General features: G+C 37.8%; 1 protein-coding gene across 1 annotated transcript; it reads left to right on the top strand.

The window, feature by feature from the left end:
* The first annotated feature begins 62,747 nt into the window (after positions 1 to 62,747).
* Positions 62,748 to 126,881, top strand: PPA2 (inorganic pyrophosphatase 2). Its single transcript, XM_053703510.1, has 12 exons — positions 62,748 to 63,009; positions 72,350 to 72,414; positions 86,345 to 86,389; positions 91,183 to 91,236; positions 91,320 to 91,439; positions 91,791 to 91,877; positions 92,603 to 92,729; positions 102,212 to 102,339; positions 106,980 to 107,065; positions 107,192 to 107,261; positions 107,938 to 107,977; positions 126,724 to 126,881. The coding sequence occupies exons 1-12, from the start codon at positions 62,850 to 62,852 to the stop codon at positions 126,750 to 126,752; spliced, it is 1,011 nt and encodes a 336-aa protein (XP_053559485.1). The 5' UTR covers positions 62,748 to 62,849; the 3' UTR covers positions 126,753 to 126,881.
* The last annotated feature ends 17,298 nt before the right edge of the window (positions 126,882 to 144,179 follow it).

Genomic DNA, 144,179 nt, shown 5'->3' with positions numbered 1-144,179 from the left:
TAGATTGTATAAAACATAAATTAGATTGGTATCATCATTTCCTAGCTTTTTTTAGCGCTGCTAAATAAACCCCATTTTTTCTTCTTATCCACCATTTAGTTCTCTTTGAGGGAAGAACTTTTTTAGCAGCAGGAATCCACCTTTAGGCGCTCCTATCACACTACACAGAAATTTACTGCAGGCCTCAATACCATCCTTATGTGTGATGTTGCTGTATAAGGATTCCACATCCATATTAACTAGTATAGTGTTTCCAGGTAGTTCATTTATCTGGTTAAGTTTATTCAGGAAGTCTGTAGTGTCCTGTATAAAGCTATCAGTCTTAATAACAAGAGGCTTAAGAATGTTTTCTATTAGGACAGATACTTGTTCAGTGAGTGTTCCCATACCTGTTATAATGGGGCATCCTGGGTTTCCTGGCTTGTGGATTTTGGGCAGCATGTAGAGGGTACCCATCTGAGGATTGGAAGGTACCAGATTTTATAATTCTTGCTGTATGTGTTTAGGAAATGTTTTGATAAGTTTTGTGAGTTTAGCTGAATATTCCTTGGTGGGGTCCTTGTCCAGTTTTTTGTAGTAGTTTACATCAGACAACTGTCTGTAACCTTCTGTAGTGTAGTCCTGGGTGTTCATGATAACTACTGATCCACCCTTGTCCACCGGCTTGATGATGATGCTATTATTATTCATCAAGTTTTCCAAGGCATTTCTTTCCATATGTGAGAGGTTGTAAGCAATTTTTGACTCTTGTGTGGTGACTAGGGACGCCACTCTCAGGCGAAAACTTTCAATGTAACTGTCCAATTTGATGTTATGTCCTGCTGTCGGTGTAAAATCTTTGTTCTTTTTCCTACCATTATTATCCTGGTTAAGAGTGGTGTTTTTTTTGCATAATTCATTCATTAAGTCTCAATCTTCTGAAAAATTCTTCCAATTCTGAATATAACTGGATGTGATCCAGATTTGTGTTAGGACAGAATGTTAGCCCCTTGGATAAGACTGATTTTTCAGGTATTGAAAGGTGATGATTAGAGAGGTTTACAATCCCAGTATAGTCCGTGAATTTTTCTTGGTTGCTACATTGGAGAAACTGGCCTAAAGCTGCATCTCAGAATGAATCTACACAGACACTCGATCAAAAACCACAAGGAAAATTAATATTGTACCCCTGTTGGTCATCATTTCACCCAGACTGGTCACTCCATCCTTAACCTCAGGATTAAAGTTCTTAAAGGGAATTTCAAAGACTCTCATAAATGAAAGACGTTTGAGATGAAAATATCACACATTTCAACACCAGAAATGAAGGACTTAATGTAGACTCTGGCTTTCTCACACACTACCAAAACTTTCTATAATCTCTCATCTTATTGTCCTATATTGGTTTCTTTTTCCTTTTGTTTTTCCTCTCATCTTGCCTATTTACTCTCCTCTGTTTATTTACTCTTTCTGGCTATTCTCAGCTATTTTCTCCTTCAGACACATCCTCTGCTTTTTATGACACCCCTCTCACCCCCCTCCTTCCCTTCCATTTGTAGTATGTGATGTGTATCTATATCAGATTGATCAGTATTGCTTCAGACCTGAGGAAGAGAGGAAAACTCTTGTCTTTGAAATATTATGTTAGTCCAATAAAAAAGGTATCACTGCATACTGTAATACTTTGCACCTGATCTAAGAACGGATAATTACCGCTTGGATCCTAAATAAACAAAATATTATTACTGTTAAACACCTTGGTCTATTTAAACAGGAAGGTGTCAGTATTCCTCTCCCAATACTTGCTTTGTAAAATATATATATATATATATATATATATATATATATATATATATATATATATATATATTGATCTGAAAATTATACTATATCGAATAAATGTCTGCTGTATTGTAAATATATATTTATAGGTATATTATAAGTGGAATATACTCATGTTTGGTTTCGAATGATACATATTCAGTAGTATTAAATAGTCCCATATAGATTGAACATATTATTTATTGATACTGGAAAATATAAGTGTATTTAATGAAAACATATAAGAAAATATGTATCTGTAATATTTACTAAATGTTCAACCATGGGGGTTGGACTGCCATATGCATTACCAAAGGGCCAATGAGGGGCACACTTTGATTAAGTGAGTAACCAAAATTTCACCAATGATTAGAAAAGAGGTGGGAGCTAAAAATCCTTGCACAGGAAGTAAAAGGGGGCTAAATGCTGGTGGATCCTGCTTAACTTGACTTACTGACTTAAACTGCTGCCTTGGAAATAGACAGAGTTTTGTAAGACAAAATTGGGCCTAACATTTACTTCCAGACTTGTGCATCCTCTTATATGACGGTGAAAATAATTTATCTGGAAATGCTGAATTCTCATACTGGTTTGTTGGTAATGTATTGATGGTTATTTTACATTTTTAATAGATTTTAGCAAATAAATTCTTTATAGGATAGTATAGATGCAGCTGTGAGTTAAAAGGTATCTTATTCTTATATTTAATATTGATTAGACTAGGGTAGTAAGTGTACTGGTGTTAAATATTATTATTAAAAAAGGATTTATATATTTTTATATCATAAGCGAATTGCAGTTATTGTGATATATTTTAGAATTTGTTTTATTGTGACTAAATAAGAAGTTATTTCATGCCAGATTAATTGGCATATGTTGAATTGGTAGTATTGTGTATTAATCTCTGGGCTTAAGTGAAGTATATTAGGTTATATTGGGTCGAAAAGAGTGAATTCTATTTCCCTGGTAATTCCATCAGACTTATTGAATCAGAGTTGCTGGCTAATTGTAGATTGTTCTGGTATACTCATCTGTGATATTTTAAGAGGTGATTCATTTGGAGCTAAGGTTAATTTATAGAAATATATTTTATGGTTTGCTTTGTATAGAAAATTGTAACAGCATAGACATATATAATTGATCATAATCTATTTTCTACATACATTTATTCAATGTGTATATAAAGGTAACTGATCAGAACTAAGGATTAAAGGTTACATTTTAGTTATAATTATTGTTGTGTAAATATACCCACATCGTTTGGAGGTTACTGCTGAAATATAATAAATAATAGTGTAACCTAGGATATCTATAACATAACTGGAGTACACCGCTGAGATAATATTTATGGTGATATTCTATTAATAAAAGAACTAACATTAACTGGAGGCACAGCTGATAGATCAGTATCCTTTATCACATTGATATAATATATTTTAGTAAAGTTAATAGTAAATAGAAATTATTATAAAAAAATATATATATATATATATTTTTAGTATATTTAAAATTATTTTATTTATTTTTTTGGCTAAAATTCTATTAGTGTTTTAAATGAACGAAACACCAAGCCAAAATAATAATGTCTGTTACTAGAAGTGAATCAACTGAATCTCTACCTAATATTGAAATATGTTCCCCAAAATCACCCATTAGTCAGGCAGAAACACTTAAAACAGAAGCCATTACTCACCTTAAAAATAGATTGAATATTAAGGGACAATTAGATGCTTATATTAAGATGCTTAAGACTAAGGCAAAAAACATTGCAAATAATATGTGGTGTGGCGAAAGTGAAATATTTCAAAAACCCAAAAAGTGCGATGAAATAATTTTCAAAACTTGGGGTCAGCTCCATGTGAACGATGAAATGTCCTGTGAAATTGAAGAACAAAACTCACAATTGGAGAACTGAGGGGTGAAATTATTCCTTAAGACTAGGTGAAGAGGAGGGGGAGCAAGTCCAGGATAAAATGAATGCGCTTGCTCAGAACATGGCTACCTTACAAAAGCATAACCAAAAATTAGTTTAAAGTAGAAAGTTTAAATAAACAACTTGCAGAGAGCCAGGGAGAAAATGTCTTGTTAAGAGAAAAATATCATCCGACTGAAAACCAGCACCAGAAAGAGCTAAGAGAACTAAAAAGGCAGTATCGCCATAATAAACCCCCCTCCATCAGTAGGGAAAACAATGAGGATAGTGCAGATATTATAAAAACCCTAAAATAATTTGTAAGAAATGAACTACAGAGTATTAAGGAAGAATTTAAACAAAAGACCCAGATTGGCTCAGAAGTAAACTTCCCAAATAAGCAGTCACCTCATGTTTTAATTTCAGGGAAATTCTTCACTTCAGAGGGGGAGGACAGTTATGGTAGTGAGTCAAAGGGCAGAGCCCGCTACCCAGATAGCCCCTATAATGCTTATATGCGTAAGGGATCTCCCCATAGTAAAAGGGCAGATAGGGGGTTCTCCAACCCTAACAAGAAGATTGCTAGGAGAACACGAAATGTACTTAGTAAAGTGTATTAGGAGCAGTGAGATCCGCACTATCATGACTGAGTATATCTCAGTAAGTAATCATAAGAGTCCGGTGCAACACCATGGAGACCACCCTCTAGGCCTCTGGATACAAAGTAACAAAGCACAAGGTGGCACACGGTATGAAGGCTATACCTTTATTAAGAGCAACGTTTAGGGGCACCTGCCCCTTTCTCAAGCTAATCACAAATACATACAACACACAATTTATAGGCACAATTATAAAACAGGTGTCCAATGAACACACATGGGAGGGGTTAAGGGAAGTGACATCATCACAAGTCATTTCATTGAATTAAAAAAAAACATTTGTGCTTTGTTACTTAGTAAAGTGTATGACACCCCTACAATAATAACGTTTTTAAGTAAAGTAGTACACCCGTTTTCCAAAAGGGGGACCACTTCCATAATTGATCATTTAGAGGCTTATGAAAATGCTTTAGCTGTATTAAGTATAAATGATGGGCAATCTAAAATTGAATTTCTGCCATGGGTATTTGAGCCTAAGAATCACAAATTCTTTGCTTCACTAAAATATATGAATTTTAATTCTTGGAGTGAAATAAAGCAACAGTGCAAAAAGGAGTTTGGGCAGTATTGCACAACTGCTGCGGCTAAGACAGCTGTATATGGTTTGAAATGTGGCGTGATTCAAAGCCCAATCGAATTCCTTTCTGCACTAAAAACAGTATGGCCGAAAACTACCTCAAATTTGAAAGCTCAGAATTTGTGTTGAATCCCAGAGACAACCAAGTCAAAATAGAAACAACAGCTATGATTCTGAGGGATCCCAAGGATTCAGGAATCAGTACCCTGGGATATAAAAAAATTGGTCCAAGTGCGCCAACTTAGTATGCAGTTAAATCAATTATGTACACTATTTGCTAATATGAGTAAAGCTTTGATGGCTCAGCACCCTAATAATCCTTTTTTAGGGGTACAGCCAGTGGTCAACAGTGGGCCACAGGCACAGTCATAAATACTCAGGTATTACCTGAGAGAGAGGGGAGAGAAATACCAAATTAAATAATAAATGTCAATAATGGTACTAATTATGTTTTCTCCCTACAGCCCAGAAACGGAAGGCTTGACTGTGATGCCAGGTATCCTCAGCCTGGAAGCACTAATTAATCTCTTCTTTTGCAGTTGTCCCTAAACCTTAGCCACACAGATGCAGTACACAGGAACCCAATCATCCCTATTATAGAGGCAGTGACCGGTAAGAGTGAAAATTCTTCTGCATCAGGTAAAGTGGTTGATACAACTAAAACGTGGAGAAACCCACAAATGTGTAAACATGCAAATTTTATGTGTGAAATTGTAGAAATTGCAGGGAGATATTATGTATTAGCTGAGCTCCAGGATTCAGTTACTAACCCTATCATGTGATTAAATGATACTGGATTTCAGGCAACTATTTTATCCCACAGGTACTAGTACACACAGCTAAAGGAGCTAACGCCCCACAAACCTAAACTCAGGGAATTTGATGGTTCACTAATAGGTGTTGGGGGTGACTCTCTCAAAGTCTGGGGTACTGCATGGTTAAAGCTAATGCTGGGGAACAGGGTAATAAGACACCCTCCCATTATAGTGAATCAGCCAACTGATCGTTTAATCATTGGTATTGATCTTCTTGAGCGACTAAGTACCATTATTGATTGCATAAATAATGTAATTTGGTCACAAGTGAAAAGACCTATTAATTATGAGAGGACCAGCATACCTCACACCAGACATAACTGCCATGTGGTGGAAAAGAAGCCAGATGCTGTTGAAATTCATTTCAGGAATAGCTCTGCATCTAAAATAACTGTTTACAAATAGATGATCCGATTACCCTAAGTGGCTCTGATGGTCACACCTTTAAATTTTCGCCTGGAAAGCTAGCCAATATTTCCCTAGACTGCGATGTATTAACCATATCTCTCCACAAGGGGGTGATCACTCCCAATTCCTCACAGAAATTGAGAAAATTAAGGATGATCTATTTATCACTATACAAATGTATGACCTTGGCAAATCCAAGTATGCCAAATTAAACTTAAAACAGGAAGCTAGTTATATAAGCAAAGGCTTATTGGCGCAGATAGCTGAACCTAAAGTAATTAAATATCTTTATCCCCAAGATCACTGGGTCCATGATCTAGATGATAACTCTGAAAGCTATAACATTACAGCTAAATGTTTATTATCTATCACCATAGGTAATAAATCAGCTAAACACCTGTTTTTAGTTTTAAATAATCACCATAATCAAATATATATTGGCAGTGATCTCTTGCATAGGTATGCCATACAAATAAATTTGATTAACATTTGCCTCTGGAGCAGGTTAAAGGGGGACCAGGAGGTATTTCAGGATGAAAATGCTGCCCTGAAATCAAATCAACAAATGCCATATGCTGTGAATATGCAGGTGTCTAATGATATTGTAATCCCTGCTGGTTCTGATAAATTTCTCTTACCCTTACAGGTAAAAAGGGGCCAGAAATTAAAAACTTTTTCCAGAGAATGCAAAATATGGGTATAACAATGACCCATACTCCTATGGTAAATATTGGAAATATCCCAATACATGTTATTGTGCATAACATGACCCCACAGGATATCACCTTAGCCAAGGGAACTACCATAGGATATGCTCTAGAATCCAGTTATTATACTTTTGGATTCTAGAATAATGTAATTAGGCTGGTACCTGAAGGATACTTAACTGAAGAACAGTTAATAGAACAATCCTTTGCATCCATGCCAGAAGGATTGTTTACAATTCAATCTATTTACCCTTTCAGCTCAGAGGAATCAAGGGGACCTTACCTCTAGGCTTGAAGAAACCTATGAGATAGGACAGCCTGAGATCTTTCCAGGATTTCAGCAAATATTCAAAGAGCAAATCTCCTTAGCTAATGGCTGTTCCAGTGATGATGAACATCAACAGCTATGGGAACTCCTGATGGAATACCAGGATATTTTTGCTAGGGATTCTTATGACTGTGGGACTACAGACCTGCACGTTGCAAGAATCCAAAGAGATCCCAATGCACCACCTGTATTTGTTAAGCAATACAGATGGCCTTTAGCCTCATATGATTCTCTTGCAGAAATCATAAGGAACTTGGAAGAAAGGGGTATCATCAGACAGGTGCATAGCTCTTATAATAATCCTATTCTCAGTATTCTTAAAACCAACGGACAATGGTGTTTGTGTGCTGACTTAAGACAGCTAAACAAATGAGTATACATGTCTGGCTGGCCTGTGCAATACATTGACTAAGATATTCACTACCATTGATTGTGCGCAGGGACACTGGACCATAAAGGTACACGAGGAAGACCAGTATAAGCTCGCATTCTTGTTCCAAAAGGTCCAATATGCATTCACTCGACTTCCAATTGGATACATAAATTCAGGATGAATTTGCTGTATTCATGCATAAAGCTATGCCTGATGCACTGGAAAGGGGGACCTTATCTTATGTTGATGATGTGTTAATCAAAATTACAGACTTTGAAAAGCACATCACAGAACTTAAACACATCCTCAGCCAACTTAAAAGGGCAGGTATCAAATTATCCCTACAAAAAGCTCAATGGTGCCGCACTCGTGTAAACTTCTTGGGACACGAAGTTACTTCTGAAGGGTGAAATCCTCAGAAGAAAAACGTAGAAGCTATAATAAATTCTAAGAACCCAACTAACTTAAAGGAATTAAGATCATCCCTGGGTATGACAAATTATTCTTGCAAATGTATTGATAATTATGCAGAATTGGCTAAACCACTGCTACATCTTTTAAAGAAGGATGTGAAATGCCACTGGAGTGAGGCTCAAGAGACAGCCATAAGAGAGCTGAAGAGAAAACTCATGCAAGCACCTTGCTTAGCTTACCCTGAAGGTGGTAAACCTTTCTACTTAGACATGTTACACAGATATAAGCATGAGTGTTGTTTTTTACCAAAAATATTTATACCAAAAACATGATAATTTAAGCAAAGTCATTGTTTATGCAAGCAAAACTTTATCCCCAGTAGAAATAAAATTTAGTGATTGCGAAAAAGCCCTCTTATCTACTGTATGGGCTACACAATTTCCACAGGTATATACAGGGCGAGAAAATGATTGTAGACACTGCCCTCCAGCTTTTGCTATATTTGCAAAGTGAACAAATAAGAGATGGGAACCTGTCCAATAGCCTCATAACAGCTTAGACTCTTTCCTTACAAGGATGGCCTTTAGAAATTCGCTATAAGCAAAAGAAAAAGAATCCAGTCGCACAGGGACTTGCTGAGCTCCATGACTGTACTGCTAAGGATCATAGGGAAGAGTTATTAGAAGATGAATTCCTGGATGAACAGTTCCTTTCCCCATATAAAATATACAATGAGGACCACTGTCAAACATTACCTTGGGTATATGATGATGGTTTTCTTACCATGCCACTATTGATAATGAGCGCAGATTAGTCGCTGGCATGGTATAACTTGGGAAAATGGATTCCCAAATATTTCTGTAGGTTTCAACATTGGACCAAGATCCAGTCAAGTTGCAGAGCTAACTGCTGTTCTAAAAACCATTGAGATGGCTATTGAACAAGGTATTCATGAATTTGTGATTATTACTGACTCAAATTATGTACGTGACAGTTTTGTTGAATACCTGCCAACTTGGAAAAGAAATGGCATGCAGAAAATTAATAACAAACCAGTCAAACATGGCAAGTTGTTCTGCAAAATTGATAAGTTAGTGGTTTCCAATGGGTTAACCATACACTGGAAAAGACCAAGGGTCATTCCAGAATTCAAGGTCCTGATAAGGAAGGCAATGATCTTGCAGATTCATTAGCCAAACAAGGAGCCATAACTAGAGAGCTCCTAAATATTGACCATTTAATGGGGGCAATTCCATAAGAAGCCATTACCAGAAACCAGGCTAAACAACAAAATGAGCCTAACCTGTTACAATGGAGTCCGGATTCTCCTAGTGAGGACCTGATCACAAGTCAAAAAGAAGACCCCATTATAGGTATTTTCTATAAACATATAGAAAATCCTGAAAACAACCCCATCTCAAAAGAGTACGATATTGGTACGGAAGATCTTAGAATCTTAATGAAATCCAAATCACAATTCAAATAACAGGATGGTTTCTTAATTAGAACCTCCAAAACAGGTATCCAACAATGGGTGGTACTTACCTAGTTCAGAGGTCTCATGCTTCAACATGCCCATGATGCTCCCACATCTGGCCATCGTGGTGCCAAACTAACATATGAAATATTGCGTGACTAGGCCTTTTGGCCGCATATGTTGAAAGATGTTCAAACCAGGGATGTGCACTCATAGGAGGCAGGGCCTCCCCTGCAATATGGGGCCAAACTTTAATTTAATATTAAATAAATAATATAAAAAAAAAAATCACAATTTTTTCCCCTCCCATGTAACGCTATGGAGAGGCAGTGTACAGGACCGCTTCTCTCCATAGCTGCTACATGGGTAACAGGATTATCAGTGCTTTAGCGCCACCTATTTGTATCCTAATTATCAGCACTCAATATAGGGACCAATGGGAGGCAGCCCTCATTATGCCTCCTAGCAAGGGAGCCAATCAGAGGTGGTCATGTTCTCCTGGTGATTGACAGCACCAGGAGAACATGACCGGCTTTGTTTGACACCCTGAGCATGCGCATAGCGAGGAACACTGGCGGGAAGCAAGAAGAGACTGCTGTGTCCACTCCTGTCCTAAGCAGCTCATGGATGAAGAGGTTGGGGCCGGAGGATGTCGCAATCAGCTGCTGCCCTGCATGAGGATCCTACACACAGAGCGGTAAGTACTGTCAGAGCACTCAGCACACAATTGCATGGCTAACAGTAGTCTGTTGTTGGCAACTTTATTTGAGTTTAGGGATTAGGGTAAGTGAAACTGTCCTATCTCTAGTATATACAGAAACCAACAGTTGGGAGGACAGGACGCTAGACCTGATACTTATAACACACTTAAGAACTGCTGCCGGATTGCTTGCTAAAGGGTGTGCTTTGATCCTGTGCAACACCAAATCCATATGTAGAAATGAATACTGCTGACAGTGACTTAGTATTGCACAGGATGAAAGCGCACCCTTTATTTACCAGGTCCCCATGGTGTCTGTACTAGTCTGTGTCTGGACGCAGTGTTGCACACAGCTGTTAGCTGCAGGGTCCTGTAAAAACATTTCTCTTCCTGAGTTTTAGTTCAGAATGTTGCTGTGTGTGGATCCCTCTGCGTCTAAGTTAAGTGTATCTACTTCAAGATCTGTCTCCCTGTGGTGTCTGTATGTCAATCAGGGTCAGGACTGGTGTTGCAGAGATAAGAGGTTCAGGCTGTATCATAAATCATTAGTAGGTAATGGGTATTAGCATAAGAAAATAAAAAAAAACGGCATGTGCTGGGTAATAAACAAGTTTATATAATGTCTCTACTCTAACTGCATACAACATGGCTGTTCTCTTGCCTGGGGAAGATTACTGGCTGTTTTTTTGTTTTGTTTTTATAGAGATAAGCTCATGCAGAAGTCTGACTGCCATTAACTGGTCTCATTATTCAGTAAAATCTGCAGTGTGTTATTTTTTGTAGCTTCCCACAGTTAGCAGTGCTGATAATGTTAAGCCCTCTGGCAACTGAGGGGTTAAACTGCAGCCATAGTAGCATCTCTCATTCATAAGTTATGAAAGAGAGATGCTACAATGGCTGCAGTTTAACCCCTCAGCTGCCAGAGGGCTTAACATTATCAGCACTGCTAACTGTGGGAAGCTACAAAAAATAACACACTGCAGGTTTTATTGAATAATGAGACCAGTTAACCTGTCACAGGGCAGCAGATTAAAAAGTGCATTAAAAGTTTGCTGAAAAGTTTGACTGATTTTATAATTTATAAATTTATACTGCGTTGTGTTACCTCCCTTCACCCTGTATTTCTAAGAATTTATTTTAATTTTTTTTTTTTTAAAAAGATGTGATATTTTGTCTTCCCATAAACCTGGTAATAAGGTTTATATCCCACTCATATAGTCTGTCCTTTTGGATATGTATTCAAAGTATGTGTGTGCTGTGTGTATATATTATATAATGATTCCCTTAAATTGTTTAGGTTGTTGATGATAAGGGGGGAATCTATTTAGACTGGAACTCTTTCATTGTAAAAATTCTCAAGTCTTAAATAAGATGCCTAAATTACACTTGTTTTCTTGCTCACTATCTCCCAAAGGGCTGTTTGTTATAATTTATAACGTTTTTTAATAGATGGATGGTTGCTTATATTTATTTAGATGACATTAAAAAGAGACTCCTGTCATTTCTTTAAAGTCTACTTATATTAAGAAGCCTGATATATAGTCCTCTATTAAATTATGTTTATTTTTTATATAACCCAGTTTCTGCTATTATAATATAGCTTTGTTTTACTCCTGTATAGTGAACACCCTGAGCAAATTGTCTGGATCATGTGGTCACTAAATATTTGTATCTGGCAGTGATGCAGTGGATAACCTAATATAGTATAATATATATATTTTTTTTAACATAGGTTCCTAGTTAAATAGTTGAACTGCATTTGCTTAAATAATCAGAATTTAATTAGTTTCTTAACTGTATGAGTGTGTTGTAAATAATGCTAATTGCCCTTGTGCAACCTGCTAATTTAATTGTAAATTTAAGCTACCTCTATTGGGTTCATATATGTGCTTTTTGGGCATATCATAGCGAGTGCCTCACTAACCTCTGAACTCACTGCACGTCACTGGTTCAAACCTACTGTCAAGGTCGTTTAATCTGTCCACAGTTCCAACCCACTGCACCAACGCATAGAGCGCCATTGCAGAAAAGGGGGATGGTAATGCCATGGTCAAATATACAAATTGATTTTATTGGTCCAGTAATTAGGTCATCCAGAGAGTGCATCAGTGCACCTAATAATAGTGCTGAAACATGTGCAGCATTGCTTATCAACCATGTGTTTTCAAGATTTGGTTTACCCCAGCAAATCGAATCCGATCGGGGGACCCACTTCACTAGCGAAGTGATGTCAAAAATGTGGAAAATACTAGGGGTTAAAATAAAGCTCCATGTAGCATATAGAGTTGCCTCTAGTGGACTGGTTACAACCAGTCCATTGTGAAAATCCTCAAAAAGTTTGTGAGTGAAACAGGAAAGGATGGGATGTAAAATTACCCCTCGTCCTAATGTCATTAAGATCCACATCAAGTAGTGCTACTAAGATGTCACCTTTTGAATTGATGACTGGTAGAAGAATTGTTCTACCTCAACATTTACTGTACCGTACATCAGACCAGAATTTAATAAATGCTGCTACTACACATCAATATGTGGAGAACTTAAGGAAGCATCTGCAATATGCTTTTGCATTTGCTCAAAAGAACATAAAGAAGGCCGCAACTGCCACTAAAACCTATTATGATCTTAAAACTTCCAAAAAGGAAAATGAAATCAATGATAAAGTTTATCTTTATAACTTTGGAAGAGATCGGGTTAAGGAGAGAAAGCTCCTTCCATCATGGAAGGGTCCTTTTGTCATTACTGACAAAATATCCCCAGTTGCCTATAAAATTAGGATCCCTAAAAATAATACTTTTATGGATAAATGGGTCCATATTAATCAGCTGCGAGCGTGCCATCCTAGATTCCAACTACAAGACATAGAGGGAGAATGAAAGGTCATTTTCCCAAATGCACTAATGAAGTATTGTAGTTTGATAAATAAATTAGATGAAAGGAAGAAGATGAAAAGAAATCCGGTACTTCTTGTAGTAAATTTGTAGAAACACAGCTTTATTAGCAAATAAAATCAGGTTACAGCGTGGGAAGCCGAAACGCGTCAGCATTAGTGACCATCCTGTGCTGTTGTTTCTTGAGCTGCAATACGTGATCTGTTGTAGCTGCTGTAACCTGATTTTATTTGCTAATAAAGCCGTGTTTCTACAAATTTACTACAAGAAGTATCGGATTTCTTTCCATCTTCTTCCTTTCACTTATTTGAGCCTACGAGGGATGTCCGGTTGTATCACTCCTGGTTGAGCCCCCTCGCCCACCCAATAGAGAACGGAGGCGGGATCATGCACTGACGTCAGATGCAAAGCTGAGTTTGGCCACACAAACTCACACGGAATCGAGGATCCCAGTAAGCTCGAGGAGGGGAGCGGACGGCAGAGCCGGAGATACCGCTGTTGGCAGTTGGATTGCGCTCCCCCAGGACCGAGCACTGAAGCGATGATTAGTGAGTAATAATGCGAGTGTGAGCCTTTGTATCTGATTGATTTTTTCATCATATTTCTTGTTAACCTATTGGGGTGGGGGCGAAGAGAGGTGCCTTGTTCTGAAACCACACGGATAGGAGAAACTTCACTGCTTTCTAAATAAATTAGATGTCTAGTTACCAAGCATAAATATGAGGATGGAAAATAATGGACTCTCTTCATAGTAAGACTGTCTATGATGCATACTGTAAATAGGCTCAACACTGGACTTTAAGTCAATTCTAATACATGTGTCCTACATATATTAAAATTGAAAGGGGGAATTGGGGAATTATGTCAGGGTACCTGTGTGTAACATTAAATAAACTACATATGTGTCACATAATGTAATAATTAATGTCAGCTAATATCTCCCCTGACATGAGTTGAGTGGGCTATAGCCACAGCAGACCCCTGGGGGAAAGGAGCCCAAAAGTCAGATCCAGGAAAACAGGTTTACAGGAAAGATAATATCTTTGCATACAAAAGTTAATTATCCCTTGCTGGATCACAATCCACAAATCCCAGACAGGCTAGCAGTTTAAATCTCTGTATGGCATGGGAAGCTAAATCTCAAATAAATTAATTGTGCTTAATCGTCATAATAATCTAAAATACTCAGATCATATTTAAAACATATATATATATATATATATATATATATATATATATATATATATATATATATATATATATATATAGCTACAAAATATGTTAGAAGAAGAAAAGCCACAGTAGAGCTATATGAGATACTGTGTAAAGATGGGGGATTGCAGCACTCTATAGAGCTTCATTTTACTTTAGTAGGTGTTTGGCCAAAAGCAATCAAGAAACAAACAAGCGGATGCACATAAGTTCTGGTCAGCGGGAAATTTATTTACATAGTAACAAACATACTGAAAAGTTATTGCAATTTGTCATGGTATAAACAAATATATTACTACCACTGCAGTGGGATAATCATTATCGTAATGTATTGCTAAAACAGCTAATATAGTTGCAACATGTATATTGATCCTGTAAATCAACAAAGGGAAATAGCTGATAATCATGTGGGATTACTTTTGATCATATATACGGCCTGTATAGAGTGTCCTCCTTGTGATTGAAAAAGTAGAAAGGGACAGGATATTTCAAAAGAGTCCGTTTCTGCCTGGGCCCAGGTTCCAAGTGTAAGGAAACTTAAGAAAGAAATTTTTCAGGGCTCATTCTTTGCTTTAAAACATGATCTTTGTTGATGAAACTTGCGTGCTAGAACGCCGAGGTAAGTGCGTCCTCTATAGCTAGCATGGATAAATGATACTTTGTTGCAAAATGCCGTTATTATTAAAAAACCAGGATAATTGCAGCTTTCCAGGAAACTGCGGTAAGTAGTGGTCCGAGTATCTGCTTCAAAACACTCTTCCAGACTTCTGTAATATAGCAACAGTCCGGGTATCTGTGTTAGTGCTCACCTCCGGCTCCACTTTTGTAGCCGCAAAGCAGCGACAAGTAGCGGTCCGAGTGTCTGCACTCAATACGTTAGTGTCCAGGTGTCTGTGTTTGTGCTCACCTCCGGATCCACCTTATATCCGCAAGAACTACAGTGATTAGTTCGGATATGGATACTGAAGCTTCATGCCGAGTCGGGACAAGTGCCTCCGACCTCAAACTGCTTGCTGTCTCCACTTCAAAGTCATATCACCTTTGCTTGTAGGGATATTGACTACACCGGGTGACAGATATTTATCTTCATACCCTTCGTCCGAACTTAGATACACTGCAGATAGGTGTCTGTCGTCGACGCGCGTTTCGCTCCACAAGTAGTCTCGGGGATTGGCAGTATCAGTGAACATTTTGGTGAATATGTAGATATCTTTTTCAGACCTTTCCTTCTCTCCCTCCCCTCTTATGTAAAAGATACCCCAGACCTCCTAAGAAAGTTGGATGGTATATCAGTTAAAACAGAAACAATCTTGGTGTCTTTAGACGTTGAAAGTCTCTATTCTTCAATACCGCATACAATAGGGATAGAAGCATCAAAACAATTTCTTAAAACAAGAGGACCAGAGAGTGATAGACATACTGCTTTTGTTGTTGATTTGCTACACTTTATTTTGAATAATAATGTCTTCCAATTTGACAATTCTCTCTATAGACAGGTCAGGGGGACAGCCATGGGAGCAGTTTGTGCTCCGACATATGCATGTCTCCACCTGGGAGCATGGAAGTTGGACATATTTGAAAAATATGGTGAGGTGTTTGACTCCCATGTTTCCATGTGGATTAGGTATGTGGATGACATACTCATGCTGTGGGATGGCCCCCTGGCCTGTCTTCAAGAATTTGTCTCCAATCTAAACAAAAGCAACCGTAACATTTTTCTAACGTATGCCTCAAGCACTAAAGAACTGCCATTCCTAGATATAGTGATTAAAAAAGAAGGTAATAAAATCTCTACTGAGAATTACCGAAAAAGTACAGCAACGAATAGTGTCCTGGAGGCATCAAGCAATCATCCTGAATCTCTGAAGAAAGGCATACCTTTCAGTCAATTATTGAGATTAAGGAAAAACTGCTCCTCCAGGACAAAATTCGATCATCATGCTGATCAGATGTGCCAAAGATTTATAGAAAGGGGATATTCACGAAAATTGATTAGATATACCCTAAATAAAGTGAGGAAAATGAATAGGGATGACCTCCTATATTCAAAAAAAGAGAAAAAAAGTTGAAAATAACTTAAGGTTTATTACAACTTATAATTGCCAGTGGCACAATATTCGATCCATATTAGCACAGAAATGGCACATTCTAACACTAGATGAAAAAATAGAAGATAAGGTAGGACAATACCCACTGATGACAGCTAAAAAATCACCAAATCTCAAAGACAAACTAGTCAAAAGTAGATTTGTTATATCACAGACTGAAACCACCTGGCTAAATTAACATCAACAGGTTAAAGGCACTTATCCCTGTGGACACTGTGTCTACTGTCCATATATCCTAAAAAGTAAAACTTTTTGCACCCACACAGGCAAGAATTTTGAAATAATACACTTTGCAAATTGCAATACAGTAGGGGTTGTCTATCTCCTGCAGTGCTCCTGCCCCCTGTTCTATGTTGGAAAAACGAAAAGAATGTTCAAGGACAGGGTGCAGGAGCACAGGGATGACATTCTCTATGAAAGGGATACAAGTGTAGCTCGCCACTTCAAAGAGGTACATAATAGCAGCACTGTATCTCTAAAATTTATAGCAATTGATAAAGGGATTACAAATGGAAGAGGAGGTGATGAGGACAAGTGCCTTCTTAAAAAAGAAGCCAGGTGGACGTATACACTTAAAACAATGACTCCTACTGGGCTAAATGAGAGAATAGAATATGCTTCTTTTCTGGGCTAATTACGGTAATTCTGAATAACAAAACGAAAAACTATTTGTCTAGCTTATATAATCTTTTGGTCAACAAATAATTACTATCAAGTGAAAGCTAATACATTTTACTAAAAATTACTGCTCTATCTAAGTTTCCATTTCTCTATGTCTAACCTAGTGTTTTATATGATGGCAATATTTGTATAGCGGAGCACATGATTTCTGTGTCTTCGCGGCAGATTTAAGATGCATTTGTATCAAGTCTAATTCTCCTAGCAATTGGATAGTTTCTATGGAGGCTTGTCTGTTGGAAACCAATTGTAAATCTTCATTTACCGGAAATAAACACACAACCCTGGGAAAAAAATCCAATAATAGGTAGGAGATACAGGTGTCAGGTAGTCCTGATGAGGCCCTAGCTTTCGCTGAGCATTGTGGGGCGAAACGCGCGTCGACGACAGACACCTATCTGCAGTGCATCTAAGTTCGGACGAAGGGTATGAAGATAAATATCTGTCACCCGGTGTAGTCAATATCCCTACAAGCAAAGGTGATATGACTTTGAAGTGGAGACAGCAAGCAGTTTGAGGTCGGAAGCACTTGTCCCGACTCGGCATGAAGCTTCAGTATCCATATCCGAACTAATCACTGTAGTTCTTGCGGATATAAGGTGGATCCGGAGGTGAGCACAAACACAGACACCTGGACACTAACGTATTGAGTGCAGACACTCGGACCGCTACTTGTCGCTGCTTTGCGGCTACAAAAGTGGAGCCGGAGGTGAGCACTAACACAGATACCCGGACTGTTGCTATATTACAGAAGTCTGGAAGAGTGTTTTGAAGCAGATACTCGGACCACTACTTACCGCAGTTTCCTGGAAAGCTGCAATTGTCCTGGTTTGTTAATAATAACGGCATTTTGCAACAAAGTATCATTTATCCATGCTAGCTATAGAGGACGCATTTACCTCAGAGTTCTAGCACGCACGTTTCATCAACAAAGATCATGTTTTAAAGCAAAGAATGAGCCCTGAAAAATTTTTCTTTCTTTCTTAAGTTTCCTTACACTTGGAACCTGGGCCCAGGCAGAAACGGACTCTTTTGAAATATCCTGTCCCTTTCTACTTTTTCAATCACAAGTAGGACACTCTATACAGGTTGTATATATGATCAAAAGTAATAACACATGATTATCAGCTATTTCCCTTTGTTGATTTACAGGATCAATATACATGTTGCAACTATATTAGCTGTTTTAGCAATACATTACTATAATGATTATCCCACTGCAGTGGTAGTAATATATTTGTTTATACCATGACAAATTGCAATAACTTTTCAGTATGTTTGTTACTATGTAAATAAATTTGCCGCTGACCAGAACTTATGTGCATCCGCTTGTTTGTTTCTTGATTGCTTTCGGCCAAACACCTACTAAAGTAAAATGAAGCTCTATAGAGTGCTGCAATCCCCCATCTTTACACAGTATCTCATATAGCTCTACTGTGGCTTTTCTTCTAACATATTTTGTAGCTATTAATGTTTTTGGGGGTCTGCACCTGATCTAAGAACGGATAATTACCGCTTGGATCCTAAATAAACAAAATATTATTACTGTTAAACACCTTGGTCTATTTAAACAGGAAGGTGTCAGTATTCCTCTCCCAATACTTGCTTTGTAATATATATATATATATATATATATATATATATATATATATATATATAGATCTGAAAATTATACTATATTGAATAAATGTCTGCTGTATTGGATAATTAGCTGCATTGGTAAATTTAAAATGCGTTCCAAAACCTCAGAATAATAACATTGCTTCTTTTATTTCAGACATCTGATAAACCAGGATATTAAATGCTATGGTTCCATGAAGAGCAGATAATCAAGCATATAATTACTTACGAAAATGGCTATATAATTAATCACATCAGAATGCTACTTACAGATTATATATATGATATAATCCGATAGGAAGTAAATATATATTTATAGCTATATTATAAGTGGAATATACTCATGTTTGGTTTTGAATGATACATATTCAGTAGCATTAAATAGTCCCATATAGATTGAACATATTATTTATTAATACTGGAAAATATAAGTGTAATTAATGAAAACATATAAGAGAATATGTATCTGTAATATTTACTAAATGTTCAACCATGGGGGATGGACTGCCATATGCATTACCAAAGGGCCAACGAGGGACAAGCTTCAATTAAGCGCGTAACCAAAATTTCACCAATGATTAGAAAAGAGGTGGGTTGTATCAGAGAGCTAAAAACCCTTACACAGGAAGTAAAAGGGGGCTAAATGCTGGTGGATTCTGCTTAACTTGACTTACTGACTTAAACTGCTGCCTTGGAAATAGACAGAGTTTTGTAAGACAAAATTGGGCCTAACATTTACTTTCAGACTTGTGCATCCTCTTATATGATGGTGAAAATAATTTATCTGGAAAAGCTGAATTCTCATACTGGTTTGTTGGTAATGTACTGATGTTTTTTTTTACATTTTTAATAGATTTTAGCAAAGAAATTCTTTATAGCATAGTATAGCTGCAGCTGTGAGTTAAAATGTATCTTATTCTTATATTTAATATTGATTAGACTAGGGTAGTAAGTGTACTGGTGTTAAATATTATTATTAAGAAAGGATTTATATATTTGTATGTCATAAGTTAATTGCAGTTATTGTGATATATTTTAGAATTTGTTTTATTGTGGTTAAATAAGAAGTTATTTCATGCTAGATTAATTGGCATATGTAGAATTGGTAGTATTCTGTAACAATCTCTGGGCTTAAGTGAAGTATATTAGGTTATATTGGGTCAAAAATAGTGAATTCTATTTCCCTGGTAATTCCATCAGACTTATTGAATCAGAGTTGCTGGCTAATTGTAGATTGTACTGGTATACTCATCTGTGATATTTTAATACTCGATTCATTTGGAGCTAAGGTTAATTTATAGAAATATATTTTACTGTTTGCTTTGTATAGAAAATTGTAACAGCATAGACATATATAATTGATTCATAATCTATTTTCTACATAAGTTATTACATTAGTTGTTCAATGTGTAGATAAAGATAACTGATCAGAACTAAGGATTAAATGTTAAATTTTAGTTAGAATTATTGTTGTGTAAATATACCCACATCGTTTGGAGGTTGCTGCTGAAATATAATAAATCATAGTGTAACCTAGGATATATATAACATAACTGGAGTACACCGCTGAGATAATATTTAATGTGATAGTCTATTAATAAAATAACTAACAGGATTTAAAGAGTTCATCTTCAGAAATGTACTATACCAGCCAAATAAATAACTTTTGTGGAAATCACTAGGACATTGAGGGCACACAACATCAGATATTGTTGGGGTTTTCCTACAAGGCTCCTAATAGTCAAAGATAACCAAATTTACTCCATAACTAATATTGTTTAATAGACAAATTTCCTGAAATGATGGAATCTTGCTGCTGACATGGAGCCCAATCAGTCACGTGACTCATACAAGGTTGTTTTGTGGGCTACTGCTCCATACGGCAAGCCTCTTTTTCAAAACTTTACTATGGAGAGGGGGCCTGAGAAGTAGTATGTATTAGTCTTTTCATGGGTGAGACCTATGATATTATTGTTACATTTTTTTTTCATTTTATACACATTTTATTCTTTGTTTGTTTTTTACTCACCTGCTGTTAGTTAATAGTTTAAAGGGACATTGTACAGTAGATTTTTCTTTGAATACATGTTTCGTAGATGATCCAGTTATATAGCCCATCTGGGAGTTTTTTGTAACAATTTATAGTATTGCTTATTTTTTAATAACATTGTGACCACAACATTTCAGATGTAGACCCAGGTCTACAGATTTGTGCTGCTATTGTTTGTGTAATCTGTCTTTTCGTATGCAGAGAAGGGGGGTGTCTGCTTTTTCTACTTTCCCAGCCACTTTTCCTGGGTTTGATTTCCCCCCCCCCCCCCAACTGTTACCTTGGATATGGCTCTCACTTGCGTGACACTAAATGTCTGGGCTTTAATACTACGACAAAACAAAGTTTCCTTTTTCAACAAGAAACACACTGGGCTGCCTCATATTTTTAAATTTAAATTATTCCCAGTAGCGGAATCCTCATCCTTCTCCGAGGCTAGTGTGGTTGATGTGCTCATTCATAAAAAAATATTTTATTTGAAAAATGATCTGTTGATATGTGATCGTAACTTACAACTTAGATACTGTTTTGTACACCCTGGATTCCTATTATGGCACAAAACAGGCCAAAATCCAGCTTTCAGGAAGTTTCTGCATCGCTTACAAGAGTGTAAAGATGGCCCTTAACTGTAGGTGATTTTAATATCATTATAAATTTCAAATTAGATATATGGCCTAAAGTTGCTTTACATTGCATTACACTATATTAACTCTAGCTAAAAATCCTTACCCAATGGCACTTAACACCCCTATGCTTAATTCTCCTCTTTGCTGGAGGAACTGTGGTACATTAGGTTCACCTCTCCATATCTTGTGGGAATGCCTAAGGTTAGTTGGTTGTGGTCATACCTTTGACTGTTGCTCAACAATAGACATTAAGCTTGATAAATTAAATTTATTTTTTCACAAAAAAATTATATTTTTCACAGTGGATGTTTTGTGTCTACTTGTTTGTAGTGGCAAGGGTTAGCAATAGCTAGAACCTGGAAACCCCAGTGCAGAATTAAAAGAGATTATGGACTTTCTAGAACCAATGGAAGCATATGTCTCTGCTCATCACAAACTTGGTCTACATTGCTTGGTCTAGGAAATATGGAGGAATGCAAAGGGAGGTCTTCCTCCTGGGTGAACTTTGCGTCTTACCTTTCTCTTGCTGACTCATATAAAGAATTCCCTTATGGAGAATTAAAATTATGACTAATAGGTAGTTTGATCATTTGTCCCATTGTACTATCTGTAAAAAAAATTCTGGTCATCTCTAATATTAGTTGCATTTTTAAATTATTAAAAAAAATGTCAGACATTGCATCTATGTTTATTCTCATTTTATTTCTGTTTATTATATGTGACATTGTCATGTCCTTCTTTTTGTGAGTTCTACAGATTTCAATAAAAGTGATTTCTAGAAACTGTTCCCCTTCATGTATAATTGTAAAACAAATCTGAGGCCCGGTGAAATTAGAGGGAAAATCTAATCCTGAATAAGAGCAATATAGCAATAAATTAATGCTAATAATTTACTGTTTCTTTTGAAGAATATGTAGTCTGACCCATGTCAGTGTTATGACCTGTACTACTTCCAGTTTCATGTTGTAGAATGTAATTCATGTATTAATAAATAAGTGGTGTTTAACCAGTGTAATTTGGTAACTGGCTCATCATATATATTACTATTATTTCAGCCTCCAACAATCAACATCTTGTATAGTTTTCTACTTCCTAATTTATTTTTAAGGCCAAGGAGCCAAATCTAAGTTCTGCAAAACTATAATGTATTAGCAATTATAATAGAAATCTAATTATCTGAAAACTAAGCTCCCAACTGTCCCCATTGTCACCATTTGGGAGCTCTGTCCATCCTGCAGCTTTCCCTTTTCAGCAAATCTCCCAATTTCCCATGTGAAAAACGGAAGCAACCAGACTGCACCATGACACGCCCTATTGCCAAACCAACCCAGTCCACAGATCGCACAACCCCACACACAAAACTCTTGCAATCTCTCCCCACTCTGTCATAACCCTGCCCCCAGAACACCCACCAATCCGCCCATACAGCTCTCTAACTCAGCTTAGGCCTCCCAGTCCCGTAAGTTAGCCAGGAAATCCTGGGAGGTATTCCTGGCCCAGAAAAGTGTCTGGGATAATATATGTAAACAACGCTAGCAGTACAGGGATATCATAGTCATTGTTTTTTTTTTTCTTTGTTTCATATGACTGAAGGAATTTCAAAATGTATTATGTTTTTAATTCATATTTTTGTCCCCAATGTTTTCTTATTAGGAAGCAGAGGTGTGTTCCTCTCCAGAATTTAGCTGTGGGAGTTCTACTTATCAGCCAATGCGAATTAGTAGGAAGTACACAACTCATTTTGTTGTACTATTTTCAACTTTAATATAAACTAATTTGTCTTCACATTTATTTCAGGCAAAAAATTAATTTAAAAAATCAATGTTTTAAATGCTGCTTTTTCAAAAAGATTATAGAAACGTCAATGTTATTTTGGTTGCCTCCTTTTCAATATGTAACATCATTAAAGGGACAGTCAAAACCAGAATTTTTGTTGTTTTAAAAGCTAAATAATCCCTTAATTACCCATTCCTTAGTTTTGCATAACCAACACAGTTATAATACACATTTTACCTCTGTAATTACCTTGTATCTAAGCCTCTGCAGACTGCCCCCTTATTTCAGTTCTTTTGACAGACTTTCATTTAAGCCAATCAGGGCTCACTCCTCTGTAAATTCACGTGCATGAGCACAATGTTATCTATATGAAACACAGGAACTAACACCCTCTAGTGGTAAAAAACTATCAAAGGCAGAGGCGGCCTTCAAGGTCTAAGAAATTAGCATATGAACCTCCTAGGTTTAGCTTTCAACTAAGAATACCAAGAGAACAAAGCAAAATTGTTGATAAAAGTATATTGGAAAATTGTTTAAAATTACATGTCCTATTTGAATCATGAATGTTTTTTTGGACTTGACTGTCATCACTGACATCAATTAAAGTTACATTTAAAAAGGAGACAACAAAAATAATAATCAAGAGGGTATATTTAGGCACAACTGTGTATTATCTCTGCCATTAGAGAGACTGTATTAAAAGGACATATTAGTACAATAGCAAAATGCTCTAATAGGAAAGAACAATTTACTATTACATTACTGTATGTCCCATATGCAAAGTACCAACAGAATTGCCACCCACCCGTTATTTTACCCACATGGATGGCATTTTTAATGTTCAGGTCAAAGCTGAAAATAAAAAGTGTGTCTGAATCTAAGTAGAAACAAATGCTTATTGAAACTCCTAGCAGCTTTAGTTCCTGATTTCTGCTGTATAATCATTATGAACAGAAATGGTGGCAACTCTGAGCAGCCTAATTATCTTAAAATGGAGACATTGGGGTCAATTTATTATTGTGCGGACGGACCTGATACAATGTAGCGGATCATGTCCGCTGCACATCAATACATGCCAATAGCATACGCTGTCGGCATTTATCATTGCACCAGCAGTTCTGGTGAACTGCTGGTGCAATACCGCCCCCTGCAGATTTGTGGCCAATCGGCCGCTAGCAGGGGTTGTCAATCAACCCGATAGTATTTGAACAGCATTCTAAGGACCATTGCTTCTTAACTTCCGCTTCAGTTCCGCAGCAGTGGTCCTATGACCGCTGCTCCTTAACTCGTCTGCCACCTCTGAGGTGGCGGACAGCAATCAGCCCGATCAGCATCCGCTGCTTCATAAATTGACCCCACCGTGTAGACATCAAACATCTGCTGTTATCTCTTCTAGCTCAGTCATTGTTGGTAAATTGCAGAGAAGGGTTCTTCTCTTGTATGAGTTGCTAACTGTAGTGTGTGTTTGTCTTGCTATGGGGATTTGGTATCACATAGAGTTCTTTAGCATTACATAGTAGTACAGGTGTGTAAGCACATAAAGAACAGGACAGGAAATAGGTTCAGGGCTTTATTAACCCCTTAATGACAACTGACGTACCAGGTACGTCCTGCAAAAACTAGCAGTTAGTGACAATGGACGTACCTGGTACGTCAGTTGTCTAAGAGAGTGCTGGAAGCAATCGCAATAGCTTCCAGCAGCTCTCAGGGTATTGCAGTGATGCCTCGATATTGAGGCATCCTGCAATACCCTTTAAAAAGCATCCGATGCAGAGAGAGCCACTCTGTGGCCCTCTCTGCACCGGTAGCGATGGGGCCGTTCGTTGGTGGGTGGGAGCTTACAGGGAGGAGGGTGGGCGGGCCCATCGCTACCCGGCATCCGGTTCCTTCAAGTGCATTGTGCACGCCGGATGCCGGGAGCGTGCGGGGGGCCTGCGTGCGCGTGTGTGTGCGCGCGCGCAGCAATCACTGCCACCAATGAATTTTGTTAAGAGGGAGGGGGGGGGGGGCAGCAAACTGTAAAAATGTTTTAATAATAATACGATCTGGTAGGGTTAGGGGGGTGGGGGGTACTGGGGGGGGGGGCAGCTACACTACAGAAAAAATGAAAAAAATATTTAAAAGTAAAAAAAAACACTTTATTTTTTGGGGAAAACTGGGTACTGGCAGACAGCTGCCAGTACCCAAGATGGTGGCAAATAGGTAGGTGGGGAGGGTTAGAGAGGTGTTTGGGGGGGATCAGGGAGGTTGGGGATTAAGGCAGGGGTCCATCACAGCTGAATAATTAAAAAAAAAAAACAAAAAAAAAAAAACACCTTTTATTTTAGTACTAGCAGACTTTCTGCCAGTACTTAAGATGGCAGGGACAATTGTGGGGTGGGGGAGGGAAGAGAGCTGTCTGGGAGGGATCAGGGGGTGGGATGTGTCAGGTGGGAGGCTAATCTCTACACTAAAGCTAAAATTAACCCTGCAAGCTCTCTACAAGCTACCTAATAACCCCTTTACTGCTGGGCTTAATACAAGTGTGGTGCGCAGCAGCATTTAGCGGCCTCCTAATTGCCAAAAAGCAACGCCAAAGCCATATATGTCTGCTATTTCTGAACAAAGAAGATCCCAGAGAAGCATTTACAACCATTTGTGCCATAATTGCACAAGCTGTTTGTAAATAATTAAGTGAGAAACCTAAAATTGTGAAAAATGTCACTTTTTTTTTTATTTGCTCGCATTTGGCGGTGAAATGGTGGCATGAAATATACCAAAATGGGCCTAGATCAATACTTTGGGTTGTCTACTACACTACACTAAAGCTAAAATTAACCCTTCAAGGTCCCTACAAGATCCCTAATTAACCCCTTCACTGCTGGGCATAATACACGTGTGGTGCGCAGCTGCATTTAGCGGCCTTCTAATTACCAAAAAGCAACGCCAAAGCCATATATGTCTGCTATTTCTGAACAAAGGGGATCCCAGAGAAGCATTTACAACCATTTGTGCCATAATTGCACAAACTGTTTGTAAATAATTTCAGTGAGAAACCTAAAGTTTGCGACAAAATTTGTGAAAAAGTGAACAATTTTTTTTATTTACTCGCATTTGGCAGTGAAATGGTGGCATGAAATATACCAAAATGGGCATAAATCAATACTTTGGGTTGTCTTCTAAAAAAATTCCGGACAGATATCAGTGTTCCAATGTAACTAGCGCTAATTTTGAAAAAAAGTGGTTTGGAAATAGCAAAGTTCTACTTGTACTTATTGCCCTATAACTTGCAAAAAAAGCAAACAACATGTAACCATTGGGTATTTCTAAACTCAGGACAAAATTTAGAAACTATTTAGCATGGGTGTTTTTTGGTGGTTGTAGATGTGTAACAGATTTTGGAGGTCAAAGTTAGAAAAAGTGTGTTTTTTTCCATTTTTTCCTCATATTTTATATATTTTTTATATTAAATTATAAGATGTGATGAAAAAAATGGTATCTTTAGAAAGTCCATTTAATGGCGAGAAAAACGGTATATAATATGTGTGGGTACAGTAAATGAGTAAGAGGAAAATTACAGCTAAACACAAACACTGCAGAAATTTAAAAATAGCCATTGTCATTAAGGGTAAGAAAACTGAAAAATGGTCCGGTCATTAAGGGGTTAAGCACGGCTGGATAGAAAGTAGTTCAAGACAACAGTAGAAATAGTAGTGTGGATCTTTCAGGTGACCTGGAAAAGAACCGGGAGGCTGTAAGGTGAATAATATAGTTTATTACAAGTGCACAGGGAGATACCATAACATTTGTTACAGAATCTGAGGCAGGGCACTCCTCACTCAGTATATATAATACCATTTGTATCATATACACTTCTAAGTTACAAACCAATAAGCATTAGTGGCTATCACCTAAGGCCTCATCTCAACAAACCACATTTTACACAGATAAATATCCTAAAAGCTATGGGGCCCTGCTACACATTTAATTCGCACAAAGTTAAAGGGACAGTCTAGTCAAAATTAAACTTTCATTATTCAGATAGGACTTGTAATTTTAATCAACTTTCCAATTTACTTTAATCATCAAATTTGCTTTGTTCTCTTGGTATTCATAGTTGAAACTAAATCTAGGTAGACTCATATGCTAATTTCTAAGCCCTTGAAGGCCGCCTCTTGTCAGATGCTTTTTTAATTGCTTTTCAAAACAAGAGACTGTTAGTTCATGTGGGCCATATATATAATACTGCGTCCACACCCGGGGAGTTATTTGAGATTTAGCACAACACAATACTAAATGCAAGTCAATAGATAATAAATAGTCACAGTCATGTGATCAGGGGGCTGTCTGCAGAGGCTTAGATACAAGATAATCGCAAAGGTAAAAAGGTATATTAATATAGCTGTGTTGGTTGTGCAAAACTGGAGAATGGGTAATAAAGGGATTAGGTATCTTTTAAAACAATAAAAATGATATTGTAGACTGTCCATTTAACTCATTTATCACCAATAGCGCACACAAGACAAGACACTTTAGTTAGTAATGTTCATGAGATGTAACTCCAGTAAAACTGTCTTTGCATAGCAATATCCATCAGCAGTTAATAATAAACAAGCCAATGTAAGTTATTCCATTAATAATGGCAGAAAGAAATAGGAATGCAGCAGAATGGTAGCAACTGTACTGTAGTATACACTCGATTTGATAGAATCAAGTACACTAAGCAGCCAAAGCTTCTTACTAGTAATGGATTCCCACTGTGGAAATTATAACGCCAATGAATAGTCCTTCTAGCAGCTTGTAACTGGAACACGGACAAAAACATCTTGCAACCTGAAATAGCCTATTAACAACAAATCATCAAGAACAAGTTTTGAACTTGCTGGGCATAAATACCTAGGCAGGCAATTAATATTTAGCACAGGGGATTAGTACAAATTCCCAGCACCAGTGCAATACTGACAATTGCCAGCAGAGGGCAGGCAAGTTGATTTCACTATAGGAAAAATGTAGTTAAATCATAGACAAAAGAAAACAGGTCACCTATGAACAAAGCATCCTTGGGTCCATGCTAAGTTCAGCTCTTAGGGCAGTGACACAGAGCAATGGCTCACTTGAAAGTGGCCCATATTTAAATAGCTGACACTTTTAAGTCCACAGCCTTTTTGTAACAATTAAACGTTTGTGCAGTTATTAACCGCTGTCTACCTCTTTGTCAGCAGCTACAAAGTAGATCATCCTGGTGTTCCACAAAATTAATTAAACCACAATACAATTCCATAGGCAGAATTTAAAATGGTGTTGGTTGAATAGTTTTGTGACATTTCGCTGTTGGTTACAGAGAATAATACAGATATTAGCTACTCTTTGCATAAAAGCCAAGCAACTCTGGAACAGTTAAAGGGACAGTCAAGTCAAAATTAAACTTTCATGATTCAGATACATTCAGTTGAAACAACATTCCAGTTCACTTTTAATATCTAATTTGCTAAGTTTTCTTGATATCCTTTGATGGCCTAGGTACACTCAGAAGCAATAATGCACTACTGGGAGCCAGCTGCTGATTGATGGTTAAACATATATGCCTCTTGTCATTGTCTCACTCATGTGTGTGTGTGTGTGTGTGTTCAGCTACCTCCCATTGCTCCTCCATCAACAAAGGATGCCAAGAGAAGTAAGCAAATTTGATAATAGAAGTTAATTGGAAACCAGTTTAAAATTGTATGCTCTTCCTGAATCATGGGGTTTTATGTCCCTTGTAAGCTGTGTATGCAAGTAGGTTAGGTATGAATAATGCTGCAAGTTACAATACAAATCTAAATGTATCTAGTGCTGTGTATAGCAACACCAATAGTATGACATCCAGTACAGGGAATAGCATAACCCTGGTCAAGGTGAAAGTCTGCATAACTGCTGGTTAAAGGGACAGTTCACCCAAAAACTTTCTCCCCTTTAAATTATTCCCAATGATCCTTTTTACCTGCTAGTGGCCTAGATTTAGAGTTTGGCGGTAGCCGTGAAAACCAGCGTTAGAGGCTCCTAATGCTGGTTTTAGGCTACCTCCGGTATTTGGAGTCACTCAAAAAAGGGTCTAACGCTCACTTTTCAGCCGCGACTTTTCCATACCGCAGATCCCCTTACGTCAATTGCGTATCCTATCTTTTCAATGGGATTTTTCTAACTCCGGTATTTAGAGTCGTGTCTGAAGTGAGCGTTAGAATTCTAATGACAAAACTCCAGCCGCAGAAAAAAGTCAGTAGTTAAGAGCTTTCTGGGCTAACGCCGGTTCATAAAGCTCTTAACTACTGTACTCTAAAGTACACTAACACCCATAAACTACCTATGTACCCCTAAACCGAGGCCCCCCCACATCGCCGCCACTCGATTAAATTTTATTAACCCCTAATCTGCCGACCGCCACCTACGTTATCCTTATGTACCCCTAATCTGCTGCCCCTAACACCGCCGACCCCTATATTATATTTATTAACCCCTAATCTGCCCCCCTCAACGTCGCCTCCACCTGCCTACACTTATTAACCCCTAATCTGCCGAGCGGACCGCACCGCTATCATAATAAAGTTATTAACCCCTAATCCGCCTCACTAACCCTATAATAAATAGTATTAACCCCTAATCTGCCCTCCCTAACATCGCCGACACCTAACTTCAATTATTAACCCCTAATCTGCCGACCGGAGCTCACCGCTATTCTAATAAATGTATTAACCCCTAAAGCTAAGTCTAACCCTAACACTAACACCCCCCTAATTTAAATATAATTTAAATCTAACGAAATTAATTAACTCTTATTAAATAAATTATTCCTATTTAAAGCTAAATACTTACCTGTAAAATAAATCCTAATATAGCTACAATATAAATTATAATTATATTATAGCTATTTTAGGATTAATATTTATTTTACAGGTAACTTTGTATTTATTTTAACCAGGTACAATAGCTATTAAATAGTTAAGAACTATTTAATAGCTAAAATAGTTAAAATAATTACAAAATTACCTGTAAAATAAATCCTAACCTAAGTTACAATTAAACCTAACACTATACTATCATTAAATTAATTAAATAAAATACCTACAATTACCTACAATTAAACCTAACACTACACTATCAATACATTAATTAAATACAATACCTACAAATAACTACAATGAAATAAACTAACTAAAGTACAAAAAATAAAAAAGAACTAAGTTACAAAAAAATAAAAAAATAATTACAAACATAAGAAAAATATTACAACAATTTTAAACTAATTACACCTACTCTAAGCCCCCTAATAAAATAACAAAGACCCCCAAAATAAAAAATGCCCTACCCTATTCTAAATTACTAAAGTTCAAAGCTCTTTTACCTTACCAGCCCTGAACAAGGCCCTTTGCGGGGCATGCCCCAAGAAGTTCAGCTCTTTTGCCTGTAAAAAAAAACACATACAATACCCCCCCCCCCAACATTACAACCCACCACCCACATACCCCTAATCTAACCCAAACCCCCCTTAAATAAACCTAACACTAAGCCCCTGAAGATCATCCTACCTTGTCTTCACCTCACCGGGTATCACCGATCGGTCTTGGCTCCAAAATCTTCATCCAACCCAAGCGGGGGCTGGCGATCCATCATCCGGTGGCTGAAGAGGTCCAGAAGAGGCTCCAAAGTCTTCATCCTATCCGGGAAGAAGAGTAGATCCGGACCGGCAACCATCATCTTCCAAGCGGCATCTTCTATCTTCATCCGATGAGGACCGGCTCCATCCTGAAGACCTCCACCGCGGACCCATCTTCATCCGGCGACGATGAAGAATGACGGTTCCTTTAAGGGACGTCATCCAAGATGGTGTCCCTCGAATTCCGATTGGCTGATAGGATTCTATCAGCCAATCGGAATTAAGGTAGGAATATTCTGATTGGCTGATGGAATCAGAATCAAGTTCAATCCGATTGGCTGATCCAATCAGCCAATCAGATTGAGCTCGCATTCTATTGGCTGTTAATTTATTTAATAAGAGTTAATTAATTTCGTTAGATTTAAATTATATTTAAGTTAGGGGGGTGTTAGTGTTAGGGTTAGACTTAGCTTTAGGGGTTAATACATTTATTAGAATAGCGGTGAGCTCCGGTCGGCAGATTAGGGGTTAATAATTGAAGTTAGGTGTCGGCGATGTTAGGGAGGGCAGATTAGGGGTTAATACTATTTATTATAGGGTTAGTGAGGCGGATTAGGGGTTAATAACTTTATTATGATAGCGGTGCGGTCCACTCGGCAGATTAGGGGTTAATAAGTGTAGGCGACGTTGTGGGGGGCAGATTAGGGGTTAATAAATATAATATAGGGGTCGGCGGTGTTAGGGGCAGCAGATTAGGGGTACATAAGGATAATGTAAGTAGCGGCGGTTTACGGAGCGGCAGATTAGGGGTTAAAAATAATATGCAGGGGTCAGCGATAGCGGGGGCGGCAGATTAGGGGTTAATAAGTGTAAGGCTAGGGGTGTTTAGACTCGGGGTACATGTTAGAGTGTTAGGTGCACACGTAGGAAGTACTTCCCCATAGCAAACAATGGGGCTGCGTTAGGAGCTGAACGCGGCTTTTTTGCAGGTGTTAGGTTTTATTTCAGCTCAAACAGCCCCATTGTTTCCTATGGGGGAATCGTGCACGAGCACGTTTTTTAGGCTGGCCGCGTCCGTAAGCAACTCTGGTATCGAGAGTTGAAGCTGCGTTAAATATGCTCTACGCTCCTTTTTTGGAGCCTAACGCAGCCTTTATGTGGACTCTCAATACCAGAGTTATTTTTATGGTGCGGCCAGAAAAAAGCCGGCGTTAGCTACGCGGGTCCTTACCGACAAAACTCTAAATCTAGCCGAGTGTGTATTAAATTGGTTGCAAGTAGCTCCTTTACTCATATTTCAGCTTTTGAAATAGCTGATTTAGCTTGTGGTTTCCCAACCTATACTGAAAGTTTTGATACTGGCGTATACGCTATTGACAAGCCTAAGTAAACACAGCCAGCAGAAGAGATTACACCCTTAGTAGGGGGCATGATAGTTAAGTAATAAAATGATAATTTTCCATTGTTCTCTCTATGTATTGAGCTTTGGTGTTCCAGACAAATCTAAGATAAGGAAGCAAGTCTGTGTACATGAAAGTGATAACATAATGAGATCTGATATTACCTGAAGCTCAACCCATTGTAATAGGCTGTGGTTTCAAAGCACAAAACCCGCTACTTCATATACACAAATAAACCCGAAAATGTAATTTCTCAAATATTTTATACTCTTCAGTTGGTATAACAAGTCATTTAAAATACATTTATGGAAAAACAATTTTACAGTGTACTGTCCCTTTAAGGATTACTTACGTTAGACAAGATCCGAACATGATTAACAAGACAGAGTGTACTTTTTAACTACATTTCAAAGTGACAAAAACAATACATTTTAAATTATGATTAATATTTTTTTTTTCTTATTGAACACTCTGGGCCAGATTATGGGGCTCGAATTATCAAACTCTGAATGGAGCTTGATGCCCCCTGTTTCCACTGCTCCATAACTTGTCCGCCTGTTCTGAGGCTGCAGACATCAATCTGCCCGATCCCATAAGTTCGGGCTGATTGACACCCCCTGCTAGCAGCCGATTGGCCACAAATCTGCAGGGGGGCGGCATTACACAAGCAGTTCACAAGAACTGCTTTTGCAATGATAAATGCAGACAGCATATGCTGTCTGCATTTATCGATGTGCGGCGGACACGATACGCTACATTGCATCATGTCAGCTCGCACTTTCATAAATCGGCCCCTATGAGTGAAGCGCTCGATAAGGGGTTTATCGTGAGTGTTTGCGTTCATCGGGTTTACCACTCGTATTACAAGTTGAAAGTAAATGTGATCACTTGAGTCCAATCGCAATTTACGCTAGAATGATTACCACTTCCTCAGAGCTCTGGTTAACTGTTTCGCGAAACAAAAAAGTATCACAAAACACATCAAAAATACATTACAAAGTACAGTTACACTCATAATAACATTATTTAAATACATTTTTGCACACAAAACTTTTAAGGGCTCAAAGATATGAGGTCTCAGGTGTTAGAAAAAAAATGCTTTAACATAGATATACGTACATATACGCCTAAAGATGTACCGTATATGTAAATATGTGTACATATGTATTTATATGTGTATTTATGTATTTACAGACATATATACACATATAAGCACATAAATACATATGTACACATATATAGACATATATACATGTGCAATGGAGTACTTAGCAGTCATGTAGATGAAAACATGTAAAATCATATTTCTGGGATATTCATATTTGTATTATACTGTGTATTCACTGTAAATATTTAACATTCCAATGTTCTGCACAATTATTTATAAATAGATATCCCTATATATATATCTGTATATATCAATACCTATATATAATCATCTATATATTAAGGTATAAATATATATTGTACCAAAATACCATCAGATATATCTAGAAATATATATTTATGAATAAATAGAACATATTAGTAGTATAGATATACAAAGAAAGACTCTATGATCTAAATATGTATAGTTTAGAGGATAGAAGGGAAAGAGGTGACATGATAGAACCCTTCAGGTTGGGTGTTATTTTTCCCACACACTTTTTGCTCCATTGACTTCTATGGGGAAATACGTGCACGCGCTTCTCAGGTAAGTGCGAGAGCGAAAAGAGTTTAATTTCAACTCATAACATGCACAACCTGACAAGCGCATAAAGTTTACTTCTAGCGCAGTTAACGCTTGAGGGGAAGCATTAAATAATGCTCCACTGGTAATCTATCCCTATATGAATAATGTGCGATAATGTTGTTGTTTATTAACCTACTTTCCAGTTAAAGGGATAGGAAAGTCAAAATTAAACTTGCACGAGTCAGATAGAGCATGTAATTTCAAGACACTTTTAAATTCACTTCTATTTTCAAATGTGCTTCAATTTCTTAGTATCCTTTGTTGAAAAAGAATATTCACATATCCTACACTAGTGGGAGCTAGCTGCTTATTGGTGCCTGCACACATTTGTCTCTTGTGATTGGCTAACTAGAAGTGTTCAGCTAACTTCTAGTAGAGCAATGCTGTTCCTTCAGCAAAGAATAACAATAGAATGAAGCAAAATTGATAATAGAAGTAAATTGGAAAGTTGTTTAAAATTGTATGATCTATCCAAATCCAGAAATACATTTTTGGGGTTTCCTGTCCCTTTAATTGTTCAAGGTTTCCCCTTGTGTGTGTGTGTATATGTGCTTGTGTGTGTGTTCGTGTGTTTGTAATGTGCAATATGTGTGTGTTATGTGTTTGTGTGCATGTGTGTGTATGTAATGTGTGTATGTAGGTGTAATTGTCTGTGTGTATGCGTGTAATGTGTGTGTATTTGTGTATGCGGGAGACGGAGTGTTAGTGTGTCTGTGTGTGTGCTTGTGTAATGTGTGTACATATGTTTATGTAATGTGTGTATGTGGGTGTAATTGTCTGTGTGTATGCATGTGTATTTGTGTGTGTGATGTTTGTATGCGGGAGTGTCTGTGTGTGTGCGCATGTGTATATCACAGTTTCAGTGTTTTATAAATTGTTTTTATTTTTAGATCATTCTTATAACCAATTTCATACATGACATGATATCCTATTGCCCAAATAATGATTTGCACTAAAGAAAATCTCATTAAAGAGAAATTCAGAAAACAGTTGTCAGTGCATTTTAAAAGGCTGTATGAGCCAGTTGTACAGAAACAAAACACACTCTTTTTCACCAGCTGCAGGTGTATGAATAAGCCACAAGTGATTCTCTGTATTCTGCAAATGTAGTCTTGTAGAGAAAGAGTGTGGGATCCTGGCCAAATGTTTCACAATAATATCATACAAACATTTGCTGCACAGATGCTGCTCATGGTGCCAGTGAATAAGCTACTTGAGTGCAGGGCTCAGTTACTTATAGGGTGGGAACAGGTGTACTGTGAGATTACAGTCAACTGTATCCTTATAATGTCACATGCTCTGCATATGAGCAGCTTGCAGTGCCATACAGATCTGTTATTGTGAGGGGAAGTTGGAGAGTAGAAAAATTGCTGCCCTGTGGACCTTGTGTCTTAGCTTGGGACACTGATTTAATCACTGCAGTGAGCAGTCTGAAATCTTGTATACCCTACTGTTAAAAATGTGTTTGCAATGTTATTTTACTTACTGTGCAAAAGCAAATGCTTGTTTAGGTAAAAAGAATATATACAGAAAGAGAAGCGCTAACCAGGGACAAACAACAGCTCAGTGGCTTGTACTATGGTCAGTTACCAACTAGGAGCAGCCTCTTTTAGCCCAATTGTGCTTTTCATAGAGGAGAACTTCCTGAAGTTTATCAGTCTGATCCCGCCGAGTAAGGTCAGTCCAGCCGCGAAATACCAAGCAATCCCTCTCTGAACAAGGAACATGGTGACCCCAGGCGATCATTTTGTTAGGTAAAAATAAAACATTTCTCATCTTTTATTACTGCTAAATAAAAAAATGGCTGTGCTGTGCAAGCCAGGGACAGTGCTGCACTGCTAATTTGATACAGCACCTACTACATGAATATGAGTAAGAGAGCAGTCTTAGAAAAGTCAGCTAAAGGAAGTTTGCAGTTTTGTTTTATATTTATTTGCTGCATTTCACTTTTGTAATGGAAGTACTGTATTAAAGTTAAAAGGACATGAAATCCAAAATGTTTCTTTTGTTATTCAGAAATGCATAGGTAGGCTCAGGAGCAACAATGCACTACTGGGAGCTAGCTGCTGATTGGAGGCTACACATATATGCCTATTGTCATTGGCTCACCTGATGTGTTAAGCTGGCTCTCAGTAGTGCTGACAGTATAAACAATTAATTGGGAATATATTAAAGGGACTTTAAACACTTTGAGATAGTAATATAAAATGATAAATCATATATATATATATATAAAAAGTCTGCAATATACTTTCATTATTTATTTTGTCTCTTTTTCCTGCTATTCCATTCTGCAATTGTGAGCTTTTCAGTTCCTGCTAGAAATGCAGGTGCAGAACACGGTTATATTCTATACATCCATTGGCTGCACACTCTAGTGACCTATTTATAACTGACCCTAATTGGCCATAGCAGAGAAAGTAACCTAACTTACAACATGGCAGCTCCCATTGTTTTATAGACACTATAACGTTATACTTATTTTGTCAATATTTAAACAGATAATGAAAGTTTAAAAAATATATGTTATTCTCAGATTCTTTGAATGTATCATTCCATATAGTATTTATTTAGGGCAAGATTACAAGTTACGCAGCAAATCTGTTTTTCACAACCGCAAAAACACTGAGCAGGTTAAGGGTTTTGTGCATTTAGGGTTGTGCAGGTATTACAAGTTGCAAAATAACTTACGGCTAGATTACGAGTTTTGCGCTATGAGGGGTGTGGTGCTAACTTGCACGTTATTGTCACCGCTCACTTACCTACAGCGCTGGTATTACAGGTTTTTACAAACCCGGCGTTAAAAGGCAAGAAGTGAGCGTAGAGCAAAATTGTGCTCCATACCGCACGCCAATACCAGAGCTGCTTAAGTCAGCGGTGAGCTGGTTGTACGTGCTCGTGCACGATTTCCCCATAGACATCAATGGGGAGAGCCGGCTGAGAAAAAGTCTAACACCTGCAATAAAGCAGCGTAAAGCTCAGTAACGCAGCCCCATTGATTCCTATGGGGAAACTAAATTTATGTTTACACCTAACACCATAACATGAACCCCGAGTCTAAACACCCCTAATCTTACACTTATTAGCCCCTAATCTGCCGTCCCCGACATTGCCGACACCTGCATTATACTGATTAACCCCTAATCTGCCGCTCCGGACATCGCCGACACCTGCATTATTACTTATGAACCCCTAATATGCTGCCCCCAACATCGTCGACACCTACATTATATTTATTAACCCCTAATCTGCTGCCCACATCGTCGACACCTACATAATGTTATTAACCCCTAATCTGCAGCCCCAACGTCGCCGCCACTATAACAAACATATTAACCCCTAAACCGCCGTACTCCTGAATCGCAAACACTAGTTAAATATTATTAACCACTAATCTGCCGCCCCTAACATTGCCTCCACCTACCTACATTTATTAACCCTTAATCTGCCGTCCCCAACGTTGCCGCCACTATATTATATTTATTAACCCCTAAATCTAAGTCTAACCATAACACCCGCTAACTTAAATATAATTAAAATAAATCTAAATACAAATTACTATCATTAACTAAATAATTCCTATTTAAAACTAAATACTTACCTATAAAATAAACCCTAAGATAGCTACAATATAACTAATAGTTACATTGTATCTAGCTTAGGGTTTATTTTTATTTTACAGGAAAGTTTGTATTTATTTTAACTAGGCAGAATAGTTATTAAATAGTTATTAACTATTTACTAACTACCTAGCTAAAATAAATACAAATTGACCTGTAAAATAAAACCTAACCTAAGTTACACTAACACCTAACACTACACTACAATTAAATAAATTCCCTAAATTAACTAAATTAAATAAAATTAGCTAAATTAAAAAAAACCCCACTAAATTACAGAAAATAAAAAACAAATTACAAGATCTTTAAACTAATTACACCTAATCTAATAGCCCTATTAAAATAAAAAAGCCCACCCAAAATAAAAAAAAACCCTAGCCTAAACTAAACTACCAATAGCCCTTATAAGGGACTTTTGCGGGGCATTGCCCCAAATAAATCAGCTATTTTACCTGTAGAAAAAATAGTAAAGAGGTAATAACTATTTAGTAACTATTCTACTTAGTTAAAATAAATACAAACTTGCCTGTAAAATAAAAATAAACCCTAAGCTAACTACAATGTAACTATTAGTTATATTGTAGCTAGCTTAGGGTTTATTTTATAGGTATTTAGTTTTAAATAGGAATTATTTAGGTAATGATAGTAATTTGTATTTAGATTTATTTAAATTATATTTAAGTTAGGGGGTGTTAAGGTTAGGGTTAGACTTAGATTTAGGTGTTAATAAATATAATATAGTGGCGGCGATGTTAGGGACAGCAGATTAGGGGTTAATAATATTTAACTAATGTTTGTGAGGCGTGTGTGCGGCGGTTTAGGGGTTAATATGTTTATTATAGTGGCAGCGATGTCCGGAGCGGCAGATTAGGGGTTAATAATTTTATTTTAGTGTTTGCGATGTGGGAGGGCTTCGGTTTAAGGGATAATAGGTAGTTTATGGGTGTTAGTGTACTTCTTAGCACTTTAGTTATGAGTTTTATGCTACAGCGTTTTAGTGTAAAACTCCTAACTACTGACTTTAGAATGCGTTACGAATCTTGCGGGATAGGCTCACTTTTTGGCCTCCCAGGACAAGCTCGTAATACCGGCGCTATGGAAGTCCCATAGAAAAAAGACTATACGCAATTTGCGTAAGTTGATTTGCTGTAAGGCCAAAAAAGTGTGCGGGACAGCTGTACCTACAAGATTCGTAATACCAGCGGTAGTAAAAAAGCAGCGTTATGAGGCTTAACGCTGCTTTTTTACTCATAACGCAAGACTCGTAATCTAGCCGCATGTTTGTGCATGCGTTATCCTGAATACCGCGCATAAACTAAGTTGGGTTTTCGCATGCATGTATTCCCCTATAGAAATCAATGGAGAAAAAAAGTGATAAAAAAACTTGACACCCGAAATTGAGCAATCACCATAGCAATTTCGCATTTCCCATAGAAGTCAATGGAGAAATAAAACTTTTTGGAAAAAAACACCCATTGCGCATACAACATAGCATATTCACATTAGCAAATGTGAAATATTTACTGTAAATACATAGTTAAAATCTTTATTCAATATGAATATTGCATAAATATGATTTATCATGTTTTCATCTACTTAATGGCAAAGGGCTCTAATGTCCTTTTATATATGTCTACATATATATTTATGTTTCTATATGTGTATATATGTCTGTCAATACATACCTGTATATAAACATATAAATACATTAATATATACAGTATATATATATATATACTTGAGTTTGTAACCTTAACAAATGTTTCATTAACCTTTTAAGGCCGTTCTGACGTTCTATTCCGTCCAAACGGCACCGGGCTTTAGGATGGAATAGAATGTCCTAACCGTTTGGCTGTCTTGAAGCCAACGGCGCTTCCAGGGTGTGATCACAGTCTGGAGGGCGTGCCTAGCGTAATAGGGACGCCCCCCTGACCCGATCCTATTATTGAAATCTCATGATCGCGGGATTTCAATGTTTACATCGGAATGTTGTTCCAATGTAGACAAATAAAACCTGTCATGACAGCAGCTCCTTACTATCAATACAGGTGGCCCTCGTTTTACAACGGTTCAATTTACACCGTTTCAGAATAACAACCTTTTTTTTCCAGTCATGTGACTGCTATTGAGAAGCAGTGCATTTATTAAAATAGCCAGTAGGTGGAGCTGTTCGCTTGTGTTGCAGCAAAGCCAAGCAAGCTGAAATTAATCAGTTTAACCAGAGCTGGGATATCGAGCAGATTTCAAAGGAATAAGATCTTCCTGTCTATAAATCAGTCCAGATTGGAATGCATAGAAAGAACTGTTTGTTGAAAAACGCAAGTGAAGTCTGTGTTGTGTGATTATTTTATTAGGTTTATAATGCTGTTTAGCAAATGTTTTTGTTCATTTAACTTAGTTTAATTATATATTCTGTGTTGTGTGATTAATTATTAGGTTTATAATGCTGTTTAGCATTTAAAGTCTTAATTTCAAAGCTTTAAAAATAATGTATTAGGTGTTACTTATGACAATTTTGTGAGGGGCCTGGAACCTATCTCCCTCGTTTCCCATTGACTTACATTATAAACTGGGTTTCAATTTACAACGGTTTCGATTTACAACCATTCCTTTTGGAACCTAACCCTGGCGTAAACTGAGGGCTACCTGTATATGTTTAATTTCTTCAACTTGATAGGTATAACTCTTTTCTGTAATAGCATTGCTTATAAGCTCAATAACTTTTACATTTAAGATTAATTAAACAAGGTTAAAAGGTTGATCTGAATTTGCATGTAAATTGTGTTACCCACACTTTTTTTGCTTTGATACCTTCAAAATGTGAACTTGTTCTGATTTCCATATCCCATACAGTGATAAATATTGTTATTATATGATAAGAAAAACCTTTCTAGTGGTGGGGACCTGTGACAGGCCAGGTAATTCATGTTTTGATGCTTTTCTTTCTTATAGCACTGTGTATCCCGCACATTCTAATATTTTACATAGATGCAAGATATCAGACAATAAATTACATATAATCACTTGAAATGTAAGTGGGATAACCTCATCCATTAAGAGAAGAGCCATCCTTAAAGGGACATTAAATACTTTGAGATGGTAATATAAAATGATAAATTGTATATATAAAACAACTCTGCAATATACTTTCATTATTTATTTTGTCCTCTTTGCCTGTAATTCTATTCTGAAATTGTGAGCTTTTCAGTTCCTGTTAGAAATGGAAGTGCAGAACACTGTTAAATCCAGCACCACCATTGGCTGCACACTCTAGTGACCTATTTATAACTGACCCTAATTGGCCACAGCAGAGAAGGTAACCCAAGTTACAACATGGCAGCTCCCAGTGTTTTATAGACACTAAAACTTTACACTTATTTTGTCACTTTTTAAACAACTAATGAAACTTTAAAAAAAAAAAATACACCTACATGTTAGTCATGGACTAATCTTTTCTTTGAATGCATCATTCTATCTAGCGTGTATTTAGTGTTTAATGTCCCTTTAAATATTTCCAATCTAAAAAAAGTTGATATTGATATATTAGAAGAGACTCATCTAAACGTGCAGGAACATAAAAAATTAAAGCAAAGCTGAGTGGGAAAGATTATTTTTACCCCATGAAGCCAAAAGAGCAAGGGGAGTGGCCCTTCTTTTTTGGAAAACCTTAAAGGGATAGTCTAATCAAAATTAAACGTTCATGATTAAGATAGAGCATGCAATTTTAAGCAACATTTTAATTTACTCCTATTATCATTTTTTCTTTGTTCTGTTAGTATCTTTATTTGAATATAAGCTTAGGATTCGGCCCATTTTTGGTTCAGAGCATGGGTAGCGCTTGCTGATTGGTGTCTAAATGTAGCCACCAATCAGCAAGCGCTACCCAAGTTCTGAACCAAAAATGGACCGGCGCCTAAACTTAAATTCTTGCCTTTTCAAATAAGATACCAAGAGAACGAAGAAAAATTGATAATAGGAGTAAATTAGAAAGTTTAATTTTCACTAGACTATCCCTTTAAGTTTTTCTATAATACAACAGGTTACAAAATCCAGAAGACAGATAAATCACAGTCCAGCTTGATTTAAAGGGTTGACAGCTGGTTATTGGAGTTTATGGCTCGTATTTAGAAGAGGGAGTTTTGGCAGGAATTTCAGGACAAACTTCTTACCTTCTCAAACACAACTCTGATGGTAGGAGGTAGGGCTGCACGATTACATGTGCGGTTTTAAACTGCCGCAATTTAAAAACCTCGAGAGTAAGCGATTTTCTAAAAAAAATTAATTCTATTTTCCTCATGAAAACAGAGGCGGAGAGGGAGGATGAGAGGCGGACCAGGGTGCGGCCATGGGCGGACCCGAGAATGCCCACGAAACAGCCATTTTTGCAGAGAATTCTGAGTGTGTGGCAGCAACAGGCTTTCATCTTTGAGTCATCTGGGAGTGGTGTGGCGGTGGTCAAGCAGTGGGACAGCTCAAAGTTGTGAGCAATAAAGTGAGTATTCTACAAAAACTTTAAAGTGCCTTACTGACTTTTTTTTATTACCTTCTGTGACGCATGTGAATGTGAACATTGAGATTTTGATAACATGTTCATTAAGGGTTGCTACTTGCTTGTAGGATGTATTGTTTGTGAATGATTGAGAAGTGAATTTATATTATATATTTATTATTTATGTTAAACAAAATAAATAATATTATAAATAATATAACATAATATATACTACTACAGTACAGTCTCTAGCTCTACTCTATCATCAGAATATAGAGCTATCATAGAGGATGATATATATATATATATATATATATATATATATATATATATATATATATATATATATATATAAAGTAATGAGAGTTACTTTTTAATAGATATTCCCAGAAGATAGATCATCAATCTCATAAACAGTACACAGTGGTGTAGTCAGTGCACAGTACACCTTTTATTTTTTTTAAATTATATTTTTCCTCTAATTTTGTTAATTTTATATTTACATTACCATTACCCTTATTATACCAGTTTGCAGTCCAATAGTGTACCATAACACAAATAATTTTTTATAAATAATCAAAAATGATCTATTATTTTATTAATTTATGTTCCCAAAAAAGTAATTTTGGTTTAATACAAAGCAAGTAATATTTTTAATTTTTTGCTTTTAAGAAAAAAATATTGTAATATTTTTTTTATTGTAAGCTCGGCCTCTGCAATCAATGCAAGTCAGATTGTTTTCTTTATCATTGTTGCTAGGCTAGTGCTTCAACAATAAAAAATCATTAATGCATTTTGGTGAGCCACAATAGCATGATGCTTAAATGTGCAATGCATTAATTGTGTCAGGTGTGCAATGCCCTATTAACCTGTCCATGTGTATTGTGCAGCCACAAAATAGCAGCCCTAATTACGCCTAACCAATTGTGTTTAAGAAAATAGCTAAGCTAATAAAATATGTTAATCATACTACTGTCCACAGTTAGAATGACTGTCCAAGAAAACATGATAATGTTGTGTGTCATATGTCATGTGACCTAATAACTGGCTAGTGGCTACTATTTAATCACATCACAGGCAGCAAATTTTATTTTAACTATTTTTGTTTTGTATTTTTATGCTCCAGGAGTGTATTGGTGTCATATCACAGTAATTCTCTCTCTCTATACTTCATGTTTTCCACGTTTGACTGTCCCTTTAAACATAATATCACATGACCGTTATGCCTTTATAAGCCCTCCTCTCTAATTCAACTATGCTTGGTAATTTGATTCGCATGAGGAGTGATCATAACTTTCAAGAAGCTCTCTCTAATTTCATCAAGTATTTGCTAACCTTATATCTGCAAAGTTCTTTTCAATCACAGGACACCATACTTTATTCTGAAACGCTAACTGACATACAGCGTGTCTGCAGTAGTTCGGCGTCTGACGTCATCAGCACTCCGGGAGTCAGTGTCGCAGCTCCTCTCTGTTGCCGGATTCTACACTGCTTCTCAGGACAACTTATTCGCCAGCTAGCAAAGACTCCACAAGTACACGCTGGTCATGAAGTGATGGGTATCGTACTTAACATAAAGTTATTGCCGAAGTTACGCTAATATCATATGTTCCAAAGACTGTATAGACTAACAATTCAATCTGCTACATATACGTTACTAATGGAAAGTTTGCATGCTTAACATCTTCTGCATATAACCTGGTTATTTCTGCATACAATATAATGCCATAACAATCCTGCTGTATTTATAAATAAGTTTGCATATGAACTATACTAACCTGAACATTCAAGTATTGTATCTGAGTGATAAGCTACATTCTATTTGAAGAGATACTAACAGAGCTTCAATTACATAAAGTTATAATATATTCAATCTCCAAAGAGATTATTTATTCTTTAGCAATTAGCTATTATATTAATTAGGAGAGTATTAGCACATTCACATTGATGTGCATATCTCCAGCAACTAAAGTTAGTTGTAATTTACTTTTGACCTAAACAGGTCACCCTCAGTCAATGAGCAGAATAAGGTTCCTAGTTTATCAAGGTACCTAGGTTTGGTGTGAGACTGAGTGGAGTAGATACAACTGGGTTCACATTAATCATATAATAAATCCTCACATATTACCAAGCCTCCCTTAACCCACTTGTATCTATAATGGATGTTACTGAATTATCCAACCGTGTTGGAACCCTTTCTCAAAATATGGATATAATGATCCAGGGTCTTAGGGACCTCCAAGTTGAAAATCAGGAATTACGAAAATACATTAGGGATCATGTACCTGCTCAAACTTTACCATCACCTCTTGTTTCCCCTGAGCCACAAATATGTCCACCTGAGAGATTTTCTGGAGACAGAACTCAATTTAGAGACTTCAAAAATTCATGTACTTTATTATTTTCACTGAAACCAAGAACCTATCCTACCGAAAGGGTTAAAGTTCTAACGGTAATTTCTTATCTCACTGGTGAAGCCAAGGCATGGGCTAATGCATACTATGAGAAAGAAGATCCTATCTTAAACTCATTAGAATCATTTTTTAATGCCATGTCCTTACTATATGAAGATCATGACAAACAAGCTTCAGCAGAAAATTCTATCAGACATTTGCGATTGTTAATTTTATATTTACATTACCATTACCCTTATTATACCAGTTTGCAGTCCAATAGTGTACCATAACACAAATAATTTTTTATAAATAATCAAAAATGATCTATTATTTTATTAATTTATGTTCCCAAAAAAGTAATTTTGGTTTAATACAAAGCAAGTAATATTTTTAATTTTTTGCTTTTAAGAAAAAAATATTGTAATATTTTTTTTATTGTAAGCTCGGCCTCTGCAATCAATGCAAGTCAGATTGTTTTCTTTATCATTGTTGCTAGGCTAGTGCTTCAACAATAAAAAATCATTAATGCATTTTGGTGAGCCACAATAGCATGATGCTTAAATGTGCAATGCATTAATTGTGTCAGGTGTGCAATGCCCTATTAACCTGTCCATGTGTATTGTGCAGCCACAAAATAGCAGCCCTAATTACGCCTAACCAATTGTGTTTAAGAAAATAGCTAAGCTAATAAAATATGTTAATCATACTACTGTCCACAGTTAGAATGACTGTCCAAGAAAACATGATAATGTTGTGTGTCATATGTCATGTGACCTAATAACTGGCTAGTGGCTACTATTTAATCACATCACAGGCAGCAAATTTTATTTTAACTATTTTTGTTTTGTATTTTTATGCTCCAGGAGTGTATTGGTGTCATATCACAGTAATTCTCTCTCTCTATACTTCATGTTTTCCACGTTTGACTGTCCCTTTAAACATAATATCACATGACCGTTATGCCTTTATAAGCCCTCCTCTCTAATTCAACTATGCTTGGTAATTTGATTCGCATGAGGAGTGATCATAACTTTCAAGAAGCTCTCTCTAATTTCATCAAGTATTTGCTAACCTTATATCTGCAAAGTTCTTTTCAATCACAGGACACCATACTTTATTCTGAAACGCTAACTGACATACAGCGTGTCTGCAGTAGTTCGGCGTCTGACGTCATCAGCACTCCGGGAGTCAGTGTCGCAGCTCCTCTCTGTTGCCGGATTCTACACTGCTTCTCAGGACAACTTATTCGCCAGCTAGCAAAGACTCCACAAGTACACGCTGGTCATGAAGTGATGGGTATCGTACTTAACATAAAGTTATTGCCGAAGTTACGCTAATATCATATGTTCCAAAGACTGTATAGACTAACAATTCAATCTGCTACATATACGTTACTAATGGAAAGTTTGCATGCTTAACATCTTCTGCATATAACCTGGTTATTTCTGCATACAATATAATGCCATAACAATCCTGCTGTATTTATAAATAAGTTTGCATATGAACTATACTAACCTGAACATTCAAGTATTGTATCTGAGTGATAAGCTACATTCTATTTGAAGAGATACTAACAGAGCTTCAATTACATAAAGTTATAATATATTCAATCTCCAAAGAGATTATTTATTCTTTAGCAATTAGCTATTATATTAATTAGGAGAGTATTAGCACATTCACATTGATGTGCATATCTCCAGCAACTAAAGTTAGTTGTAATTTACTTTTGACCTAAACAGGTCACCCTCAGTCAATGAGCAGAATAAGGTTCCTAGTTTATCAAGGTACCTAGGTTTGGTGTGAGACTGAGTGGAGTAGATACAACTGGGTTCACATTAATCATATAATAAATCCTCACATATTACCAAGCCTCCCTTAACCCACTTGTATCTATAATGGATGTTACTGAATTATCCAACCGTGTTGGAACCCTTTCTCAAAATATGGATATAATGATCCAGGGTCTTAGGGACCTCCAAGTTGAAAATCAGGAATTACGAAAATACATTAGGGATCATGTACCTGCTCAAACTTTACCATCACCTCTTGTTTCCCCTGAGCCACAAATATGTCCACCTGAGAGATTTTCTGGAGACAGAACTCAATTTAGAGACTTCAAAAATTCATGTACTTTATTATTTTCACTGAAACCAAGAACCTATCCTACCGAAAGGGTTAAAGTTCTAACGGTAATTTCTTATCTCACTGGTGAAGCCAAGGCATGGGCTAATGCATACTATGAGAAAGAAGATCCTATCTTAAACTCATTAGAATCATTTTTTAATGCCATGTCCTTACTATATGAAGATCATGACAAACAAGCTTCAGCAGAAAATTCTATCAGACATTTGCGACAAGGTAGACGCCCTGTAGAAGAATATATAACTGACTTCAAAAGGTGGGCACCTGACACACAGTGGAATAACCCAGCTTTGACAAACCAATTCCGTATTGGATTAGCGGATTCTCTAAAAGATGAATTGGCACGTGTGGTTATTCCTAAGGACTTAGAAAATCTTATGACCTTGTCTATATCTATTGATCGTTGTTTGAGGGAAAGGAAGATTGAAAGAGGGTCATCAGAATTATCTACCAAGAAATCCTATAGCTCTCATTCAGTTTCCACTGTCCGATCAACAGATGAGCCTATGGAGATAGGTTTTGTCAAAGGTCCTCTTAAACCGGAAGAAAAGGCTAGACGAAGACAACATAATCTTTGTTTATATTGTGCTGCTAAAGACCACGGAGTAAAGGAGTGTCCAATTCTGTTAAAATCAAAAAAGGGTAAGCAAGAGATAGCTCATTTAAATGAGACTGTTATAAAAAAACTCATCTCACTTTACTCTTTCTGTTTGTCTACACTGGGATCAACATCAACTTAAAGCCCAGGTGGTAATCGATTCAGGAGCAACTAATAATTTCATTCATTCTTCTTTTGTTGAAAATCACAAGATTCCTATAATTAAAAAATTAATTGCATTACCTATTCGAGTCGTTGATGGTTCTTTTATCAATTCAGGTCCTGTTACCCATCATACAGTTCCATTATCATTAACATTTCCATCAGGTCACTCTGAATTATGTACCTTCGAGGTTATTCATTCTCCTTTGTACCCCATAATTCTAGGACTCTCATGGCTAAAGAAACATCAACCAACCATCTCATGGAATAGTGGTACTATTTCCTTTGACTCACTATATTGTAAAACACACTGTACACAATCACAAACTATATTACAGGTAGATATGACAAATATACCTACAGAGTACTCAGATTTTTATGATGTTTTTGATAAGGTTGAGGCTCAATCTCTACCTCCCCACAGACCTTACGACTGTCCTATCGATTTAAAACCAAACAGTAAAATTCCTTATGGTCGTATATATCCACTCTCTGAACCAGAACTGCTTCATCTCAAAGGATATCTTGAGGAAAATCTAAAAAAAGGTTTTATTCGGCCTTCTACATCTTCAGCTGGTGCCGGGTTCTTTTTCGTGAAGAATAAAGATGACAGTCTCAGGCCTATAATTGACTATAGACAACTGAACAACTGTACAATAAAAAATAGATATCCTTTACCTCTTATTCCAGAACTCATAGAGAGGTTACAGGGTGCTACCATTTTCACCAAACTGGATTTAAGAGGTGCATATAATTTAATTAGAATTCGCAAAGGTGATGAATGGTTAACTGCCTTTCGTACTAGGTATGGTCTCTACGAGTATTGTGTCATGCCTTTTGGTTTGTGCAATGCACCCGCAACTTTTCAGTTTTTCATTAATGATGTTTTCAAAGATTTACTTGACACATACATTGTCATTTATTTGGACGATATTCTCATTTATTCAAATTCCAAAGAGGATCACATACAACATGTCAGAACAGTTCTTTCAAGATTAAGACAGAACAACTTATATGTTAAGGCAGAAAAATGTATATTCAATTCTGATACTATTTCTTTCCTGGGGTATCATATTTCACCAAAAGGAATATCCATGGAGGACAACAAAGTACAAGCTATCACTAACTGGCCTATTCCAAAAAATAAGAAAGAGCTCCAGAGGTTCTTAGGATTCTCAAATTTTTATAGAAAATTTATTAAAGGTTTCTCTACTATCGCAAAACCTCTCACACTCCTCACCCGAAAGAACCACAAATACCACTGGAACCAACAGGCAGATGATTCTTTTAATGCTCTCAAACATAGTTTCATTACCGCTCCAATCCTACAATTCCCAGATCCATCGAAACAATATACATTAGAAGTAGATGCATCCGAATTTGCAATAGGAGCCATTCTGTCTCAAAGAGATTCTTCTACCAACATGCTTCATCCTGTCGCATATTATTCTCGGGTTATGAATTCTGCCGAAATTAATTACCCAATTGGGGAAAAAGAACTTCTAGCCATCAAGGATGCATTCGAATTTTGGAGACATCTACTAGAAGGGGCAAGATTTCCAATCATCATATTTACAGATCATCGTAATCTACAATATCTAAAAACTAATAAAAGTCTTTCTTCCAGACAAGTCAGATGGAGTTTATTCTTTACTAGATTTGATTTTCTAATCACTTATCGTCCAGGAGTAAGAAATACAAAGGCAGATGCTCTATCTAGATATTCAACTCCATTAACTGAGAGTTCTGAACTAAACTCAATAATACCACCAGAAAAATTCATTGGCCTCTTAGTGGGGAAAACATCTATTCTCAAAGAACAACAACAGAATGATCCATTGATTAATGATTCTAGGATTCATAAAGGAAATGATGGATTTTTCTACCATGGTCATGCACTGTATGTTCCAGAATCTCTTAGGAATGACATTTTAGCTATGGCACATGATATTCCACTTTCAGGACATCCTGGTTTCAAGAAAACTCTTCATTTAATTCAAAGGGATTTCTGGTGGCCACATATGATTCAGTCTGTAAAACAATACATACAAGGGTGTGCTGTATGTACCAAATGTAAATCTCAAAGAATTCACCCTTATGGTTTACTTTTATCTCTTCCAATCGCTGACAGACCTTGGCAAGATATTGCCCTAGACTTCATTGTCGATCTACCTCCCTCTTCTAACAACACAGTCATCCTGGTTGTTGTGGATCTCTTTTCAAAAATGGCACATTTTATACCTATTCACACTTTACCAACAGCTTCAGAAACAGCAGAATTGTTCATCAAACATATTGTCAGATTGGTAAAGGAGACAAAAAATGTTATAGAGATGCAACACTCATCTACTCTAATGCCAATTCCCAGAAAGTGCAATTGGTTTAACCTCTAAAAACCAAATAAAAAATAGACAAAAAGGAAGAATGTCTGGGATGGCGCTCAAACAAATGGGGAGCTAAGAGTAAAAACTAGGTAATGTGCAAGGCTCTGATATTGACCATATGTGTGTGTATACTAGTGGCGTAATAAAAAGGTCAAAAGCAATAAACTAATCCGATGTAAAAATAGCAGGAAATGGAAAAGAGTAAATTTAAGTATGAATAATGTTTATTACATACAATTAAAAATATATAGTGATGCCGGCATCTGAAAACAAACACAATAAGTTTAAAATTGTCAATGTTAAAAAATATGATCAAGTGATCTCATCTAAAACAAATGACAGAAATAAAGATACATGAGAATTCTTAAAAACCTGTTATGTCCTATTAGTATCGCAACATTGTTCAGCAAGTGGTTATTTGTGCAAACTTGTAACCAAACAATTCCGGATAGCTTGCGTCCTCCTTTCCTTAGTGTTAGGGATTAGTGCAGCGTTCTCTGCAAGCGGTAAGAGAAAAACGTGTAATCCCCGTATGTACACAAACAGTTCCAGGCTGCAGTGCAAAGGTGTTCCGGTGTGGAAGGTGCTCTGATGTGGATGACTATTTGACAATCCCACAAGGTATGGTGTAGGAACGGGGTTCCAAACAGGATATGGATAACAGAGGGGTTAGTATGAGTAGGTCCTGGGACAGGGATTATACATATGGGGCAAGCTCAAACAAATTTTTATGGCTTCCCGATGTACCTGTCCTATCTACTTACGTACCCACTCTGTTGCTAACAAAAGTCTTATTAATCTGGTGCACAGGAGCAATCAGCAAATCTACGCGTTTCAGCCGCCAGGGGCCTTTATCAAGATGCCTGATTGCTCTAATATCCATGTTTAAATATCCCACGCTGTCTCCTCATTGGATAAATTTGGACCTATCAGATCTTTTACTCAGATGGGTGGATTCTCTTAATTTAACTAGTCGAAGTCTGTGTTTGAATATAAATACAACCAGTTCATTTTATACAGTTAAACATCTATAAAAAGCGATTCAAACATAAAATATAATAGGAGATAGTTTTGAATAGGATAGTTTTTTAGACTCTTTAACACCTGCTCAACCGACCTTAGTTTATTGCTATATGGCCATACAGTCTTTTAATGAATGAGCATGTTGGGTGATTTCTTAGAGGACTGGTGAATCCCGTAGAACTATTACTTATACCTCAGAATGTATATATGCCTAAAGATGTGTATATATGGCGTATGAAATTAGTTTATTAATTGCAATTGTTATTTGCATTTGTAGGAAAATACAGTGTAATGTAATTTTTCAATAAACTAACCCTCTTATGTGTGGTAAAAGCTGCTTATGAGAGATGCTTCATTATACGTTAGTTGCTTTTAATCTTCAATGTGTGGTTTAAAGGGGGCTTTACACTAATATATATCCCAGAAAGCGAAATACAGAATTATAAATATTATAAAATACAGAAAGTATAAAAATATAAAAAATCCTTTATAAAAATATATAAATTTAAAATTATACAAATATATAAATTTATAAATGTAAAAATCTCTTATGATATTATCTCCACCAAATATTTCCTTATGTAATGTTATGTAGTGGAATTTTTTTGTGTAAAAATAAAAAACAAAAAAACGATAAATTTAAAATTTGAAATAATAAATATGATCAGAGGCTCCAATTTTAAAATAGTGTATTCAAATCCAATTCTGAATTCAGCCCTTGGGGGTATAGGGTTTTAAAATTAAATATAAATTCTGCCTCTTTCTTAAGTAAAATATTATTAATATTACCTCCTCTAACTCCTAAACTAATTTGTTTGATACCCCAATATTTAAAGTCTTTCAGGTTACCATCATGTATGTCTTTAAAATGGGTATATAATTTTGTTTCTGTGGAACCGTGCTCGATTTTCAAAATATGTTCACGGATCCTATCCCTCAAAATTCTACTTGTCTGACCAAAATAAAATAGCCCACAAGAACATTTAATGCAGTAGATAGTATTCATGCTAGAACATCTGATCAGTTGATTGATCTTATATTTAAAACCAGTGTTTTGTGACATTATTTCCTTATTCTTATGACTGTATTTGCAGGATTTGCAAGTGTTGCATGGAAAGAATCCATTCAGTTCTACCCCTCTTAGGTCTCTATCACTTGAACTGTGTTTAGGTTCCTTATATTCACTCTTGGTTAGTATGCACTTTAGATTTCTAGCTTTCTTAAAAATGATGTCAGGGTGATTCTTTACTTTATTACCTAGTACATGGTCCTGTTTAATCAGGTGCCAGTGTCTCCTTAGGATTTTTTTCACTTCATGATGTTGTGAACTAAATTCGGTTATGAAAGGTACAAAGATCTCGCTCTGATTGGGGATATTATCTATATTTCTTTTGCGTTTATTTGATAGTAGAGCTTCCCTGTCCATTTTAGCTACTTCTAGTTGTGTATTGCTCAAATATTTGTTATCATAGCCTTTATCTATAAACCTCTCTGTTAGAACTTTCGATTGGGCCTGGTAGCTTTCTGAGGTTGAGCAATTTTTTCTAATCCTCATATATTGGCTCTTTGGAATATTCAGTTTCCAACGGTCCAAATGACAGCTGTCTGAATGGATATAATTGTTGGCATCTATGCTTTTAAAATAAGTCTTAGTGTGAATGTTGTTTTCTACAATCTCAATTTCAACATCTAAAAAACTCAATTTTTGGCAACTATATTCGTGTGTAAAGGATAGACCTGAAGTGTTAGTATTTAGATCTATTAGAAACGTCTCTAATAATTCTACATCTCCCCTCCACACTATAAAGATGTCATCTATAAATCTACAATAGAGCACAAGGTTCGCCTCCCATGGGCCATTGAATATATGTATATTTTCAAAATGGCCCATGAATAAGTTTGCGTAACTTGGGGCGAACCTTGTGCCCATTGCAGTACCCTTCACTTGCAAGTACATGTCATTACCGAACAAAAAACTATTGTTGTTTAGTATAAAACTAATGCATTCTAATAAAAACCCCTTTTGTGCTTCAGGTAATTCCAAATCTAGATCTAAAAATGATTTGATCGCTCTAATACCTTTCTCATGCGAGATGTTGGTATAGAGCGAATTAACATCACAGGTGACCAATATATAATTTTCTTGCCAATTTAAATGCTTAATTTTATTTAGAAAATGAGTGGAATCCCTCAGATAAGCTGGTAGTTTAAGGACATATTTCTGCAAGAAAAAATCTATATATTGGGATAGGCCCGATGTTAGGGATCCTATCCCCGAGATGATAGGACGGCCAGGTGGGTTTCTCAAATCCTTATGAATTTTGGGGAGAAAATAAAAAGTAGGGGTTTTAGGGTATAATGTATTTAAGAAATTATATTCAGATTCATTAATAATTCCCACTCCTTTCGCTTTTAAAAGTATCTCCTCTAATTTACTTTGTTGTTTCTTTAAAGGGTTTAATTTAAGTTTACTATAAGTTGTTCTATCCTGTAGAATTCTATTAGCTTCAGTAACATAATAAGTTTGGTCCATGATGACAATCCCCCCACCCTTATCGGCCGGTTTCACTATTATCTCTGTGTTATTCTGTAATTCCTTCAATGTATCTACTTCCCCTAACATCGGGCCTATCCCAATATATAGATTTTTTCTTGCAGAAATATGTCCTTAAACTACCAGCTTATCTGAGGGATTCCACTCATTTTCTAAATAAAATTAAGCATTTAAATTAGCAAGAAAATTATATATTGGTCACCTGTGATGTTAATTCGCTCTATACCAACATCTCGCATGAGAAAGGTATTAGAGCGATCAAATCATTTTTAGATCTAGATTTGGAATTACCTGAAGCACAAAAGGGGTTTTTATTAGAATGCATTAGTTTTATACTAAACAACAATAGTTTTTTGTTCGGTAATGACATGTACTTGCAAGTGAAGGGTACTGCAATGGGCACAAGGTTCGCCCCAAGTTACGCAAACTTATTCATGGGCCATTTTGAAAATATACATATATTCAATGGCCCATGGGAGGCGAACCTTGTGCTCTATTGTAGATTTATAGATGACATCTTTATAGTGTGGAGGGGAGATGTAGAATTATTAGAGACGTTTCTAATAGATCTAAATACTAACACATCAGGTCTATCCTTTACACACGAATATAGTTGCCAAAAATTGAGTTTTTTAGATGTTGAAATTGAGATTGTAGAAAACAACATTCACACTAAGACTTATTTTAAAAGCATAGATGCCAACAATTATATCCATTCTTGATAAAGGCCCCTGGCGGCTGAAACGCGTAGATTTGCTGATTGCTCCTGTGCACCAGATTAATAAGACTTTTGTTAGCAACAGAGTGGGTACGTAAGTAGATAGGACAGGTACATCGGGAAGCCATAAAAAATTTTTGAGCTTGCCCCATATGTATAATCCCTGTCCCAGGACCTACTCATACTAACCCCTCTGTTATCCATATCCTGTTTGGAACCCCGATCCTACACCATACCTTGTGGGATTGTCAAAGAGTCATCCACATCAGAGCACCTTCCACACCGGAACACCTTTGCACTGCAGCCTGGAACTGTTTGTGTACATACGGGGATTACACGTTTTTCTCTTACCGCTTGCAGAGAACGCTGCACTAATCCCTAACACTAAGCAAAGGAGGACGCAAGCTATCCGGAATTGTTTGGTTACAAGTTTGCACAAATAACCACTTGCTGAACAATGTTGCGATACTAATAGGACATAACAGGTTTTTAAGAATTCTCATGTATCTTTATTTCTGTCATTTGTTTTAGATGAGATCACTTGATCATATTTTTTAACATTGACAATTTTAAACTTATTGTGTTTGTTTTCAGATGCCGGCATCACTATATATTTTTAATTGTATGTAATAAACATTATTCATACTTAAATTTACTCTTTTCCATTTCCTGCTATTTTTACATCGGATTAGTTTATTGCTTTTGACCTTTTTATTACGCCACTAGTATACACACACATATGGTCAATATCAGAGCCTTGCACATTACCTAGTTTTTACTCTTAGCTCCCCATTTGTTTGAGCGCCATCCCAGACATTCTTCCTTTTTGTCTATATTGTCAGATTGCATGGGTTACCTAATTCTATTACGACTGACAGGGGTACACAATTTACCTCTCGATTTTGGACACAACTCTGTTCTAGTTTGCATATTGATCGCCGTTTGAGTTCAGCTTACCATCCTCAAACAAACGGTCAGACCGAAAGGACTAATCAGAGTTTAGAGCAATATCTAAGATGCTACTGTACATTTCAGCAAGACAACTGGTCTTCTCTTCTACCTACTGCTGAATTCTCCTATAATAACACCATTAATTCATCTACCAATACAACTCCATTTTTCATTAACTATGGGTTTCATCCCTCTTATCATCTTCTTCAAAGATCAGAAAGTTCTTGTCCTTTGGTAAATGACACTGTGAATACGATTGCTGAAGGATTCATTCAACTAAAACAGATTCTACTACAATCTCAAGAAAAGCAAAAACGTTATTATGACTTAAGGAGAACGAAACCTCCTGATTATAAGGTGGGAGATCTAGTTTGGTTGTCTTCTAAACACTTGAAGCTTCACATTCCCAGTAAAAAGCTTGGTTCTATGTTTATTGGTCCTTACAAAATTATTAGGATTGTTAATGATAATGCTGTCACTTTACAACTACCGAATTCTTTTAAGATACATCCAACATTTCATGTATCCCTTTTGAAACCTTATGTTCCAGTCAGAGATCAAGTCTTGACAACTCAAGTTCCGACACTCATTGAGGATGAAGTATCATACGAAGTTGAATCCATTCTAGATTCTATGAGAATTCTCTACAGTATTTAGTCCGGTGGAAAAATTATACATCTGAAGAGGATTCTTGGGAACCATCCACTAACTTATCAGCCCCTAGATTGGTATCTCTATTTCATCGCAGACATCCAGACCGTCCCAAACCCTGATCTGCGGAGCAGATCGTTAAGGGGGGTGTCCTGTCATATCACAGTAATTCTCTCTCTCTATACTTCATGTTTTCCACGTTTGACTGTCCCTTTAAACATAATATCACATGACCGTTATGCCTTTATAAGCCCTCCTCTCTAATTCAACTATGCTTGGTAATTTGATTCGCATGAGGAGTGATCATAACTTTCAAGAAGCTCTCTCTAATTTCATCAAGTATTTGCTAACCTTATATCTGCAAAGTTCTTTTCAATCACAGGACACCATACTTTATTCTGAAACGCTAACTGACATACAGCGTGTCTGCAGTAGTTCGGCGTCTGACGTCATCAGCACTCCGGGAGTCAGTGTCGCAGCTCCTCTCTGTTGCCGGATTCTACACTGCTTCTCAGGACAACTTATTCGCCAGCTAGCAAAGACTCCACAAGTACACGCTGGTCATGAAGTGATGGTTATCGTACTTAACATAAAGTTATTGCCGAAGTTACGCTAATATCATATGTTCCAAAGACTGTATAGACTAACAATTCAATCTGCTACATATACGTTACTAATGGAAAGTTTGCATGCTTAACATCTTCTGCATATAACCTGGTTATTTCTGCATACAATATAATGCCATAACAATCCTGCTGTATTTATAAATAAGTTTGCATATGAACTATACTAACCTGAACATTCAAGTATTGTATCTGAGTGATAAGCTACATTCTATTTGAAGAGATACTAACAGAGCTTCAATTACATAAAGTTATAATATATTCAATCTCCAAAGAGATTATTTATTCTTTAGCAATTAGCTATTATATTAATTAGGAGAGTATTAGCACATTCACATTGATGTGCATATCTCCAGCAACTAAAGTTAGTTGTAATTTACTTTTGACCTAAACAGGTCACCCTCAGTCAATGAGCAGAATAAGGTTCCTAGTTTATCAAGGTACCTAGGTTTGGTGTGAGACTGAGTGGAGTAGATACAACTGGGTTCACATTAATCATATAATAAATCCTCACAATTGGACATTGAACATTAAGATTCTGTAGTGTTAAATAAACTTTCTAATGCAAAATAAAGGTGTTATAGTCATTTAAAAGAAAATTGCGATTAAATCGCAATCGCGTTTTAAAAAAAAAAAAAAATCACAATTTTTTTTTTGCCCATATCGCCCAGCCCTAGTAGAAGGTGATTTTAACATAGCACCCCAAACCACAGCTGGCAGGTTTAGAAACCCTGAAGCTGTACAAGGTACTCACCAACCAGCCTCATGCTCTAGGAATGACACTTTAATCTTAAAGAAATTCATGGGAGCTATAAAGCTGCAGGATATATGGAGAGTAAGCAATCCTGAGGCTAGAGATTTTACATGTTCAGCACCCTCTACAGATACATTGTCTAGAATAGATCACTTCTTAGTCACAGGCGTTTTGTGCCCTAAGGTCCTGGAAACTAACATAGATGTGATAACTATTTCAGCCCATGCAACAGTATACCATGTTTTTGCAACAGACCCAACTACATCATTCACAAGTAGATGGACATTCCCTCCCTATCTAGTTATAGCGGGATGTCAATTTATATAAGTATATTAACACCATCCAACTGAAACACATAGAGTTATGTATAAAGAGGTACAATCACTTAGAGACACTTTCCTGTTGCAACAATCTATGTAATCTTATATCAAGATGCAAGTGAAATTGGAATATGACAGGAAAGAAAGGAAGAAAGTCCCAAAACTTGAGCCAATATAAAAAAGCAAAACTTTATTCCAAAAGTTTAAAAACGAACAGGAAAATGGAAGGAAGATCCAGACCTGGTAACTTGTCTGACCGGTTTCAGTCTGTGGACCGTAATCATAGACATACATAGCAACACATGTGTGCCCTATTTAAAAGGGAAGCAAACATCTAATTGGTTAAAAACACAAAAAGGTCTGGAGTAACTCATGCAATTAGAGAGATATTCACATTAAGCAATACATGTTAACACATAGAAGAACAAATCTATCAGTCCAATTAAACTGGTAGTGAAAAATAATTAGACATTCCAGAAACATGTACATAGGCTGACTTTCAGTGGTATAGCAGTGAACAGTTAAATATAATAGCCGAAATGGCCCAATTATTACCGCAACTAGAATCCATTACGGCTCCAAGAATAAATAAAGTAAAAATAAGGGGGGGTTAACAGTCCTGGAAAGGAATTGTATATCTAGTTACTGGGTATATTAACCCCATATCAATCATGAGTTCCCCCTAGACAACTTACTAACTAAACAGGAGAAGGATAAAAAAACAGGAGGATAAAAAAAAGATTGAATATGTTCAACTAGCCACTGTGAAAGTCAGTCTAAGTAAACATGAACATGAGAGCCTAACAAGTATAGTTTTGAATAAAAACTATTAATTCTAATCTTAGAATATAATCAATGAAAATGGGCAATAGAGTACAATAATGTGTACATAAATGGATAAAGACTAAATGAGGATATGAGAATGAATTGTGATACCCATTATAATTATTTAGCAAGATAACTAATGTTGCCAATATTTTAGAGTTAAAACCACTTGGAGTGAGAGTATTGAGCCTAAAGATCCAATAGATCTCTTGTATACATAATGAGAACTTACCACCTCCCCTAGGGGGTCTTTTAATCTGTTCAATCGCTCTCCATTTCAGGTTGGAGACGTCCTGATTATGCACTTCAAGAAAATGTCTAGACAAGGCGGAGCATGGTCGCTTCCCCCAAAATGTACGACAGGTGCTCCCTAACACGTGTTCCTACCTCACGTGTAGTTCTACCCACATAGCTCTTGGAGCACTGGGTACAAACGATCACGTAGATGACAAAGGTACTCTTGCAATTGACACAGTCTCTTGTGTCAAAATTCTCGTCTGAATGGAAGGAGGTAAAAGTTTTACCTATTATGACATGGTCACATGAGGTGCATGTTCTTCTCCCGCACCTATAGGTACCATTACATTTTAGCCAGGAGCTTTGTGAGTCTGTCTCATTTAGGAAAGTTACTTGCGAATATCACCAGGTTGGTTAGGAAACTTAACACAATCTTTGCAATTAGGAGAGGAGATGCTGTCTATTCCAAAGAAACAGAGATAACAACAAGCTTTTAGTGATTATTACTGCAAGCTTTGTGAAAGACAAAAAGTAGACACAGATTTGTAATTTTTGGCAAGGTATCAATCTATCCCAATTGCAAAGTGAGTAGTTGCAGTTATTAAATTAACCAATTTTGACCACACAAGTGATGTGTCATTGACGCGTTTGCCGCTAGGAAAAAAATATGGACCGGATGATATATCTGGGAAGTTATCAACACAAATTGGATATCCCCCCTATGCTGTACAACTCCATTATGGAGAGAACTGTAAATCTTACACAAAGATTCACATAAGCTAACATTAGTGTACTTCTTAAGCCTGGTAGGGATCCCCTGCTTACGAAATCATATTGTCCTATATCCCAAATAAACACGGACACTGGGGGATATTTATCAAAGTGTCAACTGAAAATATGCTTGAATCCCGCGTCGTAATTGTCACGAGATCTGCCGTAGTTATCAAAGCGTCAAATGTTGAAATGTGTGATGAAATAAACGCTCCCGCGATTTCAATCTGACGCAGATCATTACAAATGTTTTGAATTCACATTCGACTCTATTTGACCATTTTCCCAATTTATCAAACATTTTACAGGTACGCTTGCGTCTATTCTGACGCAGCGTACCTAGCTTTCAATCTGCCACCCTTGAGGCCGCGGATGCCATAGAAATCAATGGGAGTCTGAAAACACAGAAAGTTTATGTTCGATGTTGCAAGAGAATGACGTATATTACATAATAAAAGTAAATTAGAATCTTTATTAAAATTGTATACCATTTCTAAATCAAACAATATTATTGCTCCACATTTTGTGCACTCGTAGATATAGGGATAAAAATGAAAAATACATTACTAGTTATGGATTATGTTACATCTTTGTCTCTCATTACAAAGCAAGGGGACTATATTATTTCTCCAAATTTGTTGCAAAGCATTGCCCAAAACTTGTCACACTAATAGATATAGAGATAAAAATTAAATAAATACACAAGATAATATAGCTAACTTCCTTTTTATTTTTTTGGAAAAATCTATTTGCACCATGTTTAAGCCATGTAATACAAGTCCCATTCTCCACTTCGCACCAAAATTGACGCAACACTTTTCACACCAATTATGATGCAAACTCCTAAACAACCCACACACTAGCAAATGTTTCAACCACTTTTGGAATATGCATAAAATCAGCCAATATGATTCAGATACATTTTTAGCTATCACTAGTGTGCCGTGAGAGATCCTCAGGTGTGCCACGGCAGACTGACAACAGTGAGGGGGTGTCCCTCTTTCAAATTTTGAAATATTGGGAGGTATGTGACAGGGTCATCAGGCATCATTTACAACCATGACATTCATTCACAATCATTATGATTGTTTATGAATGAATGTCAATATGTCATGTATAGTTTGTAGGAGGCATGGCATGACAGCACAGTACAGAGTGTGTGTATATATATTTTGTAACATTTTGGGATGGTGATGTGCCGCAGGATTTTTTTAATGTAAAAAAGTGTGCCACGGCAAAAAAAAAGGTTGCAAATCACTGGTATAAATAAACACAGATATGAAAGACAACATTGTTTAGAAAAAAAAAGGAATTTAGGGACATGTAAATATGTTTGAAAAAGATTTCTGACATAACACACACACATATATATCAGTGATGTGCAGTCACTAGAGGCAGGTGAGGCAGTGCTTCACCTCTCATATATATATTTTTTTATTGGCTTTAAAAAAAAATTGCATTTTTTTTCACAGCTACATGTTGTGCAATGGAGAGGCACAAGCAGGTCTGCCCACCATTACACAACATGCTGCGCCACCTACTGGATGAAAGTGGTTAAGACCATTGCATGGCCCATTAACTGCTTATTTGAGGCAGTCCTATTTGGGCTGACCCAATCCAGTGAGAGGCATTAGTAAGTGGAACTTAGGGTTGGGGCTGGATGTAGAGAACTGTTTGCAGAAAAAGGCAAGTAAAAAACGTTTTTGTTCATTAAACTTTGTTTGATGATGATACAGTCTGTTGTGTGATTAAACACAGGCAGGCTAATCAGTGTATAACCAGACCTGAGCAATGGATCCGTTTTTAAAGGAACAAGATCTAGCAGCCACTTCCCTTAGCTGCAGAAAAATGCAAGTAAAATAAACGTTTTTGTTCATTAAACTTAAGTGCGATGATGATACAGTCTGTTGTGTGATTATTTTGTTTGTGTTCATTAAACTTAGATTCATGATGATACAGTCTGTGTTTGTGTGATAATTTTATTAGGTGCGGTTTAGCAAATGTTTTTGTTTATTAAACTTAGTTTGATGATGCTACAATCTATTTTATTAGGTTTATAATGCCGTTTAGCATTTAAAGTTTTCATTTCAAAGCTTTAAAAATAATGTATTAGGTGTTACTTATGTCAATTTTGAGAGGGGCCTGGAACCTAACTCCCTCACTTCCCATTGACTTACATTATAAACTGGGTTTCCATTTACAACGGTTTCGATTTACAACCATTCCTTCTGGAACCTAACCCCAGCGTAAACTGAGGGCTACCTGTAACTTGTTTTGCCTTATCCCATGTTTCTTGCTTGAAAATTGAACTAAGTTTGCTGTCAAATTCATATGTGCATCTGCTTTGTATTGATATGTGTTTCTTCTGAACTCAATAATAAAAAAAATTAGGTACCATCTACCATGATCCAAAGCCCCCCTCCAATATTTACTATACAAAAACGAATTGTATCGCTTTTCTAGTAGCTCTTTCACAAGATTTGGGATATCAGTAAGGAAAATACAAATATACTGGTGAGCCCCACAAAGATGAAAAAGTCTGTTTTGTCAATTTAACACTATTAAAGGGATATACAATCCCAAAAGTTTTCTTTCATGATTCAGAAAGAGCACTGGTTTTCAAACCTTTCCTCAGGCCTCCCTAACAGGCCAGATTTTCAGGATTACCTTGGGTGAGAGCTGGTTAACCCTTTTCATGCCACAGACACATATATATTTATAAAATCTTTCTTATGGCAAACCTTCAAACTAAGGGAAAGTTAGCCTCCTATGACTAAACGTATTACAAATATGGAGCAGAAAGAAGCGAGGGGAAGTCAACGGGTCAAATCACTTGTTTACAAGTGTTACTGGCAGCCAAGGAAGTAAAATTAAATTGATTTGGATGTTACTGTTAGTCAAGTGGTAAAACAAATGCTTAGCTGTGAAAAAAACATACATTGTGGAATCAAGGTTGGGGACTAAGGTAGCGCTTTTGGAGAAGCATTGTGTGCCCAGTCACCAATTGATTGTCCAGTATTTGTTTGGAGAGCAGCACCCAGACACACCCACAATCCCATCCACTAACCACCATCCTATCTCTCACAACATGGCTCCACCCACAAACCATTGACAGCCCCTATCAACCTCCTGAGTCAATACCCATTCCCAATCCCAGCCACAAAATAAGATGTGTCATGGGAGAGATGAAAATTGTCTGGCTCTTACATTTTTGGGATGGCTCCAAGTATTGAACATATATGTCAAGCCCTACAATAAAGATTTAGTAAAATATGTTTTTGCTTTTTCAGGACTATTGTAAAACTTCTATGGTAATATATTAGAAAGGGATGCTGTTGTACAATGTGAGACTACAGACTTTGCTTTGGCTCTCAGCAAGTTATAGCTTGCCCCTGATAACTAATATAAAAAAAAGAGTAAATATTACTAAAGATTTCTATTTGAAAAGTAAAGGTGCAACTTTTTTTTCTGTGCATTACTAAATAATAATAAGACTTAGTAGCATTGTGGCTATTGTCATTGTAACACACCATATCTAGAGAATACAGAGCGTGCACACTTAGCAGCAGCATATGCAAAATAATGTGGTAATAAGAGTGATCAGCCATTTTCTGAGGCCACAGGTTGATCCTCCAGCAGCCATGTTCTGGAACGTCCTATAGCCTGCCCTTGTGAAGCGTGGCCGTGTAGATGGCAGTGTAGGCTTAGCCTGGAGCTGAGACAGGAAGCGCGCCTGCTTTACAGAGGAGGGGATAAAACATGAACGTGCTATGGCGTTACGGCTCGCTCGGACTCCTCCGTGCTGCTTTGACGCGCGACTGTGGAAAGGTTGCAGGGTTTAGTCGCAAGATAACCATGCAGCGATACAGCATAGAGGAAAGGGGGCAGCCCAACACTGCCGAGTATCGGCTATATTTCAGTAAGTAGCCGCGCTGCACCAGCTGCTGCCAAGAGGGGTGTTCTAACTAGGCGAATCGCTCATTGCGCTGTCAATGAGCGATGTTGCACTTTAGAACTCCCCCGCCGACCTTCTTCATGGAACATTCGTCAGCTAATACCAGTGCTATATGTTGAGTCAGTCTCTCTCAAGCTGCATTAGTTTTTATGCATTTTTATGTGGGTTTTATACTTTGTATTGAATATCTGAATCAGGTCATGCCCACACAGTGTTTTTAGATATATGAATGTTCACCAGTCTGCGTGTGCTTTTTATTTCCTGCTGCTGCGTTTTAATTTTATACTAAAAGAACGGCTTTGTGCATAATTTGTTCTTAAATAGTATTAAGTATATAGCCTCCCAGATAGTCTGATATATATATATATGAATTACGTAATTGGTCCCAACTTTTTATTTGAGTATATTGCTGATTATTTTACTATATATATATATATATATATATATATATATATATATATATATATATATATATATATATATATATATATATATATACTGACTATGGAAATAATATTCCGAGCAACTAGCTGCCTATGGTTTTGCTCTGAATTTGAGAGGCACTTGGTGACCTTGTATGAGGTCATTTTCAAGGTAAAAAAGCCTATATAGCAGAGTTCTCAAATACACTGAAACTAACACAAAAGGTCTGTTTACTACTAGATCACTCAGGATCAATAAAATGATTCTATGAAATGAAAACTCTTAACCCCTTAATGACCACAGCACTTTTCCATTTTCTGTCTGTTTGGGACCAAGGCTATTTTTACATTTTTGCTGTAATTTTAGCTGTAATTTTCCTCTTACTCATTTACTGTACCCACACATATTATATACTGTTTTTCTCGCCATTAAATGGACTTTCTAAAGATACCATTATTTTCATCATATCTTATAATTTACTATAATTTTTTTTATAAAATATGGGGAAAAAAATGGAAAAAAACACACTTTTTCTAACTTTGACCCCCAAAATCTGTTACACATCTACAACCACCAAAAAACACCCATGCTAAATAGTTTCTAAATTTTGTCCTGAGTTTAGAAATACCTAATGTTTACATGTTCTTTACTTTTTTTTTGCAAGTTATAGGGCAATAAATACAAGTAGCACTTTGTTATTTCCAAACCACTTTTTTTCAAAATTAGCGCTAGTTACATTGGAACCCTGATATCTGTCAGGAATACCTGAATATCCCTTTAACGTATGTGTGTGTGTATGTATGTATGTATATATATATATATATATATATATATATATATATATATATATATATATATATATATATATATAATTTTTTTTTTTTTTTTTAAGATGTCTCAAAGTATTGATCTGGGCCCATTTTGGTATATTTCATGCCATCATTTCACCGCCAAATGCGATCAAATAAAAAAAAAAATCGTTCACTTTTTCACAATTTTTTTTTCACAAACTTTAGGTTTCTCACTGAAATTATTTACAAACTACTTGTGAAATTATGGCATAAATGGTTGTAAATGCTTCTCTGGGATCATCTTTGTTCAGAAATAGCAGACATATATGGCTTTGGTGTTGTTTTTTGGTAATTAGAAGGCCTCTAAATGCCACTGCACACCATATGTGTATTATGCCCAGCAGTGAAGGGGTTAATTAGGGAGCATGTAGGGAGCTTCTAGGGTTAATTTTAGCTTTAGTGTAGTGCAGTAGACAACCCCACGTATTGATCTAGGCCCATCTTGGTATATTTCATGCCACCATTTCACTGCCAAATGTGATCAAATTAAAAAAAACGTAAAGTTTTTCACTGAAATTATTTACAAACAGCTTGTGCAATTATGGCACAAATGGTTGTAAATGCTTCTCTGGGATCCCCTTTCTTCAGAAATAGCAGACATGTATGGCTTTGGTGTTGCTTTTTGGTAATTAGAAGGCTGCGCATCAAGCATGTATTATGCCTAACAGTTAAGGGGTTAATTAGGTAGCTTGTAGGGAGCTTGCAGGGTTAATTTTAGCTTTAGTGTAGAGATCAGCCTCCCACCTGACACACCAGACTCCCTGATCCCTCCCAAACAGCTCTCTTCCCTACCCCACCCAACAATTCTCTCCACCATCTTAAGTACTGGCAGAAAGTCTGCCAGTACTAAAATAAAAGCTGTCTTCCCCCCCCAGCATATTTGCATATGCTGCTGTGTAGGATCCCCTCCCCAAACAGCTCTCTAACCCTCCCCCTCTACCTTATTGGGGGCCATCTTGGGTACTGGCTGCTGTCTGCCTGTACCCAGTTTACAATAAAAAATTTTTTTTTTTTTCCCCATAGTGTAGCTTCCCCCTCAACCCCCACCCTCTCCCAGATTCCTTAGTTTTTTTAAAAAAAAAACTATTCCCTCTCCCCTTTCTCCTATTTTTACATTAAGATATTTGCCGTAGTGTAGAGGTTCCCACCCGATCCCGCCCCCTCCACATCACACGGCCCATCGATGGCCGCCCACCCGCCTCCCACTTCGGCTCCCACCCACCAACGATACCGGCCATCGATGTCCGGTGCAGAGAGGGCCACAGAGTGGCTCTCTCTGCATCAGATGGCCAAGGGGTGTTATTGCAGGATGCCTCGATATCAAGGCATCACTACAAAACCGGAAAGCGTCTGGACGCTTTCCCAGACCGACAACGTCTTTTTTTTTTTTTTTTTTTTCCTTTTTTTTTTTTTTTCCTGTACATCGTCGGTCGTTAAGGGGTTAAAGTGCAAATTATCTTGCAGATTTATGGGTCTCAGTAATCACATAGCAATATATTTGTCCTCTAACACTGTAGTTCTGTCACTAGATTTCAAACTGTATTCTTAAATTCCACGATTTAAATGTTAAGATATATCAAAGTTAAAATATCCTCAATTACAATATTTCTTTCTTCTATGGCAGGGGTGGGCAAGAGGTAGATTGCGGTCTACCAGTGGACTGTGAGTGAAGTTTGAGGTGACTGCCTGGAAGATTTCAAAAGTCTACATAATAAGAGAATCATTTCTCACACATCTAGATTCTGAGTGAAGATCCTCGCCACCGTAGATGTATGAGAAATGTTTCTCTTATGCAGACTTTTGAGATCAGCTATGAGTCTATCGGCGGTATGTGTACTTCAGCATGCGTAATGCGTCTGTATCTGAACTCGCTGCCCCAGCTTTGGTAACTGCCTGTCCCAATCTCTCCTACTTTTTGTCTCGAGCGGTCAGTCCATAGTACAGACTATTCATGCGCCAGGTTGAGATGCTGCTCGGTTTACCAGGGTTTGGCAGTTCCTGGTCCTGTTCTTTCTTATATTCTGCTGCTACTTTCTAGTTCTGTCCTCTGTTACTTGTCACCAGGCTCTGCTGGGTGAATGGTCTGGTGTTTTATTTTCCCAGGGTCTGTTACTCCCCCTCAGGTTCTTTTACTTACTCTGTACGAGGCTTTGATGCTGCTCTCTGATACTTACTGACACACTAATATTAGCTATACTTTGTGCTAGCTTCTGCAGCTTTCTGTCCCCAGAATTTGTTGTCACCAAATTGTGCAGGCCAGTGCTGTTGCTGCTATACCAGTCTCTGGTTGCTGTGTAAGGCGGTACAGAGCCTGCGGGTCCTGCCACTGTCACTGTCCCAACTATTTGCAGTAGTCTTCAGCTAGTAGCGGATGGATGGAGACCAGCCAACAGGACCTGCCCCCTTATCAACCTTACATGGTGTCCAGCCAATAAAATTACTTTGTAGAATGAGTCTGTCTATGATTGGCTGAGAATAGTTCATTGTCATCGTTGTCCCTGAGCTGTGGGTTTCCCATGTGTTCCAGGCTTGACTACTCCGCTAGCCCTGGACTTGAGCCGTCTTGATTGTGAGACTACTTATTCATACGCAGGCGCGGTACACAGATAAGGTTGCTTGATGGTCCCAGCGTAACGTAAAGAGAGAGCTCTTGCAGTATGTAAAGCACGGCTGTATTTATTAAAGTGCATGGGTTATTTTTAAAGCTGTATTTTATTTTTTTTTGTGGCGAAAATACAATTTTCAGCCATCGACCTTCTCTTTTTTTTTTTTTTTTTTTTTCCCTTTTTTTAAGTTAGGTAACCATGTCAATTGGAATAAAATTAGATGTAGCCCTTGCCTTACAAAATTCTGCCCACCCCTGCTCTATGAGAAGACTGATTCCAGTTTTAAAGTATTAAGAAAAATTATGGTAAATTTAACACACAATTGAATCCTATTCTTAATCTATATTACTTTTTATAGTTTAATTAAACATTTTTATTTTCAGATGCGTTAAAAGTAATACTTTTGCACCACTAGTTTTATTATTATTTCTATAGTCCTGTCTGGTAACCCTCATCAACACTTTTTTTTTTTTCTTTTTTTTTTTCTTTTTTTTTAATTGAGGTGAATCTTTCACCTCTAAACCAATAGGCAATCTAGCTATATGAAATTTAAGAGAAAAAAGTGCTGTATGGCTAGATTGCCTATGGTTTTGCTCTGACTTTTACTTCTTTGAGAGGCACCTGGTGACCTTGTTGTATGAGGTAATTTTCAAGGTAAAAAGCCTATAGCAGAACTATCAACTATGTGGAAGGTGATGTTTGTATGTATGTATATGTGTGTGTATATATATATATATATATATATATATATATATATATATATATATATATATATATATATATATATATATATATATATATATATATATATAAAAAATTTTTTTATATATTTAATTTCTTAATTCTTTGAATAGCTAGTTGAAACTGCCATCCACTCAAAGCTTTTTTTATGTATATGTGTGTGTATGTATGTATATGTATATACATACATACATACATCCCGTGTTTTACAACGGTTCAATTGACACCGTTTTAGAATAACAACCTTTTTTTCCAGTCATGTGACTGCTATTGAGAAGCAGTGCATTTATTAAAATAGCCAGTAGGTGGAGCTGTCTGCTTGTGTTGCAGCTCAGCCAAGCAAGCTGAAATTAATCAGTTTAGCCAGACCTAAGCTATCGAGCAGATTTCAAAGAACAATATCTTCCTGTCTATAAATCAGTCCAGATTGAAATGTTTTTGTTCATTTAACTTGGTTTAATTATATATTCTGTGTTGTGTGATTATTTTATTATGTTTATAATGCTGTTTAGCATTTAAAGTCTTCATTTCAAAGCTTTAAAAATAATGTATTAGGTGTTAGTTATGACAATTTTGAGAGGGGCCTGGAACCTATCTCCCTCACTTCCCATTGACTTATATTATAAACTGGGTTTCAATTTACAACAGTTTCAATTTACAACCATTCCTTCTGGAACCAAACTCCGGCGTAAATATATATCTCTAATCTCTATCTCTAATCTTAATCTCTAATCAATGCAATACTCTTGTTATTTTGAGATATATATATTTCTGTTTAACGAAGTGATAGCAAAAATGCTCTGGTACTTTAAAACTGCACATGGACCAATAGCATTGGGCTCTGTTAGTCAAGTTGTATACAATCTCCTCGCCTGATTATAATACACCCACCAGAAGTTGTACTGGGTAATAGGTTCACAGTGGGTGGCTGTGGTTAGCAAATGTGCACCAGCTTTTGTAGGCACTTTATTAAAGGGACAATAAACACTTTGAGATTGTAATACAAAAAGTTAAATTCTATGTAGGAAAAAAAAAACAATGCAATATATTTTTTCCCTTTTCCTGTCATTTAATAATTACATTTTTGTGCTTTCAATAAAGTAATGTGCACTGCAATGTTGTAACTTATGTATCCTAGATTGAAAAACTTGTTCTTATTTCATATCTCCTGCTGTGACCAGTTAATTACTTTAAGCTTATTTTATCATTGTTACCATCTTAACATTGCTATATTCCGCACAGCCATTGTTGGCGCTTAAACGACTTATATCTGCCCCTTATTGTTCTCAGCAGATTAGATAAGGGAACTGTAGGTTTCAACAGGTCGACACCCATAAGTTTATAGAAACTAGAACCTTGCACTTATTTTTTCAAAATTGAAAATATATAATAATAATATTATTATTATTATTATTATTATTATTATTATTATTATTATTATTATTATTATTATTATTAATAATAATAATAATAATAATAATAATAATAATAATAAATAATATTTTAAAAAATACATCCACACAATATTCTCAGGCTACTCTTTTATATTTTAACACTTCATTATGTCTGACATTTTATTAAGAGGGTTTGAATTAATGGAGTATATTCAAATGAAGGGTCAGTTACTAGTGGTGTTCCCCAAGGGTCAGTTTGTGGGCCTGTTTTGTTTAACATGTTCATTAGTGATATTGGAAGTGGGCTACAGAGGAAGGTGTACTTGTATGATGATTATACAAACATGTATACATTCAATATTTCCAAAAACAAAATTATGTATACAGGATACAAAAAGCCAGTTATAGTCTCAGTGGTACATTACTGACTAACTAAAGAGGAACAGGACTTGGGAATTATTTCAGATTATTTAAATTTCGGTAGACCATGCAGCAGTACAGCCAGTAAGGCCACTCAAATACTTGGTTGCATTGGGAGAGGTATTGGTAGCAGAAATAGCAGGGATCTTATCACTTTATAGATCATTAGTTAGGCCACATCTGGAATATTGTTTTCATCCTGGAGACTATTAGGATATAAACTAAAAACTGCCCAAAGGAGGGCTACTAAAATGGTACATGGTCTAAAATATAAAACGTACATAGACTCTATGAACTAAATTATGTATAGTTAAGAGGAGAGAAGTGAAAGAGGTGACATGATAGAAACCTTCAAATATATGAATGAACTTAAATAAGTGGAAGTTGAAAGAATTTTCCAAAAAAAGAAATGCCAAAACAAAAGGTCACAAACTTAAGTTAGAGGGTAGCAGATTCAGGAGAAATGTGAGGAAGCATTTTTTTATTTTTTTTTACAGAAAGGGAGGTGGATTCATGAAATAAACTTCCATTAGAGGTGGTAAACACACAGACTGTAAAGGAATTCAGAAATGCCTGGGAAATGCATAAGGCTATCTTAAGAAAACAGTAACAAGTAATATGGATGGACTTGACGGGCCTCTTGTTTCTTATCTACAGTCCAAATTCTTTTTTTTTCTTTTTTTTTTTTTGTCCATTTTAATAGGACACCCAAAATAAGGTGAAGCCAGCGTCTATTACCCACTGCAACTATAAACGAGGGGCTAATATGGCTTTGGAGGAAGCAGCGTCCCACGCTGTAACCATAAAAACTACAGTTCGAGTGCCGTGAAGTCGCAGCAAATGCTTTGTAATTGTAGGTTAAAGAGAACCACAACACCTGCTGGAAATGTTTTAAACTAACTTTTACTGATTATCCAAAATAAACTGACTGTAATGCTGTATGCAGTCTTTATCTTACTGCATTCTATTGTAGATAAAAGCTTTACAATTTAAACGTTGATCTGCAGCATTGTATAAGCTATGCAAGCTGCCATCTTGTAACGTGCGTTCCACAACACTGTGTCGCGTGATGCATACGGCACCAGCTATTACTAAATCATAGTGATCCCTGCAGTGTCTGACAAGAACGGCTTTAGGCACTGTTATGCTTATAAATAGCACGAGCAGGGAAGGAAGTGTGAGGGGGAGGAGAGGTGGAGAGAGGCAGGCACAGGGGGAAGAAAGAAAGCAAACTCACGCTGCATAAAAAAATTGTAACAAGACATTCATCTACCTTACATGTGATCTCCAGAGCCTTTCATCCCCCTGTGCCTGCCTCTCCACCTCTCCTCCCCCTCACACTTCCTTCCCTGCTCGTGCTATTTATAAACATAACAGTGCCTGAAGCCGTTCTTGTCAGACACTGCAGGGCTCCCTATGGTTTAGTAATAGCTGGTGCCGTGTGCATCAAATGACAGTGTTGTGAAACGTACTTTAACAAATGGCAGCTTACATAGCACATCCAATGCTGCAATTCAATGTTTAAATTATAAAGCTTTTATCAAAAACAGAATGCAGTAAGATGAAGACTGCATACAGCATTGTTAGCTAGTTTATTTTGCACAATCAGAAAAAGTTAGTTTAGAATATGTCAATCAGGTGTTGTGGTTCCCTTTAACAGAAGCCACTGCAAAGCACAAGGAAAGATTGATCTAGACACAAATGGAACAATGGATCTGGTTCTTTGAATTACAAGTGCATAGAGGAGTGTGGTGCCAGTCCTAAAACCACTCACAAACCAACTGTATGACCAACCCTGATTACTCCTAATTCCAGTAGAAAAACTGTCATTTTCTCTCTGTTTTTGATGCACATTTAATTTTGTTCTGAGATTACGTGCTTTAGACGTCTAATCAGTCTGAGCATTGCCTGCTAAGACTTTGGAGGTACCAATGCTATGTTTTCATTTCTACATACGTTGGTTGTGTTGGGTGCTCTTCCTGGGTCAGTAATTCTCAGAGCTGCCGCTGGATGCCTTTGTCTCCACCAGCGTTGCACATCTGACTTTTATACCTTTAATGATTTTAATAAAAACATAAATGTATTAAAGGGACAGTCAACACCAGCATTTCTTTTATTTAAAAAGATAATCCCTTTATTACCCATTCCCCAGTTTTGCATAACAAACAGTTATATTAATATACTTTTTACCCCTGATTACCTTGTATATAAGCCTCTGCAGACTACCCCCTTATTTCAGGTCTTTTGACAGACTTGCATTTTAGCCAATCAGTGCTGGCTCCTAGGTAACTCCACTGGTGTCTGCACAATGTTATGGCATACATGAAAAATTTAAAAATGCATTCAGATAGGAGGTGGCCTTCAAGGACTAAGAAATTAGCATATGAGCCTGTCACGGGAGACCAGCACTCTATATCGTTGTTTAACTGGGATAATTTCAATGAATGGTGAAATAAATTGTACTTTATTCACTAAAAATAGACAAACATACATAAGTACACAAAATACAGAAAGAACACACTCACTTTGGGGCTAGGAGAAAAACTAAGCAAAATGGGTTAAATCGTTAATCTTTCTGTTACTACTATTACTGATTCAGGATTGGTTCAATCATAGCTGCATTACTCACACAAAGATGGTTAAAGCTACTGCCAAGAGGTAAAATCTTCACAATCCATGTGTATTAGATGTTTTTGTGAAGAATTATTTGTTTCATACATTTCAAAGTGTACAGATCTCTTAAAAGCTGTTTCAGTTTTTATGTGAAATGTGTGGTGTTTGTGTTTTTTCTTTTAAAAATATTGATTCCCTGCTACATGTACAAATTTAAATATTATGACAGTCTTATTGTTCTATTTTTCCTTTGCAGAGAATGCAGAAGGTAAATTCATTTCACCATTTCATGACATCCCTCTATACGCAGAAGCTGAAGAGGTATGTTGTCATTTTATGGGGACATAATACATTAAATGCATTGATATTATTCCCTGCCTCCCTCTAATCATAAGCGCCAACATGTTGAAATCTAGCTTTTACTGTATTTCAGTACTCGCACGTGTTTGCACTTATGCAGAAACTCTCCTTCAGATACCTGCAGTGAAACCTAGGTTCTAAAATTATGGCATAGTATATCTAGCAAAAATTACATAGTTATGTAAAAAAACACACATATTTTGCACACTTTCTCTGATGTGTGCACAATTATATATATATATATTTTGAACATTGTTCATTAAATTTAACATGCACCTGGAAAACCCCCTAACAGATTTCTTTGAAATATGGCAGCTTTGCAGGAACCCTCAGACATTTTGGTGTGCGGGGGGTGGGTATTTTGAATCATGAAGGGAAAAGGTTAACTTAAACTACAACATAAACCTCGGTACAAGTCTTTATGAAATTTGACATGCATATTGTGTTTTCTGGTGTGTGGTTTTTCTTTGGTTGAAAGTCAAGCAGTGGTTGCTGAGATATATACAGTATATAGTTTTAACGTCGCCTTATTTGTGTATATTTCAAGCCTGTTTCGTAGTAGTGGGCAGCCAAAACAATAAATTAAAGATATGCATTGTAGCTGTTCAGAAGTGGGGTATATTGGTCTTTATGGTGGTCTGCAGTGTCATACATAATTTTTCTAAAAGAGATCTCTCGATTGACTTTAGTACACACACCCTTGTTTACTACAATAATAATAATTAGGAAATTAAATGGCAAAAAATGTATTAATGCCATAATTAAAATTCCTGATCAAACATTAGAAATCATGTAATTTCTGAAGTATGCTCCCTTCACAAAATTTTATATATTCTTTGGTGTGGTTAAAGGGACAGTGTACACCAATTTTCATATAACAGCATGTACTCCTATATAGAAGAATATGCACAGATACTGATCTAAAAATCCAGTATAAAACCTTTTTAAAAACTTACGTAGTAGCTCCCATTTCAGACACTCCCTCCTTCCCCCTTTCCAGGATATGAATTAACATTACACAAGCTGGAGTCTGTAGACATCAATATACATCTAAATCTTTGGGGCTCGGTTAGGAATCTGACAATCGGCACAATATTTAAAAAGAAGCAAAACTATACTTTTTGTTAAAAAAAAAAAAAACACTCCCAGATGGGCTATATAAATGAATAGTCTTCAAATCATTTATGCAAAGAAAAATCTAGTGTACAATGTCCCTCTAAATGTTAATATCATAGATTAAAGGGATAGTAAACACCATAAATGTTATTGTTTAAAAAGGTAGATAATCCCTTTTATTTACCATTCCCCAGTTTTGCATAACTAACAATGTTCTAGAAATATATGATTTTTACCTCTGTAATTACCTTGTATCTAAGCTTTTGCTGACTGCCTCCTTATCTCAGATCTTTTAACACTTGCATTTCAGGCAATTAGTGCTGACTCTTAAATAACTTCACGTGCGTGAGCACAATGTTATCTATATGAAACACATGAACTAACGCCCTCCAGCTGTGAAAAACTGTCAAATGCATTTAGATAAGAGGCGGTCTTCAAGGGGGGCTTAGAAATTGGAAACTAAGAATACCAAGAGAGCAAAGCAAATTTGATGATAAAAGTAAATTGGAAAGTTGTTTCAAATTAGAAGCCCTATCTGAAATATTTGTACGTTTTTAATGGACTTTACTATCCCTTTAATTACAATGTCTTAGTTCAGTAGATCGTAAAGGGGCAGTACACCTCTTGAAATTTTAATACAAAATGTTTAGTTATACATAGTAAATCATTTTGATGTAATTTAGCTGTGGAATTTCTCAGAGGTAGAAATGTACCCTGCTGACTTTTCAAAGCTAGCCATGCTAGTTATGTCCCTATTTGGCTTTAACAGACTGTGATTAGCATGGTTATCTACAGTCTCACAGAAAATGTTGCCAGTCGGGTGGCACTATGAAGTGGCTGGATAGGGGCATGGTAATACTTTTTAAAATGACTGAAAACGTTAGAATTGCAATGTCACTTAAAGTGAAGGTAAAGTTTTACAAATATGTATACTCTAATAAGTTACTAATAGTCTACAAACCACCAAAAACAATCAGCGCAACAATCACTCAGCAAATATGTGTATATATATATATATATATATATATATATATATATATATATATATATATATATATATATATATATATATATATATATATATATATATATATATATATAAGGGAGAGTGTAATCAAAATTATGGCAATGGTTAATAAACAGCACTAAATAGCACTAAATTCGAATTGAAATTACACTAATAAAGATATTATGCTGATAGTAAATTGTCCAAAATGACAGCAGTCCAAAAATTGATGTTAACTCAAAATAAGAACAGTCTTACTAATGTTGAAAGATGGTGTCAGGAGATTCCCCTTTTGAAGACTCAGATGCAGCTGCTTGAAAAACGCTGCTTGTCCTGCAGCTGATACACAGTAACTCCAATCCCACAGAAAACAGCGCAGTCTGTGAATTCAAAAAGATGGACTCCAATAGTGCAATATTGTATGAACAAACAGCGCTTTATTGACAAAAAACTTTGACCAGAATACTCACAATGTAAGATTTAAAAACATGCACAGAAAGGTTTCTTTACTCAAATATAGCGACATCGCCGGGTGCTTGTGTGGTCTAAGGTTGCTTGGGGGAACAGCAGCAGATTTCCCGGTCGGCGTGTGACGTCAACACCCAACAAACAGCTGATACACGTTTCCCTTAGTCCTTGTACACACAGGCTTCCAGAGCTCGTAGCCTCAACACGTTTCTGAGCATAAAGCAAGTGCAGGGCAATTATAGCCTGGAATAAAACTAAGAGATAAGGTCTGGTAGAGTGAGTACTGGATCATTATTCCTCTTGAGAAAGCACCCAGCAGGGGGCGAGAAACGCGTTGAGGCTACGAGCTCTGGAAGCCTGTGTGTACAAGGACTAAGGGAAACGTGTATCAGCTGTTTGTCGGGTGTTGACGTCACACGCCGACCGGGAAATCTGCTGCTGTTCCCCCAAGCAACCTTAGACCACACAAGCACCCGGCGATATCGCTATATTTGAGTAAAGAAACCTTTCTGTGCATGTTTTTAAATCTTACATTGTGAGTATTCTGGTCAAAGTTTTTTGTCAAAGTGCTGTTTGTTCATACAATATTGCACTATTGGAGTCCATCTTTTTGTATTCACAGACTGCGCTGTTTTCTGTGGGATTGGAGTTACTCATAGTCTAAATAACTTAGTCGCTAACTAATTTTCCCCAAAGGATTATATAAATATATAATAAATACATTTTATTTTTCCCTACCGTTTGGTCCCTGACTCCTCCCAACAGCCATTTCCTTGTTTTAGTGTGTCGATGGCATAGAGAACCAACAATGCGCGTTCACGAGTATCCCTCGCACTGCGCATATGTGTTAACACATTCACAAATCCCCAGCCACTTGTCTCTAAATTCCCCGGGCTTATAATTGTTAGCTGCTTTCCCCTTAGCTCACTGCGGCTCTTACTTTTATTTTTAATTCACTTGTTGCCTCTCCGTGCCCTCGGCATAGTGCTGAGCAGCTGTCAGCGTGTATTTCTGAGGTCAGCTCAGAGGCTCTGCAACCGCACAGACTTCTAGGGCATGAAGTCCAAAAGATGAGTAGCGCATACCATACGAGGCGGATGACGTTATTTGACGGCCGCCTAACGGCCAGCATTTCAATAGACTTGCAAAAAAACATGACCATAGGGGGGAAAAAAAAATATTTTACGGGTTGAATTTCAATAGCTAAAACTTGTGATTAAAAACTGCAATAACTTGATTTATAATTACAATTTTTCAAAAATTGATGAATGAAACATTAAATTTGGGTGATAAGTGTTAGTATATTGTGAGATATACTTAACTTTACCTTCACTTTAAATTATTCAAAGCATAGACATGTTTCTTGCACACATTATCATTAAATCAAGAAATTTTAGCTTAATATTAGTGGTCCAGTAAAATCAGCCAAGGGTGTGTCCAATAAATCGGTCTTGGGGAGAACTCTGGAAGAACAATTTAGAGTAAATACGGTTTAAAGGGACACCAAACAAATTGTAATCAGCCAAGTCTAAACATATATATATATATATATATATATATATATATATATATATATATATATATATATATATATATATATATATATATATATATATATATATATTATTTTATTATTTTTTTTTTTTTTAAACAAATTAAACTTTGATGAATCAAAGCCCGTTTTTTAAAAATACTATTAAAAACAGGGGCACTTTCATTCATCAAAGTTTAGAAAGCAGCCGTTTTGATTAAAAACTTATGGGGTTTTTTCACAGCCAGAGCAGATTTCCCCACCCGGAGATCCTCTCTTCACACGTCATCAATGACTAATCCAGCTTCCTCCAATCACGGCATGGCCTCAGGCAATGACTCCCCTGGGGGGGAAAGCCGTGATTGGAGGAAGCTTGATTAGTCATTGATGACGTGTGAAAAGAGGATCTTTAACATCTTGTTTGTAGCAAATGTTTTTCAATAGCCAAATTCCAGCCACTATTTGCTTTATTTGGAGGAGCCAAACTGCTTGAAGTCTGCATGCAAAAAGGCTAACCATGGTCATAATGTTAATATAAAGTACATTGTTCTGTAGTTATTTTCTAAAGACAATTAGGGAACAATATGTAGCATGTTTAGCCTTGATACGTCAGCAGGGTGTGTTTCCAGCTATGAGACTTATAAAAAAATTAAGTAGTGCATAGTAACACATTTTCAATATATATTTTCATTTATTTATTTTTGCCCCCCTTTTTATATATTTACTTTAATAAAAATAATTATTTTTAATGCTATCAATAGTATTGTGTGGCACAGAGTACCCAGTATTGTATACTGGCCTGTGTTTTGTTTTTTGTTTTTTTGTTGGCAGCTTTAAACCATACAGTTTTTAGCACTAATACAGTTTACCATTCATCGACCCTAAGAATAATTCTCACTGATTTATGCAGAAGTGCACCATAAGACTGCTATATGAAGATTACATTTGATTTCATCTTGATAAATTCTAAGGAGCCACACATCCTAAAATGTGACTTCTGGCTCCTATTACTTTACATCTGTATACATAAACACATTGTTGGCTCAGAGAAAGTCCTTCTGACGTGTTTGTCAATCCCTGTATTAGAGACTACATCTTAAATAGATTTTCCATCTGTCTTTCCATCAATTCATGTATCCTCTCTCTCCACTAACTTTCAATAGAAGAAAAGTCAAATATTACCAGAATCGACCTGCCCTTGCCTTCTTGCAACAGGAGGATTCTATGACAGGTCTCTTAAAGAGGACACAGCGGTTCAGCTCAATTCAATTCACATCAGCAGGAGGTCAGACCTTTTCTTTGGCTCAGTCTGACACTAGCGTCTGACTGAACTGGTGAGGTGCTGGGATGACAATAGTGTTCTCTTGGAGCAACCTGAATGTGTAGTGCAGTTTAGAAATACTGACTGCTGCTTTGAATGCGTATAAATGAAACCTTTAAGCTATAGAGGGGTGAGGGGGAGACACCAGGGGAAGTACGCACAGAACGAGAGAGTTTGCAAAAAGTGGTATAGTGGGTCTGAAATAGGTGAGAAATTGACTTGTTAGAAGTGGGGATGGTAATGGGGGAAAAAGATTAAGTGGTTAAAGGGGAATTGGTATCTGTTTGTCAGAGTAACCTGTAGGCATATTCTTACTCCATTACAGAACCATTTGCTATATTAAAGGGTCACTACTATTAAAGTTTCATGATTCAGACAGAGCATGTAATTTAAAAAAAAAACAAAAAACTTTCCAATATACTTCTATTATCAGACTGTGCACATTCTTATTTTATGCACACTTTGAGGCTCCAACTCCTACTGAGTATATGCATAGTATAAATGTATATGCATTTTATGATTGGCTGATAGTTGTCACATGATACAGGGGGATGGAAATTTGGATCAACTTTGAAATTTGCCAGAAAATATTCTTTATTTCTGTCCCTACCTGGCCACAGTAAAGGAAGAAAAGATAAACCACATTCAACAGTTGTGTCCCAGATCTGCAAAACATGGCAGATTTTTCTAACAAACCCTTTTTTTATATCCACATCTGTGGTAATGTAGTGAATAATTTAAATGCATAAACAAATAACTTTAAAAGGGTGCATTTTTTTGTGGCTTAGTAAGGCTTTGTTCTGGAATAACTAAAACATTTTGGGTTATTTTTTTTTTTTTTATTTTTTTTTCCACCTGTCACTGTGTCACAAAGGTAGTTATTTTGAAATGCCTAAACAATAGTTAAACCCAGTCATCCGTTAATATAAAAAGCAAAACTCGATATAGACATTAGCATGTTTAACTCTTTATTGGCAAAAAATAAGGTGTATTGAAAGTAATGAAACCCAACAGAACGCATATAGTTCCACACACAGCCAATTGTTCTAAAGAACCAAACACTGGAGGTTAGTGAACCATGAGGACAAACGTACATCGGTGTTTGTTTTCACACTATATAGAATAAACGCACGTAATAAGTCTCTTGAAGAAAAAGCTGAAAAATAAATTCTAAATAGAAAATCCTCCTGTCTTGTCTTTATTGAATCCCAGTTTAACACTGTGAAATCTGTTGGTGCATTACAAATAAATATAATAAATCTATGTTTATATTGCTTTATGGAGTCTTACTGAATTTAAAGGAACAGTCTACTCCAGAATTTTTATTGTGTAAAAAGATAGATATTCCCTTTATTACCTATTCCCCAGTTTTGCATAACCAACACGGTTATATTAATATACTTCTTAACTCTGTGATTACCTTGTTTCTAAGCCTCTGCAGATTGTTGCCTTATTTCAGTTCTTTTAACAGACTTGCATTTTAGCCAATCGGTGCACTTTCATAAATAATTCTACGGGCATGAGCACAATATTATTTATGTATCATACATTAACTCCCTCTATCTGTGGAAAAACTGTCAAATGCATTCAAGGGTTTAGAAATTAACCTAAGCCTACCTAGGTTTAGCTTTCAACAAAGAATACCAAGAGGACAAAGCAAATTTGATGATGAAAGTAAACTGCAAAGTTGTTTAAAATTACATGCCCTATCTGCATCATGAAAGTTTAATTTTGACTAGACTGTTCTTGTTAAATAAAAACAAAATTTGAGATATATGTGTGTGTGTGTGTGTGTGTATATATGTGTGTGTATGTATATGTGTGTATATATATATATATATATATATATATATATATATATATATATATATATATATATATATATATATATATATATATATAATTTAAAAAAAATCTATTTTTATCCACCCAGTGTAGAACCCAGATTATGTTCTGTTTATTTTTCTTTTGCTCAGTTCTTTGAGAGAGCAAATTTTTTAAAACCCAAATAAAAAAAAAAAAGCAAAAAGAAAAGCATTGTATTTGTTGCCTACCTCTAGTCAATGTTGCCACCACGTTCAAATCTCAAATTTCACTTTATTCCTTTACTGACGTGTTTGCATATGCACAGCAACAGATACCTGCAGTTAAACAAAGGTTCCAAAACGGCAGAACCCCTAATTAGGTGTATGAAATGTGTTTTAGTATTTTAATGTCCCTTTAAATTCTGATAAAGGAGTGTTTTGTATAGCAAATCAAAGGCTTTAGAGATTTGTGCATTGTGTGTCCTGTAAAACGTGTCACTTGAGTGTATGCAGGAGATAAATGAATGGGAACACTACCTATCTATGTATCTGTAGTGCCTAGTATGCAGGTTATTCTAGAAGCAATTATTTCTTTCATGTAATTAGCAAGAGTCCATGAGCTAGTGACGTATGGGATATACATTCCTACCAGGAGGGGCAAAGTTTCCCAAACCTTAAAATGCCTATAAATACACCCCTCACCACACCCACAATTCAGTTTTACAAACTTTGCCTCCCGTGGAGGTGGTGAAGTAAGTTTGTGCTTAAGATTCTTCGTTGATATGCGCTTCGCAACAGGTTGAAGCCCGGTTTTCCTCTCGGAGTGCAGCGAATGTCAGAGAGATGTGAAGAGAGTATTGCCTATTCGAATACAATGGTCTACCTCTAGGGGATCTATTTCATAGGCTCTCTGTTATCGGTCATAGAGATTTCTTCTCCTACCTCCCTTTTCAGATCGACGATATACTCTTATATACCATTACCTCTACTGATTCTCGTTTCAGTACTGGTTTGGCTATCTACTACATGTAGAGGAGTGTCCTGGGGTAAGTAAATCTTATTTTTTGTGACACTGCGCTATGGTTGGGCACTTTTTATATGTAAAGTTCTAAATATATGTCTTTAAACTTATATTTGCCTTGATTCAGGATAATCGGTATTCCTTTTTTTATACAGACTGTCCGTTTCATTATTGGGATAATGCATTTAATTATTTTTTATTTTTTCTTACCTTGAAAAATTAAATTTGGCCATTTTTTTCCTGCGTGCTGTTAGGCTCGCATGGGCGGAAAATGTTTCTTTTTATGTCATTTTTTGGCCCGAACTTTCTTTGGCACTAAAAAATTTTTTTGTCACTTCCGGCGACGTAATTTACGTCGGAAGTTGTAGTCTGTTACGCATGCATATTCAGACATTTTTTTTGCGCCAAAAAAATGTGGGCGTCTTCTTTTTTTTTTTTTTTTACTCACTTTATTTAAACATTTTCTTTTATCTGCTTCTGGTTTCTAGAGGCTTATTTTTTTGCATTCTTTCCCATTCCTGAAACTGTCATTTAAGGAATTTGATAATTTTGCTTTATATGTTGTTTTTTCTATTACATATTGCGAGATGTCTCATCCTGACCCTGGATCAAAATCTACTAATGAACAGACGCTGCCTGATGCTGGTTCTACCAAAGTTAAGTGCATATGTTGTAAACTTGTAGTAACTGTTCCTCCAGCTGTAGTGTGTGTGAAAGCTGTCATGATAAACTTTCCAATGCCGATTCTGTTTCCATTAGTAATAAACCTTTGCCTGTTGTTGTTCCTTCAACATCTATTGTTCAGGACGTTCCTGTTAATATAAAAGAATTTGTTTCTAATTCTATTAAGAAGGCTCTGTCTGTTATTCCTCCTAGTAAACGTAAAAGGTCTTTTAAAACTTCTCACATTTCAGATGAATTTTTAGGTGACCGCCATCATTCTGACTTATCTGTTTCTGATGAGGTTTTTTCTGGTTCAGAAGATTCTACCTCAGATATTGATACTAATAAATCTTCATATTTATTTAAGATGGAATTTATTCGTTCATTACTTAAAGAAGTTTTGATTGCTTTAGATATGAAGGAGTCCAGTCCTCTAGATACTACAACTGCTAAACGTTTAAATGTGTTAATTCCGGAAGTTTTTCCAGTTCCTGATGCTATCTCAGATGTGATTGCTAGGGAATGGGATAGTCTGGGTACTTCATTTACTCCTTCTCCAAGGTTTAAGAAATTGTACCCAGTGCCATCTGATAGATTGGAATTTTGGGATAAAATCCCTAAAGTCGATGGGACTATCTCTACTCTAGCCAAACGTACTGCTATTCCTACGGCAGATAGCACTTTGTTTAAAGATCCTTTAGATAGGAAGATTGAATCTTTTTTTAAGAAAAGCTTATTTATGTTCAGGTAATCTTTTTAGACCTGCTATCTCTTTGGCTGATGTTGCTGCAGCTTCAACTTTTTGGTTTGGAGGCTTTAGCGCAACAAGTGACAGATCACAATACATATAGCATTGTTAAACTTCTTCAACACGCTAATAATTTTGTCTGTGATGCCATTTTTGATATCATTAGAGTTGATGTCCGGTATATGTCTTTAGCTATTTTAGCTAGACGAGCTTTATGGCTTAAATCCTGGAATGTAGATATGACTTCTAAGTCAACTTTGCTTTCTCTCTCTTTCCAAGGTAATAAGTTGTTTGGCTCCCAGTTGGATTCTATAATTTCAACTGTTACTGGAGGGAAGGGTGCCTTTTTGCCTCAGGGAAAAAAATCTAACGGTAATTTCAGGGCTGCTAATCGTTTTCGTTCCTTTCGTCAGAAGGAGCAGAAGCCCGATCCTTCCCCTAAAGGAACGGTTTCCGGTTGGAAACCTAATCCAGTCTGGAATAAATCTAAGCCTTCCAGAAAATCAAAACCAGCCCCTAAATCCGCATGAAGGTGCGGCCCTCATTCCAGCACAGCTGGTAGGGGGCAGGTTACGTTTTTTCAAAGATGTTTGAATCAATTCGGTTCGCAATCTTTGGATTCAGAACCTTGTTTCGCAAGGGTACAGAATAGGTTTCAAAATAAGACCGCCTGTGAGAAGATTCTTTCTCTCACGCATTCCAGTCAATCCAGTGAAGGCTCAGGCATTTCTGAAATTTGTTTCATACCTAGAGTTAGCTGGGGTAATTATACCAGTTCCAGTTCTGGAACAGGGTCTGGGGTTTTATTCTAATCTATTAATCGTACTAAAGAAAGAGAATTCTTTCAGACCGGTTCTGGATCTAAAAATATTGAATCGTTATGTAAGGATACCAACATTCAAAATGGTGACTATAAGAACTATTCTGCCTTTTGTTCAGCAAGGGCATTATATGTCTACAATAGATTTACAGGATGCATACCTGCATATTCCAATTCATCCAGATCACTATCCGTTTCTGAGATTCTCTTTTCTAGACAAGCATTACCAGTTTATTGCTCTTCCATTTGGTCTAGCAACAGCGCCAAGGATCTTTTCGAAGGTTCTCGGTGCCCTTCTCTCTGTAATCAGAGAACAGGGTATTGCGGTATTTCCTTATTTGGACGATATCTTGGTACTTGCTCAGTCTTCACGTTCTGCAGAATCTCATACGAATCAACTTGTGTTGTTTCTTCAAAGACATGGTTGGAGGATCAATTTGCCAAAGAGTTCCTTGATTCCTCAGACAAGGGTAACCTTTTTAGGTTTCCAAATATATTCAGTGTCCATGACTTTGTCTGACAGAAAAGAGACGTCTGAATTTGGTTTCAGCCTGTCGAAACCTTCAGTCTCAATTGTTCCCTTCGGTAGCATTATGCATGGAGATTTTAGGTCTCATGACTGCTGCATCGGACGCAATCCCTTTTGCTCGTTTTCACACGAGACCACTCCAGCTTTGTATGCTGAACCAGTGGTGCAGGGATTATACAAGGATATCACAAATAATATCCTTAAATCACAATGTTCGATCATCTCTAACTTGGTGGATGGATCACCATTGTTTAATTCAAGGGGCCTCTTTCGTTCGTCCAACCTGGTCTGTGATCTCAACAGATGCGAGTCTTTCAGGTTGGGGAGCTGTTTGGGGATCTCTGACAGCGCAAGGGGTTTGGAAATCTCAGGAGGCGAGATTACCAATCAACATTTTGGAACTCCGTGCGATTTTCAGAGCTCTTCAGTTCTGGCCTCTTCTGAAGAGGGAATCGTTTTTGTTTTCAGACAATGTCACGACCGTGGCATATGTCAATCATCAAGGGGGGACTCACAGTGCTCAAGCTATGAAAGAAGTATTTTGGATACTTGTTTGGGCGGAATCCAGCTCCTGTCTAGTTTCTGCGGTTCACATCCCAGGTGTAGACAATTGGGAAGCGGATTATCTCAGTCGCCAGACGTTACATCCGGGCGAATGGTCTCTTCATCCAGAGGTTTTTCTTCAGATTGTTCAAATCTGGGGATTTCCAGAAATAGATCTGATGGCCTCTCATCTGAACAAGAAACTTCCCAGGTATCTGTCCAGATCCCGGGATCCTCAGGCGGAAGCAGTGGATGCGTTGTCAATTCCTTGGAATTATCATCCTGCCTATATCTTTCCGCCTCTAGTTCTTCTTCCGAAAGTAATTTCCAAAATTCTAGTGGAACGCTCATTTGTACTGCTGGTAGCTCCAGCATGGCCACACAGGTTTTGGTTTGCAGATCTCGTTCGGATGGCCAGTTGCCAACCTTGGACACTTCCGTTAAGGCCAGACCTTCTATCTCAAGGCCCTTTTTTCCATCAGGATCTCAAATCGTTAAATTTGAAGGTATGGAGACTGAACGCTTAATTCTTAGTCATAGAGGTTTCTCTGACTCAGTGATTAATGCTATGTTACAGGCTCGAAAATCTGTCTCTAGAAAGATTTATTATCGAGTTTGGAAGACTTACATCTCTTGGTGTTCTTCTCATAAATTCTCCTGGCATTCTTTCAGAATTCCTAGAATTTTACAATTTCTTCAGGATGGTTTGGATAAAGGTTTGTCTACAAGTACTTTGAAAGGACAAATTTCTGCTCTTTCTGTTCTTTTTCACAGAAACATTGCTAATCTTCCTGATATTCATTGTTTTGTACAGGCTTTGGTCAGTATCAAAACTGTTATTAAGCCAATCTCTCCTCCTTGGAGTCTTAATTTGGTTTTGACAGCTTTACAGGCTCCTCCATTTGAGCCTATGCATTCTCTGGACATTAAATTACTTTCTTGGAAAGTACTGTTCCTTTTGGCTATCTCTTCTGCTAGATTTTTCATCAGGATAAGGCAGTGTTGCGGACTTCTTTTCAATTTTTGCCTAAGGTTGTGAATTCTAACAACATTAGTAGAGAAATTGTTGTCCCTTCATTATGTCCTAATCCTAAGAATTCTAAGGAAAGATCGTTACATTCTTTGGATGTAGTTAGAGCTTTAAAATACTATGTTGAAGCTACTAAAGATTTTAGAAAGACTTCTAGTCTATTAGTTGTTTTTTCTGGTCCCAGGAAAGGTCAGAAAGCTTCTGCCATTTCTTTGGCGCCTTGCTTAAAGTCTTTGATTCATCATGCTTACGTGGAGTCGGGTAAGTTTCCGCCTCAAAGAATTACGGCTCATTCTACTAGGTCAGTTTCTACTTCCTGGGCTTTTAGGAATGAAGCTTCTGTTGATCAGATTTGCAAAGCAGCGACTTGGTCTTCTTTGCATACTTTTACTAAATTCTACCATTTTGATGTGTTTTCTTCTTCTGAAGCAGTTTTTGGTAGAAAAGTACTTCAGGCAGCTGTTTCTGTTTGATTCGTCTGCTTATAATTTCAGTTTTTTTCATTATAAAGATTAAAACTTTTGATTTGGGTTGTGGATTATTTTTCAGCGGAATTGGCTGTCTTTATTTTTATCCCTCCCTCTCTAGTGACTCTTGCGTGGAAGTTCCACATCTTGGGTATCTGCTATCCCATACGTCTCTAGCTCATGGACTCTTGCTAATTACATGAAAGAAAACATAATTTATGTAAGAACTTACCTGATAAATTCATTTCTTTCATATTAGCAAGAGTCCATGATGCCCACCCTTTTTTGTGGTGGTTATGTTTTTTTGTATAAAGCACAATTATTCCAATTCCTTATTTTTTTTTGATGCTTTCGCTCCTTTCTTATCACCCCACTTCTTGGCTATTCGTTAAACTGAATTGTAAGTTCTTACATAAATTATGTTTTTTAGCTTAAAAAAAATAGGTATATTACAAAAAAATATTGTAACTGTTTTTAAAATGGCAAACGTTTCATTTAAACATACAACGTACAAAACTGAATTTTTTTTTGTAGACCTCTATATATAGCTAGAATAATGCACTAGTGTTAAATGTGTTGCTCTGTTACAGATTGTAGCCAAATAAAGAAATGTACTGTACTGATTCTGTTGCTTTTGAAATATTTTTGCAACGATTCCCCAAAAGGCCATAACATAACTTGGTATACAGACTTTCTGCTTGTTAATTAAGTCTCAGATAAGGGACTGCAGTAGTCAATTAGATTTTGTACTGTTTGACTGTCATTACCTGATTGCATGTTCCCTTTACTGTCACGCTAAATATAACTTCTCTTTTTCTTTCAGGACACTGATGTGCCTGCAAAGAAATCAAAGACTAATTGGGACAAGGTACTTTTCAACATTTCTCGACTCGAGTTTCACACTAAAGTGCTTTTCACATATAATGGCAATCATTAGTTTCCTGATCTTTTAAGGGTAATGCTTGATCATACATACCCAATACTACATGGAAAATAAAAGCAACAATCTATTTAAAGGTATATACAAAGAAATACTTTATGGGAAAGCTGGTTAGTTTTAGACATCTATTAGAAAGGATAAAGTATGAAACAATGTTAGCACTTCCCTTCAGGTGCTCGCTGCCAGCCCCAGTTCTCCCAAACCGTATATAGAAGCAGAAAGTGTTGAAAGTGGCGGCACTGTGTCACCTCCAGGGAACCAAGCTGCCCATGTCCTCTGAATCAACCTTGTGGTAGGGGCACAAACTGGTTATACTCACAAGATTGCAGTTAAAATAAGCCTTTTATTAAAATCCTCACAAAGGTGTCTTCAGGTGCCGCTCCAGGTTTTATTTAAAATACAGCTCAACGCATTTAGGCTAAAAGAAGCCATTATTAAGAGCATAAAGTAAAAACAATTTGTGGAACAAATGGTTCCAGAAATTGTTTTAACTTTATGCTCTTGATAAAGGCTTCTTTTGTAAAATATATTTGCTGCAGTGTAGGATTCCCCCCCCCCCCACCAAAAAGCTCTCTAACCCTCTATGATTTTGCCGCCATCTTAGGTACTGGCATCTTTCAGCCAGTACCCAGTTTGCTGCAAATTAGGCTCATTTAAAAAAAAAAAAAAAATACATTAAAGACCCATTATTTTTTCTGTAGTGTAGTTGCCCCCCCCAATACCATACCCCCTCTCGTATTCCTTTGTTATCACATCCCACATAGGATCCCTCATTGCCCTTTCTCCCCCCTCCTTCCTTCCCCGCACTGCCGCTGCGGCTCAATATTTTTTTTATATACCTGTAGCGTTGTTTAGCAGTCACATCCGCTCCGCCTCCCAACTAACCTTCCTACGCCACCAACGATCGGCACCATCGCTGGCCGATATAAAGAGGGCCACAGAATGGCCCCCTCTGCATCGGCAACTGACCGGAGGGTATTGCATGATGCTGCAATATCCTGAGAGCGACTGGAAGCAATTGCTTCCTGTGCTCATTTTCACACGTTAAGGGGTTAATACTCTATCATGGCCTGTAACAGCCCAGTCAGGCTGCAACTTGCAATTGAACTCTTGACTCTTGTCTGCATCTGCACTCCTGGAACACTGGGGGACCAGTTATCGTACCCTGATTGGGGGGGGGGGGATTTTCTGGATTGCATATCTAACCTTCTAAAATGTTTCGAATTGTACTTTCACCGTTTCCTTTTTCTTGAGCATTATACTTTCGGCAGCTTCACTATATCAATGACAACAGTCCCAAGAAAAACTGAGATCGCCTATGTAGATCAGCTCTACTAATCTGAGGGTCACTGTCACCGCAATAAATTCAGATATGTAGGAATAGCAATGAAAAAGCACAGTTGTGCGCAGTGAAACTCCATTTATGGGGGAGGGGTGTTGTAGTCCTGATCCCTGATGTGGCGTTGCATGCCTCAATGGTCCGGATTGGCAAGACGGGATGAGCCCCCAATAAGTTTAATTCGTCTTTGAGATACACTGGGTTAAATTTTACAAATATTGACGTTGGATTCCTTGAAACTAAGCAGATATATGGCTGAGTCTCTGCTCCTCTTTCAAAGCTTTCTATATTGCTGTCATCAGTTTGCTTTTTTTTTTTTTAGCTGATTACTGTTGATATGTGCTATATATTGTATACAGTTTATACATTTTAAACCTCTCACTTCAACAAGTTTATTTGACCTTTTAAAGTTCTGGTTGAAAACAAAAATCTAAAAAAAAAAAAAAAAAAAAAAAGGAAATATATAAATGTTTGGGAAAAATGTGTCACTATAGTACAGTTATATTTATCTAACACAGTATTGACCATAACTTTCATAGTCTCACAGATTATGGGTATTTATAATAAATATAAGATGTATGGAATAATTTATGACTAGGATACATTTATCAATGCTCTGAATTGAAATGTTTAAAGTAATAATTAGTTGGTTTGCAATTAGTTGGTCTGTGCACAACACCAACTGCTTCACTCCAATGAGTTCCTGCACATGGTATTGTGTTTTATGGTTATATCCTTAGCCTAAAGGACGTCTACAGCCATCTACTTTTCACTTTTTCAGGACAGTATACGTTTACAACTACCCCTGGCTTATGTGCAACCCAAATATAGTAGTCATCATTTGTATTGTTTATATTAAATCTGGTGATTTGGGACTATGGTTTGCATGATATAGTGCCAAGCTTGTTATTTACACCTAGCCCTAGATTGATGGGAGTTATTTATTTGATGTGCACTATTATCTTTTTGCACAATTATTAGCGGATTGCTTGCTATTGTTATTGATATAGTCATTAGCGCTTTTGATTTTGTTTTTTATTTTTATATATTTTTAATAAGTATATATCTTATTTTTAGAGCGGACTATATATTTCCCCCTAACCTTATAGCTGGTTATTTACCATTGCATATAGATATTCAACAGATTTTTTATGTTAGAATGAAGTCAAGGGTTACTTTATTGAGGACCCTTGCCAAGGTGGAAAACACTTTGCATTGGTGAAGAGCTAACAAAGATAAATATCCCACTTTGGTGAAAACCCTACTTATACATCTCAAGCACCTCAACACCATCTGAGTGCCTCTTCTCTGCTGCAGGAAATATAGATGCAAACTGAGAACCATCCTTAGCTAGGAGCATGTGGACATGTTGAGATGTTTGCATTTCAATGCAAAGTTTCTGAAAGAGTGAATCACAGAATGTTATTAACAGTGATTGTCTAACTCTTTCTAGTTCTACCTCTTTTCAAACAGTTTTTGGTTTTGCTTAATATTAAAACTGTGCTCTGCTGCTTAAAAATTGAACAAGCAGTTGTGTTAATGTAGAGTTTTCGTCTAAAGTTTATATTTGAAAACGCTCAGTATGTGGATTTTATTTAAAATATAGGAATCAATCGATTTTCTTTTATTTTTATCCGATTAGTCGATTAATCGAAAAATTAATCGGCCGATTAATCTATTTTGAAAATAATCGTTAGTTGCAGCCCTAGTTTAAAGGGATACTGAACCCAATTGTTTTCTTTAATGATTCAGATAGAGCATGCAATTTTAAGCAACAGTGTTGCACCAAAGATGGGCTGGCTCGTTAGCTTACATTCCTGCTTTTTCAAATAAAGATATCAAGAGAATGAAGAAAAATTGATAATAGGAGTAAATTAGAAAGTTGCTTAAAATTGCAATCAATCTGAGGAAGGGGATTTGGTCCCCGAAATGTCACTACTTTTCACAGTAAAGAGTTTTTTAAAAAGACCAGAGTGCAAGTTTTCTTGTTCAGCTATATTTAAACTGTACTAGCACCCCAGCAGTTGTTGGAATAAGTGAGAGTGCTCTCCTTTTGTCTCTTTGTCTGTCTGTCTTCTCTCTTTCTCTTTCCCTCTCTTTTTCTCTTTCTTTCTTTTTCCTTTCACATTTATTTTTTTTATAAATTCTTTTATTAAACCAGTTCACAGGACATAAGAGAACAAATTACACACATTTCATGTCCAAAAACAGATGACAAATAATAAGTAAATACAGAAACAACCATCGAAAAATAAGAGTAAACCACATCTTCCAAGAATTAATCTCAATTCGAAAGGTTACCCTGATTTCAAAGTTTCCAACACAAGTACAGGGCAATTCCTGTATATGTTATCCCAATATCTTTTGGTACTATCATGCCTGTGAAACATAAAATAGACAAAAAAAAACAAGCAAAACAAAAAAACATAACCTTAAATAAATCACTCCATTCCTCCGTAACATTACTCGCTTTAACACAGTCTTCAAATTATTATGTTACTGATGAAGCTGGTATCCAGGAAAAAGGAAACAGCCCAGTTTTAGCAGCTGATATAAATGATTTAGTGTTGAATAATGGAGATAATAATTGATTTGAATCGCCAATGTTTGATCTCTGATCAATGGTAACCATTAATCCAAAAATTCCTGAGCCTTATTTAATAAATTAATATTTTGAATCTCAAACGTAATATGTTGTAGAAGGGTACTTTTTAAAACTAGGTGGAGAAGTATCCTTCCACTTCTTCAATATTATTTATCGCATTATCATTGTGCAATAGGTATGGTAGTAGTTTGTTCTAATAATTGCAGAATCCGTCAGAAAAAAATATATATCTACCATTAATCTTGAAATGATCCGAAAAAAGTTTGTTGTACCAAAAATTTTATTTGGACCATAATTGTGATATCTTTGGACATTTCCAGAATATATGTAGAATGTCTGCTTTATCTAAAAGGCATTTAGGAGAGTAAAAACTGTAAAAAATCATTATTTGGAAAGAATTTTGCCAATGTAGAGGGAGAGAAATAGACATTGTGACTCAGTTTGACATGTGATTCTTTCCAACCAATGGGAATTGTAAGTTTTTGCAGTAACATAAAACTATGTCTAATATTAATAGTCTACTGCTGGAAAATGCAATACCCAGAAAGCTTGAATCTTATTTAAATATAACTGACCCTGTTTAGAAAGCAAAATATCATACAATAACGATATAGAACATTTACCTACAGAAAATGTCCTAATGGATAGATTGATCTCGGACCATTGACACAGTAGCTCAATTTTCCAGCTTTAAGAATTAATAAAATGACGTATCTGAAAATATGCAAATTCACAACATTATTTTAACCTCCCTTCACTTTTTGCAAATTGTTTCAGAATGTGTTCAATATGGTGGTTGAAGTACCTCGTTGGACAAATGCTAAAATGGAGGTATAGCTGAATCTTCCTTGTTGTTGTCAATCCTCATTAATGTACACCATTTTAGTATTTACCAGCAATTGTTTGTTTTATAGATTGCAACAAAGGAGCCTTTAAATCCCATTAAACAAGATATAAAGAAAGGAAAACTTCGATATGTTTCTAATATCTTCCCTCATAAAGGATACATATGGAACTACGGAGCACTTCCACAGGTTCTGAAAATAGTTTTTTGTTTCTTTTTTCATTAATAAAGCATTTTATTCATTAAACCTTAAGGTAAATCTTTGTAGTAATGTGTGTAAAATTATCTATCTTTATATGTATATATATTTTTTTTCTTGTGAAAGATTACCATTACCACACTGTTACTTCAAATGACATGCTCTATCTGAATCATGCAAGATTCATTTTGACGTTGCTTTCCCTTTTTTCCCTCCAAATACAGAGTTAAATTATTCTTGATTTTACTAGTGTGTTTTGTGTAGTAACTCGTTTGCAAGGATAACTTCTGAAAATTTGGTTGTTGTTGATTATTATTATTATATATTTTTTTTTCTTAACAGACCTGGGAAGACCCCAAGCACAAAGATAGAGATACAAACTACTGTGGTGATAATGATCCAATTGATGTCTGCGACATTGGCTCAAAGGTTTCTTTTATTTTCTATTTATGATAGTAGTTATGTATATATCATGGCACAATGCCTGCTTGCAAACCTAGGTTTATTATATAACAGTGTGTATATGCAAACACCTACAGGGAGTAAATCTTGCAGTTTGGTTTATTCCTGAGCAAAGTATGTTATATCTGGCATATACATGACTATTTGAAGCTTACTATGGAAACTTTAAATGCTACCTTTTACGTGTTCGGAATTTCCAAACTTCACTTTTGAGTGGTGTGTTTTTTGTTTTTTTTGTTTTGTTTTTTTAATGTTGGGTGAATAATATAAACAGATGTTCAATTTCCAGTTCTGACAATCGGTCAAGTAATCTTCCTGTTTCTTTGCTATGAATAACATTTTTCATTGTATTTTAATTGAGCTGCTGGTTAATTTTTCAGTATAATTGCAGCTCGCTGTAGCTGTTAAAGCCAGAGTGTTGGTGTGTGTGTTTTTTTTTTTTGTTTTTTTGTGGACATTGAACATTTTCCTACATTTTACATTCGCTTTATTTTTGTTTTGAGGAACACCGTACTGGTGAATAATTCATGTTCTTGTGCAGCTGTATATACTAATACAAGCTATTTGATTGTGACATTTCCATACAAAGCAGGGCCTCTTCCACCACCACCTTTTAAAACTCTATATTCACTACTCCTATCAGAAAGGAATACATTCTGCAAATCCTTACCCTAATATTGTCTGTGTTGCAGGTATGCGCCAGAGGAGACATTATTCGGGTGAAAGCACTTGGTGTTTTGGCTCTTATAGACGAAGGAGAGATGGACTGGAAGATTATTGCAATCAATACTCTTGATCCAGAGGCAGAAAAGTTCAATGGTACATTTTTCACGGTATAGTAGGGTTGGTGGATGGGTGGAGACAATGCAATTAGCCTTTTCCTGTTTTTACTTTTCACCTTAATGGCTACACCACTTGTCCTTTTTATTTGTTTTAAAGTATATGTAGCAGTATAACAGGGAAGAGCAGAGAAAATAATCAGTCCCTTTTGTAACTTAAAACCCTGCAGAGTGAGAGTGCTGTGTGCACAAGGATGCTGCTTGTTCACAAATACCAAAAAGAAAGTATATACGGGCTCTGCTAAGTAGTCAATCTCTATAATGTGTGGTATGAGGTTTCAGCACCGCTGATCACTGTGTCTCCATATTAGCATAGTGCTGTATACCAGAGTGCCTATTTGTTTCAAAACAGGCATGTGAGCATGTGCGAAACGCGTCAGATCCTGCCTTCCTTGCACACTGTTCAAGTGCAACACCTGTACGTTTGAATAGACCACTTTGGCTTTGAGTTCCTGGGCATCCTCGTTGTTCTTTCTCTTATTATGTAGCAGTATAATCCTAGAAACTGAAGGAATACAGACGTCTGACAGAATGTGGCTGTCGAATGTTTGCAGTTTAAATGGACATTTATTTTTATTCATGCATAGTGGATCTGCAATTTAGCATTATGCTGCAATCCATGCTAACCGGCGTTATGCTGTTAAATTTACAAGGCAAATCCAGACTACAGGAATAAGAGCACTTGTAAACTATCTTAAATATGTGTTTCCTCATCTCCTTTGCTGTGTCAGACAGTGAAGACCTGTAAATAAGCTCCTGCACTGCTGTAAACAATTGCTGAGTGTCATCTATTTTTTTTTTTTTAAATATAATTTTTATTAAAGAGGGTGAAGCACACACATACAACAACATTAGGCAGTACAGATAACAGAAATTAGACATCGTCACATCCTCTGATTTGGTACAGACAACGAGAAAGTACAGAATACATTCCATTTGACCTATTTTGGTCCAAATCTTTCCTGATTCATTCAAATGTGTACATACATAGTAAAAGAAAGAACTGCTTCTATGAATGCGCCTCCCCCCTCAATATTTTCACAATTTTTATCACCAGATTCCCTAACTTTAAGTAACATTCACTAACTAACTATCCAAAATTAAACCTAACTACTACTAACTAAAGATTCTATGAGAGAAAAGATCCTTGATGGTCATGGGGGCCCGGCCAAGGAGAGAGAGAAAAAAAAAAGGGGGGGGGGGGGCGAGAGGAGAAAGGAGGAGGCCAAGGGAAAGGAGAGGGATGAGTCAAATGTGAGTGGCGAAGGGGGGACCGTGGGGTATGATGCTGTTTATCGAGTATCAGTTCTGCTAAATAAATGTTCCCAGTCTCCTCTTACAGAGTCTTCCATGAAGATGACAGAGTCCCTGAATGGCATTAAAATTAACCTCTGTATTTCCAATTCAAAAGTTAAAATAAGTCTGCGCCATTTGCGCAGAAATAAACCTAGCCTGTTCTGAACATCCAGCCTGACGTCCATTTGTTCTATAAACATTTGGGATTGCAACAAGTTTTTGAAACCTTTGAAAGAAGGGCCTGCATTCACTATCCAGTGTTTCAATATGTATTTTCTAGCCACTAAAATAACTAGGCTCAATTTTGAGTCAAATTGTTTGTACCGTTCGTCCCATTTCAGAAGTATGACAGTTTCAGGCTGGATGACAAGCTGTATCTGTAATTTTTGTTTCATCCAGTACTGTTTTTTGCCCCAGTACTGTCTAATTGGTGGGCACCCCCATATGTAGTGTAGAAGATTTGGGTTAGCCACTGCGCACTTGGCACATCTATTCGACCAGGTGGGTACCCATTTCACCATTACTCTCGGTGTAAAATATGCCCTGTGTAAGAAGCGTGTCTGGTATTCCCTGTACATTGCGGACAGTGTTGTCTTTTTTACCTTTTCCATGCTATTTTTTTATTTTTTTTATTTTTCTTAATAATTTTTTTATTGAGGTTATGCTGGTAAATACAAAAGGTATGGAATACCTCACAACAAAAACAGTGTCAAATTTACAATAGTTATTCTTATACACGAAATAACAACATAGTATTGTGCTAGGTATATATTAGGAACCTCTATTTTATATTATATTCTTCACTTATTTCCTCAGATAACACAAACGGTCACTTTTGGACCGGGCAAAGCAAATATGGTCTAGTGGAAAAATAGCATATGGAGTGGTCACTTATGGACCTGAATATGTAATGGGAGGCGGAAATTAGCAACTGAAGTTTTTAGCTTCAAAAATATGAGGGGGGGAGGAAATTCAGCGGGTAAGCACCGCTATTCAAATATGGGGGAGTGTGGAGGGGCGGGGCCATATGAAAGGGCGACAGGAGGAATGCAATGGAACCTCTAAGATAGTTACTGGAATTAGGCCACGTCTGAGAAGGGTAATGTGTTAGGATTACTCGAAGTATATTCTTTTTTTTTTTTTCTTTTTTTTTTAATTTTCAAAGAGCTTTATTAGAGAAATCAATGTGTTACAGCAGGTAAGAAATCATCAATATTAACACATTGTAGGTACATAAACAGTCATTGCATGTTACTGATTAAATTGTACAATCAAACTCCTTTGCTGTATCCCCACACGTCCCGTAGATCATAATTATTATAAGACTATATTTTACATTTAAAAAAAAAAACCTACAAAAAATGGCAAATACATATCTGATGGGCTAGGTGATAAACTATGAATGAGGCAAAGTCTTTCCAATGATTTAAGAATATTGCTTGATCTCATAGGCAGGACGTGTGGGCTGTATATGTCAAACTCTCTTTTATACCCCAGTATGAGAGACCACTTTTGGATCTCAAAGAAAGGGAGACTCAGAATCAAGAATTTTGGGGGAAACCTACAAATATCTAAGACAAAAATAACAAACATAACAAAAACTGTTGTGGACAACCAGAACTCAATTATATGATATGAATTGCGGGCACATCTTCAACTCTACAAATATGAGCTTATTGTTACCTTTAGGGGTGAGATGAGTTACTACCTTCTCTCCCGGTGTACATGCAGGTGTTAAACGAGCCGGAGCTGAGCTCTACTAGAAATGTAATACAATTCCTCATAGCTGTATGACAGTAATGCCGTGGGATTACTATTTATAGAAATATATACATTTGGGATAACACAAGTGCCAGGAAGTGTCCTGCTATAGGAAGCATTATAAGGATTATAAGGCACTATATCCAACAATGCAATGCTAGTGTGAGTCACATATTAAGGACAGTATTGCGTGGGAGCTCTACCTGGTTGTCTGCCAGTCTATCTACATCTAGGCATAACGAACCTTATGAATTTACTTTAACAAAAAAGAAAGAAAACTTAGCGTACAGATAAAATCTAAAGAGAACTGTATAATACATCTACTTTTTCAAATGTTAACAGTTGACAGTTAGACACTCTACCTACACAACCCCCAGGACTTGTTTAAGTCGGGTATATGATTTTAATATATTGAATTTTACTTATAAGCATATCTGACACCCTCATCTGCCATGAAGTGTCAAATGCCGCTGGGATAATGTTCCGTTTCTTCATAGGGACCTGCAATTCCTGTGGGGGTCTGAGCACATTCATATACTCTCTTGGAGTGAGTAAATTCAGCTTTCTTGTTATGTCGGGAGAGTTCCATGAGTACCGTGCGTTAGAAGTATAGCCCCGTACTACCTTGATGCTGCCACGGGTCTGCTCAATCTTTGTGACTCGGATCGGCAATGTATGTTGTGCAGGTATCCCACAAGAGTAGAGGGCAGAGTGTTTATAGTCCAGGATGTTCGGTGGGGAACATATAAGTTTGTCCATGAGTTTTTCTTCTTTGGCGGTCACCACAAACTCGCTTTCCCCGTGCTGCATTATAGGCTTGAGGGTAATCGTGCTTAGGGGATCAGATCGATCAAGTTCCTCTGTCAACTGTCCACTGAGTTCTGCGGTCCTCTTGGGTCCAAAAGGTAAGTCGCACTCCGGGTTCTTTGGTTGCAAAGGTGATGGTTGCCCCGAGATAGAAGGTGGAGCTTTCTGCATGAGAGAGAGAAGGTCTTGCTCTGACGGGGCCTTGTCTATTAATTTCTGGAATAGTACTTCTATTTTAAGCAGAGTGCGGTCTAGCAGTGTGAGAGTGCTGTCGCTCTCCGTATCTGTTATGGAGGCCGCCATTTTCTTTTCCAGAGGTTTGAAGTATATAACAGGCAGGCTCCGCCAAAAAGGTAAGGAAGAGGGTAAAAACAAATGAGTGAGAGTAATGTCGATGAAGGAACAAAATGTTGAGATGTGTTTATCCTGAGTTCGGCTCTGGATGTTCACCCCTGGTCAGTCACCAGGGGGGGGAACGTTGCCTGCGAGATCGCCGCTGTTACAGGCCTCAATTGTCCGTTTCCAGCTCTGGGGTCATATGTACAGCTAAAGCTAGTTGTATTAAATTGTGTACTGATCAATTGGTTAGCAGATGCCGTACTTGTGAGTTAATATTTAGCGGCTTATAACCCACTCTCCCAGAGCACAGAAAAATGCGACTGCACGGAGCCGCTGCTTGGACACGCCCCCCCTCGAAGTATATTCTTTAAGTTCCAGTAGGCTAAGTTAATCTAGGAGAGACCTCCAATATGGCAACAATAGATGAGTTAAGGGCAGCAAGGGGTTGCTATATGAGCTTACTGAGGAATAAGTAGTAAGTATAAAAGGGGAAAAGAAAAAAAAAACAAAAACATAAAACCATATTGAAAAGCATTAAACTCCTGTAAACATTGACTCTGCCAAGAATACTAGTCAACTCCCATTCTCGAAGTGTCTAAGATAATATCAGAAAAAAAAGTCATGCATATATATTGACAGACATATAATACAATACATCTTAGCTAAATATTATGCATTAATACAACATCTCTTAAACTGACTCTACTCTTGTGCCTTAGAAATAGAGTGAGAAACTGGAAAGGATCCTCACTAATATAAATGGCCACCTTTGGACCTATACAAACCTATATGGATATAATAAGAGAGTGAAATGTAGTAGCTTTAGTTTGCAAAAATAATTCCCCTAGTGTGTAATATATATATTGAAGGGTTATCCCCACTCAAAAGAGATAACTCCCTCTTGGCCCTACTAAGGGCTTAAGTATTAACGTTATATTATCGCAATAATGTAGCAATGACTACATGAGCATCTATTATTAGTAATGATACGCCAACAAGTTGTAGTCAGATTACCCGCTAACAATGCGCCAATATTAGCTCAATGTTTTACTATAGGGTTAACCGCATGATACCCTGGACTATATGTAAGAAAGCAAGAGCAATAAATAATATGGGATATGCCAACTACATGATACTAAGTATTAACGGACATAAACACTTGTGATATACATGTATATACCAGTAAATATGTCTTTCTAGTTTGCCTACTAGGTTGTTATCAGGTTTCTGTATTATACAGAACAATGGGAGTAAAATGACTGACTAATTTAAGGAGTGAAGTCTTAGAATACTCAGGCTCTGTTTCCCAGACAGCAAAACTTATGAAATGTGGTCTAATGTCTGAGGTCATGAACATTTAATGTAGGTGAGCCATAGAATCGAGTATGCAACAGCAAATGTTTATCTAACTAAATATATAAGGAACACACAAACTTCATGTAAGGAAAGAAACATCCCTAGTATACAGAGAAATATCCATGCCATAGGAGACCAGATTAATATCAAGGATGGGAGCTATAGAGCTCAGAGACCTCTGCATTTAAGGGAGCGTATGGGCCAGCAAAACATGCATATTACCATTTATGTACACAAAACCCAAACTCAATACTTATAATGTAGTACACAAACAATACTATACTATCTGATGAATAAAGTCCAGTCTATATATGGTGAGTCAGAAGACACTGCTTAATTGTTCTTTTTCCAGAGGAGAGTGGTTGCTCCTAGCGGTGCAGCATACATCAGCAGAGTCCATAACTGCTAACCCACTCCCCTTTTAATGAAAAAAATTAGCAGTAAGATAGGATGGTTGGCTGTGTCTAAATCACCATAGCCTGGTATTTCCGTATAAATCAGGCGTGAAAACACAATACTAGACTTTGCATAACATTGTTTCAAATATGAAAAGGATTTTATATTTAGCTAATCGCTTTTTAGTATACAGCAGAATATAAAGGAGGCTTAAAATTTTAGGCAACCCTGGTATGATACTTCCTGCGTGTTCCATATATCTAATACATTGCAAAATAATAGGACAAACACAGACATCTCGTGGTAAATTAAACTATAAGAATGTGGGAGCCCAAGTGTTTTTCAAGTTGTAATAGTAAGGTATTGCCTAGCCCATTACAGTCTATGTGGGCGTCTCTAGTGAAGTACAGATAGAGAAGCTCATTGCTTAGTATGCTACTATGCCAAGCACTGGGGTCATGGTATAATAAACTATAAAAGGTGGGAACATAAGAATTTTAAGCCATGATAGTTCGTTGATACCTAGCCTATTACAAACCATGGGGGCAAAAGCAATGTAGTGCAAGTAAATAAACTCATTGCATAGGACCTTCTGTTTATACACTAGATATAATTGTAAGTAAGTATTCTACTATGCCAAGCACTGGGGTCATGGTATAATAAACTATAAAAGGTGGGAACATAAGAATTTCAAGCCATGATAGTTCGTTGATACCTAGCCTATTACAAACTATGGGGGCATAAGCTATGTAGTGCAAGTAAAGAAACTCATTGCATAGGACCTTCTGTTAATACACTAGATATAATTGTAAGTACGTATGCTACTATGCTTAGCAATGGGGTCATCATTTACATGCATATAATAGGAATTCACAGTGTAGTCAAACAGAATGCACATGACCCATATCAGAAAGGCAGAAATTTCAAAGCTTCAGTAATTAATCTCAGACAAAGCTGCATGTACACGAGGCAAGCAGGGGTAAAAAGTATAACAGAAACTATATAAATATTGGGGCTGACAAGTCACATACACTGTTACCAACGTACTCCTACTTCTATTATATTCCTGAATAGCATTCCCAGTATGTAAAATGTTAATTTGAACATGTGGCAAAGACTGGAGTGTAAATGATAATCCTAAATAAACCACAATGTCTTGACATAACCCCCTTAAAAAAAAAATAGAACTCTATTGCAGTACTCAATTTAATGTCAGTCCTATTAAGAGGTATAAGTAGCACATATGAGTTGTAGGTAAAAATAGGCAAAGTGCATAAAAACTATCCAATGCCAAAGTTTTAGAGGCAGGGAGATATATAATTCATATGGTTACTACCATAGTCATCAAGTTGGACATTTTGCTTGGGAAAATATGTTATGCTATAGATAAAAGTATATACACTACGCCATACCCCTTCTGTCTCCTATAGTTTAAATAAATTTTAAAGCTGAAAGAGCTGTATTCTCTGGACTTTCAGAATCCAAAACGAGCAAGGTATATGTCGAAACTTCCTGAGTGCAACGCATCAGTTCTAAGTGAATTAAGCAGTTATAGTGGCAACAGGCATGTGTTGCTAGAGCAAATGTCCCAAGGTTGTCCGTACAGGAGTAGTATGAGGAAGAGAAATTAGGGCAAAAGCGTGTCATTCCTGCATAAGTCCAGTCTCATACCAAACATAGCCGAAGACCTCTAATCTAGCCCACGCCTAGACAGAACCAGCTCTTGGGTTGCACGATGGTCCGGAGACTCGAAGCACTCTGAAGTAGCATCAGCACTGGCTGAGTCCCAACCGGCAATGGAACGAGCAACGCCATGTCACATGTGCATTCAAGGGAGCTGTGGTAGGTTGCGGTGCAATGATGTCCATAGACGCCAAAAATGTTGCGGGCTTTCCGGCTTCTGAAGTACGCAGGAGCTAAGAACTTATCCAGGTTCAGATTAGTGTCATAGGGAACCAAGCGGATGTAACTGTTGTATAGAGTCCCAGACTCATTATGCCTCGCCATTTTAAAGAGATGTTCTGCTTCTGCCTCTGGCTGACTTTCACTAGGCGCTTTCATCGCCGGGAGTGAAAAAGACATCTCCCGTGGCTCAGCGTAGTCTGGAGGAGTTCCATTTTGAAGCTCCATATTTCGGTCTTCCTCACTAATGGAAATTGACAACTCTTCGTTAGGCCAGGCTGGGGAGACTCTATCTTCCCCGCTACATGCTGCCATAAGATCTTCAAAGTAACTATCCATCTTAGCCTCTAAGCATTTAAACAAGGTCTGCAGCATGGCGTAAGATTCCTCCATTTTCAAGACTCATAGAGGGCCGCAAAACTCTTCGCCTATACCTCTTGATCTTATAGTGATGGTAGGAATAAACGTCTCTGAGGAGATGCAAAATAGTATCGGAGCAGTCCAGGAACTATTAGAAGGCTGTTGCAATGGTTGTTAACCAATTATTAAGTAGTAGTTGGCCTCTTCAGTTTACTGGTGATCAGAGCTCCATATGTTAGCGACCTTCCATGTTGGTGGTTGGCTCCGCCCCCCTCCATACTATTTTTTTACCACCCCCCATGTGAATTCCCCCAAACCCTCTCTCACCCTCATCTATTTATTTTAAAAAAAAATGTATTCTTTTTTTAGGCTACAATTTTAAGAGACATAAAAATTTCTAAAAGAAAATGTGATGTAATAGAGCATGTTCTAATTGGACGATTGCTTGCATATAACTGTGTTAGGGGTTAACTCCAGAGAAGCAATGCGCTACTGAGAGTTAACAAAACACATCAGGTGACACAGTGACAATAGTCATATGTGCAGCTAGCTCAAAGTAGTGCATTGTTGCTCCTGAGACTACCTAGATATGCTTTTCAACACAGGATACCAAAAGAACAAAGCAAAATTGATAATAGATGCATTGAAAGGCCTCTTTAAATTTGCATTCTCTGCATGATTCAGTAACATTTTTTTTACATTTAAAGAGAAGTTATTTTGCAAAGCCTGATGAAATTCATGTTCCTGGTCTCCTCTACTGTTGCTAATTAAGCATTTTGTATAATGAGCTTGTGTTGTGATCTAAGCAATCGCTGAGCTTGTGCTGTGATCTAAGCAATAACTATTTATGATGGAGTTACTCCAATCTCTAAGCACAATATCACAATATTGGAAAAGATGTGAAAATTTTATTTTACTTTAAACATTTTATGGTTGATAAAATGGAGTTAAATCCTTTGTGGTTTTTTTTTTTTTTTTTAAGGGTCTGCAAATCCTTGTTTTTCTTGTTTTAACAATTATAAAAGTAGTCTGTGCTTTAAATAATAGCTATAAACCTGACATATACAAATCTGCTTCAGTAAGGGTTTGGGGGTGGCTTCAAGGAAATGTTCCTACTGCAAAGTAAAGATAAGTAGGGACATGAATGTCAAAGGAAGCATAACATTGTTTATTACATCAGATCTATATACTGAGTCAACTATTCTCAATTGTGAGATTATATATAATTGTGTATTTGTATTGTAGATCTTGAAGATGTGAGAAAATACAAACCTGGCTATCTTGAGGCTACTACAGAATGGCTGAAGTCCTATAAAGTCCCTGATGGGAAACCAGAAAACAAGTTTGGATTTAATGGAGAATTTAAAGACCAAGTAAGATGCCATGTTTACATTAAAATTGATAGCCATCCAGTGTTTATGATAGTTTAGCTGCCCCTCAATTACCAGAATGTAAGTTGGTCATTGCAATACTTTGTATATATTGCTCAAGTGGTTAATTGGTACAAATTTCTCTCATTTTAAAGTACTGTAAATTGAAATGCAGAGACAGAAACTGCGGACTAAGACAAACATACATGCAACTAGTGGATGCAGTCTTCTGTCATGTAAAAAAAATACTGAACCATACTTTTAATTTAATACTCCTTTTAAGGTGTACTAACAGTTGTAAAAGACTGACTAGGATGCTTGATCCAAGTTGGTCAGACAGTGGTGCTCTACTGATCGTTACAAAATTAATATTTGAGAATTTTAGCCAACGATTGGCACAAGGGCAAGTTAAGATGTTACTTTAAATGCAATTAGGGTATTTTTGGTGAATCCTTAGTTTGCCTTTTAGATTTGTGCCTCACATTTCATTGTGGTATGAAACTCTGGTTATATATACGTATATAGTAAGTTAAACCGTATTACGTATAATATCTACAATGTATTAAAACTACATGTGTAAGTGTGCTTTCTGCAGTGCACAAGGTATTTTTCATATAGGTGGTGAGAGTCCACAACTCATAACTCCTGGGAATTACTCCTGTCTATCATTAGGAGCAGGCAAAGATTCCCAAACCCCAAGAGCCCTATAAAACCCCTCTCACCTCACACATGCCTCCAGTCTCTACTTTGCCTGGTTGAAGAATGAAGATGTGCATTAGATTCTTCAGAGAGAGATGTTTTCAGTCTATATTGAGGCCTGGTTTCCCCTCAGAGCATATACACTTTTTTGGTGCGGTTAGTTTGTATTTTGCGCCTCTGCAAATCACTGTTGTGCACTTCAGGTTATTGTTTGTCGGGTTTGCACACGTCCCTTTTAGTCTTTCTATAGTTCACTCGCGGTTTGACTGCTTTGCGCACATCAGGTTATCGCATGCCCATCCTCGGCTATGTGCACGCTAAATTCGCTTTCGGCTGTTAGGTTTTTTCACACGTTATTGCTTCTGATGAGTATTAATATGCCTTTGGATGTATGCATTCTACCTGTGAGTTTAGAAGGGGGTAAGTGAATTCCATTCCTCAAGGGCTTTTAAAGGGGGGGGGTTATAATGTTCATTGCATTGCTTTGCCATATGCTATAACGGAGCAGTTTGCTTTTATCACCAAATCTACCCAAGAAACTGAGTCTCCTGCACACCTTTCTGACATTATTAGGTGTGCTTATTGTAAAAAATTTGAAGTTCCTTCTCAAGCTCATTTATGTGGCTCATGTTTAGAATTGCTAATGCAATCAGACCAATCTTATGCGGTTTCTTTGGGTACCTTCTATTTGTTCATTACAGGAGAATACTGACAGTTTTACCTACTGTGATTTTTTTTTTTTTTTTTTTTTTTCAAGGCTGCAGTTTCTGAGACGCTGGCTGCTCTCCCACCTTGAAACAAGAGTAAAAGGTCAGCAGATTTTACCTTCTACAAGTACTATGTTCCTCGAAACAAGGGATACTGTTATGTCTTAAGATGGAGAAGTTTCCTCTGGTGATGATGTTGAACCTAATATTTCCTCTTTTTTGTTTAAAGTTGAACATATTTGTTCTCTTTTAAAGGAGGTCTTAAAGGGACACTAAACCCCAAAATTTTCTTTCATGAATCGGGTAGAGAAAACTATTTTAAATAACATTCCAATTTACTTTTATTATCTAATTTGTTTCATTCTTTAGCTATCCTTTGTTTAAGAAATAGCAATGCACATAGGTGAGCTAATCACACGAGGCATCTATGTGCAGCCACCAATCAGCAGCTACTGAGCCTATCTAGATATGCTTTTCAGCAAATAATATAAAGAAAATGAAGCACATTAGATAATAGAAGTAAATGAGAAAGTTGTTTAAAATGATATGCTCTTTCTAAATCATGAAAGAGAAAAATTTGGGGTTTCATGTCCCTTTAATTACTTTAGGGGTTAAAGATGCTAAGGTTTGATCAACCTTGTAATCGTTTAATAGTTTTAATTTAATCTCCCTAAGGTTGGCGCTGTTCCTGATGCTGCTTCTGACATAATTTATAGGGAATGGTCTAAGCCAAGTAATTAATTTTTTATTTTTTACTCCTTCTGCAAGGTTTAAAAAGTTATATCCTTTACCTGCTGCAAATACAGCAGGTAGACTGTTCCCAAGCTAGATTGGGCCATTTCCACTCTTGCTAGACCTACTAGTCATTTGGAAGACGGTAGCTTTCTATCTAAAGGGTCTTTAAAAGAATTAGAGTATTTTCATAGAAGGGCATTTTTACATGCAGGCTATATTCTCAGGCCAGATATTATATTGCTGATGTAGCTGCTGCTTTTGCTTACTGGATGTCAAGTCTTTCATAGCATAGCAGTATTCTGATTACTCTGCGAGTGCAAATCTTTTGAGTTTACTCAAGATTGCTACTTCTTTTATTTGTGATGCTGTATTTGATATAAGGCAGATTAATGTCAAAAGCATGTCTTTTGGCAGTTCTTGCCAGAAGAGCCTTGTGGCTTAAATCCTGGTCTGCTGACATGGTGTCTAAATCCAGATTATTATCTTTCCTTTCAGGGAAATAAATTATTTGGTTCTGATTTAGATTCTACAATATCTACTGTTACTGGAGGCATGGTTCTAGAAGTTTGTGCAATTTTCATGGCTCTTCAAGCGTGCCCTCTGTTGAAATGAGCCTCATCTCCATTTTCAGATAGACAATGTCACAGCAGTAGCTTATGTCAAATATCGGGAGGGGGGGAAGACGACTCACAGTTCCCTAGCAATGACGGAGGTGGTTTGAATTCTTTCATGGGCAGAAACAAATTTTTGTCTAGTCTCTGCAATTCGTATTCCAGGAATGAACAACTGGGAAGCGGACTTTCTCTGTCGTCGATCTCTACATCTAGGGGAGTGGTCTCTTCATCGGGATGTGTTCAATCAGATTGAGAATCTTTGGGGTCTTCCAAAGATAGATCTGATGGCCTCTCATTTGAACAACAAACTTCCTAGGTACTTTGCAAGGTCCAGGGATACTCAGGCAGAGGTAGTAGATGCTTTAGTAATTCCTTGGTCTTTTCAGCTTGCTTATCTGTTTATGAGTATTTTCCAAGATAAGTCTAGAGTAGTCGTCTGTAATCTTGATTGCCCCAGCATGGCCACAGAGGATTTGGCATGCGGATCTGGTTCAGATGTACAGCTGCCCTCCTTGGCCTCTCAAGAGCTGTTCTTCCATCCGGATCTCAAGTCTCTGAACTTGATGGCTTAGAAATTGAACGTTTAGTCCATAAACACATGGGTTTCTCTGATTCTGTGATTGAAACCTTGATTCCGGCTTATAAGTCTGTATCTAAGAAGTATCTATTACAAGGTCTGAAAGGCCTTTATTCCTTGGTGTATAGTTAATGGTTTTTTCCTGGCATTCTTTCAGAATTCCCAGGACTATGCAGTTCTTGCAGGATGGTCTGGATTAGGGCCTATCTGGCAGTTCTCTGAATGGAAACATTTCTGCTCTTTCAGTTTGTTCCAAATAAAGGTTCCTTTATAATAGTTTTTGTTCAGGCTTTTGTCCGGATTAAACCTGTAAGACAATTTCTTCTCCATGAAATCTTAACTTGGTATTAAGGGTTTTGCATGCTTCCCCTTTTTTGAATTTATGCATAAGATGAATATTAAACTACTTTTATTTCTTTTGGCTAGTTCTTCTGCTAGAAGAGTTTCTGAGTTGTCTGCTCTTTCTTGCAAACCTCATCTAAATTTTTTTTACCCATCAGGATAAGTTAGTTTTATAGACTACTTTTGACTTTTTGCCTAAGATTGTTTCTTAAAACAGCATTAGCAGAGAGATGATTGTTCCTTCTTTGTGTCCTAATCCTAAGAATGCTTCAGAGAGATCTTATCGTTATTTAGATGTTGTTAGAGAATTTAAATATTACATTGATTTTACTAAGATCTTTAGAAAAACTTCTATTTTTTTCATACATTTTTCTGGTCCTATGAAGGGTCAGAAAGTTTCTGCTGTTTCTTTGGCCTCTTGGTTGGAACTTTTGATTCACAAAGCTTATTTGGAGGCAGGTCAGCCTCCACTGCAGTGGATTAGTTCAGTTGCCACTTCTGGGGCCTTCAAGAATGAGGCTTTATTTTTGGTTTTATAAAATTCTACCATTTTGATGTTTTTGCTTCTTCTGAAGCAGCATTTGACAGGAAGGTTCTTCAGGTAGTTGTTTTGATTTTTGTTTGCCTGTTTGATTTATTTTAAGTGTGTTAAAAAAAAGTTTCTTTTGGAGTTGTGGATTTAATTTCTCATTGAAAAAAAAGATTGTTTTTTAAATCCCTTCCTTTGTTATTTCTCGTTGACTCCACAGTTTAAGTATTAGTTCCCAGGAGTAATGGGTTGTGAGCTCTCACCACCTGTATGAAAGAAAACATAATCTTATGCTTACCTGATTAATTTCTTTCATGGTAGTGAGTCCATGAGATCTCACCCTTTAATTTTTTATTTTTTTTCTTAGTACATCCTCCCCCCCCTCTTTGCTTGGCTATACATTAGACTGTTAAAATAACATTATTTTTTTTTTAATCTAGGAGTTTGCTGTTGAAATAATCAAAAGCACTCATGAATTATGGAAAGCTATGGTTCATAAAAAGTCAGACCAAGGTGATATAGAGTGGTAAGTTTCTCCTTAAGAGAAGTATGTAGTGTCAGAAATTATCTCTATTTGTCACACATGGAAGCTAGACTTAAAGTAAGTTTGTTTCTAATTGCGTCATTTTGATTTAACTTTTTTTTTTTACAGTAAAAATGTAATGGTGAGTGAGAGCCCTTTTTGTTGCAGTGAAGATGAAGCTAAAGCAATTGTACAGTCTGTAAGTTTCTGGTTTCAATTTTTTTGTTGTTGCAAATTAGTGCATATAACATCACTAAGAAAAATACTTAAAGTGATATAAAACATAAACATTTTCTTTTGTGATTCACACAGAGCTTACAATTTAAAAAAAGTTGTCAATTTACTTCTATTATCAAATTTGCTTCCTTCTCATTATATTCTGGTTTGAAGAGATACCTAGGTAGGCATCTGGAGCCCTACACGGTAGGCAATAGTGCTGCCCTCTAGTGCTCTTGTAAATGGATAACATTCTTGCAGAACTGCTGCTATATAGTGCTCCAGAAAATGGCCGGTTCCTAAGCTTATTCTTCAACAAAAAATGCCAAAAGAATGAGGAAAAATAGATAATCAAAGTAAATTAGAAAGTTGTTTAAAATTCCATGCTCTCTGAATCATAAAACAAATTCTGGGTTTCATATCCCTTTTAAAAGATGGTAAAACCTAGATCTCAATGTTAAATAACATCTGGGAAGCGTGTTCAGACTCTTTATACATTATGTATTTCAGTGTTTGCTAATTTATACATAAAATGAGTTTTATTTGTATCTATTAATACAGCTCTTTTTCCTTTAAAGGGACAGTAAATGCTATCTTGCTCATAAAGTGTAAATTTTACTTTTTAGCCTTTTAATTTAATTTTTAAATTGTCACTATAGGCACCATCATTAGGAAAGTCAAATCCAGTTTCATCAGAAGGTAATGTATTATATTATATAGTTTTGTAAGAGAAAAATGTCTACAAGTTTAATAATTATTATAAATACAATAATATAGTTTTATAATAACTGTTTCATGCTTTTTAAAATAAGTTTGTGTTTAGAGTGCCCTTTTCCTGATGTAGACACAGCCCTATTGTAGTGGGTGATATATAATCATTGAAATGTGTCAATTACTGCTGCCAACATGAAATCGCCTGGTTTCTACTCCAGATAAAGGTTTGGGTGGAGGGACAAAATAGCCCCTCCATTATTTATTTTTCAGTAGACTTCTGTTTAAAGGGATTCTAAACCAAATTTCCTTCTTAATATGGGAAGAGTCCACAGCTACATTCCTTACTTGTGGAAATTTAGAACCTGGCCACCAGGAGGAGGCAAAGACACCCCAGCCAAAGGCTTAAATGCCTCCCCCATTTCCCTCATCCCCCAGTCATTCTTTGCCATTCGTTACAGGAGGTTGGAAGAGAAGTGTTAGATTTCAGAGTAGTCTCTTATGGAGGGTAGTACTCTTCGAGATAGGACTGGAGTTTTAAGTAGTCCTGTCAGCATCTCAGTGAGAGCATGGATGAAAGTTAAGAGTCCGGAGATGCAGGGAGAGTCTTTCTGCGAAACCATACCGACTCATATTAACAGCTCCATAAGCAATCAGCGTTGACGAGTTTCGCTGCCTGCTTTCTTCAATCAAGTCCATGTCAGAAGCAACGAAACTATCTGTCACACTTGAAGGACCGTGTTACTGTTCCACGGCATAGATTTTGGTAAGAGTTTCATATTTTATACATGTATGATAACGCAATAAGACAGGGTCACAGTGTGGCTCCTTTTATCTGTATAGAATCAAGGGTTAATATCTCCTGAGGGGGATTATTGAACAGTGGGGAATACTCTTATGTTTATTTAATGTTATGCTGCTTATGTGTGAGATGTTATGGGCTCATAGGCTGTTATGGAATATACAGGTTTCACTTTCACTTGGCATGCTTTTTCTTATAGCAGGGACGGTCCTGGATTGTGCACCATGTGATTCATTCCCTGTTTCCTGACTGGGTGTCTTCAGAGAGGAGTCATAAATCTCTGTACTGTCTGGGTCATAGGAGGTGGTGAGTGCCCCAGCCATTGGGGTATAAAGGTGCTGTTTTGAATAAAAAAATGTATTTCTAGTTCTCCGGTTATTGCACTAGCGATGGAGGTTTCTTTTACTTTAGAGGGTACTCCCTCTATTCCTAAGGAGTAATTCCTGTTTTTATATTGTGAGGAGGCCTTAGATCCGCCCTCTCATTTATGTTCCATATGCCTTGATAGTGTGATATCAAACATGATTGATACCACTGAGCCGTCCACCTCTGAGGAGCTGTCGTGCAGTGAGGTGCGTACCCTACATTCTTATCCCTCTACACATGCAGTTTCCCTTCTGGAGTGGGCCTTTTTTTCACCAGACGTTGCTGCGCAGTTCAGATGGCGGTGTCTAAGGCCTTAATGCTTTACCCCGCCCTACTAAGCGCAAGCGAAAGGTTACATATTGCATTCCTTCCCAGAGTACATCAGATAATTTATTGTATTTAACTGATAGGGTTATCCGAGGAAGTATGAACATTGTGGGTCGGAGTGTGCTGCCTCTAAACCTCCGGCTGGGGAGGAACCAGACTTTAGTTTTAGGAATCTGAGCTTTCTTCTAAGGGAAGTTTTTGGCTAATTGAGGTTCCAGAGGCCAAATTGCCTGATAAACCTTTGATTCCTAAATTGGATAGAGTTTGAGGACAGGGTGGTACCTTATCCTTCCCTGCTCCTGTTAGATGGTGAACATTATTGAGAAGGAATGGGACATGATTGGATTCCTTTTTCCCCTCTTCTCCCTTTTAACAATTTGTTCCCGGTCCTGGACTCCCAATGGAGTTGTGAGGTTCCGTCTCTAAATGGGATGGCGCTATCTTCACCCTTGCTAATTGTACTACTATACCGCTTGAGGATAGCTCTTTGTTTAAAGAGCGGCGGCTGTTGCTGGAGCTGCTACCTACTGTTGCAACTCCTTAGGGGATTTGATCAAGGGGGAGGGTCCCCTCGACGTTATTAAGGAAAGAAATAAGGCCTTGAGGGTTGCTAATTCTTTTATCAGTGATGCTAATAAGCAGATTATTTGCCTGAATGCTATGGCTTCGGCTTTTTCTGTTCAGGCCCATCGGGCTCTGGCTGAAGTCATGGTCTGCGGATATGACTTCTAAGTGTAGACTTCTCTCCCTCCCCTTTAAGGGAATGATTTTGTTTGGTCCAGGCCTGGACTCCATTATCTCCACGGTCACAGGGTGCAAGGGTGCCCTCCTACTGCAAGAGAATATGAACTAGTCTAGGGGATAATTTTCGTTCTGATAAAGCCCATGTCAGCAGTCCTTCGCTAGACCAGAGCAAAACAAGAGCTCTTGGAAGCTGGCTCAGTCCTGGAATAAATCCAAGCAGAGCAAGAAGCCCACAAAGTCTAAGTCGGCATGAATGGGCGGTCCCCGGTGATCTTCTTGATCGTGTAGGGGGCAGTCTGTCGCTCTTTCAGTCGCTTGGTTCATGGATGTGCAGGATCCATGGGTCCTGGAGGTCATAGCTCAGTGTTACAAGATAGGTTTCAAGTCTCAGTCATCCAAGGGCAGATCCTCCTCTTTCCTATCTTCCTGACCTGAAAGGAGGTAAACCTTTCTGGGGTGCATACGGGATCTGTACTCTTAGTTGTTGTTATTCCGGTGCCTATCGCAGTGAGCGGTTTGGGATACTATTCAAACCTTTTTGTGATCCTGAAGGAGGAGGGCACTTCCATCCGATTCTGGACCTAAAGTGCTTAAACAAGTTTTTAAATGTTCCCTTGTTCAAGATGGAGACAATAAGGTCGATTCTTCCCATTGTTCGAGGACAGTTCATGACCACGATAGATCTGAAGGATGTCCCTTCACGTGCCAATTCTCAAGGACCACTTCCAGTTCTTAAGGTTTGCGTTCCTGGACCAGCATTTCCAGTTTATTGCACTTCCGTTTGGTCTAGCTACGACTCCAAGACATTTTTCGAAGAGTGGACCATTCGGAATCTCTCCTCTGTCTTCATCGATCCCATGGATGGAAGATAGAGAGAGTTCTCTTGTATCAAGTACCAGGGTGGAATCACGGGTACTATATTAGAATGAGAATATTCTGACGGACCAGAGACTTTGCTAGCTTCAACATGTCTTGCCTTCCAGACCTCCTTAAGGCCATCTGTGGCTCGGGGTATGGAGGTGATTGGTCTCATGTTGTCTAGCATAGACATAATTTCCTTTGCCAGGTTTCACCTCAGACTGTTGCAACTGCGCATGCTGAAGCAGTGGAACGGCGATCATTCGGATCTGTCAACAGATTTCTTTAGACATCCGATCGAGAGAATCGATCTCTTGGTGTTTTTGTCCGGATCACTTGTCCCGAGGGACGTCCGTCTTAAGACAATCCTGGGTGATTGTGACTACAGTTGCGAGTCTGTCAGGATGGGGAGCTTTTTGGGGTACAAGGAAGGCACAGGGCATTTGGACTATGAAGGAAAACTCCCTCCCGATGTCATTTTTTGGATTTTCGGGCAATATACAATGCACTAAAGGCTTGGCCTCTGCTGGGTTTGTCCCAGTTTATAAGATCCAATCAGACAATATAACCTCGGTGGCTTATATCAACCATCAGGGGGGAACGAGAAGCTCCTGAGCTATGAGGGAAGTATCTCGGATTCTGGAGTGGGCTGAGACACACACATTTGTTCGCGGATCTAAGGGGGATGTCATCTCCTCCCTGGAAGTTACCTTGTTGCAGGATTCTGCTGTCCAAGGTCTCTGTGTTCATCAATGTCTAGATTCTCTGAGGCTGAGCGTGGAGATTGAACACTTAGTCTTAGCCAAGAGAGGGTTTTCTGAGAGTTATTTTTACTCTCATTCGAGCTTGTAAGCTTGTTGCTCGTCGCATCTATCATAAGGTGTGGAGGACCTACTTATTCGGTTCTCCAGGATGACCTGGAGAAGGGCTTTTTTTTTGCAAGTTCCCTGAAGGGACAGATTTCGGCCCTGTCTGTTACTGCACAAGAGGTTTGCTGAGCCTCCAGGTGTGCAGTCTTTTGTTAAAGGGACACTGAACCCAATTTTTTTTCTTTTCGTGATTCATATAGAGCATGACATTTTAAGCAACTTTCTAATTTACTCCTATTAATTTATTTATTTTTAAATGTTTTTATTGAAGATCCATATAGGGTACAGAAACAAAAAAAGGAGAGAAGAAAGGGATGGTAAAACACACATTTTACATACTTGGGGGTTATATATACACGTTTTAGACTGTCAATATGATAAGTACAACTAAGAAACAGATTTCCTTCTGCATTATAAACCATCCGGATTAAAACAAAATCATAACCCAAAATTATTAACATACCATAACCCATTTTTTAGACCAGCCCTTCCTCTGCAAGTCATATAACAATTAATTTCTCCCTAGATGGATACTATTTTTCCCTTTGTACTTTTCCTATCTATTGGGAATTTAGGCGTTAAATTGAAGTCTCCAGCTATTATTAGATTAATCTCTGCGTAATTCAACAATAGTGCCTGCAGTTTCGCCCAAAACTCCATATCTAAATTATTTGGCCCATATACATTACATAGTATATATGTCATCTTCCTAATTTCTATTTGAATAATGAGATAGTGGGCATTTTCATCTAATTTAACATCTATAATCTTATAATCCAAACTTTTACTCAGCAGGATAGCAACTCCTTTTTTCCTTTCGGTGCAAGGTGTGGCCAGTATTTATTTTACCCAATTAACTTTCAATTTAACTAATTCCGCTGAAGATAATCTAACCTCTTGCAAGAATGCAATGTCGGTGTTTAATTTTTTAAGATGCTTAAGAATTGTCTTTCTTTTAATTGGTGAAACAATTCCCCCGACATTCCATGATGTAAAATGCAATAACTGCTTTATACCTGGAGCCATATTATTATTCTAAATATTCATTGATGATATAGCCACAACAGTTTCCCCTAATTATATAAATACTGTCATTGATCCTACTTATAAAGAGACGGCTGGGGGATAGAGACAAAAAAAAAAAAAAAAAAGACAGAACAACAAATGCAAAGGAAAAGAAAAAAAAAGAATAAAAAGTATTTAGCACCATCTGAATACATATCATACATCACAATATTCTTTAGCAAGATACTGTTTAGCTTCTTCACTGTTCTGGACAGATTTAAAGCCATCCTTTTCTCCTATCTTTAATACAGCAGGATAAAACACAAAAGCATGTGGTTTGCTGAGCCTCCAGGTGTGCAGTCTTTTGTTAAAGGGATACTGAACCCAAATTTTTTCTTTTTGTGATTCCTATAGAGCATGACATTTTAAGCAACTTTCTAATTTACTCCTATTATCATTTTTTTCATTCTCTTGGTATCTTTATTTGAAATGCAAGAATGTAAGTTTAGATGCCGGCCCATTTTTGGTGAACAACCTAGATTGTTCTTGCTGATTGGTGGATAAATTCATCCACCAATAAAAAAGTGCTGTCCAGAGTTCTGAACCCAAAAAAAGCTTAGATGCCTTTTTTCAAATAAAGATAGCAAGAGAACAAAGAAAAATTGATAATAGGAATAAATTAGAAAGTTGCTTAAAATTGCATGCTCTATCTGAATCACAAAAGAAAAATTTTGGGTTCAGTGTCCCTTTCTTTCATGTAATTAGCAAGAGTCCATGAGCTAGTGACGTATGGGATATACATTCCTACCAGGAGGGGCAAAGTTTCCCAAACCTTAAAATGCCTATAAATACACCCCTCACCACACCCACAATTCAGTTTTACAAACTTTGCCTCCTATGGAGATGGTGAAGTAAGTTTGTGCTAGATTCTACGTTGATATGCGCTCCGCAGCAGGTTGGAGCCCGGTTTTCCTCTCAGCGTGCAGTGAATGTCAGAGGGATGTGAGGAGAGTATTGCCTGTTTGAATTCAATGATCTCCTTCTACGGGGTCTATTTCATAGGTTCTCTGTTATCGGTCGTAGAGATTCATCTCTTACCTCCCTTTTCAGATCGACGATATACTCTTATAAATATACCATTACCTCTGCTGATTTTCGTTTCAGTACTGGTTTGGCTTTCTACAAACATGTAGATGAGTGTCCTGGGGTAAGTAAGTCTTATTTTCTGTGACACTCTAAGCTATGGTTGGGCACTTTTTTTAAAGTTCTAAATATATGTATTCAAACATTTATTTGCCTTGACTCAGGATGTTCAACATTCCGTATTTTCAGACAGTCAGTTTCATATTTGGGATAATGCATTTGAATCAAATATTTTTCTTACCTTAAAGATTTGACTTTTTTCCCTGTGGGCTGTTAGGCTCGCGGGGGTTGAAAATGCTTCATTTTATTGCGTCATTCTTGGCGCGGACTTTTTTGGCGCAAAAAATCTTTTCTGTTTCCGGCGTCATACGTGTCGCCGGAAGTTGCGTAATTTTTGACGTTCTTTTGCGCCAAAAAATGTCGGCGTTCCGGACGTGGCGTCATTTTTGGCGCCAAAAGCATTTAGGCGCCAAATAATGTGGGCGTCTTATTTGGCGCTAAAAAAATATGGGCGTCGCTTTTGTTCCACATTATTTAAGTCTCATTATTTATTGCTTCTGGTTGCTAGAAGCTTGTTCACTGGCATTTTTTCCCATTCCTGAAACTGTCATTTAAGGAATTTGATCAATTTTGCTTTATATGTTGTTTTTTCTCTTACATATTGCAAGATGTCTCACGTTGCATCTGAGTCAGAAGATACTTCAGGAAAATCGCTGTCTGGTGCTGGAACTACCAAAGCTAAGTGTATCTGCTGTAAACTTTTGGTAGCTATTCCTCCAGCTGTTGTTTGTATTAATTGTCATGACAAACTTGTTAATGCAGATAATATTTCCTTTAGTAATGTACCATTACCTGTTGCAGTTCCATCAACATCTAATGTTCAGAATGTTCCTGATAACGTAAGAGATTTTGTTTCTGAATCCATCAAGAAGGCTATGTCTGTTATTCCTCCTTCTAGTAAACATAAAAAATCTTCTAAAACTTCTCTTTATACAGATGAATTTTTAAATGAACATCATCATTCTGATTCTAATGACTCTTCTGGTTCAGAGGATTCTGTCTCAGAGATTGATGCTGATAAATCTTCATATTTATTTAAAATGGAATTTATTCGTTCTTTACTTAAAGAAGTACTAATTGCTTTAGAAATTGAGGATTCTGGTCCTCTTGATACTAAATCTAAACGTTTAGATAAGGTCTTTAAATCTCCTGTGGTTATTCCAGAAGTTTTTCCTGTTCCTGGTGCTATTTCTGAAGTAATTTCCAGAGAATGGAATAATTTGGGTAATTCATTTACTCCTTCTAAACGTTTTAAGCAATTATATCCTGTGCCGTCTGACAGATTAGAATTTTGGGACAAAATTCCTAGAGTTGATGGGGCTATTTCTACCCTTGCTAAACGTACTACTATTCCTACGTCAGATGGTACTTCGTTTAAGGATCCTTTAGATAGGAAAATTGAATCCTTTCTAAGAAAAGCTTATCTGTGTTCAGGTAATCTTCTTAGACCTGCTATATCATTGGCTGATGTTGCTGCAGCTTCAACTTTTTGGTTGGAAACTTTAGCGCAACAAGTAACAGATCATGATTCTCATATTATTATTCTTCTTCAACATGCTAATAATTTTATCTGTGATGCCATTTTTGATATTATCAGAGTTGATGTCAGGTTTATGTCTCTAGCTATTTTAGCTAGAAGAGCTTTATGGCTTAAAACTTGGAATGCTGATATGGCTTCTAAATCAACTCTACTTTCCATTTCTTTCCAGGGTAACAAATTATTTGGTTCTCAGTTGGATTCTATTATCTCAACTGTTACTGGTGGGAAAGGAACTTTTTTACCACGGGATAAAAAATCTAAGGGTAAAAACAGGGCTAATAATCGTTTTCGTTCCTTTCGTTTCAACAAAGAACAAAAGCCTGATCCTTCATCCTCAGGAGCAGTTTCAGTTTGGAAACCATCTCCAGTCTGGAATAAATCCAAGCCTTCTAGAAAAGCAAAGCCAGCTTCTAAGTCCACATGAAGATGCGGCCCTCATTCCAGCTCAGCTGGTAGGGGGCAGGTTACGTTTTTTCAAAGAAATTTGGATCAATTCTGTTCACAATCTTTGGATTCAGAACATTGTTTCAGAAGGGTACAGAATTGGTTTCAAGATGAGACCTCCTGCAAAGAGATTTTTTCTTTCCCGTGTCCCAGTAAATCCAGTGAAAGCTCAAGCATTTCTGAAATGTGTTTCAGATCTAGAGTTGGCTGGAGTAATTATGCCAGTTCCAGTTCTGGAACAGGGGATGGGGTTTTATTCAAATCTCTTCATTGTACCAAAGAAGGAGAATTCCTTCAGACCAGTTCTGGATTTAAAAATATTGAATCGTTATGTAAGGATACCAACGTTCAAAATGGTAACTGTAAGGACTATCTTGCCTTTTGTTCAGCAAGGGCATTATATGTCCACAATAGATTTACAGGATGCATATCTGCATATTCCGATTCATCCAGATCATTATCAGTTCCTGAGATTCTCTTTTCTGGACAAGCATTACCAGTTTGTGGCTCTGCCGTTTGGCCTAGCTACAGCTCCAAGAATTTTTACAAAGGTTCTCGGTGCCCTTCTGTCTGTAATCAGAGAACAGGGTATTGTGGTATTTCCTTATTTGGACGATATCTTGGTACTTGCTCAGTCTTTACATTTAGCAGAATCTCATACGAATCGACTTGTGTTGTTTCTTCAAGATCATGGTTGGAGGATCAATTCACCAAAAAGTTCATTGATTCCTCAGACAAGGGTAACCTTTCTAGGTTTCCAGATAGATTCAGTGTCCATGACTCTGTCTTTGACAGACAAGAGACGTCTAAAATTGATTTCAGCTTGTCGAAACCTTCAGTCACAATCATTCCCTTCGGTAGCCTTATGCATGGAAATTCTAGGTCTTATGACTGCTGCATCGGACGCGATCCCCTTTGCTCGTTTTCACATGCGACCTCTTCAGCTCTGTATGCTGAATCAATGGTGCAGGGATTACACAAAGATATATCAATTAATATCTTTAAAACCGATTGTACGACACTCTCTAACGTGGTGGACAGATCACCATCGTTTAATTCAGGGGGCTTCTTTTGTGCTTCCGACCTGGACTGTAATTTCAACAGATGCAAGTCTCACAGGTTGGGGAGCTGTGTGGGGATCTCTGACCGCACAAGGAGTTTGGGAATCTCAGGAGGTGAGATTACCGATCAATATTTTGGAACTCCGTGCAATTTTCAGAGCTCTTCAGTCTTGGCCTCTTCTGCAGAGAGAATCGTTCATTTGTTTTCAGACAAACAATGTCACAACTGTGGCATACATCAATCATCAAGGAGGGACTCACAGTCCTCTGGCTATGAAAGAAGTATCTCGAATTCTGGTTTGGGCGGAATCCAGCTCCTGTCTAATCTCTGCGGTTCATATCCCAGGTATAGACAATTGGGAAGCGGATTATCTCAGTCGCCAAACGTTGCATCCGGGCGAATGGTCTCTTCACCCAGAGGTATTTCTTCAGATTGTTCAAATGTGGGAGCTTCCAGAAATAGATCTGATGGCGTCTCATCTAAACAAGAAACTTCCCAGGTATCTGTCCAGATCCCGGTATCCTCAGGCGGAAGCAGTGGATGCATTATCACTTCCTTGGAAGTATCATCCTGCCTATATCTTTCCGCCTCTAGTTCTTCTTCCAAGAGTAATCTCCAAGATTCTGAAGGAATGCTCGTTTGTTCTGCTGATAGCTCCGGCATGGCCTCACAGGTTTTGGTATGCGGATCTTGTCCGGATGGCCTCTTGTCATCCGTGGACTCTTCCGCTAAGACCAGACCTTCTGTCGCAAGGTCCTTGTTTCCATCAGGATCTCAAATCCTTAAATTTAAAGGTATGGAGATTGAACGCTTGATTCTTGGTCAAAGAGGTTTCTCTGACTCTGTGATTAATACTATGTTACAGGCTCGTAAATCTGTATCCAGAGAGATATATTATAGAGTCTGGAAGACTTATATTTCTTGGTGTCTTTCTCATCATTTTTCTTGGCATTCTTTTAGAATTCCGAGAATTTTTCAGTTTCTTCAGGATGGTTTAGATAAAGGTTTATCCGCAAGTTCTTTGAAAGGACAAATCTCTGCTCTTTCTGTTCTTTTTCACAGAAAGATTGCTAATCTTCCTGATATTCATTGTTTTGTACAAGCTTTGGTTCGTATAAAACCTGTCATTAAGTCAATTTCTCCTCCTTGGAGTTTGAATTTGGTTCTGGGGGCTCTTCAAGCTCCTCCGTTTGAACCTATGCATTCATTGGACATTAAATTACTTTCTTGGAAAGTTTTGTTCCTTTTGGCGATCTCTTCTGCCAGAAGAGTCTCTGAATTATCTGCTCTTTCTTGTGAGTCTCCTTTTCTGATTTTTTCATCAGGATAAGGCGGTGTTGCGAACTTCTTTTGAATTTTTACCTAAGGTTGTGAATTCCAACAACATTAGTAGAGAAATTGTGGTTCCTTCATTATGTCCTAATCCTAAGAATTCTAAGGAGAAATCGTTGCATTCTTTGGATGTTGTTAGAGCTTTGAAATATTATGTTGAAGCTACTAAGTCTTTCCGAAAGACTTCTAGTCTATTTGTTATCTTTTCCGGTTCTAGAAAAGGCCAGAAAGCTTCTGCCATTTCTTTGGCATCTTGGTTGAAATCTTTAATTCATCATGCTTATGTCGAGTCGGGTAAAACTCTGCCTCAAAGGATTACAGCTCATTCTACTAGGTCAGTTTCTACTTCCTGGGCGTTTAGGAATGAAGCTTCGGTTGATCAGATTTGCAAAGCAGCAACTTGGTCCTCTTTGCATACTTTTACTAAATTCTACCATTTTGATGTATTTTATTCTTCTGAAGCAGTTTTTGGTAGAAAAGTACTTCAGGCAGCGGTTTCAGTTTGAATCTTCTGTTTATGTTTTTCATTAAACTTTATTTTGGGTGTGGATTATTTTCAGCAGGAATTGGCTGTCTTTATTTTATCCCTCCCTCTCTAGTGACTCTTGCGTGGAAAGATCCACATCTTGGGTAGTCATTATCCCATACGTCACTAGCTCATGGACTCTTGCTAATTACATGAAAGAAAACATAATTTATGTAAGAACTTACCTGATAAATTAATTTCTTTCATATTAGCAAGAGTCCATGAGGCCCGCCCTTTTTTGTGGTGGTTATGATTTTTTTGTATAAAGCACAATTATTCCAATTCCTTATTTTATATGCTTTCGCACTTTTTTCTTATCACCCCACTTCTTGGCTATTCGTTAAACTGAATTGTGGGTGTGGTGAGGGGTGTATTTATAGGCATTTTAAGGTTTGGGAAACTTTGCCCCTCCTGGTAGGAATGTATATCCCATACGTCACTAGCTCATGGACTCTTGCTAAAATGAAAGAAATGAATTTATCAGGTAAGTTCTTACATAAATTATGTTTTTTAAGGTTCTGCTAGGATCGGACCTGTATTTATATCTAATGCTCCTCTTTGGAGTTTAAATCTTTTTCTTAAGTTTTGCAATGGGCTCCGTTGGAGCCTAGGCATGAAGTAGACAATAAACAGTTGTCTTGGAAGGTTCCTTTTCTACTGGCTTATGCTTCTGCGCACAGAGTATCTGTGATTGCTGCCTTGCAATGCATCCTCCTTATCTGGCTTTCCATGCTGATAAGGTGGTTCTACAAACCAAGTTGGGTTTTCTTCCGAAGGTTGTGTCAATTCGCAACATCAATCGAGCGATTGTGGTTCCTTTCTTATGTCCTATTCCTTCTTCGTCGAAGGAACGTTTAACGTAATTCTGGATGTGGTTTGTGCCTTGAAGTTATATCTTCAGGCCACAATGGAATTTAGACAAACTTCTTTGCTGTTTGTTCTCCTTTACGGGAAGCGTAGGGGTTAGGGGGCCTCTTCGACTTATCTTTTTGGCTGAGGAGTGTCATCCGTTTAGCATAGAGTCAGCGGGGCATAAGCCTCCTCTGAGGATTATGGCTTATTCTACGAGAGCAGTGGTTTCCTCTTGGGCCTTCAAAAACGAGGCCTCTATGAATCAGATTTGTAAGGCGGCTACCTGGTCCTCCTTATGTACTTTTTCCAAATTTTTACAAGTTTGATGTTTTTGCTTCTACTGAAGCTGCATTCGGGAGAAACGTTGTGGTGCCTCTTTTTTTCCCCTCCTGTTAGCATTCCGTGTACTCTAGAGCTTGGGTATATGTTTCCCTCAAGTAAGGAACGCAGCTGTGGACTCTTCCCATATTAAGAAGGAAAACCTAAATTATGACTTACCAGATACTTACCTTGCCTTCTCTATGGGAACAGTCCACAGCTCCCGCCCGTGTTCTCCGATGGGTGGCCCTATATGTAAATTTATTCTTCTGGCACATTTTTCACCCGGATATTTGTTCCCTCTGCAGAATGACTGGGGTTATGAGGAAGTGGGGGAGGTATTTTAAGCCTTTGGCTGGGGTGTTTTTGCCTCCTCCTGGTGGCCAGGTTCTGAATTCCCACAAGTAAAGAATGCAGCTGTGGACTCTTCCCATACAGAAGGAAAGGAGATTATCTGGTAAGTCATAGTTAGATTGTGGTTTTTTTTTTTTGTTTGTTTGTTTTTTCTTTTCTTTTATGATTCGGATAGAGCAGTGTTTCTCAACTCCAGTCCTAAGGAACATTAACAGGCCAGAGTTTATTTCTATCTTAACTAGAGCACAGGTGAAATAATCAACTGATCAGTAACCATGGTTACTAACCTGCTCTCACCCTTCAGATGATTTTCACCTGTGCTCTAGTTAAGATATAATGAAACTCTGGAGTTGAGAAACACTGGGATAGAGCATGCAATTTTAAGCAAGTTTCTAATTTACTCCTATTCTTTCTTCGTTCTCTTGGTATCTTTATTTGAAAAAACTGAAATGAAAGCTTAGGAGCTGGCCCATTTCTTTTGTTCAGCACCCTGGATAGCGTTTGCTGATTGGTGTCTACATTTAGCCACCAATCAGCAAGCGCTTCCCAGGTACTGAACCTAAAATGGGCCGGCTCTAGGGTTGCCACCTCAGCCATGTTTTCCTGGACACTTATGAGTTACACATGCTGCAGGGTGTGCTGGGAGGAACATGTATTGTGTTTCTGGACAGCACTATTCATATTTCTCCCTGCACACCCTGCAGCATGTGCAACTTATAAGTGTTCTGTATTTTAAGGGACGGGTGGCAACCCTAGCCGGCTCCCAAGCTTTCATTCTTGCTTTTCAAATAGATACCAAGAAAACAAAGACGATTTGATAATAGGAGTGGAAATGAGAAACTTGCTTAAAATTGCATGCTCTATCTAAATCATGACAGAAAAAAATTGGGTTTAGTATCCTTTTATTGGTCGTCAGTGTTTATTCAGTATTTCTCTTGTTAAGTGTATCCAGTCCACGGATCATCCATTACTTGTGGGATATTCTCCTTCCCAACAGGAAGTTGCAAGAGGATCACCCACAGCAGAGCTGCTATATAGCTCCTCCCCTCACTGCCATATCCAGTCATTCTCTTGCAACTCTCAACTAAGATGGAGGTCGTAAGAGGACTGTGGTGTTTTATACTTAGTTTATTTCTTCAATCAAAAGTTTGTTATTTTTAAATGGTACCGGAGTGTACTGTTTATCTCAGGCAGTATTTAGAAGAAGAATCTGCCTGCGTTTTCTATGATCTTAGCAGAAGTAACTAAGATCCTTTGCTGTTCTCACATATTCTGAGGAGTGCGGTAACTTCAGAGGGGGAATAGCGTGCATGTTTTCCTGTAATAAGGTATGTGCAGTTAAAATATTTTTCTAGGGATGGAATTTGCTAGAAAATGCTGCTGATACCGAAGTAATGTAAGTAAAGCCTTAAATGCAGTGATAGCGACTGGTATCAGGCTTAATAGAGATACATACTCTTAAAATGTTTCCAATAGCTACCACTACACAGGACTTATGGCAGACTGTCCCTAAGGTGGAGGGAGCAGTTTCTACTTTAGCAAAGCGTACCACTATCCCGGTTGAGGACAGTTGTGCTTTTTCAGATCCAATGGATAAAAAATTGGAGGGTTACCTTAAGAAAATGTTTATTCAACAAGGTTTTATTTTACAGCCCCTTGCATGCATTGCGCCTGTCACTGCTGCGGCGGCATTCTGGTTTGAGGCCCTGGAAGAGGCCATCCAGACAGCTCCATTGAATGATATTATTGACAAGCTTAGAACGCTTAAGCTAGCTAACTCATTTGTTTCTGATGCCATTGTTCATTTGACTAAACTAACGGCTAAGAATTCCGGATTCGCCATCCTGAAGCGTAGGGCGCTATGGCTTAAATCCTGGTCAGCTGACGTGACTTCAAAGTCTAAATTACTCAACATTCCTTTCAAGGGGCAGACCTTATTCGGGCCTGGCTTGAAGGAAATTATTGCTGACATTACTGGAGGCAAGGGTCATACCCTTCCTCAGGACAGGGCCAAATCAAAGGCCAAACAGTCTAATTTTCGTGCCTTTCGAAATTTCAAGGCAGGAGCAGCATCAACTTCCTCCGCTTCAAAACAAGAGGGAACTGTTGCTCATTCCAGACAGGCCTGGAAACCTAACCAGTCCTGGAGCAAGGGCAAGAAGGCCAGAAAGCCTGCCGCTGCCCCCAACGGGAAACGGATCTAGTGGGGGGCAGACTTTCTCTCTTCGCCCAGGCGTGGGCAAGAGATGTTCAGGATCCCTGGGCGTTGGAGATCATATCTCAGGGATATCTTCTGGACTTCAAAGCTTCTCCTCCACAAGTGAGATTTCATCTTTCAAGGTTATCAGCAAACCAGATAAAGAAAGAGGCATTCCTAAGCTGTGTGCGTGGACGGAACAAGGACAGGGATTTTATTCAAATCTGTTTGTGGTTCCCAAGAAAGAGGGAACCTTCAGACCAATCTTGGATCTAAAGATCTTAAACAAATTCCTCAGAGTTCCATCATTCAAAATGGAAACTATTCGGACCATCCTACCCATGATCCAAGAGGGTCAGTACATGACCACAGTGGACTTAAAGGATGCCTACCTTCACATACCGATTCACAAAGATCATCATCGGTTCCTAAGGTTTGCCTTTCTAGACAGGCATTACCAATTTGTAGCTCTTCCCTTCGGGTTGGCCACTACCCCGAGAATTTTTACAAAGGTTCTGGGCTCACTTCTGGCGGTTCTAAGACCGCGAGGCATATCGGTGGCTCCGTATCTAGACGACATCCTGATACAGACGTCAAGCTTTCAAATTGCCAAGTCTCATACAGAGATAGTTCTGGCATTTCTGAGGTCGCATGGGTGGTAAGTGAACGTGGAAAAGAGTTCTCTATCACCACTCACAAGAGTCTCCTTCCTAGGGACTCTTATAGATTCTGTAGAGATGAAAATTTACCTGACTGAGTCCAGGTTATCAAAACTTCTAAATGCTTGCCGTGTCCTTCATTCCATTCCACGCCCGTCAGTGGCTCAGTGCATGGAAGTAATCGGCTTAATGGTAGCGGCAATGGACATAGTGCCATTTGCGCGCCTGCATCTCAGACCGCTGCAATTATGCATGCTAAGTCAGTGGAATGGGGATTACTCAGATTTGTCCCCTCTACTAAATCTGGATCAAGCGACCAGAGATTCTCTTCTCTGGTGGCTTTCTCGGGTCCATCTGTCCAAGGGTATGACCTTTCGCAGGCCAGATTGTAACAACAGATGCTAGCCTTCTAGGTTGGAGCGCAGTCTGGAACTCCCTGAAGGCTCAGGGATCGTGGACTCAGGAGGAGAAACTCCTCCCAATAAATATTCTGGAGTTAAGAGCAATATTCAAAGCTCTTCTAGCTTGGCCTCAGTTAGCAACACTGAGGTTCATCAGATTTCAGTCGGACAACATCACGACTGTGGCTTACATCAACCATCAAGGGGGAACGAGGAGTTCCCTAGCGATGTCAGAAGTCTCCAAGATAATTCGCTGGGCAGAGTCTCACTCTTGCCACCTGTCAGCGATCCACATCCCAGGCGTAGAGAACTGGGAGGCGGATTTTCTAAGTCGTCAGACTTTTCATCCGGGGGAGTGGGAACTCCATCCGGAGGTGTTTGCTCAACTGGTCCATCGTTGGGGCAAACCAGAACTGGATCTCATGGCGTCTCGCCAGAACGCCAAGCTTCCTTGTTACGGATCCAGGTCCAGGGACCCGGGAGCAATGCTGATAGATGCTCTAGCAGCTCCTTGGTTCTTCAACCTGGCCTATGTGTTTCCACCATTTCCTCTGCTCCCTCGACTGATTGCCAAAATCAAACAGGAGAGAGCATCGGTGATTCTGATAGCGCCTGCGTGGCCACGCAGGACCTGGTATGCAGACCTAGTGGACATGTCATCTCTTCCACCATGGACTCTGCCTCTGAGGCAGGACCTTCTAATACAAGGTCCTTTCAATCATCCAAATCTAATTTCTCTGAGACTGACTGCATGGAGATTGAACGCTTGATTCTATCAAGGCGTGGCTTCTCCGAGTCAGTCATTGATACCTTAATACAGGCTTGGAAGCCTGTCACCAGGAAAATCTACCATAAGATATGGCGTAAATATTTTTATTGGTGTGAATCCAAGAGTTACTCATGGAGTAAGATTAGGATTCCTAGGATATTGTCCTTTCTCCAAGAGGGTTTGGACAAAGGCTTATCAGCTAGTTCTTTAAAAGGACAGATCTCTGCTCTGTCTATTCTTTTGCACAAGCGTCTGGCAGAGGTTCCAGACGTCCAGGCATTTTGTCAGGCTTTGGTTAGGATTAAGCCTGTGTTTAAAACTGTTGCTCCCCCGTGGAGCTTAAACTTGGTTCTTAAAGTTCTTCAGGGAGTTCCGTTTGAACCCCTTCATTCCATTGATATTAAACTTTTATCTTGGAAAGTTCTGTTTTTGATGGCTATTTCCTCGGCTCGAAGAGTCTCTGAGTTATCTGCCTTACATTGTGATTCTCCTTATCTGATTTTTCATTCAGACAAGGTAGTTCTGCATACCAAACCTGGGTTTTTACCTAAGGTGGTTTCTTACAGAAATATCAATCAAGAGATTGTTGTTCCATAATTGTGTCCTAATCCTTCTTCAAAGAAGGAACGTCTTTTGCATAATCTGGACGTAGTCCGTGCCTTGAAGTTTTACTTACAGGCTACTAAAGATTTTCGTCAAACATCTGCCCTGTTTGTCGTTTACTCTGGACAGAGGAGAGGTCAAAAAGCTTCGGCAACCTATCTCTCCTTTTGGCTTCGGAGCATAATACGCTTAGCCTATGAGACTGCTGGACAGCAGCCCCCTGAAAGGATTACAGCTCATTCTACTAGAGCTGTGGCTTCCACCTGGGCCTTTTAAAAATGAGGCCTCTGTTGAACAGATTTGCAAGGCTGCAACTTGGTCTTCGCTTCACACCTTTTCAAAATTTTTACAAATTTGACACTTTTGCTTCTTCGGAGGCTGTTTTTGGGAGAAAGGTTCTACAGGCAGTGGTTCCTTCCGTTTAAGTTCCTGCCTTGTCCCTCCCATCATCAGTGTACTTTAGCTTTGGTATTGGTATCCCACAAGTAATGGATGATCCGTGGACTGGATACACTTAACAAGAGAAAACATAATTTATGCTTACCTGATAAATTTATTTCTCTTGTAGTGTATCCAGTCCACGGCCCGCCCTGTCCTTTTTTTAAGGCAGGTCTAAATTTTAATTAAACTACAGTCACCACTGCACCCTATGGTTTCTCCTTTCTCGTCTTGTTTCGGTCGAATGACTGGATATGGCAGTGAGGGGAGGAGCTATATAGCAGCTCTGCTGTGGGTGATCCTCTTGCAACTTCCTGTTGGGAAGGAGAATATCCCACAAGTAATGGATGATCCGTGGACTGGATACACTACAAGAGAAATAAATTTATCAGGTAAGCATAAATTATGTTTTTTCATTCTGTTATATATTCCTCGAACTGGATTTAAAGGGACACTGAACCCAAAAATGTTCTTTCGTAATTCAGATAGAGCATGACATTTTAAGCAACTTTGTAATTTACTCCTATTATCAAATTGTCTTCATTCTCTTGGTATCTTTATTTGAAATGCAAGAATGTAAGTTTAGATGCTGGCCCATTTTTGGTGAACAACCTGGGTTGTTCTTGCTGATAGGTGGATAAATTCATCCACCAATAAAAAAAACTGCTATCCAGAGTTCTGAACCAAAAAAGTTTAGATGCCTTCTTTTTCAAATAAAGATGGCACGTGAACAAGAAAAATTGATAATAGGAGTAAATTAGAAAGTTGCTTAAAATTGCATGCTATATCTGAATCATGACAGAAAAAATTATAGCAGTGTTGCATTAAATACTTTTAGGTCAATTCCCCCCGCCCCCCCACCCCGGAAAAGAAGCTGCAAACCCTTGTGTAGTGTCTTCAATGTATTGAATCCATATTAAGTTTAGTTTGTTTATGTTTGGCAAATGTGAGGGGAGGAACAAAAACCATAGTGTATATAAAGGCTTCCTGTTTTATAATTTATAGTTAAGTGAAAGTTTACATACATTCTTTGTAATACTAATGTATTCTGTCCTATCTTTTTAGTTAACATATGGCACTTCCTAAAAAAATGATCCATCTGTAGCCCTAGACAACTTACCGTGATATTTGGAAGGAAAAGGATTTTTTTTTTTATTTTAAATCCTATCTTGTCATGAAAATAATGTTAATGACATAATGTAAATAAACAAATTTTTACTTTCGTTTTCTGGTCTCTTATTAGTTTGTACAAAACCATTTTTTTTTCTCTCCAAGTATGTGATATTCTAAAGAAGAAAAAGGGGGATAATTAGGTCTCCATTTTAAGAATTGATCCACGCATTAATTGCCACATACAGAAGAAAAAGTCTAATATAATAGTTATATAAATTACTCTTGGTAGTAATATTTCTGAAAAGGGAAAAAAGGGATAAAGACTGTTGTTTCAGTTCTCAGATGTCCTCAACTTTAGTTCCATTACACTGGCTCCATCAGACTGGAGCAAGCATGTTTTTGCACTATTAAGATTTAGACACCTGTTGCATAATCTATAGGGAAGAATAAAAAGTTAATTCTGAAAAAAACTCATGAATTTATCAAACGCTTTTTATACAAGAGAATGTGTTTTAATGTATCCTATAGCAAAATAACTGCAGTATTAGTTTGATATGGACAGCATTAAAATCTAGTCAGTAATAGTTGCATCCAAAGTTTAGAATCCATTTAAAAGAAATGTAAAGGGAGCCTGGAGGAGCACTGTGATGGCGGTGTAGTCACAGAGCTCTGTGCATAACAAGAATATAAAGTGCCTTTATGCTAGTGAACGATGCCCTGGAAGAGCTCAATACTTTGAGGTAGACCCTCTAAACTTACTGGGCTTCATTCTACACTGCTTGGGACAGGGAGATGCCAGGTAGGAGGATCGGACTTCAACTTCCACTCGCAACAGAAGAGACGGACCCGACATTTTAGAAGCAGTGCTGCGCGCTCTAAGAGGAAGCAACATAGAGACATAACGGAGGTGCCCGGCAACGAGGTAAAACCTATTCTTGAGCCGTGCACTAGTTCCCTGCATACCGAAAGACACCCGGTAACACTGCTATACTCTGCAAATAGCGGAGGGATAGGCAAGAGCAGATCCGCTCCCGGCCATAACAATACACACCCTCACGAGTAAGCGGGCAGCTCATCTGTATAAGCGCTAAACTCCCTGATATTTTCTTCTTCTTGCGCTTGATGCCCTGAAACCTTGGTGCAACACAGTAATACAGAATGAGGGATCTACTCTAAGTAACACTGGATACTTAAAGGAGCAGAGATGGGGAAATGAATCAGATTTTGTACACAATGTAGATCAGAGATAAAGTTTTATAGCAGGGGAAGAAAAGCTACTAGGTTTATTACAATACAGGTTTGCAGAGTGTTAAAACTGCACATGTAATCTACTACAGACACCTCTATATATTCAAGCTATTAGCTGTTCCTTAAACTACACTGTCACAGACAGAGCTCATAGGGCTTGAAGCACTCAAGCCACAAATATCACCCACGTGGTAAGCTAGCCATAGATAGAGATCAGCCACGCATCACCACATCTCTAGCTTTGTGATCTTTTACCCACTCCCCTGCTACATTGGACTGTATAATTAGTGATATTAGGGGGACTTGGAGACCCTTTAATCACCTCTCAAATCTCTAAGGTAAAGAATGTCTGCTAGAAAACAGGATAAACTTACTTCAGTGTCTAAAGCTACTACACAACACCCTTTCTTCACAGCAACTAAAGGGGGAAAACCCCCAGATATAGAGACCTCTCCAATAGAGGAGGAATTAGATTCGCATTCAGAACTCCAAACTAACATTATGGATACAACTCCTGCAACAAAAGCGGACCTTCAGAACCTAGTATCTAAACAAGACATCACCAGCATCTTTGATAAAATGCTAGACAAGATGGACACATTACAAAACACTGTCACCAGCAGCTTGGTGGAAATTAAACAAGATATCTCAGAACTGGGGACTAGAGTGGAATCCCTAGAAGAAAATCAAGATACAGTCGCGGAAGAAATTGCAACCCTACACCGACAAATCTCCTCCCACCAACAAGAAATGACGGACATCTACAACAAACTGGAAGATTTCGAAAACAGAGGTTGACGGTGCAATATAAGGCTGAAAGAGGTTCCTGAACCTATAACTACACCGGAATTGCCAGACTTCCTCCTGCAACTGTTTCAGACCATTACAGAAGACAAAGAGGCTGGTAGATTCCAGATGGAGAGAGCACATAGAGCCCTGAGAGCGAAACCAAAGTTTCGCTTTCAGGAAAAGGAAGCGATAATGGAGGCGGCGAGGAAAAACCCAACCTTCAAATTCAAAGGCTCAATTATCCAGTTCTATCAGGATCTCTGTTTGAGAACCTTACAGAGACGCAGTGCTTTACGGCCGCTGACTCAACTGCTCCGCAAAAACCAGATATCATATAGGTGGGGATTCCCATTTGCTCTACACATCCAGCATGAAGGCAGGACAATTTCACTCAGCAATCCACCCGAAATTCCAGAAATATGCCAATATCTAAAATTGGACTGTCCGGAAATACCTACCCCACTCCAAGAAAATATAGCACTCCGGAACCCCCCATCACAGAGATTTTCACCCACAGGAAAATGGTCAAAAATACCAAAGAAGCAAAAAGCATGAATATCCTCTGACCGCAAAATATCACTTGATGCACTTCATGTGCGAAATATACCCAGAGGAACATGATGACGATAGGACAATTCCCATCCTAATGACACTCTTATATTCGAAGTGACCCAGAGATGAGTATATCTTCCGATATCTATAATTTCTTACAGATTCTCATTCTCATTCTTGCTTTGAATCAAGTTATTTTATAATTGATAGAGGGCTAATACACCATGCGATAGGCTATGAACTTATATCCAGTTATATTGTGTAGGCGATAGCTATTAACCCAAACTCTAAGGTCCAATTGAGATCACCCTAATCTATATGTTTTGGCACTTTTATTAAAACATAGCACAATTATTGATATGCACACCAATCCGAATGTGTAGTTTATTCACTTCAATAGATAATTGTTATGAGTTATTAGTTAACATGCAGTTCTTTTTGTTTTTGTACTGCATTGATTTATTTAATGTAACTTATCTTATATGGATATGTTTATGTTGTACTATTCTTATTTTTTCAGAGGTCACAAATACAACACTTACGGTACCACTCTCACGTGTCACACACCCAAAGGTGGAGGGTCAAAACATTTGCTGACAGCCCTTTCTCTCCCCTTATACAATTAGATCCGTCTCAACAAGGAGGCAATAAAGATCATCCATCCCCACACAGAACTAAGACAATAGACATCAGTCATACGAACAGCTATAGTATCCACACTAATGATGGAATCTTGGACCATTAACTTAATTTCCCATAACTTTAGAGGGTTGAACTTAGATATAAAACGTCAAACAGCAGTCACACAATATAAGACCCTAAAGGCTAACATCATCTTTCTTCAAGAAACACACTTCTTGCAATCCCACATACCTAAGTATTGGACTAGAGACTTCCCACACCACTATCATGCTACCACTGACTCCAAAAAAAGAGGTGTTTCAATTCTCATACACTCTTCTATACCCTTTACACACAAAGAGACTGTAACAGACAAGGAAGGTAGATTCCTAATAGTTAGAGGTCAGATACAGGACACAGACATTACACTTTGTAACATATATGCCCCCAATGATAGACAAGACTCCTTTTTTAAGCAAATAGCACACCAATTAACACACTGGTCTCAGACGAGGACAATACTCGCTGGGGACTTTAATATAGACCTTGCACTGCATTCTAGTAAACGCTCACAATTACTGACCAACAAGCAAAATAGACAGTGTAAAATGACTAAAGTGATACTAGAGCATCTAGGTACCCATACTTTAATGGACTCCTGGAAGACCCTATATGGACATACCACAGACACCACATTTTACTCAGCAGCTCACAAAACGTACACTAAGTTAGATTACATATTTACTAGCCAAATCCTACAACCTACCCTACACTCAGCTGCCATCCATCCCTGTGTATGGTCGGATCACTCCATCATACAACTTAAAATGGGTAATTGGCAACACACCAATAGGACTAGGTAGTGGACATTTGACCCCTCTTGTATTAAAGACCCTATGATTTTAAATACTATCACCCGACAGATGTGGGAGTATTGGGACATTAACACAGGAACAACAACTAATACTGTTTCGACATGGGCAGCACACAAAACCTTTGTAAGGGGTCTGCTCATAAAAGAGAAATCTGGTTTGGTTAAAAGACTAAGCTCTCAAAGACTAGAACTCCAAAAAGACATTAGCGAACTTGAAAAACTACATAGACGCACACAATCTACAAACACTTTCAAACAACTTCAGGATAAACGCACAACACTAGCTAACATCCTCAACGATCAAGCAGTGAAGGCGGCATTCCGGCTCAAAGCTAAATACTATATTTACTCCAATAAGCCAGATAGATACATGGCGAACAAAATTTGCGACAAACTTAGACTAGTGGCTATACCCCATATCCAAAAACAAGACGGGTCCACTACCACACACCCACAAGAGATAGTTGACTGCTTTGCAGAGTACTATGGCGATCTATACAACGGGAATAAGGCGACCTGCACTATTCAAACTGCAACATTACTGACCCAATTTCTAGACAGAGCTCATTTTCCTTCTTTGACAGAGACAGACAGGGACACCATGACAAAAGCAATAACGACAGCTGAGGTTTTAAGAGCCATTAAGGACCTTAAACCAGGTAAAGCCCCGGGCCCGGATGGCCTACCGGGAGAATACTATAAATTGTTCCGGTCCTCTCTGCTTCCCCATCTAGTCAAACTTTCAAATCATATTATGCAAGGTTTTGCGTTACCCTCAGATCTTCTCAGAGCAAGGATAGTTGTGATACCTAAGCCAGGAAAGAACCCCAAGAAATGTACAAGTTACAGACCCATCTCCCTAATAAACCAGGATCTAAAGATCTTCACCAAAATATTAGCGAATAGACACACCTATACTACCAAACCTGATTCACCCAGATCAGGTTGGATTTGTAGCGGGCAGAGAGGCACCTGACAATATTAGACGCATAATCACGACGATAGCCCACTTGACAATGACGAAAACGCCTTCTCTGGTCCTGTCACTGGACGCAGAGAAGGCGTTTGACAGAATCAACTGGACATATATGTTTGCGGTATTAGATAGAATAGGATTCAAGGGTTCCTTTGTAACAGCCTTGCAAAGTATATACTCAAACCCCACAGCGACGGTCAGGGCTATTGGACATCATTCCAAACTTATAGATATTAAAAATGGCACGAGACAGGGATGCCCACTCTCGCCATTGTTGTTCGCACTTTGTATAGAACCCCGACATAACTGGTTTTCAGATTAAAAAGAAGGATTATAAGATCATCCTCTTCGCGGATGATGTCTTGCTGACATTGACCAAGCCCTTGACCTCCCTCACTAACCTCTATGACACTCTTAATCAATTTTCTGCCATATCAGGATATAAAATAAATATGGATAAGAGCGAAGCTATGGCAATAGCTTTACCAGCCCAGACAAAAAAATTGATTTAAATTAATTTCACCTTTTCCTGGGTTAAATCGCATATTAAATACCTGGGGGTTAATTTACCCTCTCAATACACAGAATTATACAGAGCAAACTATTTACCTTTGTATAAAGAGATCCGTAAAGATCTTACTAAATGGAAACTTTTAAACTTCTCATGGTATGGCAGAATCTCTGCAATAAAAATGAGTATTCTGCCTAAGGTGTTATACTTGTTCAGGACTTTACCTATCCCAGTACCTAAAAATGACTTGAAAACATTGCAGTCTGAGATCATCCACTTTATCAATAGCAAGAAATACACAAGAATTTCTTTCCAGATACTGACAAAACACAGACAGCTAGGCGGTATTGGAGTACCTAACTTGATAAATTACTATGACGCTGCAAGACTGGCCCAAACTGCATTGATGGGGTCTAGTAGGACTGATATAATATGGACCACTATGGAATCGGAGATAGGAAACTTTACTTCCCCAGAGGACATAGTTTGGGATACATCCTTTCCACAAAACTCAAACACCAACCCTTCCCCAATCACTACCTACTCGGTGAGCCACTGGAAAACTATACTGAAAAAGTCAAATCTGATCCCAGATATCTCACTCAAGATGCCACTCAAATACCTTATCCCAACTGAATATAGGAAATTAGTAGACAAATGGGAGAACAAAGGACTTTATCGGGTGGGTGACTTGATAACACACAACAGACCTTTAACTTTCACACAATTGCAAGACCAATTGGCTCCTGAGCCCCTACGTTGGTACTTATACTTACAAATCATCTCTGCTTTAAGCAAAATATTGCCTAAGATAAAGAACCACATTAGCACCCCTCTGGAGAGAATCTCTAGTACCAACACTAGGCTGAAACATACTATTTCACAATTGTACATAGCTCTACAATCCTCGACAAGTGTAGAAAAATCGTCAATTATGCTTAAATGGGAGGATGATATAGGGATGGTTTTGGAACTACAGGAGTGGCATGACATATTTTATTCCTCCTGCAGAGGATTAATCAATGCAAATTTAAGGGAAAATAGCTTTAAAACCATATTTAGGTGGTATCTCACCCCAACAAAAAGTCCCACTTTACAGTTGCAAAAAACAGAAACTGCTACAGAGGATGTAATACATTAGAAACATACACACACATGTGGTGGGAGTGCCCCGAGGTGGCCCGGATCTGGTCGACCTTATCTAACTACTTTAATACATTATTAAATGAGCAAATCACACTAACTATGTCCCATGGACTTTTAAACACACCAGTCTCAAACTTCCATAACCACATCAATACTTTTATTAGAATACTCTGCACAGACACAAGAATTTGCATTGCGAGACACTGGAAGGAAGGGACACCATCATGGCAAGAGATACTAGATAGGTTCAAATTAACTCATAAACTCCATGAAACCGCAGCATTAATCCTAGGGACAAGAGAGATATACCAAAAGATCTGGTTTTACTGGATAATGCGAAATGATCAATGATTACTATCACGATCTGACATAGAAAGTCTCAGAGTCAGATTTCCCATCTAGAAAGAAGTTCACCATAAATAAACATAGAGATACCTTAAGAAATACCAGCTATACCTCTCCTCCTTAACGATATTTTCAATATAAGCTACACCCATTAACAATGACACGCATATTCAGATCTCAAAGTGACCAGCGATTGTTCTCTTTTGTTTTGTTTTTTTAAATTGTTAATACTGTTTAATTTGTTGACTTGTTACCTGTTTAGATAGTCATATAAAAGACATCTCTGTTAACTGGTGACCTTTTTGGCGCGTCGAACTAAAGGACCTGTTACGATATTTGAGACAAGAACATACTACAAGACACAATGTATAAGTGTTTGGACATTTTGATCTTGTATCTCAACTCAAAAGATACATATACGGCTAAGCACGGTCGATGAACAATTTGATGTTGATAAAAGTAGTTAACTAGCTGTATTAGTTGATGGTCCACCAATGTATCGAAAAGTGCATGTTCATTATTATACTATGTGATGTTATGTTAATAAAAAATATTTTAACATAAAAGAAATGTAAAGAGATGTAATCTGTTTTGGTAACCTAACATTTAAAAAAAAACAATATTATCGTTTTCTTCACTTTATAATATATTATTTCAGTCTTGCATATTTCAATTATTTACATTGTGGACAACCAATGCATAAGAATTTAATGTCATAATTCCATCCTAGGATGTAAAAGTAAAATTTCTCCAACATAGGTGTGTCCGGTCCACGGCGTCATCCTTACTTGTGGGATATTCTCTTCCCCAACAGGAAATGGCAAAGAGCCCAGCAAAGCTGGTCACATGATCCCTCCTAGGCTCCGCCTACCCCAGTCATTCTCTTTGCCGTTGTACAGGCAACATCTCCACGGAGATGGCTTAGAGTTTTTTAGTGTTTAACTGTAGTTTTTATTATTCAATCAAGAGTTTGTTATTTTAAAATAGTGCTGGTATGTACTATTTACTCAGAAACAGAAAAGAGATGAAGATTTCTGTTTGTATGAGGAAAATGATTTTAGCACCGTAACTAAAATCCATGGCTGTTCCACACAGGACTGTTGAGAGCAATTAACTTCAGTTGGGGGAACAGTGTGCAGTCTCTTGCTGCTTGAGGTATGACACATTCTAACAAGACGATGTAATGCTGGAAGCTGTCATTTTTCCCTATGGGATCCGGTAAGCCATGTTTATTACGATGGTAAATAAGGGCTTCATAAGGGCTTATTAAGATTGTAGACTTTTCTGGGCTAAATCGATTCATTTTTAAAAACATATTTAGCCTTGAGGAATCATTTTATCTGGGTATATTGATATTATAATATCGGCAGGCACTGTATTAGACACCTTATTTCTCTGGGGCTTTCCCAAAGCATAAGCAGAGCCTCATTTTCGCGCCGGTGTGGCGCACTTGTTTTTGAGAGGCATGGCATGCAGTCGCATGTGAGAGGAGCTCTGATACTTAGAAAAGGCTTTCTGAAGGCGTCATTTGGTATCGTATTCCCCTTTGGGTTTGGTTGGGTCTCAGCAAAGCAGATACCAGGGACTGTAAAGGGGTTAAAGTGTTAAAACGGCTCCGGTTCCGTTATTTTAAGGGTTAAAGCTTCCAAATTTGGTGTGCAATACTTTTAAGGCTTTAAGACACTGTGGTGAAAATTTGGTGAATTTTGTACAATTCCTTCATGTTTTTTCGCAATTGCAGTAATAAAGTGTGTTCAGTTTAAAATTTAAAGTGACAGTAACGGTTTTATTTTAAAACGTTTTTTGTACTTTATTATCAAGTTTATGCCTGTTTAACATGTCTGAACTACCAGATAGACTGTGTTCTGAATGTGGGGAAGCCAGAATTCCTGTTCATTTAAATAAATGTGATTTATGTGATAATGACAATGATGCCCAAGATGATTCCTCAAGTGAGGGGAGTAAGCATGGTACTGCATCATTCCCTCCTTCGTCTACACGAGTCTTGCCCACTCAGGAGGCCCCTAGTACATCTAGCGCGCCAATACTCCTTACTATGCAACAATTAACGGCTGTAATGGATAATTCTGTCAAAAACATTTTAGCCAAAATGAACCCTTGTCAGCGTAAGCGTGGCTGCTCTGTTTTAGTTACTGAAGAGCATGACGACGCTGATATTAATATCTCTGAAGGGCCCCTAACCCAATCTGAGGGGGCCAGGGAGGTTTTGTCTGAGGGAGAAATTACTGATTCAGGGAACATTTCTCAACAGGCTGCACCTGATGTAATTGCATTTAAATTTAAGTTGGAACATCTCCGCATTCTGCTTAAGGAGGTATTATCCACTCTGGATGATTGTGAAAAGTTGGTCATCCCAGAGAAACTATGTAAAATGGACAAGTTCCTAGAGGTGCCGGAGCTCCCAGAAGCTTTTCCTATACCCAAGCGGGTGGCGGACATTGTTAATAAAGAATGGGAAAGGCCCGGTATTCCTTTCGTCCCTCCCCCCATATTTAAAAAATTGTTTCCTATGGTCGACCCCAGAAAGGACTTATGGCAGACAGTCCCCAAGGTCGAGGGAGCGGTTTCTACTTTAAACAAACGCACCACTATACCCATAGAGGATAGTTGTGCTTTCAAAGATCCTATGGATAAAAAATTAGAAGGTTTGCTTAAAAAGATGTTTGTTCAGCAGGGTTACCTTCTACAACCAATCTCATGCATTGTCCCTGTCACTACAGCCGCATGTTTCTGGTTTGATGAGCTGATAAAGGCGCTCGATAGTGATTCTCCTCCTTATGAGGAGATTATGGACAGAATCAATGCTCTCAAATTGGCTAATTCTTTCACCCTAGACGCCACTTTGCAATTGGCTAGGTTAGCGGCTAAGAATTCTGGGTTTGCTATTGTGGCGCGCAGAGCGCTTTGGTTGAAATCTTGGTCGGCTGATGCGTCTTCCAAGAACAAGCTACTAAACATTCCTTTCAAGGGGAAAACGCTGTTTGGCCCTGACTTGAAAGAGATTATCTCGGATATCACTGGGGGTAAGGGCCACGCCCTTCCTCAGGATCGGCCTTTCAAGGCGAAAAATAGACCTAATTTTCGTCCCTTTCGTAAAAACGGACCAGCCCAAAGTGCTTCGTCCTCTAAGCAAGAGGGTAATACTTCTCAAGCCAAGCCAGCTTGGAGACCAATGCAAGGCTGGAACAAGGGAAAGCAGGCCAAGAAGCCTGCCACTGCTACCAAGACAGCATGAAATATTGGCCCCCGATCCGGGACCGGATCTGGTGGGGGGCAGACTCTCTCTCTTCGCTCAGGCTTGGGCAAGAGATGTTCTGGATCCTTGGGCGCTAGAAATAGTCTCCCAGGGTTATCTCCTGGAATTCAAGGGACTTCCCCCAAGGGGGAGGTTCCACAGGTCTCAGTTGTCTTCAGACCACATAAAAAGACAGGCGTTCTTACATTGTGTAGAAGACCTGTTAACAATGGGAGTGATTCATCCTGTTCCAATAAGAGAACAAGGGATGGGGTTCTACTCCAATCTGTTCATAGTTCCCAAAAAAGAGGGAACGTTCAGACCAATCTTAGATCTCAAGATCTTAAACAAGTTTCTCAAGGTTCCATCTTTCAAGATGGAAACCATTCGAACTATTCTTCCTTCCATCCAGGAGGGTCAATTCATGACCACGGTGGATTTAAAGGATGCGTATCTACATATTCCTATCCACAAGGAACATCATCGGTTCCTAAGGTTTGCATTCCTGGACAAACATTACCAGTTCGTGGCGCTTCCTTTCGGATTAGCCACTGCTCCAAGGATTTTCACAAAGGTACTAGGGTCCCTTCTAGCGGTGCTAAGACCAAGGGGCATTGCAGTAGTACCTTACCTGGACGACATTCTGATTCAAGCGTCGTCCCTTCCTCAAGCAAAGGCTCACACGGACATCGTCCTGGCCTTTCTCAGATCTCACGGCTGGAAAGTGAACGTGGAAAAGAGTTCTCTATCCCCGTCAACAAGGGTTCCCTTCTTGGGAACAATTATAGACTCCTTAGAAATGAGGATCTTTCTAACAGAGGCCAGAAAAACAAAACTTCTAGACTCTTGTCGGATACTTCATTCCGTTCCTCTTCCTTCCATAGCTCAGTGCATGGAAGTGATCGGGTTGATGGTAGCGGCGATGGACATAGTTCCTTTTGCGCGCATTCATCTAAGACCATTACAACTGTGCATGCTCAGTCAGTGGAATGGGGACTATACAGACTTGTCTCCGAAGATACAAGTAAATCAGAGGACCAGAGACTCACTCCGTTGGTGGCTGTCCCTGGACAATCTGTCTCAAGGGATGACGTTCCGCAGACCAGAGTGGGTCATTGTCACGACCGACGCCAGTCTGATGGGCTGGGGCGCGGTCTGGGGATCCCTGAAAGCTCAGGGTCTTTGGTCTCGGGAAGAATCTCTTCTACCGATAAATATTCTGGAACTGAGAGCGATATTCAATGCTCTCAAGGCCTGGCCTCGGCTAGCGAGGACCAAGTTCATACGGTTTCAATCAGACAACATGACAACTGTTGCGTACATCAACCATCAGGGGGGAACAAGGAGTTCCCTAGCGATGGAAGAAGTGACCAAAATCATTCTATGGGCGGAGTCTCACTCCTGCCACCTGTCTGCTATCCACATCCCAGGAGTGGAAAATTGGGAAGCGGATTTTCTGAGTCGTCAGACATTGCATCCGGGGGAGTGGGAACTCCATCCGGAAATCTTTGCCCAAGTCACTCACCTGTGGGGCATTCCAGACATGGATCTGATGGCCTCTCGTCAGAACTTCAAAGTTCCTTGCTACGGGGCCAGATCCAGGGATCCCAAGGCGGCTCTAGTGGATGCACTAGTAGCACCTTGGACCTTCAAACTAGCTTATGTGTTCCCGCCATTTCCTCTCATCCCCAGGCTGGTAGCCAGGATCAATCAGGAGAGGGCGTCGGTGATCTTGATAGCTCCTGCGTGGCCACGCAGGACTTGGTATGCAGATCTGGTGAATATGTCATCGGCTCCACCTTGGAAGCTACCTTTGAGACGAGACCTTCTTGTTCAGGGTCCGTTCGAACATCCGAATCTGGTTTCACTCCAGCTGACTGCTTGGAGATTGAACGCTTGATTTTATCGAAGCGAGGATTCTCAGATTCTGTTATCGATACTCTTGTTCAGGCCAGAAAGCCTGTAACTAGAAAGATTTACCACAAAATTTGGAAAAAATATATCTGTTGGTGTGAATCTAAAGGATTCCCTTGGGACAAGGTTAAGATTCCTAGGATTCTATCCTTCCTTCAAGAAGGATTGGAAAAAGGATTATCTGCAAGTTCCCTGAAGGGACAGATTTCTGCCTTGTCGGTATTACTTCACAAAAAGCTGGCAGCTGTGCCAGATGTTCAAGCCTTTGTTCAGGCTCTGGTTAGAATCAAGCCTGTTTACAAACCTTTGACTCCTCCTTGGAGTCTCAATTTAGTTCTTTCAGTTCTTCAGGGGGTTCCGTTTGAACCCTTACATTCCGTTGATATTAAGTTATTATCTTGGAAAGTTTTGTTTTTAGTTGCGATTTCTTCTGCTAGAAGAGTCTCAGAATTATCTGCTCTGCAGTGTTCTCCTCCTTATCTGGTGTTCCATGCAGATAAGGTGGTTTTACGTACTAAACCTGGTTTTCTTCCAAAAGTTGTTTCTAACAAAAACATTAACCAGGAGATTATCGTACCTTCTCTGTGTCCGAAACCAGTTTCAAAGAAGGAACGTTTGTTGCACAATTTGGATGTTGTTCGCGCTCTAAAATTCTATTTAGATGCTACAAAGGATTTTAGACAAACATCTTCCTTGTTTGTTGTTTATTCAGGTAAAAGGAGAGGTCAAAAAGCAACTTCTACCTCTCTCTCTTTTTGGATTAAAAGCATCATCAGATTGGCTTACGAGACTGCCGGACGGCAGCCTCCCGAAAGAATCACAGCTCATTCCACTAGGGCTGTGGCTTCCACATGGGCCTTCAAGAACGAGGCTTCTGTTGATCAGATATGTAGGGCAGCGACTTGGTCTTCACTGCACACTTTTACCAAATTTTACAAGTTTGATACTTTTGCTTCTTCTGAGGCTATTTTTGGGAGAAAGGTTTTGCAAGCCGTGGTGCCTTCCATTTAGGTGACCTGATTTGCTCCCTCCCTTCATCCGTGTCCTAAAGCTTTGGTATTGGTTCCCACAAGTAAGGATGACGCCGTGGACCGGACACACCTATGTTGGAGAAAACAGAATTTATGTTTACCTGATAAATTTCTTTCTCCAACGGTGTGTCCGGTCCACGGCCCGCCCTGGTTTTTTAATCAGGTCTGATAATTTATTTTCTTTAACTACAGTCACCACGGTACCATATGGTTTCTCCTATGCAAATATTCCTCCTTAACGTCGGTCGAATGACTGGGGTAGGCGGAGCCTAGGAGGGATCATGTGACCAGCTTTGCTGGGCTCTTTGCCATTTCCTGTTGGGGAAGAGAATATCCCACAAGTAAGGATGACGCCGTGGACCGGACACACCGTTGGAGAAAGAAATTTATCAGGTAAACATAAATTCTGTTATTTGTTTTGAATCAGCATTCCATGTTAAATGTGGGTTTTTTTCGTTTCCCCGTCCCCCCTCTCAACAGTTTATAGCTTGTTTTAAGGGGCTTCACATCCTAAAAGTGTAACATTAAATTGGCTCTTTACTCTGTTAGGATGTTAAGAAATTACTCTTGAGCATGGCCATGGATTTTTACATAACCCCACACTGGAAAATGCTGTAGCAGTCTTCACACAATTTGGCTGGAGATTTATGAAGCATATATTTTTCTAACGTTATCTGTTGAAAAACTATGCTGTTCACAGAGATATATATAATGCATACAAATGGTAATATTTCAATTTTTCTTTTGCTTACACCTTAGAAAAACCTAAGATAAACATGTTGGTACAGGGTTTATATTGATTTTTAAGTTATATCAATCTTCTAACTCCATTCCACTATATTTGCAGTAGACACATTTTAAGATTTGACTTGTGCATAATTTTGAAACCTGTCTAGGTCAGACATACTGCCTTGCTGAACAGCGTTACATATTAGCATGGTTAATTTATGCTAAACAGCCGAACATTTTTGTGCCTATAAAATACCTTTTGTACTTTTAAATAGGGAAGGTGAAAGTAAAGATAATTCAAATTGTCAAGTGTCTAGTACAGGGCTACAGGTTCAATTCATTTTTATTTTATTTTTTTAATAGTCATGTAGTGGTTTTCAGACTAATATGCAAAAGATCCTCCGCTCATTTACTGTCACAGTATTTGTAAACACATTTTAAAGATAAATATTACAAACTATTAACAAACTAGATAAATATATACGTATATATGTATGTATATAAACTTGAAAAAGTAACGAAGACAATCCAGTGCAAGTAAAAACAAGTCCTTTATTGAAGAGAGTTAAAAGGTTCCAGGAGTGTCCAGAGACAAGTTAGACAGGCATCACAGGCAAACTGAAGGCAAACCTGTTTCGGCTAGATAGCCGTAATCATAGGTAACTCAGTATACCTGGGGTGCCTATTTAAAAGCAAACCTAAAGATAATTGGTCTACAAATTTACCAATGCCTGTTCAGCCTAACACACTAGTGTGGGATTAACCCTTAGTAGGTATTCCCTCAAATGTCAATACACAACAATATGAGATTGGAACAAATACATGGAAAAGGTTAAAGAGTGTATACAAAATGAAAGCCATATTATACAAATATATTAAAAATGCATACTTGTTAGATTATTTATACATTTTAGCCCAAGAATGACAACTCATAAGATAGTTCACAGTTTTTAACATATGTTAATCACCAGATATTTATGAAAAAGGGTCATATATTTATACATAAATATATATAAATATGCACACGCTATGTGAGCAGGTTATAAGAGAGATAGATGGAGTGTTACAAATAGACATAAAAATGTTTCAAATCTGTGTCATTTGACAGATTTACCAAAGTACATAGACTTAAAAGTTAAAGGTAAAGAAACATACCTCTATCTAGTTCTCTTATAATATATTCGAAAACAAAAATAATTCAAATATATAGATAAAATCACTTTGTTAACAAAGAGATTAGATCGACTTATAATAACTTATGAGCCATATATATTCAGCTGCTCAAGAGTATAAACAACATAGGTACAATATGTGCATATATATCCCTGTAAGTGGAGGAGAGGTCAACACAGCAAGTAAAAATGATCATCCTTAAGGAGCCATTACACCAAATACCATATATAAGAGACATATAGACAGGCCCATATATATATATATATAAATAACAGTAAAGCAAAAAATATTGTTTTCTCCAACATTGGTGTGTCCGGTCCACGGCGTCATCCTTACTTGTGGGAATATTCTCTTCCCCAACAGGAAATGGCAAAGAGCACAGCAAAAGCTGCCCATATAGCCCCTCCTCAGGCTCCGCCCCCCAGTCATTCTCTTTGCCGCTCTGAACAAGTAGCATCTCCACGGAGATGGTGAAGAGTATGTGGTGTTAGTTGTAGTTATTTATTCTTCTATCAAGAGTTTGTTATTTTAAAATAGTGCCGGTTTGTACTATTTACTCTAAAACAGAAAAGGATGAAGAGTTCTGTTTAAAAGAGGAGTATGATTTTAGCAGCAGTAACTAAAATCAATTGCTGTTCCCACGCAGGACTGTTGAGCCCAGAGAACTTCAGTTGGGGGGAACAGTTTGCAGACTTTTCTGCTCAAGGTATGACTAGTCCATTTTCTAACAAGACTTTGTAATGCTAGAAGACTGTCATTTTACCTCTTAGGGATTGGTAAGCCATTTTCTTAGACTCATAACAGAATGAAGGCTTATTAATGGGCTATATACTGGTTGACACTATTGTGGGCTAAATCGATTGCTTTATTCGATATTTATATGTGGTTTAAAGTGTTTTTAGAACTTGAAAAGAATTGGTAACATTTTTAGGCGCCAGGCAGTCGTTTAGACACCTTTCCCAGTCAGGAAGGGCCTTTCACTCTAGTAGGCAGAGCCTCATTTTCGCGCCTTAATTGCGCAGTTTCTTTTGGATGCAGTGCATGCAGCTTCACGTGAGAGGGTACGGTGGCCATTAAAAACGTTCCTGGAAGGCTTATTTCTGTGACAAATAACCCCCAAGGACAGGTGAAGCCGCAGCAAACGCTGTGGCTGGGACTGTAGTGGGCTTAAAATTGTAAATTGTTAAAACAGCTCCGGTTTCCTCATTTAAGGGGTTACAAGCCTGAAAATTGGGGTGCAATACTTTTAAGGCATTAAGACACTAGGGTGCAAATTTGGTAAAGATCGGATGTTTCCTTCATAGTTTTTCACACATTCAGAAATAAAGTGTGCTCTGTTTAACATTTAAAGAGACAGTAACGGTTTTGTTTAAAAACGGTTTTATTGCATTAATAGCCTGTGTAAGCCTGTCTAACATGTCTGTACCTTCAGATAGAACATGTTCTGTATGTATGGAGGCCAAGGTGGTCCCCCCTTCAAATGTATGTGATAATTGTGCCATGGCGTCCACACAAAGTAAGGACAGTACTGTCACTTTTAATAAGGTTGCCCAAGATGATTCCTCAAATGAAGGTAGTGGGGATAGTTCATCATCCTCTCCTTCTGTGTCAATACCAGTTATGCCCGCGCAGGCGACTCCTAGTACATCTAGCGCGCCAATGCTTGTTACTATGCAACAATTAACGGCAGTAATGGATAATTCTATAGCTAATATTTTATCCAAAATGCCAGGATTTCAAAGAAAGCGTGATTGCTCAGTTTTAAATACAATGGAAGAGCAAGAGTGCGCTGACGATAATTTCTGTCATACCCTCACACCAGTCAGAATTGGCAGTGAGGGAGGGTTTGTCGGAGGGAGAAATGTCTGATTCAGGAAGAGTTTCTCAACAGGCAGAACCTGATGTTGTGACATTTAAATTTAAGTTAGAGCACCTCCGCGCCTTACTTAAGGAGGTACTAACTACTCTGGATGATTGTGACTCTTTGGTCATTCCAGAAAAATTGTGCAAAATGGACAAATTCCTAGAGGTCCCTGTGCACCCTGATGCCTTTCCGATACCTAAAAGGGTGGCGGACATAGTGACTAAGGAGTGGGAGAAACCAGGCATTCCTTTTGTCCCAACTCCTATATTTAAGAAACTGTTCCCCATGGTCGACCCAAGGAAGGACGCATGGCAAACAGTCCCTAAGGTTGAGGGGGCAGTTTCTACGCTAGCCAAACGCACGACTATTCCCATTGAGG

This window comes from Bombina bombina, chromosome 2 (genome assembly GCF_027579735.1).
Source record: "Bombina bombina isolate aBomBom1 chromosome 2, aBomBom1.pri, whole genome shotgun sequence".
Classification (NCBI taxonomy): domain Eukaryota; kingdom Metazoa; phylum Chordata; class Amphibia; order Anura; family Bombinatoridae; genus Bombina; species Bombina bombina.
Note: the sequence above shows the minus strand (reverse complement) of the source record. Positions and strands in the feature narration are given on the sequence as shown.

Excerpts from the sequence above, each read along its gene's own strand:
- PPA2 (XM_053703510.1), top strand. The coding sequence starts at position 62,850 with ATGAACGTGCTATGGCGTTACGGCTCGCTCGGACTCCTCCGTGCTGCT. Across the intron at positions 72,415-86,344 it reads TATACGCAGAAGCTGAAGAG|GACACTGATGTGCCTGCAAA; the intron begins GTATGTTGTCAT and ends TTTTTCTTTCAG. Across the intron at positions 91,878-92,602 it reads TCTGCGACATTGGCTCAAAG|GTATGCGCCAGAGGAGACAT; the intron begins GTTTCTTTTATT and ends TCTGTGTTGCAG.